This window comes from Coregonus lavaretus (assembly GCF_964263955.1).
Source record: "Coregonus lavaretus genome assembly, chromosome: 3".
Classification (NCBI taxonomy): domain Eukaryota; kingdom Metazoa; phylum Chordata; class Actinopteri; order Salmoniformes; family Salmonidae; genus Coregonus; species Coregonus lavaretus.
Genome location: NC_139990.1, coordinates 4,877,073 through 5,021,251, shown reverse-complemented (window position 1 = coordinate 5,021,251; position 144,179 = coordinate 4,877,073). Strand labels below are relative to the sequence as shown.

Here is a 144,179-nt window from a genome sequence, read left to right as displayed (position 1 = left end):
ACCAAAGGAAACAAAGCTAGGTCTGAGACAGTTAGGGAGAACTGCCGGGAGGCCCATGGCTGGTGCTTATAGTGCCCTCCTAGTACACACACACACACACACACACACATATACACACATGCACACACGCACACATGCATACATACATACACGCATACACACACACACACACACACACACACACACACACACACACACACACACACACACACACACACATACACACACACACACACACACACACACATACATACACACACACACATACACACACACATTCACACATACACACAGACAGACAGACAGACAGACAGACAGACAGACAGACAGACAGACAGACAGACAGACAGACAGACAGGCAGGCAGGCAGGCAGGCAGGCAGGCAGGCAGGCAGGCAGGCAGGCAGGCAGGCAGGCAGGCAGGCAGGCTGTCTGCGAGATAATCTGAAGTCAAATGTCTACTGTCTACTGTTTTCTGGTGCTTCTGTCCCCAACCAAGGAGGGCCTACAGCAGCACCTAGATCTTCTGCACGGATTCTGCCGAGGCTGCTCCTCCTCCTTGCTCGGGCAGGCTTTGGCGTTCGTCGTCCCCGGAGTACTAGCTACTGCCGTTCGATGTTATCGGTGTTTGTTTAGTTTTGTCTGTATTGTTTACACCTGTTCGTCATTATGTTAATTGTTTCCCTTATAATTACCCCTGTCTCTCATCTGTACTTTGTGTGTGATTGTTTTCCCCTTCACGGTTGTCTATTTTGTGAGCGGGTTATTTCCTCCCTGCGTGGAGTTATTTTCTGTGTCCTTTTGGATCCTTTTCGTATTAAAAGTACGTATCCGAGAGTTCTGTGTCCTGCGCCTGACTTCGTTTACCGCATCTCACAGACAGTCGTGACAGAATCACACACCTTACCATGGAGTCAGCTGGAGCGACGGCACCGACTGGATCACTCGAGGAGCGCGTCCTACAACAGGCAGCGATGCTCCAAAATCTTGGTGCCGCTATGGATAACGTTATGAACACTTTGGGACGATGGGAGAGAGGAGGTTTGCCCACACCTCCTCCAAAGATACCACCACCATCGGCTACTCCTATCGTCTCACATCCGGAGTCCAGTGGGATTCGGCTCTCGCTCCCGAGGGCTTATGATGGCACCGCAGCCGGGTGTCAGGGTTTCCTGCTCCAGGTGGAACTTTACCTGGCAACCATTCACCCGGCACCCTCGGGATACGAGAGCGTGTCCGCCCTCATCTCCTGTCTGTCCGGCAAGGCACTGGAGTGGGCCAACGCCGAGTGGGGAGGGATAGACGCCGCTACTGTGAACTATGCGGAGTTCACCCGCCGCTTCAGGGCAGTGTTCGATCATCCCCCGGAGGGGAAGGCGGCGGGTGAGCGTCTATTCCACCTCAGACAGGGGAGGAGGAGCGTGCAGGAATTCGCACTGGACTTCCGGACTCTGGCTGCCAATTCGGGATGGAATGAGAGGACCCTCATCGACCACTACAGATGCAGCCTGAGGGAGGACGTTCGTCGAGAGCTGGCCTGCAGGGACACCAACCTAAGCTTCGATCAGCTGGTGGACATGTCGATTCGCTTGGATACCCTGTTGGCTACCCGCGGACGTCCAGCGCTGGGGCCGTCCATTCCATCCCCCAGCACCTCCGAGCCGAGCCCTATGGAGCTTGGGGGTGCTGGTAGTAGGGAGGCCAGGAAGGAGGCTGTCCCCTGCACCAACTGTGGCCGCCGAGGACACACGGCGGTTCGGTGCTGGGGAGGGTCTCCTCGGATTCGAGGCAGCAGGCAGCGCACTGATGAGTCATTCCCGGTGAGTAAGGTCCCAACTCACCCAGAGCTCTCTGCTGTTCATATGTGTATCCAAGTGATGTTTCCAGAAGTTTCTTCTTACTCCCAGCATAAGGCGCTAGTCGATTCAGGCGCAGCTGGGAATTTTATCGATCGCCAGTTCTCATATAAGTTAGGGATCCCTATATTACCAGTCGATGTGCCCTTCCCTATCCATGCCCTAGATAGCCGGCCTTTGGGGGTCGGGATTGATTAGGGAGGTCACAGCGCCACTGAAGATGGAAACGCAGAAGGGTCATGAGGAGACTATACAGTTGTATTTAATTGACTCTCCTGCGTTTCAAGTGGTGTTGGGTCTTCCCTGGTTAATATCTCATGACCCCAACATTTCATGGCAACAGAGGGCTCTCAAGGGATGGTCTGATCAGTGTGTGGGGCGGTGTGTAGGTGTTTCCGTAGGGGCAACGACAGTGGAGAGTCTGAACCAAATGCCCACAATGCACATTCCTCCTGAGTATGCCGATTTGGCAAGCGCCTTCTGTAAGAAGAAGGCGACTCAATTACCACCTCATCGACAGGGGGATTGTGCGATAGACCTCCAGGTTGGCGCGGCGCTCCCTCGCAGCCATGTGTATCCTCTGTCTCAGGAGGAGACGGCTGCTATGGAGACATACGTCGCCGAATCCTTGAGACAGGGATACATACGGCCTTCCACTTCTCCTGCGTCCTCAAGTTTCTTTTTTGTGAAGAAGTAGGATGGGGGTTTACGCCCGTGTATTGATTACCGTGGTCTCAATCAGATCACTATTAAATACAGCTATCCTCTCCCTCTGATTGCTAGTATGACGGAGTCATTACACGGGGCGCACTTCTTCACAAAATTGGATCTCAGGAGCGCTTACAACCTGGTGCGCATTCGGGAGGGAGATGAGTGGAAAACAGCCTTCAGTACCACCTCAGGTCACTATGAGTACCTCGTCATGCCATACGGTCTAATGAATGCTCTTTCAGCCTTCCAATCATTTGTAGACGAGATTTTCCGGGATTTGCATGGACAGGGGGTAGTGGTGTATATTGATGACATTCTGATATACTCCGCTACACGTACCGAGCATGTGTCCCTGGTACGTCGGGTGCTGGGTAGACTGTTGGAGCATGATCTGTATGTGAAGGCAGAGAAATGTCTGTTTTTCCAGGAGTCCATCTCCTTCCTGGGACACAGGTTGTCTGCGTCAGGGGTGGAGATGGAGATTGACCGCGTTTCAGCCGTGCGTAATTGGCAGACTCCAACTACAGTAAAGGAGGTACAGCGGTTTTTGGGTTTTGCCAATTACTACCGGAGGTTTATCCAGGGTTTTGGACAGGTAGCGGCTCCCATTACCTCCCTGCTAAAGGGGGGCCCGGTGCGTTTGCAGTGGTCGGCTGAGGCGGACAGGGCGTTTAGTCATTTGAAGGACCTGTTCACCTCAGCTCCGGTGCTGGCACATCCGGATCCTTCTTTGGCGTTCCAAGTCGAGGTGGATGCGTCCGAGGCGGGGATCGGTGCTATACTGTCTCAGCGCTCGGGCACGCCTCCAAAACTCCGCCCCTGTGCTTTCTATTCTAAGAAGCTCAGTCCGGCGGAGCGCAATTATGACGTGGGGGACAGGGAGCTGCTAGCTGTGGTCCAGGCCCTGAAGGTGTGGAGACATTGGCTTAAGGGGGCTAACCACCCTTTTCTCATTCTGACTGACCATCGTAACCTGGAGTACATCCGGGCAGCGAAGAGACTGAACCCTCGTCAGGCTAGGTGGGCCATGTTTCTGGCCCGGTTTGTCTTTAAGATCACGTATATCCCCGGGTCACAGAACGTTAAGGCAGACGCCCTGTCCCGACGATATGACACAGAGGAGAGGTCCATTGAGCCCACTCCCATACTACCGGAGTCTTGTCTCGTGGCACCGGTGGTGTGGGAGGTCGACACGGAAATCGAGCGGGCGTTACGTACCGACCCTTCTCCCCCAGAGTGTCCAGAGGGACGGAGGTACGTGCCGCTCGAGGTCCGTGACCGACTGATTTATTGGGCTCATACGTCACCCTCCTCTGGTCATCCTGGTATTGGTCGGACGGTGCACTGTCTTAGCGGGAAGTACTGGTGGCCCACCTTAGCTAAGGACGTGAGAGTTTACGTTTCTTCCTGCTCGGTGTGCGCCCAGTGTAAGGCGCCTAGACACCTGCCCAGGGGGAAGTTACAACCTCTCCCCGTTCCACAACGGCCGTGGTCTCACCTGTCGGTGGATTTTGTCACGGACCTTCCCCCCTCCCAGGGGAATACCACGATCTTGGTCGTTGTGGATCGGTTTTCTAAGGCCTGCCGTCTCATCCCTATGCCAGGTCTTCCTACAGCCCTACAAACGGCCGAAGCCCTGTTTTCTCACGTTTTCCGGCACTTCGGGGTGCCTGAGGATATAGTGTCTGATCGGGGTCCCCAGTTCACCTCTAGAGTGTGGAGGGCGTTTATGGAACGTTTGGGGGTCTCGATCAGCCTTACCTCGGGTTTTCACCCTGAGAGTAATGGGCAGGTGGCGAGAGTAAACCAAGATGTGGGTAGGTTTCTGAGGTCCTACTGCCAGGACCGGCAGGAGGAGTGGTCGAGGTATATTCCCTGGGCAGAGATAGCCCAAAACTCACTCCGCCACTCTTCCACTAATCTCACTCCTTTCCAGTGTGTGTTGGGCTATCAGCCGGTTCTGGCACCCTGGCATCAGAGCCAGATCGAGACTCCTGCGGTGGATGAATGGTTTCGGCACTCGGAGGAGACATGGAACGCTGCGCACGTCCATCTGCAGCGGGCCATCAGACGGCAAAAGGCGAGCGCCGATCGCCACCGCAGTGAGGGTCCGGTTTATGCACCGGGAGATCGGGTCTGGCTCTCGACCAGAAACCTGCCCCTTCACCTGCCCTGCCGGAAGCTGGGCCGGCGGTTTGTGGGGCCATTTAAAGTCCTGAGGAGATTGAACGAGGTATGTTATAGGTTACAGCTGCCTGTTAATTATCGCATTAACCCCTCGTTCCATGTGTCTCTCCTCAGGCCGGTGGTAGCTGGTCCACTCCAGGAGAATGAGGTACGAGAGGCCCCTCCGCCCCCACTAGACATCGAAGGGGCTCCGGCGTACTCAGTCCGTTCCATCGTGGATTCGAGGCGTCGGATGGGGGGTCTGCAGTATCTCGTGGAGTGGGAGGGGTACGGTCCGGAGGAACGGTGCTGGGTCCCTAGGAGGGACATCCTAGAGCCCTCCCTGTTGACAGAGTTCCACCGGAGTCACCCAACTCGCCCTGCTCCGCATCCTCCTGGCCGTCCCCAAGGCCGGGGTCGGCGCACGGCTGGAGCCGCGCGTCAAGGGGGGGGGGTACTGTCACGGATTCTGCCGAGGCTGCTCCTCCTCCTTGCTCGGGCAGGCTTCGGCGTTCGTCGTCCCCGGAGTACTAGCTACTGCCGTTCGATGTTATCGGTGTTTGTTTAGTTTTGTCTGTATTGTTTACACCTGTTCGTCATTATGTTAATTGTTTCCCTTATAATTACCCCTGTCTCTCATCTGTACTTTGTGTGTGATTGTTTCCCCTTCACGGTTGTCTATTTTGTGAGCGGGTTATTTCCTCCCTGCGTGGAGTTATTTTCTGTGTCCTTTTGGATCCTTTTCGTATTAAAAGTACGTATCCGAGAGTTCTGTGTCCTGCGCCTGACTTCGTTTACCACATCTCACAGACAGTCGTGACAACAGATTCTGTCAGACCTGAGCCCTGACAGTAAATCTCAGTAATGGTGTTCCAAAAAAGGTCCAGTTGCCAAGACCACAAATACAAATTCCATCTAGACACCATTGCCCTAGAGCACACAAAAAACAATACATACCTCGGCATAAACATCAGCGCCACTTGACTTCCACACCAAATTGAGAATCTACATGCAGAATTCTGCAAAAATATCCTCTGTGTACAACGTAAAACACCAAATAATGCATGCAGAGCAGCATTAGGCCGATACCTGCTAATTATCAAAATCCAGAAAAGAGCCGTTAAATTCTACAACCACCTAAAAGGAAGCGATTCCCAAACCTTTCATAACAAAGCCATCACCTACAAAGAGATGAACCTGGAGAAGAGTCCCCTAAGCAAGCTGGTCCTGGGGCTCTGTTCACTAACACAAACAGACCCCACAGAGCACCAGGACAGCAACACAATTAGACCCAACCAAATCATGAGAAAACAAAAAGATAATCACTTGACACATTGGAAAGAATTTCAAAAAAAACAGAGCAAACTAGAATGCTATTTGGCCCTAAACAGAGAGTACACAGTGACAGAAGTAAATCCCTGACTATGTACAGACTCAGTGAGCATAGCCTTGCTATTGAGAAGGCCGCCGTAGGCAGACCTGGCTCTCAAGAGAAGACAGGCTATGTGCACACTGCCCACAAAATGAGGTGAAAACTGAGCTGCACTTCCTAACTTCTCGCCAAATATATGACCATATTAGAGACACATACTTCCCTCAGATTACACAGACACACAAAGAATTTGAAAACAATTTGTAGCTTGTTTTTGGTCACAGGTCCAGGAATGGCTGAAGGATTGCAATATTTACCTGGAGCTAACCCTGCAGATAGCACTACTGGGTGATCTGAAAAGTCATAGTCAATCGATCAATAATATAATAATACTTTTAGCAAAAAAAAATATTTTCAATTTACAATATGTAGAAACAATGAGAATAGAAGGGTTCAGAACTTTTGTGAAACATCACAGTACAGTTGAAAAATATATGGCAAATAGAAATCCAATATGGATGGTGTTAAGAGATAGATGGGAGGTGTTGAATGGAGCTGAAGGATGGGACTAATAACAACTATTTTTTTATTTTTTTATTTCACCTTTATTTAACCAGGTAAGCCAGTTGAGAACAAGTTCTCATTTACAACTGCGACCTGGCCAAGATAAAGCAAAGCAGTGCGATAAAAACAACAACACAGAGTTACATATGGGGTAAAAAAAAAACATAAAGTCAAAAATACAACAGAAAATATATATACAGTGTGTGCAAATGTAGCAAGTTATGGAGGTAAGGCAATAAATAGGCTATAGTGCAAAATAATTACAATTAGTATTAACACTGGAATGCTAGATGTGCAAGAGATTATGTGCAAATAGAGATACTGGGGTGCAAAAGAGCAAAATAAATAACAATATAGGGATGAGGTAGTTGGGTGGGCTAATTTCAGATGGGCTGTGTACAGGTGCAGTGATCGGTAAGGTGCTCTGACAACTGATGCTTAAAGTTAGTGAGGGAGATAAGAGTCTCCAGCTTCAGAGATTTTTGCAATTCGTTCCAGTCATTGGCAGCAGAGAACAGGAAGGAATGGCGGCCAAAGGAGGTGTTGGCTTTGGGAATGACCAGTGAGATATACCTGCTGGAGCGCAGACTACGGGTGGGTGCTGCTATGGTGACCAATGAGCTAAGATAAGGCGGGGATTTGCCTAGCAGTGATTTATAGATGGCCTGGAGCCAGTGGGTTTGACGACGAACATGTAGTGAGGACCAGCCAACAAGAGCGTACAGGTCACAGTGGTGGGTAGTGTATGGGGCTTTGGAGACATAACGGATGGCACTGTGATAGACTACATCCAATTTGCTGAGTAGAGTGTTGGAGGCTATTTTGTAAATGACATCGCCGAAGTCAAGGATCGGTAGGATAGTCAGTTTTACGAGGGCATGTTTGGCAGCATGAGTGAAGGAGGCTTTGTTGCGAAATAGGAAACCGATTCTAGATTTAACTTTGGATTGGAGATTCTTAATGTGAGTCTGGAAGGAGAGTTTACAGTCTAACCAGACACCTAGGTATTTGTAGTTCTCCACATACTCTAGGTCAGACCCGTCGAGAGTGGTGATTCTAGTCGGGTGGGCGGGTGCCAGCAGCGTTCGATTGAAAAGCATGCATTTAGTTTTACTAGTGTTTAAGAGCAGTTGGAGGCTACTGAAGGAGTGTTGTATGGCATTGAAGCTCGTTTGGAGGTTTGTTAACACAGTGTCCAATGAAGGGCCAGATGTATACAAAATGGTGTCGTCTGCGTAGAGGTGGATCTGAGAGTCACCAGCAGCAAGAGCGACATCATTGATATACACGGAGAAAAGTGTCGGCCCAAGAATTGAACCCTGTGGCACCCCCATAGAGACTGCCATAGGTCCAGACAACAGGCCCTCCGATTTGACACACTGAACTCTATCTGAGAAGTAGTTGGTGAACCAGGCGAGGCAGTCATTTGAGAAACCAAGGCTATTTAGTCTGCCAATAAGAATGCGGTGGTTGACAGAGTCGAAAGCCTTGGCCAGGTCGATGAAGACGGCTGCACAGTACTGTCTATTATCAATCGCGGTTATAATATCGTTTAGGACCTTGAGCGTGGCTGAAGTGCACCCATGACCAGCTCGGAAACCGGATTGCATAGCGGAGAAGGTACAGTGGTATTCGAAATGGTCGGTGATCTGTTTGTTAACTTGGCTTTCAAATACTTTCGAAAGGCAGGGCAGGATGGATATAGGTCTGTAGCAGTTTGGATCTAGAGTGTCACCCCCTTTGAAGAGGGGGATGACCGCGGCAGCTTTCCAATCTCTGGGGATCTCAGACGTTACGAAAGAGAGGTTGAACAGACTAGTAATAGGGGTTGCGACAATTTCGGCGGCTAGTTTTAGAAAGAAAGGGTCCAGATTGTCTAGCCCAGCTGATTTGTAGGGGTCCAGATTTTGCAGCTCTTTCAGAACATCAGCTGTCTGCATTTGTGTGAAGGAGAAGCGGGGGGGGCATGGGCAAGTTGCAGCGGAGGGTGCAGAGTTGGTGGCCGGGGTAGTGGTAGCCAGGTGGAAAGCATGGCCAGCCGTAGCAAAATGCTTGTTGAAATTCTCGATTATTGTAGATTTATCGGTGGTGATAGTGTTTCCTAGCCTCAGTGCAGTGGGCAGCTGGGAGGAAGTGCTCTTATTCTCCATGGACTTTACAGTGTCCCAAAACTTTTTGGAGTTAGTGCTACAGGATGCAAATTTCTGTTTGAAAAAGTTAGCCTTTGCTTTCCTGACTGCTTGTGTATATTGGTTCCTAACTTCCCTGAAAAGTTGCATATCGCGGGGGCTATTTGATGCTAATGCAGTACGCCACAGGATGTTTTTGTGCTGGTCAAGGGCAGTCAAGTCTGAGGAGAACCAGGGGCTATATCTGTTCTTAGTTCTGTATTTTTTGAATGGGGCATGTTTATTTAAGATTGAGAGGAAATTAATTTTAAGGAACAACCAGGCATCCTCTACTGACGGAATGAGATCTATATCCATCCAGGATACCTGGGCCAGGTCAATTAGGAAGGCCTGCTCGCTAAAGTGTTTTAGGGAGCGTTTGACAGTGATGAGGGGTGGTCGTTTGACCGCGGACCCGTTACGGACGCAGGCAATAAGGCAGTGATCGCTGAGATCCTGGTTGAAGACAGCTGAGGTGTATTTAGAGGGTAAGTTAGTCAGGATGATATCTATGAGGGTACCCATGTTTACGGATTTAGGGTTGTACCTGGTAGGTTCGTTGATAATTTGCGTGAGATTGAGGGCATCTAGTTTGGATTGTAGGATGGCCGGGGTAACTAACAACAACTAATAACAACAAGATAACTAAAGTGAAGCATACTGTGTCCATAATAAGTATATAGGTTATAGGTTGAGAGCTTTTGTGAAAGAGCACAGTTAGAAAGATATGGCATATAGAAGCAAACCGGATGGACATCATGAAAATGATCAGAGAGGTTGAGGGTAGAGGAAGTTCAGGAGTAAAAACAAACAAAATAGAATTGTGGTAAAATTGACTGTGTCCATAAAATGTATATAGTATGTATAAGCTGGAAGTAGAGGCCTAAGCATTGTTGTTCACTAGTTTACTCCAATTAGGGAAGGGGTGTCACGCCCTGACTCAAGGGACTCGTATTTGTTGAGTCAGGGTGTGTAATTTCTGTGTTGTGTTTGGCTATGTTGATTTTCTATGTTCCACCGGGGTCCAGTCCAGCTCCGGTCAGCGGCTCCACTCCGGAGCCAGAGCAGTCCGCTCCACCGGTGCCTGATCCAGCTCCGGTCAGCGGCTCCACTCCGGAGCCAGAGCAATCCGCTCCACCGGGGTCCAGTCCAGCTCCGGTCAGCGGCTCCACTCCGGAGCCAGAGCAGTCCGCTCCACCGGTGCCTGATCCAGCTCCGGTCAGCGGCTCCACTCCGGAGCCAGAGCAGTTCGATCCACCGTCGTCTGGTCCAGCTCCAGTCAGCGGTTCCAGTCCAGACCCAGACGTCAGCCCCTCTCCAGGTTCAGGGTCTCCCACACCAGGGTCCAGACAGGGCTTGGTACGTCGTGGGAGGAAGGAGAGGGGAAGCAGCGCGCTGAGGTCCAGACCAGACCAGGGGCGCAACAGGGAGGGGGAGAGTAAGTGGTGGTCACGCGCGGAGCCGGATCCGCCTCCGAGGCGGAATGCCCACCCGGCCCCTACCCTGTTATGTTTATGTGGCGCGGTCGGAGTCCGCACCTTTGGGGGGGGGGGGTACTGTCACGCCCTGACTCAAGGGACTCGTATTTGTTGAGTCAGGGTGTGTAATTTCTGTGTTGTGTTTGGCTATGTTGTTTTTCTATGTTAGATCTAGTATGTGTAGATCTATGTTGGCCGGGGTGGTTCTCAATCAGAGGCAGCTGTAGCTCGTTGTCTCTGATTGGGGCCATACTTAAGCAGCCTATTGGCACTAGTGGGTTGTGGGATCTTGTTCCGTGTTATGGTATATTTGTGTGCTACCTTGGACTTCACGTTTCGTTTGTTGTTTTTGTCGTGTGTTTATTCGTTTAAATAAACATGTATTCTTGTCACGCTGCGCCTTGGTCCGTCCAGTCTGTAAATGAACGTGATAGGGTGGTGGGGTTGGAAAGTAATAAAGGGAAATAAATATTTTTTAAAGGATATATATATAAATATGTATGTGTATGTATTTATATGTATGTATGTCTATATGTATGTGTATGTATACACAGCTGTGGAAAAAATTAAGAGACCACTGCAAATATTTCTTAAATCAGCATCTCTACATGTATGACAGCCATTCCATTCCAGTGTCTGTTGAATTCCAACACAGGCACACCTCATTCTACTGAATTAGGTACTGATTAGGTGATCACCTGAACCAAATCTTATTTAATGAGGAAAAGTATAGAAAACACTGCTGTGGTCATCACTATCCTCTTGCAATAGGACCAGCTGGATGGTAAAAACAGTGCTAATAGTACCTCAAAAGTAATATTAATCAAAAAATAACTATTGACCATGCCAAAATAGTTGAAATGGAAAGTTTTGAGTGAGGAAAAGAAGGGTTCAATTCTGGCTTTACTGGCAGAGGGATACAGTGAGCGTAAGGTTGCTTCCATCCTTAAAATGTCAAAGACGGTGGTTCATAAGAACAAGGTCAAGCAGCAGACATTGAGGACAACAAAGCTACAGACTGGCAGAGGGCGAAAACGACTCTCTACTGACCGGGATGACCGCCAACTCATTCGAATGTCACTCAACAACTGTAGGATGACATCAAGTGACCCATAAAAAGAATGGCAAACGGCAGCTGGGGTGAAGTGCACGGCGAGGACGGTTCGAAACAGGCTCCTAGGGGCAGGGCTGAAGTCGTGCAAAGCTAGAAAAAAGACCTTCATCAATGAGAAGCAAAGAAGAGCCAGGCTGAGGTTTGCAAAAGACCATAAGGATTGGACCGTAGCGGACTGGAGTAAGGTCATCTTCTCTGATGAGTCCAATTTTCAGCTTTGCCCAACACCTGGTCGTCTAATGGTTAGACGGAGACCTGGAGAGGCCTACAAGCCACAGTGTCTTGCACCCACTGTTAAATTTGGTGTAGGATCGGTGATGATCTGGGGGTGCTTCAGCAAGGCTGGAATCGGGCAGATTTGTCTTTGTGAAGGACGCATGAATCAAGCCACGTACAAGGTTGTCCTGGAAGAAAACTTGCTTCCTTTTGCTCTGACATTGTTCACCAACTTTGAGGATTGGTTTTTCCAGCAGGACAATGCGCCATGCCACACAGCCAGGTCAATCAAGGTGTGGATGGAGGACCACCAGATCAAGACCCTGTCATGGCCAGCCCAATCTCCAGACCTGAACCTTATTGAAAACTTCTGGAATGTGATCAAGAGGTAGATGGATGGTCACAAGCCATCAAACAAAGCTGAGCTGCTTGAATTTCTGCGCCAGGAGTGGCATAAAGTCACCTAACATCAATGTGAAAGACTGGTGGAGAGAATGCCAAGACGCATGAAAGCTGTGATTGAGAATCAGGGTTATTCCACCAAATATTGATTTCTGAACTCTTCCTAAGTTAAAACATTAGTATTGTGTTGTTTAAAAATGAACATGAACTTATTTTCTTTGTATTATTCGAGGTCTGACAACACTGCATCTTTTTTGTTATTTTGACCAGTTGTCATTTTCTGCAAATAAATGCACTAAATGACAATATTTTTATTTGGAATTTGGGAGAAATGTTGTCAGTAGTTTATAGAATAAATCAAAAATGTTATTTTTACCCAAACACATACCTATAAATAGTAAAACCAGAGAAACTGATACTTTTGCAGTGGTCTCTTAATTTTTTCCAGAGCTGTATATGTATATATATATATATATATTTGCGAGAAAAAAAAACATATGGGGGATTGGAAGTGATGCAGACAATTACATTGATGGAAATTACAATCTATCTGCAATATTAAAGCTGATCTACCCCCATAAAAAAAAAAATATATATAAATTGAAAGGAAATCCAATTTGGATAAACTCCCATATATATTGGGTGAAATACCACGGTGTGCAATCACAGCAGCAAGATTTGTGACCTGTTGCCACAAGAAAAGGGCAACCAGTGAAGAACAAACAGCATTGTAACTACAACCCATATTTATGTTTATTTATTTTCCCATTTGTACTTTTTAACTATTTGCTCATTGTTACAACACTGTACATAGCCATAATATGACATTTGAAATGTCTTTATTCTTTTGGAACTTCTGAGTGTAATGTTTACTGTTAATATTGATTGTTTATTTCACTTTTGTTTACTATCTACTTCACTTGCTTTGGCAATGTTAACATACGTTTCCATGGCCAATAAAGCCCTTAAATTGAATTGAATTGAGAGAGAGAGAGAGAGAGAGAGAGAGAGAGAGAGAGAGAGCACTAGAGAGAGAGAGAGAGAGAGAGCTAGAGAGAAAGAGAGTGAGAGAGAGAGAGAGAGAGAGAGAGAGAGAGAGAGAGAGAGAGAGAGAGAGAGAGGCCCCTAAGCCTTGTGTGGAGGAAGGCAAGGCGAAGCCCATTTTATTTTGCTCTCTCAACCCAAATGGGGTTTCTAGGGTTAATGACCCCCCATTGCAAGTTTAATTTCCTAACAAACTTAATTGTGTGAATGGACACAGACTAACACACACATACAAACACACACACACACACATTCTTCTATCCTTGTGGGGACCTAAAATGTATTCACATTCAAAATCCTATTTTCCCTAACCCCTAACCCTAACGGTAACCCTAACCCTCACCTTAACCCATAACCCTAACCCAAACCCTAAACCTTTCTCACACTTATGTTGGAGGCTTTCTGTAAGAGGATGTCTTGATTTCGATGACACCCTTAAAATGGCCAGAAGATAATGGAGCAAGCTAAACCCAACGTACACATAGAGAGATACGGTGGACTTTGTGTGAGACAGAGCGAAGGAGTGGAATAAGGAGAGAGAGAGGGCTTCTATTTGTTTCTATGGTAGAGGAAGGGGCGGAGATGCCTATATAGCCTCTGAGCGATATCATTGGGCGGCACACTTTCATTCATCGAGTGGTGATTTGTAACAGTGGGAAAGAGTTGAGTGCTGGACACACGATGCAAGACACAGCATGTGTGTGTGTGTGGGCGTGCGCATGCCTACATGTGAATGTCATTCCTCTGTAGCTGTTTAGAGACAAACTTCCGGGGCCCTCAAACTTTGAACCACTTAGCTACACTCTGTATCGCTCCGTATCTCACGCTCCCTGCACCTAGACCTCAGAACCAGAATGCTTAACTAATGTGAACATTAGCACGTTGGCTGTGTGAGAATATATCAACATTATTCACCTCTCACTCACACTAGGTGTTTGTGTGTGTGTGTGTGTATGTGTTTGTGTGTGTGTGTGTGTGTGTGTGTGTGTGTGTGTGTGTGTGTGTGTGTGTGTGTGTGTGTGTGTGTGTCTGCGTGCCTGCGTGCATGCATGTGTGTGTGTTTCTTCGTGTTAATACAGGGTTAGTGTGCAGCAGCAATGGAGTCAGCACTGCAGGCGAGCCTCGCCCGTTTAACACATTCCACGTTAACTCAGCTATCTTGCCCACGCACTCACCATGTGACCCACGACCAGACCAATGACAGGAAGTAGAGGATGTCAAATCCTGCTCCCAAAAAACTCAGATCCTCTTCTGTTCTGAACCACAGTACTAAACCACAGTGCTGTCTCAGCTTGGTTTTCTCACATCTAGCACTCCCTCAATACAATGCAATGTCCTTCAGAAACATGCACAACTACTGCATGTCATCAGGACCATGTTGTCTGGAGTAGTGGCCTTTTAAGTACTGTCATTGATCACATTATACATCCAATTAACCCTTATCCTAATGTTATGGTTTTCCTCCCATATACATTGAGGAATAATCACTTTTCCTGCACTATAACATAGAAATTGTCATCCTAGACCCGCCGACTTGATATAGACTCACAAGTCAGTGCTTTATCTCTTTTGACTCGACTAAAAGGCTGTGAAGGCAGGAAGGACTGTTGTAAGTGTGTCTTCATCTTAAACTCCACAGGGGCGCTGAGAGGAGACAGAAGATAGAGTGAAGGGGTTCTGAGACAAGAAGGTAGGGTGAAGGGGTTCTGAGAGGAGACAGAGGATAGAGTGAAGGGATTCTGAGAGGAGACAGAGGGTGGAGTGAAGGAGTTCTGAGAGGAGAAGAGGATAGAGTGAAGGGGTTCTGAGAGGAGACAGAGGATAGCGTGAAGGGGTTCTGAGAGGAGACAGAGGATAGAGTGAAGGGGTTAAGAGATGAGAAGAGGATAGAGGGAAGGTGTTCTGAGAGGAGATAGAGGGTGGAGTAAAGGGGTTCTGAGAGGAGACAGAGGGTAGAGTGAGGAGGATCTGAGAGGAGACAGAGGTTAGCGTGAAGGGGCTATGAGAGGAGACAGAGAATAGTGAATAGGTTCTGAGAGGAGACAGAGGATATAGTGAAGGGATTCTGAGAAGAGTCAGAGGATAGAGGGAAGGTGTTCTGAGAGGAGACAGAGGATAGAGTGAAGGGGTTCTCAGAGGAGTCGGAGGATAGAGTAAAAGGGTTCTGAGAGGAGAAGAGGATAGAGTGAAGGGGTTCTGAGAGGAGACAGAGGATAGAGTGAAGGGGTTAAGAGAGGAGAAGAGGATAGAGGGAAGGGGTTCTGAGAGGAGACAGATGGTGGAGTGAAAGAGTTATGAGAGGAGAAGAGGATGGAGTGAAGGGGTTCTGAGAGGAGACAGAGGGTGGAGTGAGGGAGTTCTGAGAGGAGAAGAGGATAGAATTAAGGGGTTCTTAAAGGAGACAGAGGATAATGTGAAGGGGTTCTGAGAGGAGACAGAGGATAGAGTGAAGGGGTTCTGAGAGGAAACAGAGGATAATGTGAAGGGGTTCTGAGAGGAGACAGAGGATAGAGTGAAGGGGTTCTGAGAGGAGACAGAGGATGGAGTGAAGGGGTTCTGAGAGGAGACAGAGGGTGGAGTGAGGGAGTTCTGAGAGGAGAAGAGGATATAATTAAGGGGTTCTTAAAGGAGACAGAGGATAATGTGAAGGGGTTCTGAGAGGAGACAGAGGGTGGAGTGAGGGAGTTCTGAGAGGAGAAGAGGATAGAATTAAGGGGTTCTTAAAGGAGACAGAGGATAATGTGAAGGGGTTCTGAGAGGAGACAGAGGATAATGTGAAGGGGTTCTGAGAGGAGATACAGGGTGGAGTAAAGGGGTTCTGAGAGGAGACAGAGGGTAGAGTGAGGAGGATCTGAGAGGAGACAGAGGATAGCGTGAAGGGGTTCTGAGATGAGACAGAGAATAGTGAAGAGGTTCTGAGAGGAGACAGGGGATAGAGTGAAGGGGTTCTGAGAGGAGTCAGAGGATAGAGTGAAGGGGTTCTGAGAGGAGTCAGAGGATAGAGTGAAGAGGTTCTGAGAGGAGATAGAGGGTGGAGTGAAAGAGTTATGAGAGGAGAAGAGGATAGAGTGAAGGGGTTCTGAGAGGAGACAGAAGATAGAGTGAAGGGGTTCTGAGAGGAGACAGAGGGTGGAGTGAGGGAGTTCTGAGAGGAGAAGAGGATAGAATTAAGGGGTTCTTAAAGGAGACAGAGGATAATGTGAAGGGGTTCTGAGAGGAGACAGAGGATAGAGTGAAGGGGTTAAGAGAGGAGAAGAGGATAGAGGGAAGGTGTTCTGAGAGGAGATAGAGGGTGGAGTAAAGGGGTTCTGAGAGGAGACAGAGGGTAGAGTGAGGAGGATCTGAGAGGAGACAGAGGATAGCGTGAAGGGGTTCTGAGATGAGACAGAGAATAGTGAAGAGGTTCTGAGAGGAGACAGGGGATAGAGTGTAGGGGTTCTGAGAGGAGTCAGAGGATAGAGTGAAGGGGTTAAGAGAGGAGAAGAGGATAGAGGGAAGGTGTTCTGAGAGGAGATAGAGGGTGGAGTAAAGGGGTTCTGAGAGGAGACAGAGGATAGCGTGAAGGGGTTCTGAGATGAGACAGAGAATAGTGAAGAGGTTCTTAGAGGAGACAGGGGATAGAGTGAAGGGGTTCTGAGAGGATTCAGAGGATAGCGTGAAGGGGTTCTGAGAGGAGACAGAGAATAGAGTGAAGAGGTTCTGAGAGGAGAGAGAGGGTAGAGTGAAGGGGTTCTGAGAGGAGATAGAGGGTAGAGTATATGGGTTCTGAGAGGAGATAGAGGGTGGAGTGAAGGGGTTCTGAGAGGAGACAGAGGGTAGAGTGAATAGGTTCTGAGAGGATACAGAGGGTAGAGTGAAGGGGTTCTCAGAGTAGACAGAGGATAGAGTGAAGGGATTCTGAGAGGAGAAGAGGATAGAGGGAAGGTGTTCTGAGAGGAGATAGAGGGTGGAGTGAAGATGTTCTGAGAGGAGACATAGGGTAGAGTGAGGAGGTTCTGAGAGGAGACAGAGGGTAGAGTGAAGGGGTTCTCAGAGTAGACAGAGGATAGAGTAAAGGGGTTCTGAGAGGAGAAGAGGATAGAGTGAAGGGGTTCTGAGAGGAGACAGAGGATAGAGTGAAGGGGTTCTGAGAGGAGACAGAGGATAGAGTGAATGGATTCTGAGAGGAGACAGAGGGTGGAGTGAAGGAGTTCTGAGAGGAGAAGAGGATAGAGTGAAGGGGTTCTGAGAGGAGACAGAGGATAGCGTGAAGGGGTTCTGAGAGGAGACATAGGATAGAGTGAAGGGGTTAAGAGAGGAGAAGAGGATAGAGGGAAGGTGTTCTGAGAGGAGATAGAGGGTGGAGTAAAGGGGTTCTGAGAGGAGACAGAGGATAGCGTGAAGGGGTTCTGAGATGAGACAGAGAATAGTGAAGAGGTTCTTAGAGGAGACAGGGGATAGAGTGAAGGGGTTCTGAGAGGATTCAGAGGATAGCGTGAAGGGGTTCTGAGAGGAGACAGAGAATAGAGTGAAGAGGTTCTGAGAGGAGAGAGAGGGTAGAGTGAAGGGGTTCTGAGAGGAGATAGAGGGTAGAGTATATGGGTTCTGAGAGGAGATAGAGGGTGGAGTGAAGGGGTTCTGAGAGGAGACAGAGGGTAGAGTGAATAGGTTCTGAGAGGATACAGAGGGTAGAGTGAAGGGGTTCTCAGAGTAGACAGAGGATAGAGTGAAGGGATTCTGAGAGGAGAAGAGGATAGAGGGAAGGTGTTCTGAGAGGAGATAGAGGGTGGAGTGAAGATGTTCTGAGAGGAGACATAGGGTAGAGTGAGGAGGTTCTGAGATGAGACAGAGAATAGTGAAGAGGTTCTTAGAGGAGACAGGGGATAGAGTGAAGGGGTTCTGAGAGGATTCAGAGGATAGCGTGAAGGGGTTCTGAGAGGAGACAGAGAATAGAGTGAAGAGGTTCTGAGAGGAGAGAGAGGGTAGAGTGAAGGGGTTCTGAGAGGAGATAGAGGGTAGAGTATATGGGTTCTGAGAGGAGATAGAGGGTGGAATGAAGGGGTTCTGAGAGGAGACAGAGGGTAGAGTGAATAGGTTCTGAGAGGATACAGAGGGTAGAGTGAAGGGGTTCTCAGAGTAGACAGAGGATAGAGTGAAGGGATTCTGAGAGGAGAAGAGGATAGAGGGAAGGTGTTCTGAGAGGAGATAGAGGGTGGAGTGAAGATGTTCTGAGAGGAGACATAGGGTAGAGTGAGGAGGTTCTGAGAGGAGACAGAGGGTAGAGTGAAGGGGTTCTCAGAGTAGACAGAGGATAGAGTAAAGGGGTTCTGAGAGGAGAAGAGGATAGAGTGAAGGGGTTCTGAGAGGAGACAGAGGATAGCGTGAAGGGGTTCTGAGATGAGACAGAGAATAGTGAAGAGGTTCTGAGAGGAGACAGGGGATAGAGTGAAGGGGTTCTGAGAGGAGTCAGAGGATAGAGTGAAGGGGTTCTGAGAGGAGTCAGAGGATAGAGTGAAGAGGTTCTGAGAGGAGATAGAGGGTGGAGTGAAAGAGTTATGAGAGGAGAAGAGGATAGAGTGAAGGGGTTCTGAGAGGAGACAGAAGATAGAGTGAAGGGGTTCTGAGAGGAGACAGAGGGTGGAGTGAGGGAGTTCTGAGAGGAGAAGAGGATAGAATTAAGGGGTTCTTAAAGGAGACAGAGGATAATGTGAAGGGGTTCTGAGAGGAGACAGAGGATAGAGTGAAGGGGTTAAGAGAGGAGAAGAGGATAGAGGGAAGGTGTTCTGAGAGGAGATAGAGGGTGGAGTAAAGGGGTTCTGAGAGGAGACAGAGGGTAGAGTGAGGAGGATCTGAGAGGAGACAGAGGATAGCGTGAAGGGGTTCTGAGATGAGACAGAGAATAGTGAAGAGGTTCTGAGAGGAGACAGGGGATAGAGTGTAGGGGTTCTGAGAGGAGTCAGAGGATAGAGTGAAGGGGTTAAGAGAGGAGAAGAGGATAGAGGGAAGGTGTTCTGAGAGGAGATAGAGGGTGGAGTAAAGGGGTTCTGAGAGGAGACAGAGGATAGCGTGAAGGGGTTCTGAGATGAGACAGAGAATAGTGAAGAGGTTCTTAGAGGAGACAGGGGATAGAGTGAAGGGGTTCTGAGAGGATTCAGAGGATAGCGTGAAGGGGTTCTGAGAGGAGACAGAGAATAGAGTGAAGAGGTTCTGAGAGGAGAGAGAGGGTAGAGTGAAGGGGTTCTGAGAGGAGATAGAGGGTAGAGTATATGGGTTCTGAGAGGAGATAGAGGGTGGAGTGAAGGGGTTCTGAGAGGAGACAGAGGGTAGAGTGAATAGGTTCTGAGAGGATACAGAGGGTAGAGTGAAGGGGTTCTCAGAGTAGACAGAGGATAGAGTGAAGGGATTCTGAGAGGAGAAGAGGATAGAGGGAAGGTGTTCTGAGAGGAGATAGAGGGTGGAGTGAAGATGTTCTGAGAGGAGACATAGGGTAGAGTGAGGAGGTTCTGAGAGGAGACAGAGGGTAGAGTGAAGGGGTTCTCAGAGTAGACAGAGGATAGAGTAAAGGGGTTCTGAGAGGAGAAGAGGATAGAGTGAAGGGGTTCTGAGAGGAGACAGAGGATAGAGTGAAGGGGTTCTGAGAGGAGACAGAGGATAGAGTGAATGGATTCTGAGAGGAGACAGAGGGTGGAGTGAAGGAGTTCTGAGAGGAGAAGAGGATAGAGTGAAGGGGTTCTGAGAGGAGACAGAGGATAGCGTGAAGGGGTTCTGAGAGGAGACATAGGATAGAGTGAAGGGGTTAAGAGAGGAGAAGAGGATAGAGGGAAGGTGTTCTGAGAGGAGATAGAGGGTAGAGTGAGGAGGATCTGAGAGGAGTCAGAGGATAGCGTGAAGGGGTTCTGAGATGAGACAGAGAATAGTGAAGAGGTTCTGAGAGGAGACAGAGGGTGGAGTGAAGGAGTTATGAGAGGAGAAGAGGATAGAGTGAAGGGGTTCTGAGAGGAGACAGAAGATAGAGTGAAGGGATTCTGAGAGGAGACAGAGGGTGGAGTGAAGGGGTTCTGAGAGGAGAAGAGGATGGAGTGAAGGGGTTCTGAGAGGAGACAGAGGGTGGAGTTTTTTATTTTTATTTTATTTTTTATTTAACCTTTATTTAACCAGGTAAGCCAGTTGAGAACAAGTTCTCATTTACAACTGCGACCTGGCCAAGATAAAGCATGGCAGTGCGATAAAAACAACAACACAGAGTTACATATGGGGTAAAAAAACATAAAGTCAAAAAATACAACAGAAAATATATATACAGTGTGTGCAAATGTAGCAAGTTATGGAGGTAAGGCAATAAATAGGCCATAGTGCAAAATAATTACAATTAGTATTAACACAGTATTCCCACGGGGGGCCAGTATGAAAATGTACAGTATGCACTCACTAACTGTAAGTCGCTCTGGATAAGAGCGTCTGCTAAATGACTAAAATGTAAATGTAAAACACTGGAATGCTAGATGTGCAAGAGATTATGTGCAAATGGAGATACTGGGGTGCAAAAGAGCAAAATAAATAACAATATAGGGATGAGGTAGTTGGGTGGGCTAATTTCAGATGGGCTGTGTACAGGTGCAGTGATCGGTAAGGTGCTCTGACAACTGATGCTTAAAGTTATTGAGGGAGATAAGAGTCTCCAGCTTCAGAGATTTTTGCAATTCGTTCCAGTCATTGGCAGCAGAGAACTGGAAGGAATGGCGGCCAAAGGAGGTGTTGGCTTTGGGAATGACCAGTGAGATATACCTGCTGGAGCGCAGACTACGGGTGGGTGCTGCTATGGTGACCAATGAGCTAAGATAAGGCGAGGATTTGCCTAGCAGTGATTTATAGATGGCCTGGAGCCAGTGGGTTTGACGACGAACATGTAGTGAGGACCAGCCAACAAGAGCGTACAGGTCACAGTGGTGGGTAGTGTAAGGGGCTTTGGAGACAAAACGGATGGCACTGTGATAGACTACATCCAATTTGCTGAGTAGAGTGTTGGAGGCTATTTTGTAAATGACATCGCCGAAGTCAAGGATCGGTAGGATAGTCAGTTTTACGAGGGAATGTTTGGCAGCATGAGTGAAGGAGGCTTTGTTGCGAAATAGGAAGCCGATTCTAGATTTAACTTTGGATTGGATATTCTTAATGTGAGTCTGGAAGGAGAGTTTACAGTCTAACCAGACACCTAGGTATTTGTAGTTGTCCACATACTCTAGGTCAGACCCGTCGAGAGTGGTGATTCTAGTCGGGTGGGCGGGTGCAAGCAGCGTTCGATTGAAGAGCATGCATTTAGTTTTACTAGTGTTTAAGAGCAGTTGGAGGCTACTGAAGGAGTGTTGTATGGCATTGAAGCTCGTTTGGAGGTTTGTTAACACAGTGTCCAATGAAGGGCCAGATGTATACAAAATGGTGTCGTCTGCGTAGAGGTGGATCTGAGAGTCACCAGCAGCAAGAGCGACATCATTGATATACACAGAGAAAAGAGTAGGCCCAAGAATTGAACCCTGTGGCACCCCCATAGAGACTGCCATAGGTCCAGACAACAGGCCCTCCGATTTGACACACTGAACTCTATAGTGAAGGAGTTCTGAGAGGAGAAGAGGATAGAATTAAGGGGTTCTTAAAGGAGCCAGGGGATAATGTGAAGGGGTTCTGAGAGGAGACAGAGGATAGAGTGAAGGGGTTCTGAGAGGAAACAGAAAATAGAGTGAAGGGGTTCTGAGAGGAGACAGAGGATAGAGTGAAGTGGTTAAGAGAGGAGAAGAGGATAGAGGGAAGGTGTTCTGAGAGGAGATACAGGGTGGAGTAAAGGGGTTCTGAGAGGAGACAGAGGGTAGAGTGAGGAGGATCTGAGAGGAGACAGAGGATACCGTGAAGGGGTTCTGAGATGAGACAGGGGATAGAGTGAAGGGGTTCTGAGAGGAGACAGAGGGTGGAGTGAAGGGGTTCTGAGAGGAGACAGAGGCTGAAGTGAAGGAGTTCTGAGAGGAGAAGAGGATAGAGGGAAGGGGTTCTGAGAGGAGACAGAGAATAGCGTGAAAGGGTTCTGAGATGAGACAGAGAATAGTGAAGAGGTTCTGAGAGGAGAAAGGGGATAGAGTGAAGGGGTTCTGAGAGGAGTCAGAGGATAGAGTGAAGGGGTTCTGAGAGGAGACAGGGGATAGAGTGAAGGGGTTCTGAGAGGAGTCAGAGGATAGAGTGAAGGGGTTAAGAGAGGAGAAGAGGATAGAGGGAAGGTGTTCTGAGAGGAGATAGAGGGTGGAGTAAAGGGGTTCTGAGAGGAGACAGAGGATAGCGTGAAGGGGTTCTGAGATGAGACAGAGAATAGTGAAGAGGTTCTGAGAGGAGACAGGGGATAGAGTGAAGGGGTTATGAGAGGAGTCAGAGGATAGCGTGAAGGGGTTCTGAGAGGAGACAGAGAATAGAGTGAAGAGGTTCTGAGAGGAGTGAGAGGGTAGAGTGAAGGGGCTCTGAGAGGAGATAGAGGGTGGAGTGAAGGGGCTCTGAGAGGAGCCAGAGGGTAGAGTGAATAGGTTCTGAGAGGAGACAGAGGATAGAGTGAAGGGATTCTGAGAGGAGAAGAGGATAGAGGGAAGGTGTTCTGAGAGGAGATAGAGGGTGGAGTGAAAATGTTCTGAGAGGAGTCATAGGGTAGAGTGAGGAGGTTCTGAGAGGAGATAGAGGGTGGAGTGAAGATGTTCTGAGAGGAGACAGAGGGTAGAGTGAAGGGGTTCTCAGAGGAGACAGAGGATAGAGTAAAGGGGTTCTGAGAGGAGAAGAGGATAGAGTGAAGGGGTTCTGAGAGGAGACAGAGGATAGAGTGAAGTGGGTTCTGAGAGGAGACAGAGGATAGAGTGAAGGGATTCTGAGAGGAGACAGAGGGTGGAGTGAAGGAATTCTGAGAGGGGAAGACGATAGAGTGAAGGGGTTCTGAGAGGAGACAGAGGATAGCGTGAAGCGGTTCTGAGAAGAGACAGAGGATAGAGTGAAGGGGTTAAGAGAGGAGAAGAGGATAGAGGGAAGGTGTTCTGAGAGGAGATAGAGGGTGGAGTAAAGGGGTTCTGAGAGGAGACAGAGGGTAGAGTGAGGAGGATCTGAGAGGAGATAGAGGATAGCGTGAAGGGGCTCTGAGAGGAGACAGAGAATAGTGAAGAGGTTCTGAGAGGAGCCGGAGGAGGAGTGAAGGGGTTCTGAGAGGAGACAGAGGGTGGAGTGAAGGAGTTCTGACAGGAGAAGAGGATAGAGTGAAGGGGTTCTGAGAGGAGACAGAGGGTGAAGTGAAGGAATTCTGAGAGGAGAAAAGGATAGAGTGAAGAGGTTCTGAGAGGAGACAGAGGATAGAGTGAAGGGATTCTGAAAGGAGACAGAGGGTAGAGTGAAGAGGTTCTGAGAGGAGACAGAGGATAGAGTGAAGGGGTTCTGAGATGAGACAGAGGATAGAGTGAAGAAGTTCTGAGAGGAGACATAGGGTAGAGTGAAGAGGTTCTGAGAGGAGACAGAGGATAGAGTGAAGGGATTCTGAGAGGAGACAGAGGGTGGAGTGAAGGAGTTCTGAGAGGAGAAGAGGATAGAGTGAAGGTGTTCTGAGAGGAGAAGAGGAGAAGAGGATAGAGTGAAGGGGTTCTGAGAGTAGACAGAGGATTGAGTGAAGGGGTTCTTAGAGAAGACAGGATAGAGTGAAGGGGTTCTGAGAGGAGAAGAGGATAGAGTGAAGGGGTTCTGAGAGGAGACAGAGGATAGAGTGAATGGGTTCTGAGAGGAGAAGAGGATAGAGTGAAGGGGTTCTGAGAGGAGACAGAGGATAGAGGGAATGGGTTCTGAGAGGAGACAGAGGATAGAGTGAAGGGGTTCTGAGAGGAGATAGAGGGTGAAGTGAAGGAGTTCTGAGAGGAGCTGCGACACTACCTAGGACTTTAGCTGTTGCTTACCTGAAAAGACAGGAAATTACCCAGTCACTCTACTACACATGCACACACACTGATTTGGTGAACATCTGGCGTTGTCCCTTTGCTGGAAATGGACACTGTCAGAAAGAATGAGATAGTTCCTTTTAAAAGAAGGATATAAAGAAACAAGACACATTATACAACAGGTGGTGGGCCCCAGCTCTGGTCACCAGTATCTCCTTAGAGACACTCTATCAGATGGCTTCTGCGTAGATTATGTAACACACACACACTCACACATGCACTCTCTTTTATTCTCTCTCTCTCTCTCTCTCTCTCTCTCTCTCTCTCTCTCTCTCTCTCTCTCTCTCTCTCTCTCTCTCTCTCTCTCTCTCTCTCTCTCTCTCTCTCTCTCTCTCTCTCTCTCTCTCTCTCTCTCTCTCTCTCTCTCTCTCTCTCTCTCTCTCTCTCTCTCTCTCTCTCTCTCTCTCTCTCTCTCTCTCTCTCTCTCTCTCTCTCTCTCTCTCTCTCTCTTTCATTCTCTCTCTCTCTCCCACACACAGACACAACCCCTCATCTCATAACCCCCACTGTAGTGAGGTCATCCACCACCAGAAGTGTGAGGCAAACCAGGCCCTGTCAACATTGGGCCTGTTTCTTGTTGTTTTCCTACATGTGCAGTTACAAGCAAGTCCTTAGTGCAGCCATTTCCCTGTTAATATAGTATAAACATACATAATATAGAATTCATTCACAGAAACAGACACACTTATGCCCCTCCCACACACACACACAAATCAAATCAGATCAAAGTTTATTGGTCACGTACACAGTTTAGCAGATGTTATAGCGGGTGAAGCAAAATGCGAACTCATATAATATATGCCCACACACACCCCTCCACCCACACACAAACATAGCTCAGGTCTCCCTCACGTGGCTCTCCCCTGGTCTCCTCAGAGGACTGGGCCCGACAGTGAAAGAAACGTGTTGTTGGGAAACACACAGGGCGTCCAGGCCAAGTTTTCACTGGGATGATGTAATGCAAAGGAAGGTTTTTCCAGCTATGCAGTGGCCCATACAGATTGGAGCATTAGCCGCCCGCCAGACTGAAGGCTACGTCCTCAATGGCACCCTATTCCCTACATAGTACATTACTCCCATAGGGCTCTGGTCAAAAGTAGTGCACTATATAGGGAATAGGGTGCCATTTGGAACGCATCCTGAGACAGCAAGAAGTCATTTGGCTCAGGCCTAACTGCTCTGTCACCAAACTATTCAGCAAGACAAGCCAAATGGGATTGGTTTTGTCTCTACACCCACAGAGACATACTGTAGACACACAGACAGATTGACAGACGCATATACACGCATGAACGCATGCACACAGACACACAAGTGCACACACACACACGCACATGCTCACACACACATGCACCTGCTCACGCACACACAATACACATGTGCACACATACAGATGTAGGATCTTAATTTGATCACCCTGTCGCAAGAGAACTTAAAACCTGTAGTGTATTTGAGGTTTAAAAAGGCTTCTGAAGTTAGTAATTTCCACTTTGAAAATAGACTTTTCCCTTACAAAAAATTTATCAACCCCTACAAAAATGTAAATTAATTATAATCCACATAATAATTCACATTTCCTGTTGCTGCAGGATTATTTTCCTGCTGTACCAAACTGGTTCAAGTTAAAGGGATACTTCAGGTTTTTGGCAATGAAGCCTTTTATCTACTTCCCTAGAGTCAGATGAACTTGTGGATAACATTTTTATGTCTCTGCATGCATTGCTAACTAGCGTTAGCGCAATAACTGGAAGTCTATGGTAACTTCTAGCATGCTTGAAAATACCATAGACTTCTAGTCATTGCACTAACACTAGATACCATTGGCTCGCGAAACTACATCTAACATCCTTCATACTGGATGCAGAGATATAAAAATGGTATCCACGAGTTCATCTGACTCTGGCTGGGGAAGTAGATAAAGGGCTTCATTGCCAAAATCCCAAAATCTCCCTTTAAGATCCTACATATGTAGGCTACCACACACACACACACATATCACAGGAGGTTGGTGGCACCTTAATTGGGGAGGACGGGTTTGTGGTAATGACTGGAGCGGAATTAATGGAATGCTATCAAATACATCAAACACATGGTTTCCATGTGTTTGATGCCATTCCATTCGCTCTGTTCCGGCCATTATTATGAGCTGTCCTCCCCTCAGCAGCCTCCTGTGACACATATGCACGCTCACACTCACAAATAGGGCTACGCACCAAACAACAGCCTTTACAGAGTCCTTTTAAGAGCTTCTCAGGAGAATGTCTATGATTGAGCTGTCTAACTCCAGCAGCCTGGTACCAGTTCTGTATGTGCCTTTAGCTAACCCCTCTGGCTATTGTTGTCATGCCAAACAGTATATACAGCATGCATGTATGGTATGACTACGATAGTCTGAGGAGTTGGCTAAAGCACATAGAGATCTGGGAACAGGCTAGTAGAACAGAACTAGCAGTAGACTGATTACAGGTGCAGTATAATCATTCCCAGGTGAAACAGTATACCGGCTCCTCAATGAATGGTAGATATATGCGCCTGTCACTCCAAGCATGGCGGTGCCTTTCAAGACCCAATTAAAGTCCCTTTACTCCGGAAATATGATATAGCATTTTACTTCTTTACCACTTACATAACGTAACATGCCAGCATTCATTGATGACTTTACAATTAGACAAGGTTTGTTGATATGAAACACGTTCGCTTTAAAACGGTTGCTACAGATGGTGACATACAGACGTAGGATCTTAATTTGAGCCAGTTTGCCACAGCAGGAAAGGAATCCTGCTGCAACAGGAAATGTGAATTATTATGTAGATTATAATTCATGGACATTTTTTGTAGGGGTTGGTCCATTTTTCGTTTGGGCAAATCAAGTCTGACATTTTAAAGTGGAAATTAAAAACTTTAGAAGCCTTTTTAAACCTTGAATACACTACAAGTTTGAATTGAAATTTATCAGCAACAAAAGGGTGATCAAATTAAGATCTTACATCTGTAACAGTTATTGACAAAGACAACATGCTTTTTTTCTTACCAGTATGGCAACACTTCACTTCATAATATGTCATAACAACAAAGGGTTGCCATGCAACCAATCTTGATAACTTGCATGTGTTGGGTTGCGCACTGAGAAAAAGAGGGCACTTGTTTTTCTTGTAATGCCAATGTTACTAGTCCCTCTTTTCTTACAGTATGACATAATCCAAAGGAAACTGAGCCCTGGATTCAATCTAGCTGTTCATTACAGATTAGACTGAGAATATTACAGCCGTATTGATCCAATGTTTTAATTAAAAAGAGTGCACAACACAACCCCCCTTTAATCCTATCTATTTTGATATGAGTCACCAATAAAATAATTTGTTATGACGTGAGGTACGAACTTGGTAAGGAAGCCAGCCTACAATCATCCTCTAACTATACAGTGCCTAGCAAAAGTATTCATCACTGTTGGCGTTTTTCCTATTTTGTTGCATTACAACCTGTAATTTAAATTGATTTTTATTTGGATTTCATGTAATGGACATACACAAAATAGTCAAAATTGGTGAAGTGAAATGAAAAAACGTACTTGTTTCAAAACATTCTAAAAAATATATAACGGAAAAGTGGTGTGTGCATATGTATTCACCCCCTTTGCTATGAAGCCCCTAAATAAGATGTGGTGCAACCAATTACCTTCAGAAGTCACATAATTTGTTAAATAAAGTCCACCTGTGTGCAATCTAAGTGTCACATGATCTGTCACAAGATCTCAGTATATATACACCTGTTCTGAAAGACCCCAGAGTCTGCAACACCACTAAGCAAGGGGCACTATGAAGACCAAGGAGCTCTCCAAACAGGTCAGGGACAGAGTTGTGGAGAAGTACAGATCAGGGTTGGGTTATAACAAAATATAATACTTTGAACATCCCACAGAGCACCATTAAATCCATTATTAAAAAATTGAAAGAATATGGCACCACAACAAACATGCCAAGAGAGGGCCGCCCACCAAAACTCACGGACCAGGCAAGGAGGGCATTAATCAGAGAGGCAACAGAGAGACCAAAGATAACCCTGAAGGAGCTGCAAAGCTCCACAGTGGAGATTGGAGTTCGCCAAAAGGCATGTGGGAGACTCCCCAAACATATGGAAGAAGGTACTCTGGTCAGATGAGAGGAAAACGCTATGTCTGGCGCAAACCCAACACCTCTCATCACCCTGAGAACACCATCCCCACAGTGAAGCATGGTGGTGGCAGCATCATGCTGTGGGGATGTTTTTCATCGACAGGGACTGGGAAGCTGGTCAGAATTGAATGAATGATGGATGGCACTAAATACAGGGAAACTCTTGAGGGAAACCTGTTTCAGTCTTCCAGAGATTTGAGACTGGGACGGAGGTTCACCTTCCAGCAGGACAATGACCCTAAGCTAACTGCTAAAGCAACACTTGAGTGGTTTATGGGAAAACATTTAAATGTCTTGGAATGGCCTAGTCAAAGCCCAGACCTCAATCCAATTGAGAATCTGTGGTATGACTTTAAGATTGCTGTACACCAGCGGAACCCATCCAACTTGAAGGAGCTGGAGCAGTTTTGCCTTGAAGAATGGGCAAAAATCCCAGTGGCTAGATGTGCCAAGCTTATAGAAACATACCCCAAGAGACTTGCAGCTGTAATTGCTAAAAAAAAAGGTGGCTCTACAAAGTATTGACTTTGGGGGGGGGGTGAATAGTTATGCACGCTCAAGTTTTCTGTTCTTTTGTCTTATTTCTTGTTTGTTTCACAAGAAAAAATATTTTGCATCTTCAAAGTGGTAGGTATGTTGTGTAAATCAAATGATACAAACCCACCAAAAATCAATTTTAATTCCAGGTTGAAAGGCAACAAAATAGGAAAAATGCCAAGGGAGGAACATATTCCAGTCTGTGGTTGCAAACAGATCATCGACCATTTCGAATACCACCGTACCTTCTCCGCTATGCAATCCGGTTTCCGAGCTGGTCACGGGTGCACTTCAGCCACGCTCAAGGTCCTAAACGATATTATAACCGCGATTGATAATAGACAGTACTGTGCAGCCGTCTTCATCGACCTGGCCAAGGCTTTCGACTCTGTCAACCACCGCATTCTTATTGGCAGACTAAATAGCCTTGGTTTCTCAAATGACTGCCTCGCCTGGTTCACCAACTACTTCTCAGATAGAGTTCAGTGTGTCAAATCGGAGGGCCTGTTGTCTGGACCTATGGCAGTCTCTATGGGGGTGCCACAGGGTTCAATTCTTGGGCCGACACTTTTCTCCGTGTATATCAATGATGTCGCTCTTGCTGCTGGTGACTCTCAGATCCACCTCTACGCAGACGACACCATTTTGTATACATCTGGCCCTTCATTGGACACTGTGTTAACAAACCTCCAAACGAGCTTCAATGCCATACAACAATCCTTCAGTAGCCTCCAACTGCTCTTAAACACTAGTAAAACTAAATGCATGCTTTTCAATCGAACGCTGCTGGCACCCGCCCACCCGACTAGAATCACCACTCTCGACGGGTCTGACCTAGAGTATGTGGACAACTACAAATACCTAGGTGTCTGGTTAGACTGTAAACTCAACTTCCAGACTCACATAAAGAATCTCCAATCCAAAGTTAAATCTAGAATCGGCTTCCTATTTCGCAACAAAGCCTCCTTCACTCATGCTGCCAAACATGCCCTCGTAAAACTGACTATCCTACCGATCCTTGACTTCGGCGATGTCATTTACAAAATAGCCTCCAACACTCTACTCAGCAAATTGGATGTAGTCTATCACAGTGCCATCCGTTTTGTCTCCAAAGCCCCATACACTACCCACCACTGTGACCTGTACGCTCTTGTTGGCTGGTCCTCACTACATGTTCGTCGTCAAACCCACTGGCTCCAGGCCATCTATAAATCACTGCTAGGCAAATCCCCGCCTTATCTTAGCTCATTGGTCACCATAGCAGCACCCACCCGTAGTCTGCGCTCCAGCAGGTATATCTCACTGGTCATTCCCAAATCCAACACCTCCTTTGGCCGCCATTCCTTCCAGTTCTCTGCTGCCAATGACTGGAACGAATTGCAAAAATCTCTGAAGCTGGAGACTCTTATCTCCCTCAATAACTTTAAGCATCAGTTGTCAGAGCACCTTACCGATCACTGCACCTGTACACAGCCCATCTGAAATTAGCCCACCCAACTACCTCATCCCTATATTGTTATTTATTTTGCTCTTTTGCACCCCAGTATCTCTATTTGCACATAATCTCTTGCACATCTAGCATTCCAGTGTTAATACTATTGTAATTATTCTGCACTATAGCCTATTTATTGCCTTACCTCCAAAACTTGCTTCATTTGCACACACTGTATATATATTTTCTGTTGTATTTCTGACTTTATGTTTTTTACCCCATATGTAACTCTGTGTTGTTTTTTATTGCACTACTTTGCTTTATCTTGGCCAGGTCGCAGTTGTAAATGAGAACCTGTTCTCAACTGGCTTACCTGGTTAAATAAAGGTGGAAAAAAAAAAAAAGAAAAAAAAAAGGTGAATACTTTCGCAATCCACTGTACCTACATATCACCCTTACAGCACCAGAAACTCTACACATTGTTTATTGTGACTGCCTAAAACATCCGTAGCTGATTTGGTGCTGGGTGCCCAGATTACTCTACAAGCCTTAAATGAACAAATCTGTCAATTATTATTTGTCCGTTTTTTCTGGGTCGCTGGTTAATTTTCAGAAGAATGTGAGGAGCAGCTGTCACTTTAACACATGAATGGAGCTGTGAGGAGTGGGGAGGACTGGGGAGGAGCGGGTAAGAGGCATCAGGCTGTATCAACAGTGGACAGCTGGGCTGAGAGGGGACAATGACAGACCAGTTAATCATTAATGAACCATTAACGAACAGAGAACACATCGAGAGAGAGGGATGACTATTCCATTTGCTTTGGCAATGTAAACATATGTTTCCCATGCCAATAAAGCCCTTTGAATTGAATGTAATTTAATTGTGAGAGAGAGAGAGAGAGAGAGAGAGAGAGAGAGAGAGAGAGAGAGAGAGAGAGAGAGAGAGAGAGAGAGAGAGAGAGAGAGAGAGAGAGAGAGAGAGCTAGAACTAGAACTAGAACTATCTAGTAGAACCATGTAGTGCTGAGCATTCCACTTCCAGTACACTCTTAGAAAAAAAGGTGCTATCTAGAACCTAAAATGGTTCTTCGACTGTCCCCATAGGAGGACAATATCTTATGTTTCACCGAGTCGTGGCTGAACGACGACATGGATAACATACAGCTGGCGGGATATACGCTGCATCGGCAAGATAGAACAGATGCCTCCGGTAAGACAAGGGGTGGCGGTCTGTGTATATTTGTAAACAACAACTGGTGCACGAAATCTAATATTAACGAAGTCTCGAGGTTTTGCTCGCCTGAGGTAGAGTATCTCATGATAAGCTGTAGACCACACTATTTACCAAGAGAGTTTTCATCCATATTTTTCATGGCTGTCTATTTACCACCACAAACCAATGCTGGCACTAAGACCACACTCAATGAGTTGTATAAGGCCATAAGCAAAAAGGAAAACGCTCATCCAGAGGATGCGCTCCTAGTGGCCGGGGACTTTAATGCAGGGAAACTTTAATCCGTTTTACCTCATTTCTACCAGCATGTTAAATGTGCAACCAGAGGAAAAAAACCTGTAGACCACCTTTACTGCACACTCAGAGATGTGTACAAAGCTCTCCCTCGCTCTCCATTTGGCAAATCTGACCATAACTCTATCCTCCTGATTCCTGCTTACAAGCAAAAACTAAAGCAGGAAGCACCAGTGACTTGGTCAATAAAGAAGTGGTCAGATGACGCAGATGCTAAACTACAGGAATGTTTTGCAACCACAGACTGGAATATGTTCCAGGATTCTTCCGATGACATTGAGGAGTACACCACATTAGTCACTGGCTTCATCAATAAGTGCATCGATGACGTCGTCCCCACAGTGACCATACGTACATACCCCAACCAGAAGCCATGGATTACAGGCAACATCCGCACTGAGCTAAAGGGTACAGCTGCCGCTTTCAAGGAGCATGACTCTAACCCGAATGCTTATAAGAAATCCCGCTATGCCCTCAGACGAACCATCAAACAGGCAAAGCGTCAATACAGGACTAAGATTTAATCGTACTACACCGGCTCCGAAGCTGATCGGAGGTGCCAGGGCTTGCAGACAATTACAGACTACAAAGGGAAGCACAGCCGCGAGCTGCCCAGTGACACGATCCTACCAGACGAGCTAAATAACTTATATGCTCGCTTCGAGGCAAGCAACACTGAAGCATGCATGAGAGCATCAGCTGTTCCAGACGACTGTGTGATCACGTTCTCCGTAGCCGATGTGAGTAAGACCTTTAAACAGGTCAACATTCGGACGGATTACCAGGACATGTACTCCGAGCATGCGCTGACCAACTGACAAGTGTCTTCAATTATATTTTCAACCTGTCCCTGACTGAGTCTGTAATACCAACATGTTTCAAGCAGACCACCATAGTCCCTCAGCCCAAGAACACTAAGGTAACCTGCCAAAATGACTACTGACCCGTAGCACTCACATCTGTTGCCATGAAGTGCTTTGAAAGGCTGGTCATGGCTCACATCAACACCATTATCCCAGAAACCCTAGACACATTCCAATTTGCATACCTCCCCAACAGATCCACAGATGATGCAATCTCTATTGCACTCCACACTGCCCTTTCCCACCTGGACAAGAGGAACACCTACGTGAGAATGCTATTCATTGACTACAGCTCAGTGTTCAACACCATAGTGACCTCAAAGCTCATCACTAAGCTAAGGACCCTGGGACTAAACACCTCCCTCTGCAACTGGATCCTGGACTTCCTGACGGGCTGCCCCCAGGTGGTAAGGGTAGGTAACAACACATCTGCCACGCTGATCCTCAACACGGGGGCCCCTCAGGGGTGCGTGCTCAGTCCCCTCCTGTACTCCCTGTTCACCCATGACTGCATGGCCAGGCACGACTCCAACACCATCATTAAGTTTTCCGACGACACAACAGTGGTAGGCCTGATCACTGACAACGATGAGACAGCCTATAGGGAGGAGGTCAAAGACCTGGCCGTGTGGTGCCATGACAACAACCTCTCCCTCAACGTGATCAAGACAAAGGAGATGATTGTGGACTACAGGAAAAAGAAGACGACCGAGCACGCCCCCATTCTCATTGACAGGGCTGTAGCGGAGCAGGTTGAGAGCTTCAACTTCCTTGGTGTCCACATCAACAACAAACTATCATCGTCCAAACACACCAAGACAGTCGTGAAGAGGGCACGACAAAGCCTATTCCCCTTCAAGAGACTGAAAAGATTTGGCATGGATCCTCACATCCTCAAAAAGTTATACAGCTGCATCATCGAGAGCATCCTTCCTGCCATCCAGGACCTCTATACCAGGCGGTGTCAGAGGAAGGCCCTAAAAATTGTCAAAGACTCCAGCCACCCTAGTCATAGACTGTTCTCTCTGCTACTGCACAGCAAGCGGTAACGGAGTGCCAAGTCTAGGTCCAAAGCCTTCTTAACAGCTTCTACCCCCAAGCCATAAGACTCCTGAACAGCTAATCAAATGGCTACCAGGACTATTTGCATTGTTTCCCCCCCCACCCCCTCTTTTAAGCTGCTGCCACTCTCTGTTTATTATCTATGCATAGTCACTTTAACTCTACCTACATGTACAGTACCAGTCAAAAGTTTGGACACACCTACTCATTCAGTGTTTTTCTTTATTTTTACTATTTTCTACATTGTAGAATAATAGTGAAGACATGAAAACTATGAAATAACACATATGGAATCATGTAGTAACCAAAAAAGTGTTAAACAAATGTCAGAACGCTGAGTGTGGATGTGGTGCAGGGAATCAAGCGCAGGCACAAAGGTGTTCATCAACGGTCTTTAGTAGTCAAAATGAACTCCAAACAGGAGAAATAGCCAACCCAACCGGGAGGCAAGAGCGACTAAACGCACACACACAACAGTGCGTAAAACAAGAAAAGGCGCACGCAGTGCGGACTCTCAATAAACACAGTATGAGAGAAAAAACCCATCAACATGAAAACAGCTGACAAAAACAATCACACATAACACCTGACCCAACATACGAAACTAAATAGGAAACACAATCAAACACTAACAAGGGACAGGTGTTACAAACAGACAAAACCAAACAAACATGAAACATCGAACGGTGGCAGCTAGTACTCCGGGGACGACGACCGCCGAAGCCTGCCCGAACAAGGAGGAGGGGCAGCCTCGGCCGAAACCGTGACAACAAATCAAAATATATTTTATATTTAAGATTCTTCAAATAGCCACCCTTTGCCTTGATGACAGCTTTGCACACTCTTGGCATTCTCTCAACCAGCTTCATGAGGTAGTCACCTGGAATGCATTTCAATTAACAGGTGTGCCTTCTTATAAGTTATTTTATTTTATTTATTTCCTTCTTAATGCATTTGAGCCAATCAGTTGTGTTGTGACAAGGTAGGGGGAGTATACAGAAGATAGCCCTATTTGGTAAAAGACCAAGTCCATATTATGGCAAGAACAGCTCAAATAATCAAAGAGAAACGACATTCCATCATTACTTTAAGACATAAAGGTCAGTCAATCAGGAAAATATGAAGAACTTTGAAAGTTTCTTCAAGTGCAGTCGCAAAACCATCAAGCGCTATGATGAAACTGGCTCTCATGAGGACCGCCACAGGAAAGGAAGACCCTGAGTTACCTCTGCTGCAGAGCATAAGTTCATTAGAGTTACCAGCCTGAAAATGCAGCCCAAATAAATGCTTCACAGAGTTCAAGTAACAGACACATCTCAACATCAACTGTTCAGAGGAGACTGCGTGAATCAAGCCTTCATGGTCGATTTGCTGCAAAGAAACCACTACTAAAGGACACCAATAAGAAGAAGAGACTTGCTTGGGCCAAGAAACACGAGCAATGGACATTAGACCGTTGGAAATCTGTCCTTTGGTCTGAAGTCCAAATTTGAGATTTTTGTGAGACGCAATGTAGGTGAATGGATGATCTCCGCATGTGTAGTTCCCACCATGAAGCATGGAGGAGGAGGTGTGATGGTGTGGGGATGCTTTTCTGGTGACACTGTCTATGATTTATTTAGAATTCAAGGCACACTCGACCAGCATGGCTACCACAGAATACTGCAGCGATATGCCATCCCATCTGGTTTGGGCTTAGTGGGACTATCATTTGTTTTTCAACAGAACAATGACCCAACACCCCTCCAGGCTGTGTAAGGGCTATTTGACCAATAAGGAGAGTGATGGAGTGCTGCATCAGATGACCTGGCCTCCACAATCTCCCGACCTCAACCCAATTGAGATGGTTTGGGATGAGATGGACCACAGAGTGAAGGATAAGCAGCCAACAAGTGCTCAGCATATGTGGGAACTCCTTCAAGACTGTTGGAAAAGCATTCCAGGTGAAGCTGGTTGAGAGAATGCCAAGATTATGCAAAGCTGTCATCAAGGCAAAGGGTGGCTACTTCGAAGAATCTCAAATCTCAAATATATTTTCATTTGTTTAAGACTTTTTTGGTAACTACATGATTCCATATGTGTTATTTCATAGTGTTGATGTCTTCACTATTATTCTACAATGTAGAAAATAGTTAAAATAAAGAAAAATCCTTGAATGAGTAGGTGTTTCCAAACTTTTGAAACCAGATGGGATGGCGTATCGCTGCAGAATGCTGTGGTAGCCATGCTGGTTAAGTGTGCCTTGAATTCTAAATAAATCACAGACAGTGTCACCAGCAAAGCACCCCCACACTATAACACCTCCTCCTCCATGCTTTATGGTGGGAAATACACATGCAGAGATCATCCGTTCACCCACACTGCATCTCACAAAGACACGGCAGTTGGATCCAAAAATCTCCAATTTGGACTCCAGACCAAAGGACACATTTCCACTGGTGTAATGTCCATTGCTCGTGTTTCTTGGCCCAAGCAGGTCTCTTCTTAATATTGGTGTCCTTTAGTAGTGGTTTCTTTGCAGCAATTCGACCATGAAGGCCTGATTCACACAGTCCCCTCTGAACAGTTGATGTTGAGATGTGTTTGTGACTTGAACTCTGTGAAGCATTTATTTGGGCTGCAATTTCCCTAGGCTGGTAACTCTAATGAACTTATCCTCTGCAGCAGAGGTAACTCTAGTTCTTCCATTCCTGTGGTGGTCCTCATGACAGCCAGTTTCACCATAGCGCTTGGTCTTTTACCAAATAGGGCTATCTTCTGTATACCCCCCTACCTTGTCACAACACAACTGATTGGCTCAAACGCATTAAGAAGGAAATTAATACAAAAAAGTAACTTTTAAGAAGGCACACCTGTTAATTGAAATGCATTCCAGGTGACTACCTCATGAAGCTGGTTGAGAGAATGCCAAGAGTGTGCAAAGCTGTCATCAAGGCAAAGGGTGGCTACTTTGAGAAATCTCAAATCTCAAATATATTTTGATTTGTTTGGCACTTTTTTGGTTACTACATGATTCCATAGTTTTGATGTCTTCACTATTATTCTACAATGTAGAAAATAGTAAAAATAAAGAAAAACCCTTGAATGAGTAGGTGTGTCCAAACTTTTGACTGGTACTGTATATATCTTCAATCTATGAATGATAAACAGTCCATGTCAGTCATTACTGTAATATGAACCAACTAGCAATCTGAACCAATACTCTGAAATTCCTACACTATTGCCTTCATGTGATTTCCAGTAAATGTGTCTGTTTTAACAGATACAAAATGAGTAATCAGTGAACAAGTCACTGAAGATGAGCAGATGTTCAGGACAGGGACTCATTTAAATGTTACACAACCCTCTGTTCATTATGGGGTGGCAGTGCATCAGTGTATTTTGCAGAGGTGGCAGGTGTTCCTTCAGTCCCTCAAAGAGCAGGTTTTTATGTCCCTCCTCAAGTTAGTTGCTTAGTTTCCATGGAGATCCCCAACAGAAAGAGGCTTGTTTTGAGGGGCCTGGGCCGGGGAAGGGAAAGCTTCACTAGCTGCCTGCTCTCTGGACTTCAGTGTGGCTTAAGAAAAAGGGAAAGTCAAGCCAACACTGAAAACAACGTAGCATTGTCTCCTGGCGTTATGCTGGGTTTATAACAGTGATCTTCCCTGTGGAATAAGAAAGACAGGACTGTCCCAACCACATCAGCCATTCTCGGATGCCCTCAAATCCATCATACTCCCTTTTTAAAATAAACCCATTTGATATATAGCGTGTGTAAAGATTTTACTCCATCATTCAGCTTGGAAAACGTGATTGTTTGTTAAGAAGCCACGCAAGTTGAAGACCAGGACTACAGGCGTGGTCAAAAGTTTTGAGAATGACACAAGTATTGGTCTTCACAAAGTTTGCTGCTTCAGTGTTATGATATATTTTTGTCAGATGTTACTATGGTATACTGAAGTATAATTACAAGCATTCCATGAGTGTCAAAGGCTTTTATTGACAATTACATTAAGTTTATGCAAAGAGTCAATATTTGCATTGTTGACCCTTCTTTTTCAAGACCTCTGCAATCTGCCCTGGCATGCTGTCAATTAATTTCTGGGCCACATCCTGACTGATGGCAGCCCATTCTTGCATAATCAATGCTTGGAGTTTGTCAGAATTTGTGGGTTTTTGTTTGTCCATCCGCCTCTTGAGGATCGACCACAAGTTCTCAATGGGATTAAGGTCTGGGGAGTTTCCTGGCCATGGACCCAAAATGTAGATGTTTTGTTCCCCGAGCCACTTAGTTATCACTTTTGCCTTATGGCAAGGTGCTCCGTCATGCTGGAAAAGGCATTGGTCGTCACCAAACTGTTCTTGGATGGTTGGGAGAAGTTGCTCTCGGAGGATGTGTTGGTACCATTCTTTATTCATGGCTGTGTTCTTAGGCAAAATTGTGAGTGAGCCCACTCCCTTGGCTGAGAAGCAACCCCACACATGAATGGTCTCAGGATGCTTTACTGTTGGCATGACAGGACTGATGGTAGCGCTCACCTTGTCTTCTCCGGACAAGGTGTTTTTCCGGATGCCCCAAACAATCGGAAAGGGGATTCATCAGAGAAAATGACTTTACCCCAGTCCTCAGCAGTCCAATCCCTGTACCTTGTGCAGAATATCAGTCTGCCCTGATGTTTTTCCTGGAGAGAAGTGGCTTCTTTGCTGCCCTTCTTGACACCAGGCCATCCTCCAAAAGTCTTCGCCTCACTGTGCGTGCAGATGCACTCACACCTGCCTGCTGCCATTCCTGAGCAAGCTCTGCACTGGTGGTGCCCCGATCCCGCAGCTGTATCAACTTTAGGAGACGTCCTGGCGCTTGCTGGACTTTCTTGGGCGCCCTGACGCCTTCTTCACAACAATTGAACCTCTCTCCTTGAAGTTCTTGATGGTCCGATAAATGGTTGATTTAGGTGCAATCTTACTAGCAGCAATATCCTTGCCTGTGAAGCCCTTTTTGTGTAAAGCAATGATGACCGCACATGTTTCCTTGCAGGTAACCATGGTTAACAGAGGAAGAACAATGATTTCAAGCACCACCCTCCTTTTAAAGCTTCCAGTCTGTTATTCTAACTCAATCAGCATGACAGTGTGATCTCCAGCCTTGTCCTCGTCAACACTCTCACCTGTGTTAACGAGAGAATCACTGACATGATAGCAGCTGGTCCTTTTGTGGCAGGGCTGAAATGCAGTGGAAATGTTTTTTGGGGGATTACGTTCATTTTCATGGCAAAGAGGGACTTTGCAATTAATTGCAATTCATCTGATCACGCTTCATGACATTCTGGAGTATATGCAAATTGCCATCATCAAAACTGAGGCAGCAGACTTTGTGAAAATTAGTATTTGTGTCATTCTCAAAACCTTTGACCACGACTGTACAAAGGAAAACCCCTCTGCACTTATAATAGGTCAAGGTATCCAATATCTTTATGGGTTCTTTACCAGGTGTGAGTCAGTGTCTCATGGTGACAGCTGTGTTTCTGTACAATAAAGTCTCCAATCACTGTTGGACTTCCCCTTCAGTTGTCATACAGTAGATACACCCGTGTGTGTGTGTGTGTCTGTGTGTCTGTGTGTCTGTGTGTGTGCGTGCCTGTGTGTGTGTGTGTCTCTGCTTGTGTGTGGGTGTCTAAGCTGATCTGAGGGCAGCATTTCTGGAGTACAGGGCTTGTGTGTAGGTGAGTGGTCCTGTGTGTGGGTGTGTGTGTGGTCTGGGAGTTGGCTATCATTCTAATGATGGCTATCATTCTCCCCTGGCTGGTTGATCAGCAGCTGCCACCCACCCAAACCTCTCTTGGGGCCCTGGATCACACAGTTTAGGTGACAGTGCGTGTCCCAAATGGCACCATACAGTATTCCCTATGTAGTGCATTACTTTTGACATATAGACCCTGGTCAAAAGTCTAAAATAGTGCACTATATAGCAAAATAGGGGCCTATTTGGGACACATAAAGTGCTCCTCTGTAGCTCAATTGGTAGAGCATGGCACTTGTAACGCCTGGGTAGTGGATTCGATCCCCGGGACCACCCATATGTAAAAATTTATGCACACGCTTTGGATAAAAGCGTCTGCTAAATGGCATATTATTTATTATTATTATAAATACCTTCTTAGGTGTCCCGTGGACAGCTACACCACTTAGATAACCCATTCATACTTAGTTGCACAACTGTTACTTAGGGCCAGATTTAATCGCATCTGTCAAAGTAATGCAATGTCTTCGTGTGCTAAATATGTCTGATAACTGGAACGTTCTACCTGAGAGGAGAGTTTACCTGGCATTTTTCTCAGTACCCAAAACTATTATCAAACTCTCATTAGTTGCAGTCTGCCCAAGGATCTCGATACCCCTACAGGCAATAACATTTACATGACTAACACATTCAAACAAATGTCCAATAATATTACCTATTTGAAATAGAAGGCTTACATTAATAGAAGGCTTGTCTTTCAAACAGTCAAACATTTCATAGACCTCAAACAGACATGGCCACATGGTGTAAGCCCCATAATTAGTACAGCAGTCTCTCAAAATGCCTGATTGCAGTTGTTTTAAAGTTGGAATCCTTAATGGGGAAACAGCCACATCCGTTTGCGATATTAAAACAACATACAAGTTACTGCAAACAACCAACACTGTTTTTACGCCAAATCTGGGTTTGGCGGATGCCAGGAGAACGATTATGTGCTTCCAACTTTGTGGCAACAGTTTGGGGAAGGCCCTTTCCTGTCTCTGCATGACAATGCCCCCGTGCACAAAGCGAGGTCCATACAGAAATGGTTTGTCGAGATCGGTGTGGAAGAACTTGACTGGCCTGCACAGAGCCCTGACCTCAACCCCATCAAACACCTTTGGGATGAATTGGAACGCCGACTGCGAGCCAGGCCTAATCGCCCAACATCAGTGCCCGACCTCACTAATGCTCTTGTGGCTTAATGGAAGCAAGTCCCCGCAGCAATGTTCCAACATCTAGTGGAAAGCCTTCCCAGAAGAGTGGGGGCTTTTATAGCAGCAAAGGGGGGACCAACTCCATATTAATGCCCATGATTTTGGAATGAGATGTTCGACAAGCAGGTGTCTACATACTTTTGGTCATATAGTGTAGTTCCAACCCATCTCCTTCAGGCATGTTTTTAATTTCTGCCCACTAACCCTATCCTTTAGCGAGCAGGTGTCCACATACTTTTGGTCATGTAGTGTACTTCCATAACTTTTTTCAACTGGTGCCGGGAGACCTTCAGACGAGTCTTGTGAGGCCTGTGGGCATCCTAGACCAAAGCAACCGACATGTACAGTACCAGTCAAAGGTTTGGAGACATAAAAACGATGAAATAACATATAGTAACTAAAAAAGTGTTAAACAAATCTAAATATATTTGAGATTTGAGATTCTCCAAATAGCTACACTTTGCCTTCATGACAGCTTTGCACACTCTTGACATTCTCTCAAACAGCTTCACCTGGAATGCTTTTCCAACAGTCTTGAAGTTCCCACATATGCTGAGCACTTGTTGGCTGCTGTTCCTTCACTCTGTGGTCTAACTCATCCCAAACCATCTCAATTGGGTTGAGGTCAGGTGATTGTGGAGGCCAGGTCATCAGATGCAGCACTCCATCACTCTCCTTCTTGGTAAAATAGCCCTTACACAGCCTGGAGGTGTGTTGGGTCATTGTCCTGTTGAAAAACAAATGACAGTCCCACTAAGCCAAAACCAGATGGGATGACGTATCGCTGCAGAATGCTGTGGTAGCCATGCTGGTTAAGTGTAAATCACAGACAGTGTCACCAGTAAAGCACCCCCACACCATATCACCTCCTCCTCCATGCTTTACGGTGGGAAATACACATGCAGAGATCATCCGTTCACCCACACCGCGTCTCACAAAGCCACGGCGGTTGGAACCAAAAATCTCAAATTTGGACTCCAGACCAAAGGACACATTTCCACCGGTGTAATGTCCATTGCTCGTGTTTCTTGGACCAAGCAGGTCTCTTCTACTTATTGGTGTCCTTTAGTAGTGGTTTCTTTGCAGCAATTCGACCATGAAGGCCTGATTCACACAGTCCCCTCTGAACAGTTGATGTTGAGATGTGTCTGTGACTTGAACTCTGTGAAGTATTTATTTGGGCTGCAATTTCTGAGGCTGGTAACTCTAATGAACTCTGGGTCTTCCATTCCTGTGGCGGTCCTCATGAGAGCCAGTTTCATCATAGCACTTGATGGTTTTTGCGACTGCACTTGAAGAAACGTTCAAAGTTCTTGAAATTTTCCGGATTGACTGACCTTCATGTCTTAAAGTAAAGATGGACTGTCGTTTCTCTTTGCTTATTTGAGCTGTTCTTGCCATAATATGGACTTGGTCTTTTACCAAATATGGCTATCTTCTGTATACCCCCCCTACCTTGTCACAACACAACTGATTGGCTCAAACACATTAAGAAGGAATGAAATTCTAAAAATGAACTTTTAAGAAGGCACACCTGTTAATTGAAATGCATTCCAGGTGACTACCTCATGAAGCTGGTTGAGAGAATGCCAGAGTGTGCAAAGCTGTAATCAAGGCAAAGGGTGGCTTTTTGAAGAATCTCAAATATAAAATATATTTTGATTTGTTTAACACTTGTTTGGTTACTACATGATTCCATATGTGTTATTTCATAGTTTTGATGTCTTCACTATTATTCTACAATGTAAAAAATAGTAAAAATAAAGAAAAACCCTGGAATGAGTAGGTGTGTCCAAACTTTTGACTGGTACTGTACATGTTCATGAGAGTCTCACCTTTCCACAGAGGGGTCATATTAGTGCGTACTGTTCGGACTCTACAGAAGTTGGCAGATAATCTGTACCGACTTCAGTCGAGTCCCAAGACGCTTGTCACCCTTGACGACATAGGCGGATGCGGTGGATTGAGATGCATCCAATGCAAAAAAACGAATATCTCTAGCTCACACTGACAGATTTTTTATGGGAATTTTTTTATTATGCTAAATTGATTTCCGTGGGAGCACGGACATCGACCTTAGTGGGTATTAAAGGGATAGTAAGGTGATTGATTTCAACCCTTCGTTACTGCTCCATAGTGGTGGACATCTAAAAGTTCCACCTGTTACAGCATTCTGTCATTATATTTGACCATAGGGGGAAAAAATTATATGGTACTGCGATATGAATAGACGTTCAGATACAGTAAGTCTGGTTATTACCAAAGTGTGTAAGTGGACTAATACGGTGAGTGTATCAGTCAAAGAGAAGAGTGAAAGCTAGGGTGCTGATATGTAAGGGGGAGTACAACATGGCTAATAAATGCACTGATATCTATCTAGTGCGACAACAATACTATGTTTATTCAGTCAACATCACAAGTCATACAAACACTGTGCATTAAATATCCTCATATAGAATTAGACAATGCATAGTTATACTGTAGGTTGTTGACCTGAGACCCAACCTTACAGTAGATCTCTAGTTTATCTCAACAGAGGGCAGGGACGATGCTCAACACATAAGCAGCAGAACTGGGAAGTTTCCAACTAAGAGGTTGACTGTTGGGCTTTATCTCTCCAGCCAGTCTTATGATATTACTTTATCCATGCTAAGCCTCGGGTTAAAGAGACAAACTGTCTAATCACCACAACTTTCAGGCCGCTAGAAGGTTGCAAATTATGTCTTATCCATAACTACCAAACTCTCTTGCCAAGCTTTGTCATAAGGTGACAGTGACAGTGAATGTGTCTGAAAACAAGAGACTTGTTTTTTCATAGTATGTCTCACTGAGGGTCAAAATCCAAAAGGGTGTGTATAGTTAACAAACAACATTCCACTTATTTCTGTGGAGAAGCTACTTTCATTACAGATTCTGTGGTATAGTGTACATGTTGGTACAAAGGTATTCACTGTGACTGCTGTTGTGTTTAAACTGTCATGTGGGAGTATTTAAATGCTTAAAAAAGGGATGATTAACATGGCGCTAGAGCAGCAACACAGGCTTTTATCCTCTTATTCTTGAGGGGAGAACAGAGAAGTTGAGGAGGACAAAACTCAAGGAGCATATATATAGATCACCTACTTTGTTTATCAGTTCATGTTCCACCATTACTGTTGTTCTACACATCTGAGTTATTACACCTTTACCTGTGTGTTATAACACATTTACCTCTGAGTTATTACACCTTTACTTGTGTTTTATAACACATTTACCTCTGAGTTATAACACAATTACCTCTGAGTTATAACACCTTCACCTCTGAGTTATAACACCTTCACCTCTGAGTTATAACACATTTGCTCTGTGTCTAACACATTTACCTCCATGTTCTAACACCGTTACCTCTGAATTATAATACATTTACCTCTGAGTTATAACACAATTACCCCTGAGTTATAACACATTTACCTCTGAGTTATATAATCTTTACCTCTGAGTTATAGCACCTTCACCTCTGTGTTATAGCACCTTGACCTCTGTGTTATGTCTGAATCTATAGTATTAGAATTGCCACAAACAAAAAATGTATAGAAGTAAATTAGATGAATGCTGATGAATAATGAAATTAACATGAATAGATTTATAGATAGGAGATTCCCAAGTGTATGTGCCCTGTGTTTTCAATTCATTTTTGCAGAGTATTTTTGAGTAATGACTTTTAAGAATAATGTGAGAAAGTTATTCATGTTTCAACGTTACAAATGCTCCGAGCATGGTTATGGGTGTGTGTGCGTGCGTGTGTGTCTGTGCTTACTTACCACACACAACAGAGGAATTTAATTGGTTTGTTTTGCAGCACAATAAGGAGTATGCATTCTAATGTATTAAATCTGGGGGATGGCTCTCTCAGTGCTCATGTAAAGCAGACAATGATGATGCTAAAATGGAAATGGCCACGTTTATAGTTATTGGTTCAGAATGCATTGCCTGTATTGTGTGCTTTCTTTGTAATGCTAATGATGAATTTTGGATTATGCAGGGTGGGGTGGGATTGGGTGGGTTGGGATTGGGTTGGGGGGGGGGGGGTATTGCTATAAATACTTCAAACTCATTTTTCCCTCCATAACCCCCCATTGAAATCAAATTACAATCAAAAGTCTTACCTTCTTATACACACTTTATCAAAATGATAGCAGTACACAAGATAACTTTCTGAGGAAATGTTCCTTTCCTGCTCTTATACACGCCTCTGATCCACTCCTTTAAAGAAAGATAATAAGGCACTATAAAATGCCACTGATGGTTCTTTCATGAGGATAATCTGACATCAAGTCTGGTCATGTTATATTCCAGTCTCAACCGTAAAGGCTCAGGTAGGACCAGGAACCAGAAAAACGTTTTTTTATGGTTTTGACGAGAAAGGATACAGCTTTTGTCAGATTTTACTTTAAGTAGCAGGTTAGGAGAACTTACTCGGCAGGTTAGGATAATTAACGTAGCAGGTTAGGAGAATTAGGTTAAGGTTAGAAAAAGGGTTAGGGTGAGCAAAAAAATTATATAATAATTTTGACATCAATTTGACAAAAGCTGTATCCTTTCTAGCCATGACCCACAGCTATAGGCTACTTTGTGACACTTGAATAGATTTAGAAAAGAAAGTTGATCAAAGTTATTGTGGTTATATAAGCTACCAGATACTAAATCTATTGTCACTGATTACAAAGCCGCTGGATTCATTCTAAAGAACATGTAATAAACAGAATATCCATTGACATGCATTTTTTTTTTTTTTTTTTACAAATTATTATTCAATTATATATCTTATTATCACAACTGAAAGACGTCTAACAGAAATCTCAAAACAGTTTTGGATAAATCACTTTTCATCCCACTTTTGAAAGACACATAACACATTTATGTTCATTTCTATTAATTTATGTGCCATAAATGATAATAATATACATATTTTAATTAAGTCATTTACATACCGGTATTTATTAATTATTTCCAAAATGACTATCATCTAGGCCAGGAATGGGCAACTTTGATGGGGGTGGGGGCCACAAAAAAACGGAACTCATCATCAGGGGCTGCAGTTGCTCGTGGGGCATCTCACCTGAGGATGAAGCATTGAAAACATTGAAAATGACCACCCTCGAAGGGGCGCCTTGCGAAAATCCATAAAGTCATTGGGAGAATCACCCCCTGACACAACCCAAGCCACTAGTCCTTGAACCGAACCTGACCTTATGGGCCAGAGGCGTGCTTGTCACCCTGCTTCCCCGCTGGTGTATTGTCAATGGAATAGTTTCAATGGCCGGATAGATCGACTGGTCCATCAAATAAACGTTTCTTGCCGCCCAGATTTCCCCCCTGTGGTGCTGCTGGTTTTGACACGGAGGCAAACCCGAGAGAGAACTATGAATGATAAAGAACTAAGGAGGGCGACAGAAAGCAAAAGGAGGCGGTTAGCCTTTGTAGTCGGGAGGAATGCGGAAATGTTCCTGCTCTGTGTCAAACTTATCTGAAGGGGGTCAAGGCACATTCAGCCAGCGTGGGAAAGCGAAGAAGAGACGGAGCTCACAGACAAGCGTTGCATATCCCGGGATAAATGGGGAAAATATAGTTAAAACGGGGAAAAACAGAAGAGCGTGGCTTGGAGAATATATCACGCTTTTGTCCTATGACCTCCTCCCCCAAAAGTTGCAGTAGGCACTGTGTTTTTCTGTAAGGAATACCCCCCTCCCCCCCGGTATTATAGTTGCTTTGCTTGAGCTGCAGTTGCAGAGGTGGGTAGCGAGGTGGGTAGCCTACTGCTGAGGGATGGGGGTTACAGAAGCGTGCACCATCCGACTACCTGTGTGGCCCCGCGTGACAGTGAGGGATCTGTGATGTGTTGTGTCTTAGTGTGAACATTTATCCAAAGGGGGCATGTTTCGTCAATTCATGGACACGACCTAATGCGACTTTCACTGATAACATAAAATAAGGTAGGCTGAAAAGTTCATATTTTACTTTTTGTTTAGAAAAATGTATTTTGCATGCATGTCCTTATTGTGATATTTTAAAAGCATGAGTTGCCAATTAAGATGCTGCACTAACGTTTTAATTGTTGTAGGCTATTTTAAATGTTTATTTAAAAAAAACATTACATTAAAATAAAAAAAGTTGCAGTGCAAAAAACACATAGCGAAAAAGTTGCATTATTAATCCACAACAGTATTAATGACATGGAAAAGGAGAGAGATGTGATTAAATGCACTATAGGAAGTTCAGACAATACAATCAGTAGGCAACCACGTGCTCGCAACAGTTTGTCGCCTATAATAAACCACAATAGACTGGACAAATTTGGAAAAAGATATTAGAGCCTGAAAAAAATATTTGTATAATAATATATAATAATTTTACTGAGTTTGCAGAGTTTATATTGTGTTCTTTCAAGTTGGTTTGCTTGTTTTTCTAACTCATTCGTCTACATATCTATCATTACGCGTGAACATAAAGATGAAATTATTGTTGTAATATGGACTGCATTCTGTACTTAGAGAATTTATGTACAATTGTTTAAAAAACAACATTTTTTTTTTAAGATGCCAGATGTTGTGTGATGTGAGGTAGCTAGGAGGACAAGAGATTCATACGCGTAATGAAGTGGGAGTGGATCAAGTAGAACGCATCGGGGTTCTAGTGTTGATAGTCGGACTACAACTAAACTTGATGACACAATGTTGTGGACCTCCGTTTGACCAAAATCAGACAGACATATAAGATGCTACCTCTGCTACCTCTGTCTTCCTTTAACTTAGGCATTGCACGCGCCAACAACTATTTTCTGTGAGGATGGCTTTGTAAAAACCCTGGCTCGTCACATTCGTCGGGATTCCCCGCAATATTCTCAACAAGAAAAAGAAAAAAGACGCAAAAATGGACAAAGAAAGTGTAGCACAACGGTACGAGCCCGTCGCCGAGATTGGGGAAGGTGCGTATGGAAAGGTGTACAAGGCACGAGATTTGAAGAACGGGGGACGCTTTGTAGCCCTAAAACGAGTTCGGGTACAGACGGAGGAGGAAGGGATGCCCCTCTCGACCATCCGTGAGGTGGCGGTACTGAGGCAACTGGAGGCATTCGAACACCCCAACGTGGTCAGGTAAGAAGAGATGGCGAGGGGGGGGTGCATCTAACAAGCTCCCAGGTGTTGCATTATCTCTTCAAACATATGCTATTATAACCCCTGATATTTATCTCTTTAAACAACCAGGTCTCAGAGCATTTAGTATGATCTGTATGTAAATCCGAGACACTCCATTTAGTATGATATGTTACGTTTGGTATGGTTACATAAGACATATGGTTGCTGAAGGCAAAAAAAACTAAAGGAGGGTGGTTGGTCAGAAACTAAGGTCAGAAACTAAAGGAGGGTGGGTGGGTATATAGCGCGAATGTCTATCAACCCAAAGGTTGCGAGTTCAAATCTTATCACAGACAACTTTTTTTTAGCTAATTAGCAACTGTTCAACAACTTACTACTTTTTTGCTGCTTTTATACTACTTAGCATGTAAGCTAACCCTTCCCCTAGCCCTAACCTTAACCCTTTTAGCTAATCCTTCACCTAACCTTAACCCATAAAGGGGGAATAGTTTTAAGAAGGTCATACCAAGGATTATTAACTATTTGATTTGGAATTTTAAGACCCCTTGAAGTATAAATATATGTTAAAACCAAATTATTTGATGAAAAACATATTTTTGGCCTTACTGCTATTAGCCCGTACAAACGCATTTAATTATTTTTGTATTATTATAATTTTTTTATGCCATATAGCAGACGCTTTTATCCAAAGCGACTTACAGTCATGTGTTGAATAACCGATTCACTACATGGAACAACAGTTAGTCCCCCCAAAAAATCTATAGTAATTTTGTTCTAAAGTGTCTGTCCTATATCTGAGAGATATAAGTAAGATCAGGAAACTTTTTAAAATCTTTTTTTTTTAAACATGTATTTAACCCCTTATTTTTGGCACTAAACAGTCTCTATACTGTATATACACTATATATACAAACGTACAGTACAAATCAAAAGTTTGGACACACCTACAGACACACCAGGGTTTTTCTTTATTTTTAAATTTTTTTACATTGTAGAATAATAGTGAAGACATCAAAACTATGAAATAACACATATGGAATCATGTAGTAACCAAATAAGTGTTAAACAAATCAAAATATATTTTATATTTGAGATTCTTCAAAGTAGCCACCCTTTGCCTTGATGAGTCCCGTGTAGCTCAGTTGGTAGAGCATGGCGCTTGCAACGCCAGGGTTGTGGGTTTGATTCCCACGGGCTCCAGTATGAAAAATGTATGCACTCACTAACTGTAAGTCGCTCTGGATAAGAGCGTCTGCTACATGACTAAAATGTAAATGTAAATGACAGCTTTGCACACTCTTGGCATTCTCTCAACCACCTGTTTCAGCCACGCCTTCTTAAAAGTTAATTTGTGGAATTTCTTTCCTTCTTAATGCATTTGAGCCAATCAGTTGTGATGTGACAAGGTAGGGGTGGTATACAGAAGATAGCCCTATTTGGTAAAAGACCAAGTCCATATTATGGCAAGAACAGCTCAAATAAGCAAAGAGAAATGACAGTCCATCATTACTTTAAGACATGAAGGTCAGTCAATCCGGAAAATTTCAAGAACTTTGAAAGTTTCTTCAAGTGCAGTCGCAAAAACCATCAAGCGCTATGATGAAACTAGCTCTCATGAGGACCGCCACAGGAAAGGAAGACCCAGAGTTACCTCTGCTGCAGAGGATAAGTTCATTAGAGTCAACTGCACCTCAGATTGCAGCCCAAATAAATGCTTCACAGAGTTCAAGTAACAGACACATCTCAACATCAACTGTTCAGAGGAGACTGCGTGAATCTGGCCTTCATGGTCGAATTGCTGCAAAGAAACCACTACTACAGGACACCAATAAGAAGAAGAGACTTGCTTGGGCCAAGAAACAACAGCATTGGACATTAGACCGGTGGAAATTGGTCCTTTGGTCTGATGAGATTTTTGGTTCCAACCGCCGTGTCTTTGTGAGACGCAGAGTAGGTGAATGGATGATCTCTGCATGTGTGGTTCCCACCTTGAAGGAAGGAGGAGGAGGTGTGATGGTGTGAGGGTGCTTTTGCTGGTGACACTGTCTGTGATTTATTTAGAATTCAAGGCACACTTAACCAGCATGGCTACCACAGCATTCTGCAGCGATACGCCATCCCATTTGGTTTGCGCTTAGTGGGACTATTATTTGTTTTTCAACAGGACAATGACCCACAACACACCTCCAGGCTGTGAAAGGGCTATTTGACCAAGGAGAGTGATGGAGCGCTGGATCAGATGACCTGGAGATGGTTTGGGATAAGTTGGACCGCAGAGTGAAGGAAAAGCAGCCAACAAGTGCTCAGCATATGTGGGAACTCCTTCAAGACTGTTGGAAATGCATTCTTCATGAAGCTGGTTGAGAGAATGCCAAGTGTGCAAAGCTGTCATCAAGGCAAAGGGTGGCTACTTTGAAGAATCTAAAATCTAAAATATATTTTGATTTGTTTAACACTTTTTTGGTTACTACGTGATTCCGTATGTGTTATTTCATAGTTTTGATGTCTTCACTATTATTTTATAATGTATAAAATAGTAAAAATAAAGATAAACCCTTGAATGAGTAGGTGTGTCCAAACTTTTGACTGGTACTGTATGTGGACACCCCTTCAAATTAGTGGATTTTGCTATTTCAGCCACACCCATTGCTGATAGGTGTATAAAAAAAACACCGCTCTAGCTCTGTCACCTTTCACCGCAGATGCGGAATTGAGACATTGGCGGATGCGGTGGATTGAGACGCATCCAATGTAAAACAGATATTTCTAGCTTAAACTGACAGATTTTTATGGGGATTTTTGTATTATTCTAATTAGATTTCCGTTATGTTTAATACAGCTTGGTCTGTCTGGGAGGATTCTTTGTGTGCAGCACCTGTGATAGACATTCTTGGGTGATATCTGTTCACCAGATTAATCAACGTAAATAAGTCATGGGTAAAGTCATCCCCATCGCTGGTTAGAGTGGAATTTCACAGAAAAGTCAATGAACTGCTGTTGGGAATGATAAGAAAGAACCATTTTGTGCTTCGAGTCCCACTAAGAGATACTGTATTCGGCTGATTTTGCCCCCATTCCAGTAGTCTACATATAATATGTGTTGTTTTTAGTCCTCCAGGCCACAAGACAACATACAGGGGTTGTTATGCTTTGTAGCTGGAGACTCCCTTGGTCCAGTTTGGAGGTCAGTTCGGTTCGGCAGAGAAACCACGTCATTTAACGGCCCTGCTCAAGGTCTAACTTTGCCATTTAGCTTATAATGAGAGATTGAGTGCTTTTGGATTAAACGTTTTAATAATACTGTACAAATGTTATTCTATGCCCTGCTGGTCACACTATAGCCTCAAAGTGCCAGCATTATTATTATTTTAATCGGAAAAAATGAATAGATTCTTAATAGAGATTCCATGTATCGAAGGTTCCACAGATTTAGTTTAATTAAATTATGACACAAAATGTGTCCTGACTCCCTATAATTTGTGTTATGCTAATTTTCAAATTATGTAAAATTCTGGTTCCTATACTGTTCATTAGCCCAAGTTTAAATCCACACCAAAGGGGGTCCGGTCTGGTCTCTCTGTAAAGCTAAACAGCACGGGAGAGAGCGAGCACTGAGCAGGGTGCATTCTGGACCTATCTGTGTAACTACAGGCCTGCCAACCCCTGGATGTTTAAGAATGACGCCCATTAGTCATCCCATATGTTCAGTGTCTGGCGAGAGGCTGCATTGTAGTGGAACAATCACGGTTCTGAGGGGCGTTTAACCCTGCGTTTCCAACAGGGAGGCTCGCTCGTTCTGTGACATCATGGGCGTATGGCAATAATACCTTGAATCCTCAGTGCAGGATTTACAACCCTTTGTCAACAGGGGGTGTGGCACAGTGCATATTCCCTTTAGGCTACAAGGGAGGAGGGGTAGAAAGAAAAAGACTACCAGGTGGAGCAGCTTTCCCATGCTTTACTTTAAGACAATTCACAGAGATTACGCAGACATCAACTGCAATTTTACTGTTATTATTGCAGAGCCTTTGACTCTTTCGAAATATTTGAAGATATTGAAATACAGATTTCACTGTAAATACAGTGGGGGAAAAAGTATTTAGTCAGCCACCAATTGTGCAAGTTCTCCCACTTAAAAAGATGAGAGAGGCCTGTAATTTTCATCATAGGTACACGTCAACTATGACAGACAAAATGAGAAAAGAAATCTGAAAATCACATTGTAGGATTTTTTATGAATTTATTTGCAAATTACAGTGGAAAATAAGTATTTGGTCAATAACAAAAGTTTCTCAATACTTTGTTATATACCCTTTGTTGGCAATGACACAGGTCAAACGTTTTCTGTAAGTCTTCACAAGGTTTTCACACACTGTTGCTGGTATTTTGGCCCATTCCTCCATGCAGATCTCCTCTAGAGCAGTGATGTTTTGGGGCTGTCGCTGGGCAACACGGACTTTCAACTCCCTCCAAAGATTTTCTATGGGGTTGAGATCTGGAGACTGGCTAGGCCACTCCAGATGGTGAAGCGTGATTCAACACTCCAGAGAACGCGTTTCCACTGCTCCAGAGTCTAATGGCGGCGAGCTTTACACCACTCCAGATGACGCTTGGCATTGCGCATGGTGATCTTAGGCTTGTGTGCGGCTGCTCGGCCATGGAAACCCATTTCATGAAGCTCCCGACGAACAGTTATTGTGCTGACGTTGCTTCCAGAGGCAGTAGTGTTGCAACCGAGGACAGACGATTTTTAAGCACTACGCACTCCAGCACTCGGCGGTCCCGTTCTTTGAGCTTGTGTGGCCTACCACTTCGCGGCTGAGCCGTTGTTGCTCCTAGACGTTTCCACTTCACAATAAAAGCACTTATAGTTGACCGGGGCAGCTCTAGCAGGGTAGAAATTTGACGAACTTGTTGGAAAGGTGGCATCCTATGAGGTCTTCAGTAAGGCCATTCTTTTGAAAATGTTTGTCTATGGCGATTGCATGGCTGTGTGCTCGATTTTTATACACCTGTCAGCAACGGGTTTGGCTGAAATAGCTGAATCCACTAATTTGAAGGGGTGTCCAGATACATTTGTATATATAGTGTATATTCTCTTGATGAGTAACCTTGTCTGAGACCTGAAGAGTTGCGTTTGCTCCCACATAATGTATATTGCCTAGGCTTTAGCACAGTGGGCTAAGGGTTATTGTGACATGCAGGAGACCTGGATTCAAGTTTCATGTTTTAATGTCACGTGCACAAGTACAGTGAAATGCCTTTCTTGCAAGCTCTAAACCCAACAATGCAGTAATCAATATCAGCCTGGCCGGTCACAGTTCCATGTTTTTAATAACGAGAATGCCAAATCAATCAGTCTGTCAAGGTCTTCAACTCTCAACTGATCCTGTTGTGGTTACTGTACTGTGAAGTCCGCTATTCCACACATACTTTACAGAGCTGTCAATTCACTGGAATAAGGGATAGGAGATCATGTTGCCAAAATGTTGATCAGTCACGAGTAAGGCATTTCAGATTGGTTCCTTTCGTTTAGCCAACAAAGCCCAGTATGTGAAAGCATTGCTTGCATTCTTTCAAACTGTCAGGAAAACTAGTCTGGGCCTGGTTTCCCAAAAGCATCTTAAGTCTAAGTTCATCTTAGAACCATAGGATCCTATGGTTCCAATGATAAACGTAGCCTTAAGATGCTTTTGGGAAACCGGACCCTGGACAGTTAACTGACTCTATAAAGGAATTCCCCCCCTAACTGAGTCTAGATTGTTTAAATAGATTAGATCTCTCTCAGGTATGGAATTATGCTAGAGATCCTATCAAGTGTCTATCTATATTTCAGAAGCCAGTTTACACTGGAAAATATTGTTTGTCATAGATGGTGGTTATAAATTAAAATACATTGTTATTCCTCTTAAATTAAAGACTGATGACTTTATAACTTCTATTGACTTGTGAACTACTTTATGGACTACTTACGAACCTTTTATAAACCCTTTATAAGCATTTTATAGATAAAAGTGTTATATAAGTGTTACCATGATATCTGACTGACATGAACAATTCTAAGCAGCGGTATTCACTCTCCTCCTCTGCCTCTCTCTCTGCAGACTGTTCGATGTGTGTACCGTGTCTCGGACCGACCGCGAGACCAAGCTGACCCTGGTCTTTGAGCACGTTGACCAGGACCTGACCACATACCTGGAGAAAGCCCCTGATCCTGGGGTGCCACCTGAAACTATCAAAGTGAGTCTGACGTGACTGCTGGGATTGATACAGATCTAGGATCAGATTACCCTCACTAAATACCCTTAGCCATTGCAAGGGGAAACAGTGTCTAGGGGCAACTTCTTAGTAAGTTTACACTAAATTGAAAATGCCCTACTGTACTCGTAAGGCCTATGAATATGTGTACCTTGTTTTTGCTAAGTATCCTGGGAATATTTCCTCCCTGGCCCAGACAGGAACCAAGGATGGAACTCCCAAACATCAGACAGCATTCAAGCTTTTTGAAGGGCAGCACATGTGGCAGATGGGGTCCTAATTAGAGGGCCTCAGCCTCATGTGCTTTTCTATTTTCATTCTGGTCCCTCACTTTGCTGTATATCTAAAGGAGGAGAGTTTGTGTGTGTGTGTGTGTTTTATTTGTGTGTGTGTGTGTCCGTGAGTGTGTGTAATCGGTAGACAATTCATATGGATTGACAGAACTAGGTGACACTGACAGAAGGCATTTCTTTATGTGCAATGTCTCATCTTGTGTCAATCCTCCTTTTCCTGTAGGCTAAAGACTTGCCTTCAGGGCCAAACACACTCTAACCATCCATAAGTCATCCTGACTATCAGACTAATCCAGAAGTAATCCAGTTATTTGCAAGTGTGCATCTCAAATGTCACCCTATTCCATATATAGTGCACTACTTTTGACCAGGGCCTATGCACAATGTAGGGAATAGGGTACCATTTGAAACGCAGACCTAGTATCCGCAAAAGGTAGGAAGCGGAGGTGTTGGCAACCTCTTTCCCTCTTGAAAGTTAGTCTCTATTTATTAAACTCTTTCTCTCTTGACAGTTAGTCTCTATTTATTAAACGCTTTCCCTCTTGACAGTTAGTCTCTATTTATTAAACTCTTTCTCTCTTGACAGTTAGTCTCTATTTATTAAACTCTTTCCCTCTTGACAGTTAGTCTCTATTTATTAAACTCTTTCCCTCTTGACAGTTAGTCTCTATTTATTAAACTCTTTCCCTCTTGACAGTTAGTCTCTATTTATGAAACTCTTTCCCTCTTGACAGTTAGTCTCTATTTATGAAACTCTTTCCCTCATGACAGTTAGTCTCTATTTATTAAAATCTTTCCCTCTTGACATTTAGTCTATATTTATGAAACTCTTTCCCTCTTGACAGTTAGTCTCTATTTATTAAACTCTTTCCCTCTTGACAGTTAGTCTCTATTTATTAAACTATTTCCCTCTTGACAGTTAGTCTCTATTTATTAAACTCTTTCCCTCTTGACAGTTAGTCTCTATTTATTAAACTATTTCCCTCTTGACAGTTAGTCTCTATTTATTAAACTATTTCCCTCTTGGCAGTTAGTCTCTATTTATGAAACTCTTTCCCTCTTGACAGTTAGTCTCTATTTATTAGTATTTCCCTCTTGACAGTTAGTCTCTATTTATGAAACTCTTTCCCTCTTGACAGTTAGTCTCTATTTATTAAACTATTTCCCTTTTGACAGTTAGTCTCTATTTATTAAACTCTTTCCCTCTTGACAGTTAGTCTCTATTTATTAGTCTTTCCCGCTTGACAGTTAGTCTCTATTTATGAAACTCTTTCCCTCTTGACAGTTAGTATCTATTTATTAAACTATTTCCCTCTTGACAGTTAGTCTCTATTTATTAGTCTTTCCCTCTTGACAGTTAGTCTCTATTCATGAAACTCTTTCCCTCTTGACAGTTAGTCTCTATTTATGAAACTCTTTCCCTCTTGACAGTTAGTCTCTATTTATTAAACTATTTCCCTCTTGACAGTTAGTCTATTTATTAAACTATTTCCCTCTTGACAGTTAGTCTCTATTTATTAAACTCTTTCCCTCTTGACAGTTAGTCTCTATTTATGAAACTCTTTCCCTCTTGACAGTTAGTCTCTATTTATGAAACTCTTTCCCTCTTGACAGTTAGTATCTATTTATTAAACTCTTTCCCTCTTGACAGTTAGTCTCTATTTATGAAACTCTTTCCCTCTTGACAGTTAGTCTCTATGAAACTATTTCCCTCTTGACAGTTAGTCTCTATTTATTAAACTATTTCCCTCTTGACAGTTAGTCTCTCTCTATTCATGAAACTCTTTCCCTCTTGACAGTTAGTCTCTATTCATGAAAATCTTTCCCTCTTGACAGTTAGTCTCTATTTATGAAACTCTTTCCCTCTTGACAGTTAGTCTCTATTTATTAAACTCTTTCCCTTTTGACAGTTAGTCTCTATTTATGAAACTCTTTCCCTCTTGACAGTTAGTCTCTATTTATTAAACTCTTTCCCTCTTGACAGTTAGTCTCTATTTATTAGTATTTTTCTCTTGACAGTTAGTCTCTATTTATGAAACTCTTTCCCTCTTGACAGTTAGTCTCTATTTATTAGTATTTCGCTCTTGACAGTTAGTCTCTATTTATGAAACTCTTTCCCTCTTGACAGTTAGTCTCTATTTATTAAACTATTTCCCTTTTGACAGTTAGTCTCTATTTATTAAACTCTATCCCTCTTGACAGTTAGTCTCTATTTATTAGTCTTTCCCGCTTGACAGTTAGTCTCTATTTATGAAACTCTTTCCCTCTTGACAGTTAGTATCTATTTATTAAACTCTTTCCCTCTTGACAGTTAGTCTCTATTTATTAGTCTTTCCCTCTTGATAGTTAGTCTCTATTCATGAAACTCTTTCCCGCTTGACAGTTAGTCTCTATTTATTAAACTCTTTCCCTCTTGACAGTTAGTCTATTTATTAAACTCTTTCCCTCTTGACAGTTAGTCTCTATTTATGAAACTCTTTCCCTCTTGACAGTTAGTCTCTATTTATTAGTATTTCCCTCTTGACAGTTAGTCTCTATTTATGAAACTCTTTCCCTCTTGACAGTTAGTCTCTATTTATTAAACTCTTTCCCTTTTGACAGTTAGTCTCTATTTATGAAACTCTTTCCCTCTTGACAGTTAGTCTCTATTTATTAAACTATTTCCCTCTTGACAGTTAGTCTCTATTTATTAGTCTTTCCCTCTTGACTGTTAGTCTCTATTTATGAAACTCTTTCCCTCTTGACAGTTAGTCTCTATTCATTAGTCTTTCCCTCTTGACAGTTAGTCTCTATTTATTCAACTCTTTCCCTCTTGACAGTTAGTCTCTATTTATTAAACTCTTTCCCTCTTGACAGTTAGTCTCTATTTATGAAACTCTTTCCCTCTTGACAGTTAGTCTCTATTTATTAAACTATTTCCCTCTTGACAGTTAGTCTATTTATTAAACTCTTTCCCTCTTGACAGTTAGTTTCTATTTATGAAACTCTTTCCCTCTTGACAGTTAGTCTCTATTTATGAAACTATTTCCCTCTTGACTGTTAGTCTCTATTTATGAAACTATTTCCCGCTTGACAGTTAGTCTCTATTTATGAAACTCTTTCCCTCATGGCAGTTAGTCTCTATTTATTAAACTCTTTCCCTCTTGACATTTAGTATCTATTTATTAAACTCTTTCCCTCTTGACAGTTAGTCTCTATTTATTAATCTTTCCCTCTTGACAGTTAGTCTCTATTCATGAAACTCTTTCCCTCTTGACAGTTAGTCTCTATTTATGAAACTCTTTCCCTCTTGACAGTTAGTCTCTATTTATGAAACTCTTTCCCTTTTGACAGTTAGTCTCTATTTATGAAACTCTTTCCCTCTTGACAGTTAGTCTCTATTTATTAAACTATTTCCCTCTTGACAGTTAGTCTCTATTTATTAGTATTTCCCTCTTGACAGGTAGTCTCTATTTATTAAACTATTTCCCTTTTGAAAGTTAGTCTCTATTTATTAAACTCTATCCCTCTTGACAGTTAGTCTCTATTTATTAGTCTTTCCCGCTTGACAGTTAGTCTCTATTTATGAAACTCTTTCCCTCTTGACAGTTAGTATCTATTTATTAAACTATTTCCCTCTTGACAGTTAGTCTCTATTTATTAGTCTTTCCCTCTTGACAGTTAGTCTCTATTCATGAAACTCTTTCCCGCTTGACAGTTAGTCTCTATTTATGAAACTCTTTCCCTTTTGACAGTTAGTCTCTATTTATTAAACTATTTCCCTCTTGACAGTTAGTCTATTTATTAAACTCTTTCCCTCTTGACAGTTAGTTTCTATTTATGAAACTCTTTCCCTCTTGACAGTTAGTCTCTATTTATGAAACTATTTCCCTCTTGACTGTTAGTCTCTATTTATGAAACGATTTCCCGCTTGACAGTTAGTCTCTATTTATGAAACTCTTTCCCTCATGGCAGTTAGTCTCTATTTATTAAACTCTTTCCCTCTTGACAGTTAGTCTCTATTTATTAGTCTTTCCCTCTTGACAGTTAGTCTCTATTCATGAAACTCTTTCCCGCTTGACAGTTAGTCTCTATTTATGAAACTCTTTCCCTCTTGACAGTTAGTCTCTATTTATTAAACTATTTCCCTCTTGACAGTTAGTCTATTTATTAAACTATTTCCCTCTTGACAGTTAGTCTCTATTTATTAATCTTTCCCTCTTGACAGTTAGTCTCTATTCATGAAACTCTTTCCCTCTTGACAGTTAGTCTCTATTTATGAAACTCTTTCCCTCTTGACAGTTAGTCTCTATTTATGAAACTCTTTCCATTTTGACAGTTAGTCTCTATTTATGAAACTCTTTCCCTCTTGACAGTTAGTCTCTATTTATTAAACTCTTTCCCTCTTGACAGTTAGTCTCTATTTATTAGTATTTCCCTCTTGACAGTTAGTCTCTATTTATGAAACTCTTTCCCTCTTGACAGTTAGTCTCTATTTATTAAACTATTTCCCTTTTGACAGTTAGTCTCTATTTATTAAACTCTATCCCTCTTGACAGTTAGTCTCTATTTATTAGTCTTTCCCGCTTGACAGTTAGTCTCTATTTATGAAACTCTTTCCCTCTTGACAGTTAGTATCTATTTATTAAACTCTTTCCCTCTTGACAGTTAGTCTCTATTTATTAGTCTTTTCCTCTTGACAGTTAGTCTCTATTCATGAAACTCTTTCCCGCTTGACAGTTAGTCTCTATTTATGAAACTCTTTCCCTCTTGACAGTTAGTCTCTATTTATTAAACTATTTCCCTCTTGACAGTTAGTATATTTATTAAACTCTTTCCCTCTTGTATGTTAGTCTCTATTTATTAAACTCTTTCCCTCTTGACAGTTAGTCTCTATTTATTAAACTCTTTCCCTCTTGACAATTAGTCTCTATTTATGAAACTCTTTCCCTCTTGACAGTTAGTCTCTATGAAACTATTTCCCTCTTGACAGTTAGTCTCTATTTATTAGTCTTTCCCTCTTGACAGTTAGTCTCTATTCATGAAACTATTTCCCTCTTGACAGTTAGTCTCTATTTATTAAACTCTTTCCCTCTTGACAGTTAGTCTCTATTTATTAGTATTTCCCTCTTGACAGTTAGTCTCTATTTATGAAACTCTTTCCCTCTTGACAGTTAGTCTCTATTTATTAAACTCTTTCCCTTTAGACAGTTAGTCTCTATTTATAAAACTCTTTCCCTCTTGACAGTTAGTCTCTATTTATTAAACTATTTCCCTCTTGACAGTTAGTCTCTATTTATTAGTCTTTTCCTCTTGACAGTTAGTCTCTATTTATTAAACTCTTTCCCTCTTGACAGTTAGTCTCTATTTATTAGTATTTCCCTCTTGACAGTTAGTCTCTATTTATTAAACTCTTTCCCTCTTGACAGTTAGTCTCTATTTATGAAACTCTTTCCCTCTTGACAGTTAGTCTCTATTTATGAAACTCTTTCCCTCTTGACAGTTAGTCTCTATTTATTAGTCTTTCCCGCTTGACAGTTAGTCTATATTTATGAAACTCTTTCCCCCATGGCAGTAAGTCTATTTATTAAACTCTTTCCCTCTTGACAGTTAGTATCTATTTATTAAACTCTTTCCCTCTTGACAGTTAGTCTCTATTTATTTAACTCTTTCCCTCTTGACAGTTAGTCTCTATTTATGAAACTCTTTCCCTCTTGACAGTTAGTCTCTATTTATGAAACTCTTTCCCTCGTGACAGTTAGTCTCTATTTATGAAACTCTTTCCCTCTTGACAGTTAGTCTATATTTATGAAACTCTTTCCCTCTTGACAGTTAGTCTCTATTTATTAAACTCTTTCCCCTTTGACAGTTAGTCTCTATTTATTAAACTCTTTCCCTCTTGACAGTTAGTCTCTATTTATTAAACTATTTCCCTCTTGACAGTTAGTCTCTATTTATGAAACTCTTTCCCTCTTGACAGTTAGTCTCTATTTATTAAACTATTTCCCTCTTGACAGTTAGTCTCTATTTATTAGTCTTTCCCGCTTGACAGTTAGTCTCTATTTATGAAACTCTTTCCCTCTTGACAGTTAGTCTCTATTTATTAAACTCTTTCCCTCTTGACAGTTAGTATCTATTTATTAAACTCTTTCCCTCTTGACAGTTAGTCTCTATTTATAAAAATATTTCCCTCTTGACAGTTAGTCTCTATTTATGAAACTCTTTCCCTCTTGACAGTTAGTCTCTATTCATGAAACTCTTTCCCTCATGACAGTTAGTCTCTATTTATGAAACTATTTCCCTCTTGACAGTTAGTCTCTATTTATTAGTCTTTCCATCTTGACAGTTAGTCTCTATTTATTAAACTCTTTCCCTCTTGACAGTTAGTCTCTATTTATTAAACTCTTTCCCTCTTGACAGTTAGTCTCTATTTATTAGTCTTTCCCTCTTGACAGTTAGTCTCTATTTATGAAACTCTTTCCCTCTTGACAGTTAGTCTCTATTTATTAGTCTTTCCCTCTTGACAGTTAGTCTCTATTTATGAAACTCTTTCCCTCATGACAGTTAGTCTCTATTTATGAAACTCTTTCCCTCTTGACAGTTAGTCTCTCTCTATTTATTAAACTCTTTCCCTTTTGACAGTTAGTCTCTATTTATGAAACTCTTTCCCTCTTGACAGTTAGTCTCTCTCTATTTATTCAACTCTTTCCCCACACACCTCTCTTACAAATCTATGATAATATTTTATATTTCTCTGACCTCAGTGTCTGGGGATATTGCCTATAAAGGATTGGAGAAGTAGATGTAGGTATCACTCTTATTCTTTGGAGGCCTCTGACTGACTCAAGTATCAAATTGAAAACAGAGAAGTTTGCTGCAGTAACTGCCGATGAACTGGCAGCACCTTAGGGGCTATTCTTACAGTATGTCAAAGTTTAGTGCCCATGTTACGTGAGTTTTCAATAGATATTTGATATGCAAGGATTCCCTTGTTACATTTTGTTCCCCTGGGGAATCTTTTTTGGCACTTCACCTATCCACGTTCAACACTTAATCTGCCGGGCCTTGCTACCCCCTTACTACGCCAATGGGCAGCCATTTTGACTGCAACATTCTAACAGTCTAATAAATACATTTCATATATGGGGCGGCAGGTAGTTTAGTGGTTAAGAGCGTTGTGCCAGTAACCGAAAGGTCGCTGGTTCTAATCCCCGAGCCGACTAGTTGAAAAATCTGTCGATGTGCCCTTGAGCAAGGCACTTAACCCTAATTGCTCATGTAAGTCGCTCTGGATAAGAGCGTCTGCTAAATGACTAAAATGTAAATATAAAATATATGCTTTCGGAAAAAATCATCCTTTAACCATGGCAAGGTGACTGGGAATATTGCAAAATACTAACAGTGTAGCTACTCACTCCGCAAGGCAATTAAACTGGCAAAACATCAGTATAGAGACAAAGTGGAGTCGCAATTCAACGGCTCAGACACGAAACACATGTGGCAGGGTCTACAGACAATCACAGACTACAAAAGGAAAACAAGCCAAGTCGCCGACACCGACGTCTCGCTTCCAGACAAGCTAAACACCTTCTTCACCCGCTTTGAGTATAACACAGTGCCATCGACGCGGCCCGCTACCAAGGACTGTGGCCTCTCCTTCTCCGTGGCCGATGTGAGTAAGATGTTTAAGCATGTTAATCCCCGCAAGGCTGCCGGCCCAGAAGGCATCCCTAGCCGCGTCCTCAGTTCATGCGCAGACCAGCTGGCTGGTGTGTTTACAAACATATTCAATCTCTCCCTTTCCCAGTCCCTTTCCCATGTCCCCACATGCTTCAAGATGGCCACCATTGTTCCTGTACCCAGGAAAGCAAAGGTAACTGAACTAAATGACTATCGCCCCGTAGCACTCACCTATGTCATCATGAAGTGCTTTGAGAATCGTCAAGGATCATATCAATAGATCCACAGACGATGCAATCGCCATCACACTGCACACTGCCCTATCCCATCTGGACAAGAGGAATACCTATGTAAGAATGCTGTTCATTGACTATAGCTCAGCATTCAGCACCATAGTACCCTCCAAGCTCATCATTAAGCTTGAGGCCCGGGGTCTGAACCCCGCCCTGTGCAACTGGTTCCTGGACTTCCTGACGGGCCGCCCCCAGGTGGTGAAGGTAGGAAATAACATCTCCACTTCGCTGATCCTCAACACTGGGGCCCCACAAGGGTGCGTGCTCAGCCTCCTCCTGTACTCCCTGTTCACCCATGACAGCGTGGCCAAGCACGCCTCCAACTCAATCATCAAGTTTGCAGATGACACAACAGTAGTAGGCTTCATTACCAACAATGACGAGACAGCCTACAGGGAGGAGGTGAGGGCTCTGGGAGTGTGGTGCCAGGAAAAAAACCTCTCACTCAACGTCAACAAAACAAAGGAGATGATTGTGGACTTCAGGAAACAGCAGAGGGTGCACCCCCCTATCCACATCGACAGGACCACAGTGGAGAAGGTGGAAAGCTTCAAGTTCCTTGGCGTACACATCACTGACAATCTGAAATGGTCCACCCACGCAGACAGAGTGGTGAAGAAGGCGCAACAGAGCCTCTTCAACCTCAGGAGGCTGAAGAAAGTTTGTTTGGCACCTAAAACCCTCAGAAACTTTTACAGATACACAATTGAAAGCATCCTGTCGGGCTGTATCACCACCTGGTACAGCAACTGCACCGCCCGCAACCACAGGGCTCTCCAGAGGGTGGTGCGGTCTGCCGAACACATTACCGGGGGAAAACTACCCGCCCTCCAGGACACCTACAGCACCCGATGTCACAGGAAGGCCAAAAAGATCATCAAGGACATCAACTACCCGAGCCACTGCCTGTTCACCCAGCTATCATCCAGGAGGCGAGGTCAGTACAGGTGCATCAAAGCTGGTACCGAGAGAATGAAAAACAGCTTCTATCTCAAGGCCATCAGACTGTTAAATAGCCATCACTAGCACATTAGAGGCTGCTGCTGCCTATTGAAATCACTGGCCACTTTAAGAAATAGAACACCAGTCACTTTAATATTGTTTACATATCTTGCACTACTCATCTCACACTGTATTCTAAAGTATTCTACTGTATCTAAGTCCATGCCGCTCTGTCATTGCTTGTCCATATACAGTGGGGAGAACAAGTATTTGATACACTGCCGAATTTGCAGGTTTTCCTACTTACAAAGCATGTAGAGGTCTGTAATTTCTATCATAGGTACACTTCAACTGTGAGAGAAGGAATCTAAAACAAAAATCCAGAAAATCACATTGTATGATTTTTAAGTAATTAATTTGCATTATATTGCATGACATAAGTATTTGATCACCTACCAACCAGTAAGAATTACCATACACAAAAAAAAAAAAAATGTATGCACGCATGACTGTAAGTCGCTTTGGATAAAAGCGTCTGCTAAATGGCATATTATTTATTTATTTAAGAATTCCGGCTCTCACAGACCTGTTAGTTTTTCTTTAAGAAGCCCTCCTGTTCTCCACTCATTACCTGTATTAACTGCACCTGTTTGAACTCGTTACCTGTATAAAAGACACCTGTCCACACACTCAATCAAACAGACACCAACCTCTCCACAATGGCCAAGACCAGAGAGCTGTGTAAGGACATCAGGGATAAAATTGTAGACCTGCACAAGGCTGGGATGGGCTACAGGACAATAGGCAAGCAGCTTGGTGAGAAGGCAACAACTGTTGGCGCAATTATTAGAAAATGGAAGAAGTTCAAGATGACGGTCAATCACCCTCGGTCTGGGGCTCCATGCAAGATCTCACCTCGTGGGGCATCAATGATCATGAGGAAGGTGAGGGATCAGCCCAGAACTACACGGCAGGACCTGGTCAATGACCTGAAGAGAGCTGGGACCACAGTCTCAAAGAAAACCATTAGTAACACACTACGGCGTCATGGATTAAAATCCTGCAGCGCACGCAAGGTCCCCCTGCTCAAGCCAGCGCATGTCCAGGCCTGTCTGAAGTTTGCCAATGACCATCTGGATGATCCAGAGGAGGAATGGGAGAAGGTCATGTGGTCTGATGAGACAAAAATAGAGCTTTTTGGTCTAAACTCCACTCGCCGTGTTTGGAGGAAGAAGAAGGATGAGTACAATCCCAAGAACACCATCCCAACCGTGAAGCATGTAGGTGGAAACATCATTCTTTGGGGATGCTTTTCTGCAAAGGGGACAGGACAACTGCACCGTATTGAGGGGAGGATGGATGGGGCCATGTATCGCGAGATCTTGGCCAACAACCTCCTTCCCTCAGTAAGAGCATTGAAGATGTGGCTGGGTCTTCCAGCATGACAACGACCCGAAACACACAGCCAGGGCAACTAAGGAGTGGCTCCGTAAGAAGCATCTCAAGGTCCTGGAGTGGCCTAGTCAGTCTCCAGACCTGAACCCAATAGAAAATCTTTGGAGGGAGCTGAAAGTCCGTATTGCCCAGCGACAGCCCCGAAACCTGAAGGATCTGGAGAAGGTCTGTATGGAGGAGTGGGCCAAAATCCCTGCTGCAGTGTGTGCAAACCTGGTCAAGACCTACAGGAAACGTATGATCTCTGTAATTGCAAACAAAGGTTTCTGTACCAAATATTAAGTTCTGCTTTTCTGATGTATCAAATACTTATGTCATGCAATAGAATGCAAATTAATTACTTAAAAATCATACAATGAGATTTTCTGGATTTTTGTTTTAGATTCCGTCTCTCACAGTTGAAGTGTACCTATGATAAAAAAATTACAGACCTCTACATGCTTTGTAAGTAGGAAAACCTGCAAAATCAGCAGTGTATCAAATACTTGTTCTCCCCACTGTATGTGTATATTCTTAAATTCCATTCCTTACTTAGATTTGTGTGTATTGGGTATATGTTGTGAAATTGTTAGATATTTCTTGTTAGATATTACTGCACTGTCAGAGCTAGAAGCACAAGTGTTTCGCTACACCCGCAATAACATCTACTAAACACGTGTATGTGACAAATCAAATTTGATTTGATTTGTATTTAAAATAACACAATAGCATTTTCATTAGTTTATGTTATTGTAGGCGATCTGCAGCCACTTACTCAAATCAAATCAAATTGTATTTGCCACATAAACCGAATACAGCAGGTGTAGACCTTACAGTGAAATGCTTACTTACAAGCCCTTAACCAACAATGCAGTTTTTAAGAAAATAAAACAGGTCAGGGACAAAGTTGTGGAGAAGTACAGATCAGGGTTGGGTTATAAAAAAATATCAGAAACTTTGAACATCCCACAGAGCACCATTAAATCCATTATTAAAAAATGGAAATAATATGGCACCACAACAAACCTGCCAAGAGAGGGCCGCCCACCAAAACTCACGGACCAGGCAAGGAGGGCATTAATCAGAGAGGCATCAAAGAGACCAAAGATAACCCTGAAGGAGCTGCAAAGCTCCACAGCGGAGATTGGAGTATCAGTCCATAGGGACACTTTAAGCTGTACACTCCACAGAGCTGGGCTTTACGGAACAGTGGGCAGAAAAAAGCCATTGCTTAAAGAAAAAAATAAGCAAACACGTTTTTTGTTCGCCAAAAGGCATGTGGGAGACTCCCCAAACATATGGAAGAAGGTACTCTGGTCAGATGAGACTAAAATTGAGCTTTTTGGCCATCAAGGAAAACGCTATGTCTGGCGCAAACCCAACACCTCTCATTACCCCGAGAACACCATCCCCACATTGAAGCATGGTGGTGGCAGCATCATGCTGTGGGGATGTTTTTCATCAGCAGGGACTGGGAAACTGGTCAGAATTGAAGGAATGATGGATGCCGCTGAATATAGGGAAATTCTTGATTGAAACCTGTTTCACTCATCCAGAGATTTGAGACTGGGACAGAGGTTCACCTTCCAGCAGGACAATGACCCTAAGCTAACTGCTAAAGCAACACTTGAGTGGTTTATGGGGAAACATTTACATGTCTTGCTATGGCCTGGTCAAAGCCCAGACCTCAATCCAATTGAGAATCTGTGGTATGACTTAAAGATTGCTGTACACCAGCGGAACCCATCCAACTTGAAGGAGCTGGAGCAGTTTTGCCTTGAAGAATGGGCAAAAATCCCAGTGGCTGGATGTGCCAAGCTTATAGAGACATATCCCAAGAGACTTGCAGCTGTAATTGCTGCAAACGGTGGCTCTACAAAGTATTGACTTTGGGGGGGTGAATAGTTATGCACGCTCAAGGTTTCTGTTTTTTAGTCTTATCTCTTGTTTGTTTCAAAGTGGTAGGCATGTTGTGTAAATCAAATGATACAAACCCCCAAAAAATCAATTTTAATTCCAGGTTGTAAGGTAACAAAATAGGAAAAATGCCAAGGGGGGTGAATACTTTCGCAAGCCACTGAAGATAAGTAAAAAATAAAAAATAGCAAATAATAAAAGATCAGCAGTAAAATAAAATAACAGTAGGGAGGCGATATACAGGGGGTACCGGTACAGAATCAATGTGCGGGGGCACATGTTAGTCGAGGTAATTGAGGTAATATGTACAGGTGGGTAGAGTTAAAGTGACTGCATAAATAATAAACTGAGTAGCAGCAGCGTAAAAGAGGGGGTTGGGGTGGGGGGGCAATGCAAATAGTCTGGGTAGCCATGATTAGCTGTTCAGGAGTCGTATGGCTTGTGGGTAGAAGCTGTTAAGAAGACTTTTGGACCTAGACTTGGAGCTCTGGTACCGCTTGCCATGCGGTAGCAGAGAGAACAGTCTATGACTAGGGTGGCTGGAGTCTTTGACAATTTGTAGGGCCTTCCTCTGACACCGCCTGGTATAGAGGTCCTGGATGGCAGGAAGCTTGGTCCCAGTGATGTGCTGGGCTGTACGCACTACCCTCTGTAGTGCCTTGAGGTCGGAGGCCGAGCAGTTGCCATACCAGGCGGTGATGCAACCAGTCAGGATGCTCTCGATGGTGCAGCTGTAGAACTTGTTGAGGATCTGAGGGCCCATGCCAAATCTTTTCAGTCTCCTGAGGGGGAATAGGCTTTGTCGTGCCCTCTTCATGACTGTCTTGGTGAGTTTGGACCATGATGTTTGTTGGTGATGTGGACACCAAGGAACTTGAAGCTCTCAACCTGTTCCACTACAGCCCTGTCGATGAGAATGTGGGCGTGCTCAGTCCTCTTTTTGTCCCTGTAGTCCACAATCATCTCCTTTGTCTTGTTCATGTTGAGGGAGAGGTTGTTATCCTGTCACCACACGGCCAGGTCTCTGACCTCCTCCCTATAGGCTGTCTCATCGTTGTCAGTGATCAGGACTACCACTGTTGTGTCGTCGGCAAACATAATGATGGTGTTGGAGTCGCGCCTGGCCATGCAGTCATAGGTGAGCAGGGAGTACAGGAGGGGACTGAGCACGCACCCCTGAGGGGCCCCCGTGTTGAGGATCAGCGTGGCAGATGTGTTGTTACCTACCCTTACCACCTGGGGGCGGCCCGTCAGGAAGTCCAGGATCCAGTTGCATAGGGAGGTGTTTAGTCCCAGGGTCCTTAGCTTAGTGATGAGCTTTGAGGGCACTATGGTGTTGAACGCTGAGCTGTAGTCAATGAATAGCATTCTCACGTAGGTGTTCCGCTTGTCCAGGTGGGAAAGGGCAGTGTGGAGTGTAATAGAGATTGCATCATCTGTGGATCTGTTGGGGCGGTATGCAAATTGGAGTAGGTCTAGAGTTTCTGGGATAATGGTGTTGATATGAGCCATGACCAGCCTTTCAAAGCACTTCATGGCTTCAGACGTGAGTGCTACGGTCTGGTAGTCATTTAGGCAGGTTATCTTAGTGTTCTTGGGCACAGGGACCATGTTGGTCTGCTTGAAACATGTTGGTATTATAGACTCAGTCAGGGACATATTGAAAATGTCAGTGAAGACACTTGCCAGTTGGTCAGCGCATGCTCGGAGTACACGTCCTGGTAATCCGTCTGCAATCGCTGGAGAACAAACTGGACGAGCTCCGTTTAAGACTATCCTGTCAACAGGACACTAAGAACTGTAATATACTATGCTTTTCGAAGTCTTGGCTGATCAAGGACATGGATAATTCTGCTCGCCTGAGTTAGAATACCTCATGATAAGCTGTAGACCATACCAAGAGAGTTTTCATCTATATTTTTCGTAGAAGTCTATTTACCACTACAAACTGATGCTGGCACTAAGACCGCACTCAATGAGCTGTATAGGGCCATAAGCATACAAAAAAATGCTCATTCAGAGGCGGTGCTCCTAGTGATTTTAATGCAGGAAAACAAATCCGTTTTACCTCATTTTTTCCAGCATGTCACTTGTGCAACTAGAGGGGAAAAAAACTCTAGATCACCTTTACTCCATACACATAGACACATACAAAGCTCTCTCTCGCCCTCCATTTGGCAAATCTGACCATAACTCTATCCCCTTGATTCCTGCTTACAAGCAAAATATCAAACAGGGAGTACCAGTGACGCGCTCAATACGGAAGTGGCCCAATGAAGCGGATGCTAAGCTACAGGACTGTTTTGCTAGCGCAGACTGGAATATGTTCCGGGATTCATCCAATGGCATTGAGGACTTTACCACATCAGTCACCGGCTTCATTAATAAGTGCATTGATGACGTCGTCCCCACAGTGATAGTACGTACATATCCCAACCAGAAGCCATGGATTACAGGCAACATCCTCACTGAGCTAAAGGCTAGAGCTGCTGCTTTCAAGAAGCAGGACACATTAATCCAGACGCTTATAAGAAGTCCTGCTATGCCCTCCGACGAACCATCAATCAGGCAAAGCATCAATACAGCACTAAGATCGAATCCTACTACACCGGCTCTGACACTCGTCGGATGTGGCAGGACTTGCAAACTATCACGGATTACAAAGGGAAACCCAGCCGAGAGCTGCCCAGTAAAGCGAGCCTACCCGACGAGCTAAATGCCTTCTATGCTCGCTTCGAGGCAAACAACATTAAACCATGTGTGATAGCACCAGCTGACTGTGTGAAACATGCATGAGAGCATCATCTGTTCCGGATGACTGTGTGATCACGCCCTCCGTAGCCGATGTGAGTAAGACCTTTAAACAGGTTAACATTCACAAGGCCTCCGGGCAGACGGATTACCAGGACGCGTACTCAGAGCATGCACTGACCAGCTGGCAAGTGTATTCACTCAGTGGCGTGTATTCATGGTTGCCGAGGGAAGCCAGGTTTCCCAACATTTTGTACTACAAAAACACATAGCAAATAATAATATATTTCGTCTCTCTGTGTTTCATAGTTTTCCTTCTATTCTTAAGAGGCTGAATGTATTTCACCAGAGAAGTATCCGAGCAAGCGAAACAGCGCCCCCCTCTCTCTCTTTATGTATAGGCCATCTATCTGATGCTGGTCAAAAAGAGTATGACATTGTTGCGACCCGTAGCATTGAATGCAAGGGCAGCCAGTGAGCATTTGGCCTCCCTTGATAAAAAAAGTATAAAATAATAGCCAATCAGTGTTGAGCTAAACTGAGTGAGCTCAACTGTGAATGGTCCTGGCGCACCAAAAAAAAGTGTCAAGGGAAGCCAGTTTAGATTTGGCTTCACTCCTATCAAATCCCATTGAGAGCAACTGTACGTAATTGACAGAAACAACTTGAATTTTGCATCTCGTTGTGTTGTTGTCCTCCGGTGGCTGGCTAGCTAGCTAAAATTGGCCCTTTCCTAAATTAGCCATGGATGGAGATAGGGATTTGGACTTGTGGTTTTACTTAATTCTCCGTACTGGCCAAGGATTATAACGGCGATTCTGATCCAACTGTAAAAATTCATACATTGTGCCCCTGGCTGAGAGGATGAAAGGTCAATATGTAGCTAGATGTAGTAGGCTAATGTTAACTAGCTAACGTTGCCCATGAAAGGAAGTTAGGCTAGCGAGCAAGCATTTTAGCCAGGTAGCCTAGGACAACAAAAAATAAATGCATATACTGTATGACAAAGTCAAAGACCGTTTCATCAACATGAAAGAGAGGATGATGTCATTGGCGTTTCTCTACAAGTAGGGTGAGTCAACATGTTCTTTTCTACTTGCACGAACGAACGCACGCACACACACACACAGAAATCAGAACCATGGACAGCCACATCATATTTAGCTTACGTTGATTGGATTTAATCATTTTTGGTATCTTTTAGTTGTCACTGACTTAAGCATAAGGGATTTGGTGATGTTGAAATGTTTTAGTTGAAATGGTGCTGGAATAGTGGAGTCAGCTCCTGTTTTCTTTGCAACTTGCGGTAAATCTCCATGGTTCTAAATCAATAGTTGTTTAGTAGTCAGAAAATGTCGGAAACATTCACTTGGTTGACCATGCTGTAGGTCATGTTACATGCAATATGCTTTGTGGAATTCACCGGACAGAGGTTGCTCTCCGGTTTTCTGATGAAACAAAGTTTTGGTTGAATTTATTCTGCCATTGTGTTTTCTTATTGTCTCAGCCTTAGGCCAATATATACTATATATACAAAAGTATGTGGACACTCCTTCAAATTAGTGGATTCGGCTATTACAGCCACACCTGTTGCTGACAGGTGTATAAAATCGAGTACACCGCCATGCAATCTCCATAAACAAACATTGGCACTATCATAGGATGCCACCTTTCCAACAAGTCAGTTGGTCAAATTTCTGCCCTGCTAGAGCTGCCCCGGTCAACTGTAAGTGCTGTTATTGTGAAGTGGAAACGTCTAGGAGCAACAACGGCTCAGCCACGAAGTGGTAGGCCACACAAGCTCACAGAACTGGACCGCCGAGTGATGAAAAATCGCGTAAGAAATCGTGTAAAAATCACCTGTCTTCGGTTGCAACACTCACTACCGAGTTCCAAACTGCCTCCAGAAGCAACAACAGCACAAGAACTGTTCGTCTTGAGCTTCATGAAATGGGTTTCCATGGCCGAGCAGCCGCACACAAACCTAAGATCACCATGCGCAATACCAAGCGCTGGCTGGAGTGGTGTAAAGCTCGCCGCCATTGTGACCAGCCTTTCAAAGTGCTTTGAAAGGCTGGTCATGGCTCACATCAATACCATCATCCCAGACACCCTGGACCCACTCCAATTCGCATACCGCCCAAACAGATCCACAGATGACGCAATCTTTATTGCACTCCACACTGCCCTTTCTTACCTGGACAAAAGGAACACCTACGTGAGAATGCTGTTCATAGACTACAGCACAGCGTTAAACACCATATTGCCCTCCAAGCTCATCACTAAGCTAAGGTCCCTGGGACTGAAGACTGGATCCTGGACTGCTTAGTCACCTCCTGTACTCCCTGTTCACCCACAGCTGCGTGGCCGCGCACGACTCCAACACCATCATCAATTTTGCCGATGACACAACGGTGGTGGGCCTGATCACTAACAGTGATGAGACAGCCTATAGGGTGGAGGTCAGAGACCTGGCAGTGTGGTGCCAGGACAACAACCTCTCCCTCTATGTGGGCAAGACAAAGGAGCTGATCGTGGACTACAGGAAACGGAGGGCCGAACACGCCTCCATTCACATCGACAGGGCTGTAGTGGAGTGGGTTGAAAGATTCAAGTTCCTCGGTGTCCACATCGCTATAGACCCAACAGTTGTAAAGGGCCCTCAGATCCTCAAAAAGTTATACAGCTGCACCATTGAGAGCATCTTGACTGGCTGTATCACCGCTTGGTATGGCAACTGCTTGGCATCCGACCGCAAGGCTCTACAGAGGGTAGTGCGTATGGCCCAGTACATCACTGGGACCGAACTCCCTGCCATCCAGGACCTCTATACCAGGCGGTGTCAGAGGAAAGCCCTAAAGACTGTCAAAGACTCCAGCCACCCAAGTCATAGACTGTTCTCTCTGCTACCACCCCCAAGCCATAAGACTCCTAAATAGTTAACTAAAAAGCTATCAGGACTATCTACACTAACTCTTTTTGACTCTATGCACACACACTGGACTCTACCCACACACCCACACATACTTACACTGACACTCAAACACACACACACACTCCCACACTCATCACATACGCTGCTGCTACTGTCTATTATCTATCCTGTTGACTAGTCACTTTACCCCTACCTATATGTACATATCTACCTTAAGTTTCTCATACCCCTGCACATTGACTCGGTACTGGTACCCCGTGTATATAGCCAAGCTATCATTGCTCATTGTGTATTTATTCCTTGTGTTATTATTTTTTATATTATTTTATGATTGTATTTTGCATTCTTGGGAAGGGCCTGTAAGTAAGCATTTCACTGTTAGTCTACACCTGTTGTTTACGAAGCATGTGACAATTAAAATGTGATTTTATTTTATTTTAGCTAAAATGAACCCTGTGTTAGTATTCCCATATATGTCAATTTAGCTTTGAAAATGCAGCTGTTTTGGTGGATTAGCCAAAAATGCATGATCAAGTCGACTGGATATGTATTTTTGAAGCATGCTTTACCATCAAGGCATACTCAGCCAAACCAAATAGACTCCAAAGCAAGCATGGAAAACCACTTGTTGAGTGGGAGTGAGATCTCTCCCATTCATTCTCAACATCCAAACAGCAGCTGGAGCGATGAGGGACAATGGATAACGATCAAGTACAAGATGACAGCGGCACCGTCCCTTTTATTTCCATGACAGTGGACACTGCACAGTAACACCCCCCCCCCCCCCCCCAACCCCAAAACACTGCCCCCCCCAACTACTTAATTTACACACCAGATTGCACACCATCCCTCCACCCCCCCCAATGCCCAGCCCACCCCTTGCCCAGACTGTCCATCCACTCCTCCTGCCCCCTTTCAGACCTCCAGTCAGACCCACCGTATGGTAATTGATCAAAGAGACTCCGGGAATCAAATGAGCTGGAAGGACATCAAGCAGCCGGTCTCTGTCCCCTAGCCTCCCCCAGCCTTGGGGAGTGCGGCTGGGCTAACGCTGGGCTCTGTGCCTCTCTACCCCCTCCTCCACCCCCAGATCCCCCATCCTTCCCCGTCTCCAGGCCTGGCCCTATAAAAGCCCGGTTAATGAAGCATTACACTAACTGGCAGATGTCCTGTATTGTGACACGGCTACAAAAAAACAATATGGCTGCATCTTGCATATTAGCATGACAAAAGGGGGTGCACTAGGGGATGACATGTTTTGACTGCTTTTTCTCTAGGCTACTTTTTTTCTTTCTTTCTTGGGTACACTTCTTTTTTGGGCTTGATTTTTTATTGGAAGAGTTGCTTGCCTTGTGTTTCCTAGCCAGCTATCGCTGGTCGAGTTGCTGTCATAGACAGTTGGGGTGTTGGGCAACGTGTTGCTCAGTGTCACCTCCTGTCACATTGGTTTGCATCAGGTCAGGTGTTTTCTCATACCATCTGCAGACTGGAGACTAGATATTAATGTCAGTCTGATTGTTTGACATTTTCTCCAGTCCTACAAACTATTCACTGTTATCAAAAACTAAAATGTATTAACTCTTGACAAGCAACTGCATCATTCATCTTCACCTGCATCATCTGCTACTGTATGACTGTTATGAATGAACTGAAGCAGGGAAGAGGAGATGGAGTGCCAAGGGGAGCATGGTTGTTGTTTGTCCTCAAGTCACACTTTTGAGATAATTGGGGTTTTGTAGAAAATGCTGTTGAAAGGAAACATGTCGCAAATGGCTATTTAAAGCAAACAGAGAGGAACTCATTGGGGTGATGCCATTGTGTCAACCCCCTAAATAACTGCCTCTGCCCCTGTCTGTTGGCCTGCTAGGTTATGGATGGACGGATATGCAAAAAAGAAGGCCTGTTTACTGTCTCTGGCTGGCCTGCACAGGGGACCCTCACACACACCACAACGCGCACACACACACACACACACACACACACACACACACACACACACACACACACACACACACACAGAGAGACTCTGCCCTGTCTCTTCTCTCACACACAGACACACATACAGGGTCCTGTCCCTATTCCGTGCAGAGGCACCAGCCCCCTCCCCTCAGCCCTGGTCAGCCCCGCGCCGTTTGGAAATGTTTTCTGCTTGAGTGTGCAGACCATTGTTTCACCTCTTTTAATCACTCACCAGCTGCTAGGGTCAGAGAATGGAGCCCCACGCGGGCCCAGGTCCATGTCACTTGTGAGGTCTTGGCGACGGGTTTCGGGGGGGGGGGGGGGGGGCGCACCGCCGCCTGCTGCAACCCCAGCAGCAGGCCGATTCATGTCGCAACTGTGAGAGAGACCCTCTTTCTCTCCCTCTCTCTTTCTTTTTTAATCTTCCCCCATCTCTCTGTCTCTATCACTCAAACAGCCCCCACCGCCACTATCACCCTCAGTTCAGACCTTATGTTGTTGTGCAAGTTCCACCAGAGAGAGGAAATGGCCGTTGAGCCCTTTCAGTTTAGCCCTTCTCTCAGACTCTTTCTTTCTTTCTCTCTTGCTCTCTTTTTTACCTTTCTTTCTCTCTCCCTGGACTGAGTGCTTGTGGGCATTAGGGCCACTGTGGGACCGTTCCTGGCTGCAGCTTGAAAGAGTGGATCAAACCTCCTCATCTCCAGTCAAGCCAGCTGCAGGGAGAGAGGGAGGAAAGCAGAGAGAAGCCCACCACCAACAGATTAAGGCTGCACCCTATTCCCTATGTAGTGCACTACTTTTGACCAGGGCCCACAGATCAGAACTACACCCTCACAGCAACATGTCTTTCCTGCTCTGCTCTCCCTCCGCAGTCGTGTCAGTTATCAACATCTGCCACACTAAGGCTTTAAAGGGACACGTTCTCTTTTTTTTCCTAGTCGATAGGCTGCTGCACTGCATACAAGGCCTCAGTGATTTTCGCTTCACTCTGTGGGAATTTTCATTTAGGTTTTCAGTGTTCTGAGGCCCGTTGGCTGATTTAGAAGAGAAGTAAATTATGTTTCTTAAAGAATGTTGCTCTTACTATCGTTACCTTCCAGTTTACAGTGATGTGCATACTGTACACACATGATGATGAAGATAGTGAATTGGTCTCCAGAGTGGCGCAGTGGTCTAAGGCACTGCATCTCAGTGCTTGAGGCGTCACTACAGACCCCCTGGTTCCATTCCAGGCTGTATCACAACCGGCCGTGATTGGGAGTCCAATAGGGCGGCGCACAATTGGCCCAGCGTCGTCTGGGTTTGGCCGGTGTAGGCCGTCATTGTAAATAAGAATTTGTTCTTAACTGACTTGCCTAGTTAAATAAAGGTCAAATAAAAAATTGCATTAGTATTGGGGGATCCATCCAACACCAATGTGTAGCAACCAAACACAGATTTTAAAATGTGTCTTGTATCCGTAAAGTGACGACAAACTGTCAGAGTGTCCATGTGTCATGTTGTACCTGTTAAGACTGTGTTGGAGTGTCCATGTGTCATGTTGTACCTGTTAAGACTGTGTTGGAGTGTCCATGTGTCATGTTGTACCTGTTAAGACTGTGTTGGAGTGTCCATGTGTCATGTTGTACCTGTTAAGACTGTGTTGGAGTGTCCATGTGTCATGTTGTACCTGTTAAGACTGTGTTGGAGTGTCCATGTGTCATGTTGTACCTGTTAATACTGTGTTGGAGTGTCCATGTGTCATGTTGTACCTGTTAATACTGTGTTGGAGTGTCCATGTGTCATGTTAAGTCTGTGTCCATGTGTCCATGTGTCATGTTAAGACTGTGTTGGAGTGTCCATGTGTCATGTTAAGTCTGTGTCCATGTGTCCATGTGTCATGTTGTACCTGTTAAGACTGTAGCTGTTTTCGAATACCCATACTAACATACTGTATACTACATACTTAATGAGTATATAATACACACTATATACTATTAGTTAATTTTAGTATACTGTAAACCAACGGTATCCTTTCTGTTGAGTGTACTAGCGCGTCAACCGTCTACCAGAAGTTGATACTGTTGCTATGCAACTTCTTGCTAGCTTGTTAGGATAGCAAACAAATTACTATCTAGACATCTTACGACTTCATTAACAATGTCCATTGAGAATGCACAACGACTATACCACTTAGCTAAGCTAAGAATAACGTGAATAATCAAGTCAATAAACGTTGGGTAGTTAGTTAGATAGCATATATGTCATGTCTCCTCCCGTTGCTCCCCTCCGGCGCTCTGATTCGCCGGTCTACTGAGCCACCGGTCTGAGCGCACCACCTCGGCAACACCGGAATGGAAACCCAACGCACCCTAATCACCTCCAGCGCACCTGAACCTCATCATCTCATCACCACCCCTATATAGCCCTGGACTGTTCAGTGTTGTGTTGTGTGTGATTGTTAGTGTCTTGTCGTGTACTCGCTCTTTGTTGTTCTCTTGCTCAGTGTTAAGTAAACCTTTACATTGTTCAGTCTTGCGTCTGCGTCCTGCCTCTTCGTATCCTCAGTACTCGTCACAATATAGTTAATATACTGGCAAGTTCGATGTATTAGTAGCCAACTAACGTTAGGTAGCTAGCTAACATACCGGTACATACAAGCAACTGCTGTAATGATATGCTATGCGATTCGTAAGGCTAGCGTAGCTAACAAATTGTCAGCCAACAGAACGTGTAACGTAACTTATTTGAAAAGTCATTACTTTATTACATTGCTCAACATTTTCTTAATATTTGTCATAATTAGTTAAAGCAATTAATTTGTATCCGCTCTCGTCAGACTTCCGCTGTATATTTCCCGCCATTTTCTTTAAATCTGAAAATGTTGTGAAACGACGCCCATTTTCTGAAGAATTGCATTATGGGCCCTAAAAGCACAGAAATAGCGTCCACTGCTAGTATACTTCGTATTTTGGCGAATGTAGTACGACATCCGTGAACTTTTTGCATACTAACTATATTCATACTATGACCAATAAGCATACTACATTCTCAAATTATGTCACAAATAGGATGGTTAGTGCTGTTAGTATGAGCATTCGAACTCAGCTTGTGTCTGAGTGTCCATGTGCCATGTTGTACCTATTAATACTGTGTTGGAGTGTCCATGTGTCATGTTGTACCTATTAATACTGTGTTGGAGTGTCCATGTGTCATGTTGTACCTATTAATACTGTGTTGGAGTGTCCATGTGTCATGTTGTACCTATTAATACTGTGTTGGAGTGTCCATGTGTCATGTTGTACCTATTAATACTGTGTTGGAGTGTCCATGTGTCATGTTGTACCTGTTAATACTGTGTTGGAGTGTCCATGTGTCATGTTGTACCTATTAATACTGTGTTGGAGTGTCCATGTGTCATGTTGTACCTGCTAATACTGTGTTGGAGTGTCCATGTGTCATGTTGTACCTGTTAATACTGTGTTGGAGTGTCCATGTGTCATGTTGTACCTGTTAATACTGTGTTGGAGTGTCCATGTGTCATGTTGTACCTGTTAATACTGTGTTGGAGTGTCCATGTGTCATGTTGTACCTGTTAATACTGTGTTGGAGTGTCCATGTGTCATGTTGTACCTGTTAAGACTGTGTTGGAGTGTCCATGTGTCATGTTGTCCAATTTGTAAGTCGCTCTGGATAAGAGCGTCTGCTAAATGATGTAAATGTAATGTTGTACATGTTAAGACTGTGTCTGAGTGTCCATGTGTGTTGTCCTAACAGGATATGATGTACCAGCTGCTGCAGGGACTGGACTTCCTGCACTCACACCGTGTGGTTCACCGGGACCTGAAACCCCAGAACATCCTGGTCACCAGCGGAGGACAGATCAAACTGGCCGATTTCGGCCTCGCCAGGATATACAGCTTTCAGATGGCCCTGACCTCCGTGGTGAGAACCTTACTGTTATAAACCTGTTATAACCTCTTATAAACTGTCATAACGCCAAGGATATACAGCTTTCAGATGGCTCTGACCTCCGTGGTGAGAACCTTACTGTTATAAACCTGTTATAACCTCTTATAAACTGTCATAACACCAAGGATATACAGCTTTCAGATGGCTCTGACCTCCGTGGTGAGAACCTTACTGTTATAAACCTGTTATAATAACGTGAATAATCAAGTCAATAAACGTTGGGTAGTTAGTTAGATAGCATATATAGTCCCGTGTAGCTCAGTTGGTAGAGCATGGCGCTTGCAACGCCAGGGTTGTGGGTTCGATTCCCACGGGGGGCCAGTATGAAAAATATAAAATTATGCACTCACTAACTGTAAGTCGCTCTGGATAAGAGCGTCTGCTAAATGACTAAAATGTAAACTGTTATAACGATATACAGATTTTAGATAGAACTGACCTCTGTGGTGAGAACCATACTTTTATCAACTATAACATAAACTCTTAAAACACCCAATACTGATTATGTACTGAGTAGAGACTATGCTTGACCAGGATATTAGTGCTGAGTGATTAGTGCTTTTTGAGGTTGGTTCGGTTTCAGTTCAATTATTTAAAAAAGAATCACGGTTTTCAATGTCGGTTTCAATAATTATTTTCACATTAAATGCGCTATGCATTGTGTGCATTGAATGCTGTGACAACACAGAATAAAACATGTCATTAAAGTCCCATGATGGTAGTGACTGCACATTACTGCTTATCGCTTATTAACCATCCTAATACACCGTCTCTGACGCTCGTCGGATGTGGCAGGGCTCGCAAACTATTACGAACTACAAAGGGAAACCCAACCGCGAGCTGCCCAGTGACGCCAGCCTACCAGACGAGCTCAATGCCTTTTATACTCGCTTCAAGGCAAGCAACACTGAAGTATGCGTGAGAGCACCAGCTGTTCCGGACGACTGTGTGATCACGCTCTCGGTAGCCGATGTGAGCAAGACCTTTAAACAGGTCAACTTTCACAAAGCCACGGGGGCAGACGGATTACCAGGACGTGTACTCAAAGCATGCGCGGATCAACTGGCAAGTATCTTCACTGACATTTTCAAACTCTCCCTGACCGAGTCTGTAATACCTACATGTTTCAAGCAGGCCACCATAGACCCTGTGCCCAAGGAAGTGAAGGTAACCTGCCTAAATGATTACCGCCCCATAGCACTCACGTCGGTAGCCATGAAGTGTTTTGAAAGGCTAGTCATGGCTCACATCAACACCATTATCCCGGATACCCTAGACCCACTCCAAATCGCATACCGCCCCAACAGATCCACAGATGACGCAATCTCAATCGCACTCCACACTGCCCTCTCCCACCTGGACAAAAGGAACACCTACAGTGGGGAGAACAAGTATTTGATACACTGCCGATTTTGCAGGTTTTCCTACTTACAAAGCATGTAGAGGTCTGTAATTTTTATCATAGGTACACTTCAACTGTGAGAGACGGAATCTAAAACAAAAATCCAGAATATCACATTGTATGATTTTTAAGTAATTAATTTGCATTTTATTGCATGACATAAGTATTTGATCACCTACCAACCAGTAAGAATTCCGGCTCTCACAGACCTGTTAGTTTTTCTTTAAGAAGCCCTCCTGTTCTCCACTCATTACCTGTATTAACTGCACCTGTTTTAACTCGTTACCTGTATAAAATACACCTGTCCACACACTCAATTAAACAGACTCCAACCTCTCCACAATGGCCAAGACCAGAGAGCTGTGTAAGGACATCAGGGATAAAATTGTAGACCTGCACAAGGCTGGGATGGGCTACAGGACAATAGGCAAGCAGCTTGGTGAGAAGGCAACAACTGTTGGCGCAATTATTAGAAAATGGAAGAAGTTCAAGATGACGGTCAATCACCCTCGGTCTGGGGCTCCATGCAAGATCTCACCTCGTGGGGCATCAATGATCATGAGGAAGGTGAGGGATCAGCCCAGAACTACACGGCAGGACCTGGTCAATGACCTGAAGAGAGCTGGGAACCACAGTCTCAAAGAAAACCATTAGTAACACACTACGCCGTCATGGATTAAAATCCTGCAGCGCACGCAAGGTCCCCCTGCTCAAGCCAGCGCATGTCCAGGCCCGTCTGAAGTTTGCCAATGACTGATGGATGATCCAGAGGAGGAATGGGAGAAGGTCATGTGGTCTGATGAGACAAAAATAGAGCTTTTTGGTCTAAACTCCACTCGCCGTGTTTGGAGGAAGAAGAAGGATGAGCACAGCCCCAAGAACACCATCCCAACCGTGAAGCATGGAGGTGGAAACATCATTCTTTGGGGATGCTTTTCTGCAAAGGGGGCAGGACGACTGAACCGTATTGAGGGGAGGATGGATGGGGCCATGTATCACGAGATCTTGGCCAACAACCTCCTTCCCTCAGTAAGAGCATTGAAGATGTGGCTGGGTCTTCCAGCATGACAACGACCCGAAACACACAGCCAGGGCAACTAAGGAGTGGCTCCGTAAGAAGCATCTCAAGGTCCTGGAGTGGCCTAGTCAGTCTCCAGACCTGAACCCAATAGAACATCTTTGGAGGGAGCTGAAAGTCCGTATTGCCCAGCGACAGCCCCGAAACCTGAAGGATCTGGAGAAGGTCTGTATGGAGGAGTGGGCCAAAATCCCTGCTGCAGTGTGTGCAAACCTGGTCAAGACCTACAGGAAATGTATGATCTCTGTAATTGCAAACAAAGGTTTCTGTACCAAATATTAAGTTCTGCTTTTCTGATGTATCAAATACTTATGTCATGCAATAAAATGCTAATTAATTACTTAAAAATCATACAATGTGATTTTCTGGATTTTTGTTTTAGATTCCATCTCTCACAGTTGAAGTGTACCTATGATAGAAATTACAGACCTCTACATGGTTTGTAAGTAGGAAAACCTGCAAAATCAGCAGTGTATCAAATACTTGTTCTCCCCACTGTATGTGAGAATGCTGTTCATTGACTACAGCTCAGCGTTCAACACCATAGTGCCCACAAGGCTCATCACTAAGCTGAGGACCCTGGGACTAAACACCTCCTTCTGCAACTGGATCCTGGACTTCCTGACGGGCTGCCCCCAGGTGGTAAGGGTAGGCAACAACATATCTGCCACACTGATCCTCAACACTGGGGCCCCTCAGGGGTGTGTGCTTAGTCCCCTCCTGTACTCCCTGTTCACCCATGACTGCGTGGCCAAACACGACTCCAACACCATCATTAAGTTTGCTGACAACACAACAGTGGTCACCGACAACGATGAGACAGCCTATAGGGAGGAGGTCAGAGACCTGGCAGTGTGGTGCCAGGACAACAACCTCTCCCTCAATGTGACCAAGACAAAGGAGCTGATCATGGATTACAGGAAAAGGCGGGCCGAACAGGCCCCCATTAACATCGATGGGGTTGTAGTGGAGCGGATCAAGAGTTTCAAATTCACATCACATCACCAACAAACTATCATGGTCCAAACACACCAAGACAGTCATGAAGAGGGCACGACAACACCTTTTCCCCCTCAGAAGACTGAATAGATTTGGAATGAGTCCCCAGATCCTCAAAAAGTTAAATAGCTGCACCATCGAGAGCATCCTGACAGGTTGCATCACCGCCTGGTATGGCAACTGCTCAGCATCTGACCGTAAGGCGCTACAGAGGGTAGTGCATATGGCCCAGTACATCGCTGAGGCCAAGCTTCCTGCCATCCAGGACCTATATACTAGGCGGTGTCAGAGGAAGGCCCAAAAAATTGTCAAAGACTCCAGTCACCCATGTCATACACTGTTCTCTCTGCTACCACACGGCAAGCGGTACCGGAGCGCCAAGTATAGAACCAAAAGGCTCCTTAACAGGTTCTACCCCCAAGCCATAAGACTACTGAACAATTAATGAAATGGCCACCTGGACTATTTACATTGACTTCCCCTCCATTTGTTTTTACACTTCTGCTACCCGCTGGCTATTATCTATGTATAGTCACTTTACCCCTACCTACATGTACAAATTACCTCGAATAACTTGTACCCCTGCACGTTGACTCAGTATCGGTACCCCCTGTATATAGCCTCGTTATTGTTATTTTATTGTGTTACTCTTTATTTCATTTTTTACTTGAGTTTATTTAGTAAATATTTTCTTAACTCTTTCTTGAACTGCATTGTTGGTTAAGGGCTTGTAAGTATGCAGTTCACGGTAAGGTCTACACCTGTTGTAATCGGCGCATGTGACAAATACAATTTTGATTTGATTTATTCACATTACTTTAATAAAATATTTCAGTTGTTTTGTATATTATATGTACATTTGTTTTATATGATGACTTTATTATTTTATTCCAAGTCATCATCTCCTCTCTATAGAGCTGCTGCCTATGCTGTCTGACTAAATCACTATTTTGTAGTTCTTCAAAGTAAATAAGGCATACTTTTATGACTACTGAATAATACCAACTATCAATCACTTAGATTAGATCATGTATTTTCAGGTAGAGATACTGTACCTCGCGAAGCAAATGCTCTCTATCCCTCTCGATAGCACGTTCTTCCATCTCTTCTCTCCCTCTCCGTGAGAGGAGGAGGCAAAGCGAGAGGATTCACTCTTAAATCTATCCAAAATAAACCCAATGTGTTTCTATGGGCTTATTTTGGACCTAGCTTCTGTCTTTCCGCCTTTGGAACAATGACTCCCATTGTTAGGACGGAGATATGAGCATCTCGTCATTATATACAGATCTCTGCCCATACCGACGGACAAGTAGGCATGCAATGGATTATGGTCATTGTAGTTAATTACCACGTTTTCTGCGCTAAACTATGTTGAATATTGGCCTGTTGGAAACTACAACTCCCTACCACATCACACAGTTTGGGCTTGATCTGATTTCTTTCTAGAGAAAGTGCGTGTTGAGCTGACACAAAAAAAATGTAATTCAAATAATTGAAACGACTTCGGTCAATTAGTTGTTTAAAAAACAAAAAATAAACGAAATGTTGGTTAATCGCTCAGCACTACAGGATATACAGATTTCAGATGGCCTTGAACTCTGTGGTGAGCATCTTAAAGGAATAATCCACTTAAAACCACAAATTCCTATGATTTACATAGTTAAATAACACAAATATGTGAGAACAATATATGTTGTGAAAAAATATTGTTATAATAAGTTCGGAAGCAACATGTGAAAATTGTTGTGGAAATCTGCAGAGCTCAAGTCGACTACAAAACCCACAATGCAATGTTCTATCCAGAAAAGCTGTCTAGCTCACTAGGTAGCTATCTAGAAAACGTAACTACAAACAATAATACCAAAGTCAATATCAGCATGCGAAGTAGTTAGCTAGTTGTAAATCCCTGAAACAAACTTCACTATCAATTTAGGAGTTACAATATCACCATGTTCAACCTGGTAGAGATTGTGTTTCTAGCATAAAGCTGTGTGAGTCAGGTTGCTATGGCAATGCACAAAGGCCCTGTGAGCCTGCAAGCAGGGAGAGGAGAACACTGTTTTGCGCCATAATAGTTGAAGGAAGAAAGGATATTAATCTAATGGCGCGCTGTGCACTTTGGGGACATTTGAACAACATATATACTTTGTTGTGACGATATAGACAGATGTATTTGTTCTAGAAGAGTTTGCCCATACCATCTATTGGCTTATTTGGCGATCTGGAGTGCAGGTAATTGTTTTAAAAGCATTATGAAATGTGATAGTTTGTTATCCCCCATATCCAGTGACTAGAACCTTATCATGATGACGTATTACATCACATTACATTTCTAGGGTGGATTATCCCTTTAACGTTATACCAGTACACACCGTTTTTATGACGTTAAACCAAGTTCCTGGTTTAACGTGATGGTATAGAATATACTATATCATGTCAAATACATAGTTCACATGCTTTAAAACATATTTTCCTTGGTTTACACTTTTGGGACTATTCCATTGGTTCAATTATACAGGGCAAACCAAAACCTAAAGGTATTTCACATACTGCTACATACTGTATAACCAGACTGGTTCCTTTTCCTACACTTTCACTAGCCAGATTCCATAGTCTCAATCAGCATACGTCCGATTAAGCCAGACTACTCTTCCTTTGATATCAGGTATTTACTGTAGATGAGAGATGAAATAACAGAGGTTATGTATAGAGACTGTGTTACTTCCCAATGTAAAGCATCATTTAATAGACTCCTTATCTCCCTCAGCCCTCTCCAACACAAAATACTTTCACCTGGGACAAACGACTGGCTTCAGGCCCTTACTCTGAAAACCTCTTCTCTCTCTCTCTCTCCCCATCTCTCTCTCTCTCTCTGTGTCTGTCTGTGTGTGTCCATCTTTATCTCATTTTCTTCTTCTCTGCTATTGGTCAGTTAGTCTGCTCTTTTTTTCTCCAGTTGGGTGAACTTCCACTTACTGTATGTGTGGTTGCTTCCCAAATGGCACTCTATTCCCCTTTATAGTGCACTACTTTTGACCAGGACCCATAGTACACTTTAGGCCTATAGGGTGCCATTTGGAATGCATACTATGTTTTACTGAGCTGGTCGACCAATGAGAAGAGAAGTATCCTGAGTGGGAGGTGAAAGTGAGACTATAAAAGATTGGGACATGAGGCCACAGAAGTACAGAATGAGAGAGAGAAGGCAGGACGTTCTCCTGAGACACAGATGAAAAGCGGCTAATGTGATGTAACGGGCACTGAAAGGGCACCAGTCGGCAAGCCAGAGAGAAGACTGGTAAACAATATGGTGTAAAGTGAGAACGAAGGAAGAGCCGAAGAGAATCCCTGAAGTGGAGTGGACGTGACAAGGATGAAATGGACAAAGAGGGAGGGAGGGAGCTAGGGGGGACAGAGAGAGATTGAGTCAGCGATTCCCCCCTCTTCTCCTCCCACCCTTCTTCCATCAAGGCTTTGAAGTGGGACTTTCACAGCCAGATCGCTCCAAGTTGACTTCGAAATTGTCCTGAGGACGTCGGGAAAGGCCTTCAAAATTGGCCACTAGGGGCAACGATGAGCGATTTTACCTGGACAGAGGTGGCGGACGGGCGTAATCCCATGACTCCAGATCTGAAGGTCACGTGTTCAATTTTTTAACCCTATCCCAAACCTTAACCCTTAAGTTAACCATTCGGAATCCCATGACTCCTGATCCGAAGGTCACGTGTTTATTATTTGTTTTGATCTGTATTGTTGTGTGTCACATATGTTCTTTGGTGCAAATAAATGAAACCTAAAACACTCGTGTATTTTTTTTTTTTTTTTTTACCCTTTCCCAAACCTTAACCCTTAACCTAGCATTTCCCAAACTCGGTCCTCACTTTTTGGTTTTTGCCCTAACACTACACAGCTGATTCAAATAATCAAAGCTTGATGATTAGTTGATTATTTGAATCAGCTGTGTAGTGCTAGGGCAAAAAACTAAATGTGCACCCCTTGGGGTCCAGAGGACCGAGTTTTGGGAACCCTGACTTAACCATTCGGACTGACGCAGAGCTGGAGGAGCAAACCAGGGTGTCAAACACTTCAACATTTGTAAGTCGCTCTGGATAAGAGCGTCTGCTAAATGACGTAAATGTACATTTGAGTTTGGAGCAACTTCTAAATTTGACGTTTGAAGAAGCATGGATAAACATCAGAATCTGAAGTCAAATTGGTAAAACCGTGAGATCTTGTTGGTTTTTCACTGGGCTCTGATGTCCAGAGATAGCAGGACAGAGGAGTACAGAGAGCGGGAGAAGGTCTGAAAGGACTCTTTTTTTGTGTGGGGATGGAAGCAGGGAGAGATGAGACGTTTTAGATTAGCAGACCTTAAGGGTATTTCAGGACTAACTGAGAACATTCAAGACTAACTGAGGACATTCAGGACTAACTGAGGACATTCATTTGACATTATATGTGGGAATTGTGATGTGAATATATACTAATATGTGCCAAATATGTATAGTATTATATCACTAATACAAAATAATGTCCAGGGGAGACATTGTTTCATTTCTAAATGTTTTGGCATCAACTTTGCTAAGCACTACCTAGAGAAGGAAACAGACTGTGAAGTTAAGATGTGTCATCCAATGTGTGCCTGGCCAGACTCAGTCATGCTGTCAGTCATGTGGTCTCCCTCTGGTTCTATTTGCTTGTCAGAAACTGGCGTTTCACTTCTTTTATGACAGAGACATGGCCACATCATGTTAGTTAGGCAGTTAGAGCTTCTGTTCTGGAAATTCACCTGGGAATCCACCTTAGGCATCGGGGACAGAAATACCGACCCTATGTGTTTCGTGAGCATGGGACCTTTGTTCCTGATTTAATGTTCCTGTGTGTGTGTGTGTGTGTGTGTGTGTGTGTGTGTCTGGAATCCCCCCTATCTCCCTCCCCAGTGCTGTGTCTCCTCTGACTCAGATAAAGAATGCACTGCCGTTGCTGTACTCAGTATGCAAAAACACAACCCATTCACAGTGCTAGACACACACAGTACACACACAAACACACGTGTGCGCACACATATGCACACACACAGGGGCACTCAAACACACACACACACATGCACACAGACACACTCAAACACACACACTCATAGTAGGATTTCTCCCTTTTTGTCTGATGGTAAAGGATGGTACCCACCAGTGACCAATAAACAGAGAGTGACTCGTTTAGACATGAAGGTACACAGTTACAGGCAGAAGCCAAGCAGCTCAGGTACGTACAACTCATTACCACACCTGGCTCTACGTGATTTATTCCAAACTACCAGGGGTACTGAGAAATGCTGTCTCTGAATAGAAGAACAGTTATGATATGAATCAATATGAGTCATATTCTGCTTTTAAACTGAGTATATGAGTGCTGAACTTACATAAGGTGCAGAAAAGGCCTGTTGGATCTTTCTTTCATCAACTGAAACTAGTCTAAAGGCAGTTGACAGTTGATGAGAATTTACCTTCTCTTTTATATGTGTTGTGTGTGTGTGTGTGTGTGTGTGATGGGGTTGCTGCTTCTCTCAGAGGCCCCCTGACAGTTCCTGCCAGTGAGTCCCACCTCCACCCCTCCACCATCCCCCCCTGAGTGAAAGGGGGACTCAGGGACCACCCATCAGGTGGCGCAGAGGTGCAGATTAGGTTGACCCTGGGAGTAGCTGGGGGTCCCCTGGGGGTCTGATGTTTTGTTGATTGTTTTATATTGACCTCAGCCTCCTGACACCTGATTGTCTGTCTCTGAGTGACAAGCCGATGTGTAAAGCTGTAGAGTTAAGCTGACGGCTTCCATCAAATTGAGGATTATCAACCTTTTGCTTTTCTCATAAGCACATGTATAAGGAGCACATTGAGGGGAAAATGTTATATATTTTGGCCCCTAAATCAAAAGTATTGACATCTTGTCCCCCCACACCAGACCTAAGCCCTAATGGTCTATTTCCTCAAAGCATATTTATAACAATATAGCACCTCATTATTATAATGTATTTGGCCTGTGGGGGTTTCCCTGATTGTCCGTCCTTTCATACCAAGGCCAGTCATTGTAATGGGAATCAGACTGATTGGATTGTCCCATGAAAGCCATTAAGCTAGGTCTCCTTCTCAGGCACGTACACACACACACACACACACACACACACGTACACACACGCACACACACACACACACGTACACACACGTACACACACACACACACACACACACACACACACGTACACACACACACAAATGCTCTCAGAGATGCTTCAGGGATAATTTATTCAGACTGATTGTTGTTACATATTTGCAGCTACCAAAATAAACTGTGGCCGTTGTAATACCCAGGGTAAAGAGACATACAGTACCAGTCAAAAGTTTGGACACACCTACTCATTCAAGGGTTTTTCTTTATTTTTACTATTTTCTACATTGTAGAATAATAGTGAAGACATCAAAACTATGAAATAACACATATGGAATCATGTAGTAACCAAAAAAGTGTTAAACAAATCAAAATATATTTGAGATTTGAGATTCTTCAAATAGCCACCCTTTGCCTTGATTACAGCTTTGCACACTCTTGGCATTCTCTCAACCAACTTCACCTGGAATGCTTTTCCAACAGTATTGAAGGAGTTCCCACATGTGCTTAGCACTTGTTGGCTGCTTTTCCTTCACTCTGCCGTCCGACTCATCCCAAACCATCTCAATTGGGTTGTGGTCGGGGGATTGTGGAGGCCAGGTCATCTGATGCAGCACTCCATCACCCTCCTTCTTGGTAAAATAGTCCTTACACAGCCTGGAGGTGTGTTGGGTGATTGTCCTGTTGAAAAACAAATGATAGTCCCACTAAGCCCAAACCAGATGGGATGGCATATCGCTGCAGAATGCTGTGGTAGCCATGCAGGTTAAGTGTGCCTTGTACTGTATACAGCATGCCCTGTACCAGTCCCATTTCCCCCTCTGCCTGGGCCCGTGACTTACCTTCTGCTTCTTCTCACTGAGGTCAATGGTGTATGAAGATCCCCACAGGGTTGAATCCTCAGGGTAAACTAGACAGATAAAATCGTGTAGTTGAGGGTCATATCATAACTCTTTCGTAACTCATTAACAGCCCTCCACCACATAAAAATTAAGTTGGTCAAAATGTCTAATTAAGTTGGTCATAGTGGTCCATGATGCACACATGAAGGGTCTACATGTATGAATTATATGCAGTCAAAGTAAAGTCAAATCTATTTTCCCATTCATGAAGCATTTATAGCCAAGCACTTTATATTAATTAACTGTGCAGTTTGCCACTCTGATCTAGAACACCAATATTAAAGGTCTATGTATGAATTCTATGCAGTCAATGTAATGTCATTTCTATTTTCCCATTCATAAAGCATTCATAAATCATTTATAAAGCATGCTTCACTTACTAAAAAGAATAGACACAACACAGAATGTTAAAGCCAGGAAATATTAAACATTTTATTAACATTTTCCAGATGTAGCACAGAAAACAATTGCTGAGGACATCATCGCCGAAGAATCCTACTATTGAAATGTTTTTGTTTGATTTTTCTTGAATAGATTTAACAAAGATTCACATTCAAAGCATTCATATACTACTAGCCAAGGAGCTTAATTTATTTTCCAATCGTTTCGTTCTGAACGGAACCATAATTATTTTATTCCGTTCCACTGTTCCGACCAGCAAAATAAAGTTCTGAACCGGTTCGAACCCCAAAAAAGTTACGGTTTATATAGTTTCTTTCTGTTCCTTTTTAAACCTCTGAAATCATTTAAAAAAAAAATAAGTTTAGCTCAATGTTAAATTACTTCACCAATCAGTGCAGATAGAGTAGTTTGCTATGGAGCAGGCAAGCTATTTAAATGCATTGGACAGACAAGTGTAGGGCGCGAGATGCGACTAACATTTGGCGGGTGGGGAGAGAGCGAGAGAGGGTGGAGGAGGAGGTTTAGCTTGAAGTGCTGGGCATCTTGTTGTTATGACACTGGAGTACATTTCTGAGTGACAGAGTGAGGGCTTTGCAAAGGCGCTTTGTTGCGTTTTCTGTGGGACTGGGAAAGATTTTCCCAGAACATCAATCAATCAATCAATCAATTTTATTTTATATAGCCCTTCTTACATCAGCTAATATCTCGAAGTGCTGTACAGAAACCCAGCCTAAAACCCCAAACAGCTAGTAATGCAGGTGTAGAAGCACGGTGGCTAGGAAAAACTCCCTAGAAAGGCAAAACCTAGGAAGAAACCTAGAGAGGAACCAGGCTATGAGGGGTGGCCAGTCCTCTTCTGGCTGTGCCGGGTGGAGATTATAACAGAACCATGCCAAGATGTTCAAAAATGTTCATAAGTGACAAGCATGGTCAAATAATAATCAGGAATAAATCTCAGTTGGCTTTTCATAGCCGATCATTAAGAGTTGAAAACAGCAGGTCTGGGACAGGTAGGGGTTCCATAACCGCAGGCAGAACAGTTGAAACTGGAATAGCAGCAAGGCCAGGCGGACTGGGGACAGCAAGGAGTCACCACGGCCGGTAGTCCCGACGTATGGTCCTAGGGCTCAGGTCTCTCAGTTGGCTTTTCATAGCCGATCATTAAGAGTTGAAAACAGCAGGTCTGGGACAGGTAGGGGTTTCGTAGCCGCAGGCAGAACAGTTGAAACTGGAATAGCAGCAAGGCCAGGCGGACTGGGGACAGCAAGGTGTCATCATGCCCGGTAGTCCTGACGTATGGTCCTAGGGCTCAGGTTCTCAGAGAGAAAGAGAGAACGAGAGAATTAGAGAGAGCATACTTAAATTCACACAGGACACTGGATAAGACAGGAGAAGTACTCCAGGTATAACCAACTAACCCCAGCCCCCCGACACATAAACTACTGCAGCATAAATACTGGAGGCTGAGACAGGAGCGGTCCGGAGACACTGTGGCCCCATCCGAAGAAACCCCCGGACAGGGCCAAACAGGAAGGATATAACCCCACCCACTCCGCCAAAGCACAGCCCCCGCACCACTAGAGGGATATCCCCAACCACCAACTTACAATCCTGAGACAAGGCCGAGTATAGCCCACAGAGGTCTCCACCACAGCACAAACCAGGGGGGGGGCGCCAACCCAGACAGGAAGATCACGTCAGTAACTCAACCCACTCAAGTGACGCACCCCTCCCAGGGACGGCATGAAAGAGCACCAGCAAGCCAGTGACTCAGCCCCTGCAACAGGGTTAGAGGCAGAGAACCCCAGTGGAGAGGGGAACCGGCCTGGCAGAGACAGCAAGGGCTGTTCGTTGCTCCAGCCTTTCCGTTCACCTTCACACTCCTGGGCCAGACTACACTCAATCATATGACCTACTGAAGAGATAAGTCTTCAGTAAAGACTTAAAGGTTGAGACCGAGTCTGCGTCTCTCACATGGGTAGGCAGACTGTTCCATAAAAATGGAGATCTATAGGAGAAAGCCCTGCCTCCCGCTGTTTGCTTAGAAATTCTAGGGACAATTAGGAGGCCTGCGTCTTGTGACCGTAGCGTACGTATTGGTATGTACGGCAGGACCAACTCGGAAAGATAGGTAGGAGCAAGCCCATGTAACGCTTTATAGGTTAACAGTAAAACCTTGAAATCAGCCCTTGCCTTAACAGGAAGCCAGTGTAGGGAAGCTAGCACTGGAGTAATATGATCAAATTTCTTGGTTCTAGTCAGGATTCTAGCAGCCGTATTTAGCACTAACTGAAGTTTATTTAGTGCTTTATCCGGGTAGCCGGAAAATAGAGCATTGCAGTAGTCTAACCTAGAAGTAACAAATGCATGGATTAATTTTTCTGCATCATTTTTGGACAGAAAATTTCTGATTTTTGCAATGTTACGTAGATGGAAAAAAGCTGTCCTAAAATAACGTTATTAACCGGTTCCCGTGCTTTTAAAATAACGGTTCTGTTCCTGAACCAGTATAGATCATTTTCGTTCCCGGTTCTGATTCTGTTCCTCTAAAATGTTTGTTATTTTCCGGTTTTTGGTTCTGTCCTCAAACCGGTTCCAACCCCTGCTACTAGCACAGGGTAGTAAAGCTAGCTAGCATTTCACCCTTGTTAGCTAAATTAAGCCTCTGGCACAATGTCAACACGTTTTCCAACTCAGTCAATAAACGTTACAAAATCGTCATAAAAACTCATGAAACATTTAGTTAACAATGTTATTTCACTATTTACATTGTACTTTTGCACATTACAAACCTTTTAAAACGGGACAAATGAAGAGACAGAAACCAGTTGCTTTTTTTTAAAGCAGAGGAGAGGTTAGAGGTCAGCCCTGCGTTCTTCTGGCTTATTATTAGCAATTTTCCTTATTTTAAATGTGCAAACAGACAATGTCAGTCATGAACTAGTGAACAAAAAGGTTAACTAAATGTTTAATTTGTTTTTTTGTGATTTTTGTAGAAGCAAGAGGTCACCAGGAAGTGACATTTCACTGACCTCTCACTCTCCTATGCAGCTAAAATGGAAAGAAGGTCGTCAAAGACAGTACAGTAGGAAGATAGGCTAAGACTGCTTCTCCAATAGAAATCCCTGATCACACTTGTAGGCGATGTCATGGCAACATTGGCTAGCTAAGCTCATGCGTAGAAACACGTCATCGGGTCTAACGGTCGTCTCGCACCGGACTGCGCATGTGCAGGCCGTCAAATCAAAGGCACTGCTTCGATATAAGGTTGTTTTTGACGAAAATGAAAACGTGTTAGTTTGTAACTTTCACGAGGTTGGAGTAATAATATGTTAATCTACTTAAGACATTGGCTCGAATCTAGGTTGTGCCTTTAGATTTCAAGAAAATTAACATTTAGATTTCAAGAAAATTAACAACTAAGGAATAATTTTTCACTTCTCTCATTGACTTCTCAAACCTGGTCTGTTTCCAAGTGTTCCCGGAAATCTCGCGATGTTGCACCTCTGGGTTTAGAAACTCTGTGACGTCATGATGTTTCTCATAATTTGTCCTGTTGTTAAAGGTTCGTAATCTTCAAAAGTACAATAATTGAAGTATTAAAATAGTGAGGTAGCTACCATTGTTAACAAAATGTTTTATGAGTTTAATGACGATTTTGTAACATTTATTGACCGAGTTGGAAAACGTGTTGACATTGCCAGAGGCTTAGCTAGCTAGCTACATAAGTGAATAAGGGGGAATACTAGCTAGCTAGTGTTACCATCCTGTGTTAGTACGTTTTACTCACTTAAATTGCTATGAGTCTCAAATGGGGAATTGAATTTGAATCCATTGAATATGAATATTTTCTTTGTATTCAAGAAAAGTCCAACAGAAAAATGTCTACAATATAGTAGGATTCTTCAGTGATGTCCTCAGCAATTGTTTTATCTGCTAGGTACATATGGAAATATTAAATACAATACATATTTCCTTTAAAATGTTGTGTTGTGTCCATGTTCTTTTTGATAACTGAGGCAGGTTTATAAATGCTTTACAAATGCTTTATGAATAAGAAAATAGAATTGCATAGAATTCATACATAGACCTTTAATATTGGGAAATGGGTCTGGTACAGGGCATGTCATATACAGTATCAGCATCATTTTGAAAACGTGGTTTGGCCTTTTGGCATATTAACTAACACTGGTGTGACAGAAGCACATTTTTGAGAACAGCTATAATCATGACACTACGCTGTCATTCTAATGATGCATCTATTAAGATACCTAAATATGAGCTCTTGCATAGCATGACATGAATGCGCTATAGATATGCTATGGACATACTGTATTTCATTAACCTTTAATAATGTGGTTGGGACCTGTTCTAACGCATTCATTAAATACTTATAGATGTGTAATGAATGCGTTATGGACATGTAGTCAAGGTAAATCGTTACCAATTCCTCTTTTTATTTTTCATAGCCTGGTCCCAGATCTGTTTGGACTGTCTTGCCAACTCCTATTGTCATTGTCACAGAGTTGGCAAGACAGCGAAAACAGATCTGGGACCAGGCTACACTTTTCCTGCCTGCCATGTTTGCAGTGAGTAGCGCGGCCCCACAACAAGTAGTGCCATTACCGTGGGAGTCATCTGGCCAATGGAATGAATTCCTCATATTGGCAACACCTAGTGACCGACCAGCCAACCACCGCTCGGGTCAGCTCGCTTCTTGCTGCTCGCACCCGCTGGCTTGCTCGCTAGCCTGCCTCATTCTGAATATTCTTTGAATATTCCCTAAGGATGAAGTAGCCTGGTCCCAGATCTGTTCTGGCAAGACAGCACAATAGGATCTGGGACCAGTCTACAGATAAATTATATCTGTGGCAGGAAGGTGTGATTACTGTTATTTGGTGATGAGTCGTACAAGCAATGTGTCGCTCTGCACACACAAGCTTGTTAGCTAGCTAGCTTCTCTGGTCCCAACGTTAAGCCAACTCTGAAGTTCAAAGTCATTAAAAGTTCCTCCATAGGTATAATTCTGGGGGCCTAATTCCGATAATGCATGTCATCACAAGATGCCCAGAGCTTCAAGCCAAGCCTCCTCCTGCACGCTATCTCGATCTCACCCCACCCGCAAAATTTCAATTGCATCTCACACCCTACACTTGTCTTTCTATCACGCATGTAAACAACTCACTGAGCTATAGCTCACCAGCTCCACAGCAAGCTGCTCTATCCGTACTGCACGATTGGTGAAGTAATTTAATGTCGAGCTAAATGTTAAAAAATGTTTATATCGTTTCTTTCTGTTCCTTTTGAAACCTCTGTAATCAGATTTTTTGTACGTTTAGCTCGACATTAAATTACTTCGAACCGGATCAAAACTTTATTTTGCTGGTAGGAAAAGTGGAACAGAACGAAAAAATTTAAGCTTCTGTTCAGAACGAAATCATTGGAAAATAATTTTGGTTCCAACCCCTGGTACTTTTATTCTTGCTCCGATCTAGACTTTGATTAGAAGCCAGTCAGATGCCCCTTTTGCTTATGAAATGACTGGTTTCTATGTTTACATTTTGAATTCCCCACATTTGAATTCTCCATCTTGAATTGCATGACCGTGCAAGTAATGATAAGTAATCAATGCATTTATCAGTACATTCCATCTCTCTTGAGACCCAATACCTCAACAGCTAATTTCGGTCTGTTAGAATCGAGGATGAATCTCATGGAGGGTTTTGTCTGAATCCAGTCCTTCGTGTTCTCAGTGCCAGACAATGTGCTTCCACTCTGGACAGACACTCAGGCAGCAACTCTGCTCAGTTTGGAAAGGGAAAACCCCACACAGCATGCAGGAGAGCACGTGCATCCCTCTCTGGGAATGTTTAGATATCTCCTCAACGGTTCGGCTTGGAGGGGGGGAGGAAAACTTCCCTCTCTCTCTCCATGCTCCAACTGCAGTGGGGAGAAGGGGCTGTCCCCAAACACACACACACACACAGATATGAACACATGCACACACACACAGCGGCTGAGAGCACAATGCACAGTGAACATCTTATTTGGTATTTCCTGTGTAACCCCTACCGCCAGCCAGCCAGGCAGCGCACGTCCTGCACTTCAGGCCCCGTCTGTATTCATTGTTGACGGGCTCTTGGCCATGTTCCAGGTGGGGAAAAGGGGGACTGATTGGGGGGTGAGGGAGTCAGGAGTGGTTAGGGGGGATATTAAAGCCTTGCCTGTACCCGCATTGAATAAAAGAAAATGACAGCATATATGAGGAATTTTCAGACTAATGATGTGCGGATGTGGTAGCTAGGCTATGGGAAAGAGGCTGACTGTGCTGTCTTTGTTCGCTGGGAGAGGGCCCCATGCAGCATTCCTGTACGCTGTGCATACTTTGGCAACTGTTGCGCTCCGTTCTTTTAGCTGTATACAGTTTATGAGAGCAGCAGCATAAACTTTATACAGTTAAAACTCTGACCCTGCTGTGAGGGTGTGGTTGTTGTCTTTCTTGGCTTGCTGTGAGGGTGTTGTTGTTGTCTTTCTTGGCCTGCTGTGAGGGTGTTGTTGTTGTCTTTCTTGGCCTGCTGTGAGGGTGTTGTTGTTGTCTTTCTTGGCCTGCTGTGAGGGTGTTGTTGTTGTCTTTCTTGGCCTGCTGTGAGGGTGTTGTTGTTGTCTTTCTTGGCCTGCTGTGAGGGTGTTGTTGTTGTCTTTCTTGGCTTGCTGTGAGGCTGTTGTTGTTGTCTTTCTTGGCCTGCTGTGAGGGTGTTGTTGTTGTCTTTCTTGGCCTGCTGTGAGGGTGTTGATGTTGTCTTTCTTGGCCTGCTGTGAGGGTGTTGATGTTGTCTTTCTTGGCCTGCTGTGAGGGTGTTGTTATTGTCTTTCTTGGCTTGCTGTGAGGGTGTTGTTGTTGTCTTTCTTGGCCTGCTGTGTGTGTGTTATTGTTGTCTTTCTTGGCCTGCTGTGAGGGTGTTGTTGTTGTCTTTCTTGGCCTGCTGTGAGTGTGTTGTTGTTGTCTTTGTTGGCCTGCTGTGAGGGTGTTAATGTTGTCTTTCTTGGCCTGCTGTGAGGGTGTTGTTGTTGTCTTTCTTGGCCTGCTGTGAGGGTGTTGTTGTTGTCTTTCTTGGCCTGCTGTGAGGGTGTTGATGTTGTCTTTAGGGCGGCAGGTAGCTTAGTGGGTAAGAGCGTTGTGCCAGTAACCGAAAGGTCGCTGGTTCTAATCCCCGAGCCGACTAGGTGAAAAATCTGTCGATGTGCCCTTAAGCAAGGCACTTAACCCTAATTGCTCCTGTAAGTCGCTCTGGATAAGAGCGTCTGCTAAATGACTAAAATGTAAATGTAAAATGTATTTCTTGGCCTGCTGTGAGGGTGGTGTTGTTGTCTTTCTTGGCCTGCTGTGAGGGTGTTGTTGTTGTCTTTCTTGGCCTGCTGTGAGGGTGTTGTTGTTGTCTTTCTTGGCCTGCTGTGAGGGTGTTGTTGTTGTCTTTCTTGGCCTGCTGTGAGGGTGCGTGTACTGTCAGTACCTTCTATCTGCATTGTGTTCAATAATGTACAGTAAAGTACATTACAGTAACTACTGTCTTTCTACAAGGCTTCCACTATTTCAGTCCAATGATTGCATAGGCCGGCCAGGAATTCTGCTTGGTCTGTCACATAGGAAGGACAAACGTATAGGGTCAGGAGGTTTTCCTGGTCAGGGCCTAATTACACATGATTACATATGACAGTTAGGGTCAGGAGGTTTTCCTGAACACACGACCTGACCAGGCAGGTAAAACTCTTGTCCCTAAAGCATTGGAAGAAACCTGCTGTCTCTCTTTCTGTCTCCATTTTGTCCTTAGCCAAACATTTGATGGAAAGGTCCCTTTAAAGGTGTCTGTCTGTCCGGGCCGGGGGCCCTGTATGGTAGAAAACAATGTCGCCATCAGGACCAAGGTTTCTGTGTCCCAAATGACCCTATTCCCTATGTAGCGCACTACGTTTGACCAGGGCCCATAGTGCTCTGACCAAAAGTAGTGCATCACATATGGAATAGGGTGCCTATTTGGGACGCAGCTGTGTTGAAGGCAGGGGCCTTTCATCCTGGGCTTCCTTTGAGACATACATTTTTATTTTTATTTTATTTAACCTTTATTTTCCTAGTTAAATAAAGGTTCTTATTTACAATGACAGCCTACCCCGGCCAAACCCGGATTGAATGTAAACACGGGCTGCCGGCTATGCCCATCAGCCAGGCTAATGACTTCCACAGTGGAAATCAAAGAGAAACACTGGCTGGGGCAATAGTGGTGGTGGGGTGGGTAGGGGGGTACTGGAGGAGGGCAGGAGAGGGGTGAAAGGGTGAGGTAGTATGACACAATGCCTGCTGAATGATTTCTTTAGCCCTCCACACTGGTCCAGTCTTTAACTGCACTGTTGTACTGTACACAGTGCTGCGATGGAGAGAGAGAGAGAAGCACCACGAGAGAGGGGCAGTGGTGGAAAAAGTACCCAATTGTCATACTTGAGTAAAAGTAAAGATACCTGACTCAAGTAAATGTGAAAGTCACCCAGTAAACTCTCCCTCGCCCTCCATTTGGCAAATCTTACCATAATTATATCCTCCTGATTCCTGCTTATAAGCAAAAACTAAAGCAGGAAGCACCAGTGACTCGGGTAATAAGGAAGTGGTCAGATGAAGCAGATGCTAAGCTACAGGACTGTTTTGTTAGCACAGACAGTTAGCATATGTTCCGGGATTCTTCTGATGGCATTGAGGAGTACACCACATCAGTGCATCGATGACGTCGTCCCCACGGTGACCGTATGTACATACCCCAACCAGAAGCCATGGATTACAGGCAACATCTGCACTGAGCTAAAGGTTAGAGCTGTCGCTTTCAAGGAGCAGGACTCTAACCCGGACGCTTATAAGAAATCCCGCTATGCCCTTCGACGAACCATCAAACAAGCAAAGAGTCAATATAGGACTAAGATTGAATCGTATTACACCGGCTCCGACGCTCGTCGGATGTGGCAGGGCTTGCAAACTATTACAGACTACAAAGGGATGCACAGCCGCGAGCTGCCCAGTGACACGAGCCTACCAGACGAGTTAAATTACTTCTATGCTCGCTTCAAGGCAAGCAACACTGAAGTATGCATGAGAGCATCAGCTGTTCCGGATGACTACGTGATCACACTCTCCGTAGCCGATGTGAGTAAGACTTTCAAGCAGGTCAACATTCACAAGGCCGCAGGGCCATACGGATTACCAGGACGTGTACTCCGAGCAACTGGCAAGTGTCTTCACTGACATTTACAACATGTCCCTGACTGAGTCTGTAATACCAACATGTTTCAAGCAGACCACCAAAATCACTGTGCCCAAGAACACTAGGATAACCTGCCTAAATGACTACCGACCCGTAGCACTCACGTCTGTAGCCATGAAGTGCTTTGAAAGGCTGGTCATGTCTCACATCAACACCATTATCCCAGAAACCCTAGACCAACTCCAATTTGCATACCGCCCCAACAGATCCACAGATGATGCAATCTCTATTACATTCCACACTGCCCTTTCCCACCTGGACAAGAGGAACACCTACGTGAGAATGCTATTCATTGACTACAGCTCAGCGTTCAACACCATAGTGCCCTCAAAGCTCATCACTAAGCTAAGGACCCTGGGACTAAACACCTCCCTCTGCAACTGGATCCTGGACTTCCTGATGGGCCGCCACAAGGTGGTAAGGGTAGGTAACAACACATCTGCCACGCTTATCCTCAACACTGGGGCCCCTCAGGGGTGCGTCCTCAGTCCCCTCCTGTACTCCCTGTTCACCCATGACTGCATGGCCAGGTGCGACTCCAACACCATCATTAAGTTTGCAGATGACACAACATTGGTAGGCCTGATCACCGACAACGATGAGACAGCCTATAGGGAGGAGGTCAGACACCTGGCCGTGTGGTGCCAGGATAACAACCTCTCCCTCAACGTGATCAAGACAAAGGAGATGATTGTGAACTACAGGGAAGAAAAGAAGACTGAGCACGCCCCCGTTCTCATCGACGGGGCTGTAGTGGAACAGGTTGAGAGCTTCAAGTTCCTTGGTGCCCACATCACCAACAAACTATCATGGTCCAAACACACCAAGACAGTCGTGAAAAGGGCACGACAAAGCCTATTCCCCCTCAAAAAGTTATACAGCTGCACCATCGAGAGCATCCTGACTGGTTGCATCACTGCCTGGTATGGCAACTGCTCGGCCTCCGACCGCAAGGCACTACAGAGGGTAGTGCGTACGGCCCAGTACATCACTTGGGCCAAGCTTCCTGCCATCCAGGACCTCTATACCAGGCGGTGTCAGAGGAAGGCTCTAAACATTGTCAAGGACTCCAGCCACCCTAGTCATAGACTGTTCCCTCTGCTACCGCACAGCAAGCGGTGCCGGAGCACCAAGTCTAGGTCCAAAAGGCTTCTTAACAGCTTCTACCCCCAAGCCATAAGACTCCTGAACAGCTAATCAAATGGCTACCCAGACTATTTGCATTGTGTTTAGTGAGTCCGCCAGATCAGAGGCAGTTGGGATGACCAGGGATGTTCTCTTGATAAGTGTGTGAATTGGACCATTTTCTATCCTGCTAAGCATTCAAAATGTCATGAGTACTTTTGGGTGTCAGGGAAAATGTATGGAATAAAAAGTATATTATTTTCTTTAGGAATGTATTGAAGTAAAAGTAGTCAAAAATAGAAATAGTAAAGTAAAGTACAGATACCCCCCAAAAACTACTTAAGGGGGGGCAACACGAGAGGGAGAGAGAGGGAGGGAGGCGGATGTGCTTGGTCAGTGAGGCTTGCCTTGGAGGATCCACTGTGCTGCCTGTTCTGCCTGCTCTCTGTGCTGCCTGTTCTGCCTTCCTGCCTGCTCTCTGTTCTGCCTGCCTGCCATTTCCTCTCCAGTGTGCAGCAGAGTGAGAGGATGGATGCTTTCAGCAGAAAGGAATGCCCAGAATGTTGTCCTTTAATCTGGAGTCAGCCAGCCAGGCCACGGCTGCTTTATCTGACTGCCTCTGTTCTGTTAGCAGGCAAGCAGCAGCTCCACACAAGCAGAGCTAAAGGAGATGTCATGGGCCTCTCACTCCACCGGGTTACCACCTTAATTTTCTTCCACTCTGCTCACCACTCTCTCTACTCAGCCTAACTAGCTCCACCTGTCCCTGCTCTGCTCTGCTCTAATTACTCTGCCAGCTGCGCTGCATTACCCACTACCTCTCCCAGTATTTAAGGCCCTGTCTTTCAGCTCTCCGGTGTCAGATCGTCTGCAAAGCTCACACCCGGAACCTGTTTGCTCGCGCTTCTGGCTCACCCTGGTTTTGTGACCCCGGACCTGCCTGATTTTTGGATACTCTTCTGCCCCAGGAGATCCAGACCTGCTTCTGCCATTACGACTCCTGACTACTCTTCAATCCCGGTAACTCTGACCAGCCTTCTGCCTTGCTACTACGTATTTTGGATTTCCCTTGAACTGTACTGCTGCCTTGTTTCATTCCGCCCTGTTGTGTCTGTGTCTCCCCCCCCAGGACTTCTGGACCACCCACCACCGGCTTCATAGGACGCATCGCTGCCACTGGGGGGGGCACAGACCCAGCACATTGGACGGGATCCCTGTTACCCCTGGAGCCTTCATTCACTCCCTACTTCCCTTTTCCCTTAAGTTTTAATAAACTTTCTGGTGTGACGCAATTGTGGTCCTCTGGTCGTCTGTCTGAACCGTGACAGTACGATCTGACCATTATGGACTCAGCGCACACTTTCCCCGACATGGAAACCGATGAGCATGAGCAGCAGTTCCAGCAGCAGCAACAACAACTCGCCATGATCATTCAACTCCTCACCAACCTTACCCCAGCCAGTCTGCCCACCAGCCCTGCCCCCGAGTTACCTGCCCCGGTCATTGCAGCCGCTGCTCCGGAACCCAAGATTGGAAACCCCGAGCGGTTCAACGGCGATTCAACCCAGGTCCGGCCATTCCTGACTAGCTGCCGACTTCAGTTCTCCTTGCAGCCAAGGACCTTCGCCACGGAGGGGGCTAAAGTTGGGTATGCCATCACTCACCTGACGGGCCGAGCTCGACTCTGGGGAACAGCAGAGTTCGAACGTCAAACCCCCGCATGTGCAACCTTCGACCTGTTTGCTGAGGAGATGCTGAAGGTGTTTGACCTGGATTCACCAACCGCAGAGGCGTCTCGTGAACTGTTCAGTATTCGACAAGGCAGACGTACAGTCGCAGACCATTCCATCGACTTCCGAACCCTGGCTAGACGAAGTTCTTGGAACACACCATCGTTGGTGGACGCGTTCTTCCATAGTTTGGCTGACTATATCAAGGACGAGTTGGTCTCCCATGAACTGCCTTCCACTCTTGATGAAGCCATCGCACTGACTGTCAGGATCGACAGAAGGATACAGACCCGTCGTCGTGAGAGGGGGCGCCAAGGTCCACCTACTACCGGCATTCGGAGAGATCCGACTGGGCTCCTGTCATCTACTGCCACTCACCCAGGTCAGCTTGATCAGTCTGAGCCTATGGAGATTGGGCGAGCCTCTCTCACTCCTGCAGAGCGCCAGCGCCGCTTCACCTCAAACCTCTGCCTCTATTGTGGAGGTGATGGACATCGTGTGGTAACCTGCCCTTTAAAGGGCCGAAGCTCACCGGGCATAGGGGGAGTCCGGTTGAGTTCAATGACCATCCAGTCCTCCGACCGCAAACCCCTGCTGCAAGTTCACCTCCGCCTCTCTGACTCAACTCACACCCTGGCTGCTCTGGTGGATTCTGGCGCCGAAGCCAACATAATGGACATCAAGCTGGCACGCCAACTGGGACTGGAGAACCTCCGTTTGACACCTCCTATTCCTGCCCGGGCACTGGACGGACACTTACTCGGATCGGTCACTCATGTCACGGCCCCGGTCTCGATGGGTCTGTCCGGAAACCATCAAGAAACTATCCAGTTTCACCTGCTCCCCTCTCCAGGCCAACCCCTCATCCTGGGTTACCCATGGCTCCGCCGGCACAACCCTCAGCTCGACTGGGTGACCGGGGTGATCAGGGAGTGGGGAGAGGACTGCCACCGAACCTGCCTGCTTGCTGCCGCACTACCCCCTCGGCCAGTACCTACTAACTCCGCTCCTGACCTCTCCAATGTCCCAGAATGCTACCATGGTCTCAGAGAGGTGTTTAACAAAGCAAGAGCCACATCTCTGCCCCCTCACCGACCGTACGACTGTGCCATCGACCTCCTCCCTGGAACAGCCCCTCCAAAGGGTCGTCTTTATTCGTTGTCTGCTCCTGAAAGAAAGTCCATGGAGGACTACATCAATGGCTCTCTGTCCGCAGGATTAATCCGTTCATCTTCATCTCCTGCTGGTGCTGGCTTCTTCTTTGTGGGGAAGAAGGACGGATCTCTTCGCCCCTGCATCGACTACAGGGGACTCAACGACATCACAGTGAAAAACCGTTACCCTCTGCCTCTGCTCACCTCTGCTTTTGAGTTGCTCCAGGGAGCCACTGTTTTTACCAAGTTGGATCTCAGAAACGCTTACCACCTAGTGCGGATCCGGGAGGGAGATGAATGGAAAACCGCATTCAATACACCAACAGGCCACTACGAGTATCTGGTTATGCCTTTTGGCCTCACCAATGCTCCTGCTGTGTTCCAGGCTCTAGTGAATGATGTACTGCGGGACATGTTAAACAAGTTTGTCTTCGTTTACCTGGATGACATCTTAATCTACTCCAGAAACCTGTCTGAACACACCCGCCATGTCCAGCAAGTCCTTCATCGTCTTCTGGAGAATTCCCTCTACGCCAAGGCAGAGAAATGTGAGTTTCACGTCAAGACAGTGGCCTTCCTGGGGTACATAGTGGCAGAGGGAAGTATCCAAATGGATCCTGCCAAAGTATCAGCAGTCACTTCATGGCCAGTTCCGGAGAACAGAAAGAAGCTGCAACAGTTTCTGGGGTTTGCTAACTTCTATAGGAAGTTTATCCGGAACTACAGTACCGTTGCTGCCCCTCTCACTGCTCTAACCAGCACCAAGCAACCCTTCACCTGGACCCCAGCAGCCGACAAAGCCTTCAGTACCCTCAAGGTGAGGTTCACCTCCGCTCCCATCCTCCAGATGCCTGATGTGGACCGGCAATTCATTGTGGAGGTGGACGCCTCGGATGTGGGAGTTGGTGCTGTGATTTCTCAGTGGGCTGCGGAGGATAGGAAGCTCCATCCCTGTGCCTTTTTCTCACGTCGGTTGTCCCCCTCTGAGTGCAATTACGACATAGGGAACCGTGAGCTGCTGGCTGTGAAGCTTGCCTTGGAGGAGTGGCGTCACTGGCTGGAGGGGTCCACCATTCCATTTCTCGTTTGGACCGATCATAAGAACTTGGAGTACATCCGCACGGCCAAACGGTTGAACTCCAGGCAGTCCCGCTGGGCCCTGTTCTTCACCAGGTTTAATTTCACTCTGTCATACCGGCCTGGATCACGCAACACCAAGCCAGACGCCCTCTCCCGTCAATTCCAGAAGGATGACACCCCCTCCAAGGACCCTGTGTCGATTCTGCCAAGTCCCTGCATCGTTGCAGCTCTGACCTGGGCTGTTGAGGAACAGGTGCTGGAGGCTCTCCGTAACCAGCCAGGTCCCAGCACTTGCCCAGCTGACCGCCTTTTTGTCCCCGAAGACCTGAGGTCCCAGGTCGTTCAGTGGGGACATGACTCCCGCCTAGCTTGTCACCCTGGCTCCACCCGCACTTACAACCTGCTCGCCCAGAGGTTCTGGTGGCCCTCTCTGAGGAAGGATGTACGGGAATTCGTCCAAGCCTGCCCCATCTGCAACCAACACAAGTCGTCCTGCCAGCCCCCAGCCGGATTGCTGCAGCCCCTGCCTGTGCCCAGACGTCCCTGGTCTCACATCGCCCTTGACTTTGTCATGGGGCTGCCCCCTTCAAGTGGCATGACCGTCATTCTCACCATCGTTGACCGTTTCAGCAAGATGGCACACTTCATTCCCCTCCCCAAGCTCCCAACCGCCAAGGAGACCGCCCAGGTGGTCCTGGAACACGTCTTCCGGATCCACGGACTGCCAAAGGATGTAGTTTCTGACCGTGGTCCACAATTCTCCTCCGCTTTTTGGAAGGAGTTCTGTCACCTGCTGGGAGCCACAGTCAGTCTGACTTCCGGATTCCATCCCCAATCCAATGGGCAGTCAGAGCGGGCTAATCAGGAGCTCGAGAAGGCACTGCGATGCATGACTTCACGCAACCCCCACTCCTGGTCGCAGCAATTGACATGGGTGGAGTACGCACACAATTCTCTGACCTGCTCTGCCATCGGTATGTCCCCTTTCCAATGTGTTTATGGATACCAGCCTCCTCTATTTGCCAGCCAGGAAGAGGAGGTTACTTGCCCATCTGCACTTGCTTTTGCCCGTCGATGTCGCCGCACCTGGTCACAAGCCCGAGCCACACTCCTCAGATCCGTTGCCAGCTACACTACCGGGGCCAACCGTCGGAGAATTCCTGCTCCCACCTACCATGTTGGTCAAAGGGTGTGGTTGTCATCGAAGAACCTGCCACTCAGGGTGGAGTCGCAGAAGCTGGCACCTCGGTTCATTGGCCCATTCCCTATCATAAGAGTGATTAGCCCTACTGCTGTCCGGCTCCAACTGCCTAATTCCCTGAGGGTGCACCCCACTTTCCATGTGTCTAAGATTAAGCCCATCCATGAGAGTCCGCTGGTCCCTGCTGCGCCTTGTCCTCCTCCTCCACGGCTCGTCGATGGTGGTCTGGTTTACACCGTCCGCCGCCTGCTTCGGTCCAGACGGAGGGGTAGGGGTCTCCAGTACCTCATTGACTGGGAGGGCTATGGACCTGAGGAAAGGACCTGGGTGCCAGCTAGTCGGATTGTGGATAGGACTCTCATCACCGCTTTCCACCAACGGCATCCTGATCAACCTGCAATCCGTAGGGGCCGCCCCAGAGGGGTCCCTAACCGTCCTGCCCGCTCGGCTTCCTGTCCTGTGCCTGATCCTGTCTCGGGACCTGTCCCATCTCCCGACCACGGCCCTCCGGCTTCCTCCGAGGATGAGGACGTTCACTCGGACCGTTCGGAGGAGTTCTAGCCCTCCTCCGGCTCCCCTCCTCCCGCCCGGCGTGGTGTTGCTCTTGGGACTTCTGGGGCCGTCCCTTGGGGGGGGGGTTCTGTCATGGGCCTCTCACTCCACCGGGTTACCACCTTAATTTTCTTCCACTCTGCTCACCACTCTCTCTACTCAGCCTAACTAGCTCCACCTGTCCCTGCTCTGCTCTGCTCTAATTACTCTGCCAGCTGCGCTGCATTACCCACTACCTCTCCCAGTATTTAAGGCCCTGTCTTTCAGCTCTCCGGTGTCAGATCGTCTGCAAAGCTCACACCCGGAACCTGTTTGCTCGCGCTTCTGGCTCACCCTGGTTTTGTGACCCCGGACCTGCCTGATTTTTGGATACTCTTCTGCCCCAGGAGATCCAGACCTGCTTCTGCCATTACGACTCCTGACTACTCTTCAATCCCGGTAACTCTGACCAGCCTTCTGCCTTGCTACTACGTATTTTGGATTTCCCTTGAACTGTACTGCTGCCTTGTTTCATTCCGCCCTGTTGTGTCTGTGTCTCCCCCCCCAGGACTTCTGGACCACCCACCACCGGCTTCATAGGACGCATCGCTGCCACTGGGGGGGGCACAGACCCAGCACATTGGACGGGATCCCTGTTACCCCTGGAGCCTTCATTCACTCCCTACTTCCCTTTTCCCTTAAGTTTTAATAAACTTTCTGGTGTGACGCAATTGTGGTCCTCTGGTCGTCTGTCTGAACCGTGACAGGAGAGGCATGCCTACCTCTGTCTGTCAGTCAGGGTAGGGTGGGTGGGAGGGAGGGAGGGAGGGAGGGGGAAGAGAGAGGGAGGAAAGGAGGGACAGAGAGATGGGGGTAGGGATAAAGAGGGGGAGGGAGCAATATTTTATTTATTTTTTAATTTTTTAAACCAAGTTAAATGAGTATCATAATAGCCTTGATTCATGTTTTTTCTTAAAGGGGCAATCTGGGATTCAAACAACAATCAAATCCATAAATGAAATGTATTTTATGAAGCCATTTTTACATCAGCAGTTGTCACAAAGTACTTTACAGATACCCAGCCTAAAACCCCAAAGAGCAAGCAATGCATATGCAGAAGCACAGTGGCTAGGAAAAACTCCCTAGAAAGGCAGGAACCTAGGAAGAAACCTAAAGAGGAACCAGGCTCCGAGGGGTGGCCAGTCCTCTTCTGGCTGTGCTGGGTGGAGATTATAAGAGTACATGGCCATTAAGGCCAGATCATTCTTCAAGACGTTCAAACGTTCATAGATGACCAGCAGGGTCAAATTATAACCACAGTGGTTATAGAGGGTGCAGCAGTTCAACACCTCAGCAGTAAATGTCAGTTGGCTTTTCATAGCAGAGCATTCAGAGGTCGAGACAGCAGGTCGACGAGAAGGAGAGAGAGAGGGAGTGAGGGAGAAAGAGAGAGAGAGAGAGAGTCAAAACTGCAGGTCCAGGACAAAGTAGCACGTCTGGTGAAACAGGTCAGGCTTCCATAGCTTCAGGCAGAACAGCAGAACTGGAATGGCAGCCCGACCGGTTGGACTGGGGACAGGGACAGCCAGGAGTCGTCAGGCCAGGTAGTCCTGAGGCATGGTCCTAGGGCTCAGGTCCTCCAGCTGCTCCGTTGTTTCACAGAGTGAAGCCTGATTTATATCGAGAGGCCAATGTGTTTTATGGATAGAGAGAGTGAAACATATGTGTGCTGTAGTGAGAGAGACATAGGAATGTGTGTTATTGGGGACTCAGACGGAGGTGTATAAACTTTATTGGAATAGAGAGAGACAGACACATGTAAGGGTTATATAGAGAAATGTTTTAGAAAGAGGGAGGAGAGGGAGGAGAAACGGAGGAAGGAGGTGCTTAGCAGCACTGACAGTGGCCAGAAGGAAAAACACATATTCTGGGTCTGCATAGGGCCATAGGTCAATGAGGCTTGGAAAGGGAAATACTTTATAAATCACCTTCAATTGGTACATGCAGCATATATCATTTGTTCATGAAATGATGGTCCTTTAACCATTATAACGTATTCATAGTTGTGCTTGTCTTTAGCCAACTCCTCTGACTATAATTGCCATGCCATGGAATGCTCTACATGCCATACCAAACACATCAATATCTTGGACGAGGCTATGGCTCTATAAAGACTTACTGTATGTTTCAGCAAGTCTTCTCCGGGCTAATTCTGCATGGTAACAACACTTACTGCAATGCACTTCCTGCTGTGTCTGTCTGTGGCCTGGCCTTCGAATAACGACGGATATACTTAAGCCCTCACATCATTTAGCATTGACTATGTGGTTCTTCCTAGAAGTCTGCTGCAGTGCAGCCTAGTTGTGTTGTGGTGTTTGAGAATAGATGCAATGGAAAAGATTAACATGCGAAAACAGCAGGTGTCTGTCTCTCTCAAAGAGACTTAACCACAGGAAAGAGTTTGATTGGGTTAGATATTGCACACATACATCTATCAATGTTTTATATAGTGATATCTGTCTCTCAGTTTGTGGTGGTATTTTCCCCTGAGTGTTCGGTAATTTCATTTTGAGGTACCCTTTTGGTTGGAAATATGGAAGCTAGCATCAACACTCAATTCAGTTCAAGGGTTTGTATAGAACATAGTTATGATGTAGGGCTGTGGTAAGAGAGAGAGTTAGATATATGAGATAAGAAACCAAAGAAATGTAATGAAACTTCACATGATGACAGTGATGACATTTAATGGTCCTGTAGATTAGGCAGGACAATGACCACTTCATTCATACTTTTTATAAACTCAACTCACCCACACATGAAAATAGGTTTCAGTGCTCTAAAATCTTCAATGGCCTGCCTGAGTTCTTTTTTTAGAATGAGTCATGTGCATTTCATCTCGGGTCACATGACACAAGCTAACCAACACTGAAGCTTCAACTTCCTCTACGTTTCCACTTAGCCAGGAAGAATGATCTGAGAAAGTCTCATCTTAGCACATGGCTCTAAAAATACATCTGACCATTCTATCAGTTCGCAAGAAGAACGTGATGAGGTTTTTTCATGTACTTTAATCAACCTCATCACACACCAACGCCAGTGAACTCTGTCTTCCAGATACCTGATGATAGTCTGGTAGATAATTTAATAACAAAAAGTTATTTATGATTTATCAATCGATCAATAATATAATAATACTTTTAGCAAAAATGTTTCTTTTCAATTTACAATCTGTAGAAACAATGAAAATAGAAAGGTTCAGAACTTTTGTAAAACATCACAGTACAGTTGAAAAATATATGGCAAATAGAAATCCAATATGGATGGTGTTAAGAGATAGATGGGTGGTGTTGAATGGAGTTGAAGGATGGGACTAATAACAACTAACAACACTAATAACAACAAGATAACTAATAATGTAAGCATACTGTGTCCATAATAAGTATATAGGTTATAGGTTGAGCGCTTTTGTGAAAGAGCACCGTTAGAAAGATATGACATATAGAAGCAAACCGGATGGACATCATGAAAATGATCGGAGAGGTTGAGGGTAGAGGAAGTTCAGGAGTAAAAACAAACAAAATAGAATTATTGTAAAATTGACTGTGTCCATAAAATGTGTATATAGTATGTATAAGCTGGAAGTAGAGGCCTAAGCGTTGTTGTTCACTAGTTTACTCCAATTAGGGAAGGGGTGGTGGGGTTGGAAGATAATAAAGGGAAATATATTTTTTTAAAGGATATGTATATGTACAGTTGAAGTCGGAAGTTTACATACACCTTAGCCAAATACATTTAAACTCAGTTTTTAACAATTCCTGACATTTAATCCTAGTAAAAATTCCCTGTTTTAGGTCAGTTAGGATCACCACTTTATTTTAAGAATGTGAAATGTCAGAATAATAGTAGAGATAATTACTTATTTCAACTTTTATTTATTTCATCACATTCCCAGTGGGTCAGAAGTTTACATACACTCAATTAGTATTTGGTACCATTGCCTTTGTCACGCCCTGACTCAGGGGACGCTTAAATGTTGAGTCAGGGTGTGTATATTCTTTGTTGTGTGTTTTCTATGTTTTGATCTATTATGTGTAGATCTATGTTGGCCGGTGTGGTTCCCAATCAGAGGCAGCTGTAGCTCGTTGTCTCTGATTGGGGACCATACTTAGGCAGCCTATTGGCACTAGTGGGTTGTGGGATCTTGTTCCGGGTAAGGTTTGTTGTGTGTTAAACCTTAGGACTTCACGTTTCGTTTGTTTAGTGTTTTGTCGTGTGTTTATTCAGTTTAAATAAACATGTACGCATATCACGCTGCGCCTTGGTCTGACCCGTCAATGAACGAACGTGACAGCCTTTATATTGTTTAACTTGGGTCAAACATTTCGGGTAGCCTTCCACAAGCTTCCCACAATAAGTTGGGTGAATTTTGGCCCATTCCTCCTGACAGCTGGTGTAATTGAGTCAGGTTTGTAGGCCTCCTTGCTCGCACATGCTTTTTCAGTTCTGCCCACAAATGTTCTATAGCATTGAGGTCAGGGCTTTGTGATGGCCACTCCAATACCTTGACTTTGTTGTCCTTAAGCCATTTTGCCACAACTTTGGAAGTATGCTTGGGGTCATTGTCCATTTGGAAGAACCATTTGCGACCAAGCTTGAACTTCCTGACTGATGTCTTGAGATGTTGCTTCAATATATCCACATCATTTTCCTTCCTCATGATGCCATCTATTTTATGATGTGCACAAGTCCCTCCTGCAGCAAAGCACCCCCACAGCATGATGGTGCCACCCCCGTGCTTCACGGTTGGGATGGTGTTCTTCGGCTTGCAAGCTACCCCCTTTTTCCTCCAAACATAAGGACATTTCTCCAAAAAGTACCATCTTTGTCCCCATGTGCAGTTGCAGACCGTAGTCTGGCTTTTTAATGGCGGTTTTGGAGCAGTGGCTTCTTCCTTGCTGAGCAGACTTTCAGGTTATGACGATATAGGACTCGTTTTACTGTGGATATAGATACTTTTGTACCTGTTTCCTCCAGCATCTTCACAAGGTCCTTTGCTGTTGTTCTGGGATTGATTTGCACTTTTCACACCAAGGTACGTTCATCTCTAGGAGACAGAACGCATCTCCTTCCTGAGCGGTATGACGGCTGCGTGGTCCCATGGTGTTTATACTTGCGTACTATTGTTTGTACAGATGAACGTGGTACCTTCAGGCATTTGGAAATTGCTCCCAAGGATGAACCAGACTTGTGGAGGTCTACACATTTTTTCCTGAGGTCTTGGCTGATTTCTTTTGATTCTCCCATGCTGTCAAGCAAAGAGGCACTGAGTTTGAAGGTAGGCCTTGAATTACATCCACAGGTACACCTCCAATTGACTCAAATTATGTCAATTAGCCTATCAGAAGCTTCTAAAGCCATGACATCATTTTCTGGAATTGTCCAATCTGTTTAAAGGCACAGTCAACTTAGTGTATGTAAACTTATGACCCACTGGAATTGTGATACAGTGAATTATAATTATAATCTGTCTGTAAACAATTGTTGGAAACATTACTTGTGTCATGCACGAAGTAGATGTCCTAACCGACTTGCCAAATATATATATATATATATATATATATATATATATATATATATATATATATATATATATATATAATTTGCGAGAGAAAGAAAACATATGGGGGATTGGAATTGATGCAGACAATTACATTGATGGAAGTTACAATCTATCTGCAATATTAAAGCTGATCTACCCCCTAAAATATTATTTGACCCAAAATCAACCCTCAATACAGCTACTGCATAATTATCATACACTTACACACTCTCATGTGACGTCATCGTCCAGAAGGTACAGTCCGCATTAGCAAGGCCAAAGGTGAACATGCAACCTTGTAGTAACTGGTCTGCTACCAAACCGCAGGGCAGGCTTAGTTTTGTTCAGAGTTCATAATTCTCTCACTGTGTTGGACAAACATGCAAGGCATTTGGAAAATATCGGTCTTTGCTAACACGGCGATAAGCAGAGCGAGAGAGCGAGAGATAGAAAGAGAGACAGAGCAGCAGCGGCTGCCGGGGCCTCGGGCCAAATGACCGCCATAAGAAAAACTGGAGAGGGAAAGCACCTGGAAGCGGTCCACGTTCTCGCGAGGGGTCACTGAGTTTTGTCTGGCGGTTTTCCCTACTGTAGCTGTTAACAGTGCTGCTTTTCCTGTAGGCTAACAGTCAGTCGACACAGCTACCAGCAGAGTACAAGCATAGAGACGTGTGGGGAGCAGCTCTGGCTCTGGCACAAAATGGCTGCCTGCTTTTTTCCCAAGTGGGCGCTGCTACATGTTAGTAGAGCAAGAGGTGTTCCACACTCCCTCCCCAAGCATTGCAAAGCACTTTCAAACCTGATGTCCGCGGGGGAAACGCAATATAAGTACAATGTAGTAGTATTATTCTAAAGAGCTAAGTTGTACTGGGGTTTGTTTGAGTATGACAGCTGCTTGACAGTCGTGTTAATCCTGTGAAGGCAGATGATCTAGTTTTAATGGACACACACACAGGGACCAGCACTGAGTTCCCTGATGGCTCACTATGGAAACATTGTGTGATCTGGGCATACCAAAACGGGAGCGCTCCCAGAGACCTGCCCTGCCAGATATGATTTCATACCTTATGTAACCCAGAGACAGGGGCACAGAAACATTAGCCCTCCTGTGTGTGTGTGTGTGTGTGTGTGTGTGTGTGTGTGTGTGTGAGCATGCGTTTGTGTGTGTCATCTGGCGTTCTCAGGTAAAACACTTAAAGAGAGAGGACTGTGAGGGAGGAAAGAGGAATGTGTCTCAGGTATCAGGAGTGCTCTGGTCTAAGCTTCTCCTCCTTCTCTTCTCCTCCTCTCCTTTCATAGTGTGGGTGAAGGCTGTGGGTAGAGGCTCTAACCTAATGCATACCAGAGGGCCACATTTTTATGTCTGTGTATTGGAAGAACATGTAAGAGAAGGGTGTGTTTGTGTGTGTGTGTGTGCGCGCGTTTTTACAGAATGTCTATTATGTGTGTGTATTAATGTGTGTATTAATGCGTTGATTATTGTAGGTGGTGACGTTGTGGTACAGAGCTCCAGAGGTGTTGCTCCAGTCCAGCTATGCCACCCCAGTTGACCTGTGGAGTGTGGGCTGTATCTTCGCTGAGATGTTCAGGAGAAGGTGAGTGGTCCTGGTACACACACACACACACACACTGGGAGACACTGCACATTGACCTTGTGTCATCTGTGACATCTTTTCAGTCTCCCTAGACCACACGTGTCAAACCCATTCCACGGAGGGCTGAGTGCCTGAAGGTTTTCACTCCTCCCTTGTACTTGATTGATTAATTAAGGTCAGTGATTAGTAAGGAACTCCCCTCACCTGGTTGTCTAGGTCTTAATTGAACACAAATTAAAAGGAGAAACCAGAAACCAGCAGACACTCTGCCCTCCCATGGAATAAGTTTGACACCCCTGCTACATTCTTAGAAAAATGCTATCTAGAACCAAAAAGGGTTCTACCGGGAACCAAAAAGGGTTCTCCTATGGGGACATCCAAAGAACCCTTTTGGAACCCTTTTTCCCAAAGTCGGTCCTCGGGACCCCAAAACGTGCACCCCTTGGGGTCTCGAGGACCGAGTTTGGAAAACCCTGCTGTAGACAGACGGGTTGCTTCCGACAATGTACCAGTGCTCCAGCTTAACAACGTCTGACGTAACAGAACATCAATTTGGCATAGAGCAACTACGCTGCCCACATCCCCGTGAAACAAAATAGTAGCTATCAAGGTGAAGATCATGGAGGTTATTTTTAATGAGTGCATTTCGCAAGTGGCTAGTTTGCATCAACTACCTTCATTATAACCACTGCATAGGTTTTGCCTTCAAACTATGGTTTCGAGGCATGTCTGCCTCGTGATTTGTTGGGATAGTTGTCTGTCTGAAGAGGACCCTCCCTGGATTTTTTGTTGTTGTTGCCTTTTCAAAGTTACCAAGACAGTCCGTCATGATTCCCAGACCCTAGTCGCTGCTGTTGCCTAGGGTCGGGTTTCCGATACTACCATCTTTCCGCCTCAAGACCTTGTTAGACCACTGAGCTAAAGCCTAGGGCGACATTAGCACTGGGAGCTAATAGGACACACCCGAAGATAACACACACACACAAGCAAACACACATGCACACACACAGAACAGTGGCATTTGAGGTCATTCACCATTGACAGTAAACACAACTCTCTAATGGTCAACCTGGTGTTTGTGTAGATGTCATCAAGAAAGGTCATGTATACATTCAGCACACAACAACCTGTGTAACATTGATTAGTGGCGGTTCATTCATTGCCTTGTGTATGAGGCTAAATGAAGAGACATATCTCAGAAGTCATCAGGACCAATGTGCCTGACTAGTTATTTTTTGCCATGACAACATAGCCAGTGCCTTGTTCTCACCAAGCCTGCCTGTCATGCAGTCTGTGTCCCAAATGACACCCTATTCCCTTTATAGTGCAGTACTTTCGACCAGGGCCGATATGGCTCTGGTCAAAAGTAGTGCACTATGTAGTGAATAGGGTGCCATTTGCAACGCACTTGTGTCTCATTGTGAAGCCACATACACTACATGGGCCGAAAGTTTGTGGACATCCTTTCAGATTAGAGGATTCGGCTATTTCAGCCACACCCATTGCTGACAGGTGTACAAAATCGAGTACACAGCCATGCGATCTCCATAGACAAACATTGGCAGTAGAATGGCCTTACTGAAGAGCTCAGTGACTTTCAACGTGGCACCGTCATAGGATGCCACCTTTCCAACAAGTCAGTTCATCATATTTCTGGCCTGCTAGAGCTGCCCTGGTCAACTGTAAGTGCTTTTATTGTGAAGTGGAAATGTCTAGGAGCAACAACAGCTCAGCCGCGAAGTGGTAGGCCACACAAGCTCACAGAACAGGACCGCCGAGTGATGAAGCGCGTAGTGCGTAAAAGTCATCGGCCCCCGGTTGCAACACTCCACTACCGAGTTCCAAACTGCCTCTTGAAGCAACGTCAGCACAATAACTGTTTGTCGGGAGCTTCATAAAATGGGTTTCCATGGCCGAGCAGCCTCACATAGGCCTAAGATCACCATGCGCAATGCCAAGCGTTGGCTGGAGTGGTGTGAAGCTCGCCACCATTGGACTCTGGAGCAGTGGAAATACGTTCTCTTGAGTGATGAATCACGCTTCATCATCTGGCAGGCCGACGGACAAATCTGGGTTTGGCGGATGCCAGGAGAACGCTACCTGCCTGAATGCATAGTGCCAACTGTAAAGTTTGGTGGAGGAGGAATAATGGTCTGGGGCTGTTTTTCGTGGTTCGGGCTAGGCCCCTTAGTTCCAGTGAAGGGAAATCTTAACGCTACAGCATACAATGACATTCTAGACAATTCTGTGCTTCCAACTTTGGGCAACGGTTTAGGGAAGGCCCTTTCCTGTTTCAGCATGACAATGCCCCTGTGCACAAAGTGAGGTCCATACAGAAATGGTTTGTCGAGATCGGTGTGGAAGAACTTGACTGGCCTGCACAGACCCCTGACCTCAACCCCATCAAACACCTTTGGGAGGAATTGGAACACACACTGCGAGCCAGGCCTAATCTCCCAACATCAGTGCCCGACCTCACTAATGCTCTTGTGGCTGAATGGAAGCAAGTCCCTGCAGCAATGTTCCAACATCTAGTGGAAAGCCTTCTCAGAAGAGTGGAGGCTGTTATAGCAGCAAAGGGTAGACCAACTCCATATTAATGTTCGACGAGCAGGTGTCCACATACTTTTGACCATGTAGTGTACCTCTGACCACAGGTACAGAAACCCATGGGCACTTTTTGTAATGTTGCTCTCCAGACCTAGTGCAGTGATTTCATAAAACTGGAAAAGTAAAATGTACGCAAAAATTATGATGTTGATTCTCAAGCTGTCCTGTTCTTGACAGAAACATTCATAAAAGTAAAGAGACAATGTGATGGTAAGGCATTATATATAAAGTTTGAAAGGTAACGGATAGTTCATTTACGAGTTATATGAAAACTCCAACAGCTGTATGTTTTTCATGGAATTAGTCGACTTGGGGGTTTCCTCACAAATATTGACTGTCCCTTGCTGCTACCTGGAAATATGATTTCTACTGGTGTTATATTTTTTGTCAGTTTGGTTATCAAACCGTAATAAAATTCCTCCACAGTTGGCTGTGGTTGCAGGCAACAGAGGATTCCGTTTCTTGATATAGGTATTTGTCAGTTTGTGGTGTAACGTACTTCTTCTACTGAAATCCCAAGCTGTTAATCAATCCTCCCTCACATCAGAAAAATACATGCAACAATAAAGAGTCAAGTTGCAGCCTCTTACTGTAATACAATGTACAGTTGAAGTCGGAAGTTTACATACACTTAAGTTGGAGTCATTAAAACTAGTTTTTCAACCACTCCACAAATTTCTTGTTAACAAACTATAGTTTTGGCAAGTCGGTTAGGACATCTACTTCGTGCATGACACAAGTCATGTTTCCAACAATTGTTTACAGACAGATTATTTAACTTATTAATCACTTATATTTCACTGTATCACAATTCCAGTGGGTCAGAAGTTTACATACACTAAGTTGACTGTGCCTTTAAACAGCTTGGAAAATTCCAGAAAATGATGTCATGGCTTTAGAATCTTCTAATAGGCTAATTGACATCATTTGAGTCAATTTGAGGTGTACCTGTGGATGTATTTCAAGGTCTACCTTCAAACTCAGTGCCTCTTTGCTTGACATCATGGGAAAATCAAAAGAAATCAGCCAAGACCTCAGAAAAAATACCTCCACAAGTCTGGTTCATCCTTGGGAGCAATTTCCAAAACGCTGGAAGGTACCACGTTCATCTGTACAAACAAAGGTACGCAATTATAAACACCATGGGGCCACGCAGCCGTCATACCGCTCAGGGAGGAGACGCATTCTGTCTCCTAGAGATGAATGTACTTTGGTGCGAAAAGTGCAAATCAATCCCAGAACAACAGCAAAGGACATTGTGAAGTTGCTGGAGGAAACAGGTACAAAAGTATCTATATCCACAGTAAAACGAGTCCTAAATCGACATAACCTGAAAGGCCACTCAGCAAGGAAGAAGCCACTGCTCCAAAACCGCCATAAAAAGCCAGACTACGGTTTGCAACTGCACATGGGGACAAAGATCTTACTTTTTGGAGAAATGTCCTCTGGTCTGATGAAACAAAAATAGAACTGTTTGGCCATAATGACCATCGTTATGTTTGGAGGAAAAAGGGGGGACTTGCAAGCCAAAGAACACCATCCCAACCTTGAAGCACGGGGGTGGAACCATCATGCTGTGGGGGTGCTTTGCTGCAGGAGGGACTGGTGCACATCACAAAATAGATGGCATCATGAGGAAGGAAAATTATGTAGATATATTGAAGCAACATCTCAAGACATCAGTCAGGAAGTTAAAGCTTGGTGGCAAATGGGTCTTCCAAATGGACAATGACCCCAAGCATACTTCCAAAGTTGTGGCAAAATGGCTTAAGTACAACAAAGTCAAGGTATTGGAGTGGCCATCACAAAGCCTTGACCTCAATCCTATAGAAAATGTGTGGGCAGAACTGAAAAAGCGTGTGCGAGCAAGGAGGCTTACAAACCTGACTCAGTTACACCAGCTCTGTCAGGAGGAATGGGCCAACATTCACCCAACTTATTGTGGGAAGCTTGTGGAAGGCTACCCGAAACGTTTGACCCAAGTTAAACAATTTAAATGCTACCAAATACTAATTGAGTGTATGTAAACTTCTGACCCACTGGGAATGTGATGAAATAATTAAAAGCTGAAATAAATAATTCTCTCTACTATTATTCTGACATTTCACGTTCTTAAAATAAAGTGGTGATCCTAACTGACCTAAAACAGGGATTTTTTACTAGGATTAAATGTCAGAAATTGTAAAAAAAAAACTGAGTTTAAATGTATTTGGCTAAGGTGTATGTAAACTTCCGACTTCAACTGTAGATTTCTCTTCTATAGGGTTTACATACAGTACCAGTCAAAAGTTTAGAACACCTACTCATTCAAGGGTTTTTCTTTATTTTTACTATTTTCTACATTGTAGAATAATAGTGAAGACATCAAAACTATGAAATAACACATATGGAATCATGTAGTAACTGTGATGAGGTGATGTCGAAGTAGTCAGGCGCAGGAGGGTAAATCACAGAATAACAGGCTTTATTCCGCAAATACATGAGGAGCGTCAGTGGCTAGAAGGCCGGTGATGACGAACGCCGAAGCCTGCCCGAACAAGGAGAGGAGGCAGCTTCGGAGGAAGTCGTGACAGTACCCCCCCCTTGACGCGCAGCTCCAGCAGCGTGCCGACACCGGCCTCGGGGACGGCCAGGATGACACGGAGCAGGGCGAGCCGGATTGCGACGGTGGAAATCCCGCAATAGGAAGGGATCGAGGATATCCCTCACCGGAACCCAGCACCGCTCCTCCGGACCATACCCCTCCCACTCCACGAGGTACTGAAGGCCCCCCACCCGACGCCTCGAATCCAGGATGGAACGGACGTAGAACGTAGTAAGCCAACAAGTGCTCAGCATATGTGAGAACTCCTTCAAGACTGTTGGAAAAGCATTCCAGGTGAAGCTGGTTGAGAGAATGCCAAGAGTGTGCAAAGCTGTCATCAAGGCAAAGGGTGGCTATTTGAAGAATCTGAAATATAAAATATATTTTGATTAGTTTAACACTTTTTTGGTTACTACATGATTCCATATGTGTTATTTCATAGTTTTGATGTCTTATTCTACAATGTAGAAAACAGTACAAGTAAATATGTGTATATGCTACTGTTTTGAGTTTGTGATGAACATGAGAGAGAGTGTAAAAGATAAGCGGTCAATAGTAGTGCACTAAATAGGAAATAGGATGCCATTTGGGACACCGTCGCTGTTGTGGTTTGGGAGCGGTGCCAACGGGGAGGGATCTGTCTGTAATTTGTTTCCTTTCCCAACCGTCCGTCCTTACAGCGAGACGCACGTCTCCCCCTCTCACTAACGACGGATACACCACAGGTGTGTGTGTGTGTCCGTTCATTATTGTGTGTATGTGTTTTGCATGTGTGTGGCCTGTGTGTTTTGTACAGTATGTGTGTTTGTACAGTACGTTTGTGTGTGTTGATTTTCCTGCTGTAGCTCGATGACACAGACCATGGCTGATTATTCCCCATTGTCCTGGAGAGGATGTGAAGGGCTGTGTTTTCCCATAACACTGATGTCACAGGCAGGACGCTGAGGACGGACGGATGGACAGATGGGATGGAGGAGAGGACAGATCTCTGTCTTGGGATGACGATATCCTGTCTCTGTGCTTGCGTACGTGCACCGGTGGCATACCACAGTTTCGCAGGGCCCCTGCGACTTCCTACAATTCTTCACATTTTGCCATGAGGCTGAGATAAAAATGTGCAGTTTTATAGCTAATCTCATGCTATTCTACACATTTTGCCATGAGGCTGAGAGAAACGTTTGCAGTTTTACAGCAAATCTTTATTTGAAAACATTTTTTCCATGGATTATGACCTGTTCATATGCTATCGGGGGGGGGCTCAGAGCCCCAAGTTGTGGTCAGGAGGGTTATGAAGGGAGCATAAAAAGATATATGATCCATTTAATGACCTGGAAGAAATGTACTGTTGTAGGTTAAACCTTCACCTGGGAAATTTCTGGTGAGGTTATAGTCTGCTTGGTTTGTATGTAATTACTTTATGACATTTAACTGTTGGCATTAGGTCTTTTTTGGCACCAAAAACATAAAGGTCTATCGTGGTTTGACAGTAGGTTGGTAGGTTTAACTACACCCACCCATGGCTTAACCTTGGATGTGTCCCAAATGGCACCCTATTCCATATATAGTACACTACTTTTAACCAGAGCCCTATGGGAGGAATAGGGTGACATTTGGGACGTAGGCCTTTCCTCACAGTACCTTACTAACATATCAATGAGTGTTCTCACAATGCTACTCTAACTATGGATGTCCACATCCCACTATACTAACACACCTATGGCTCTTTTCACACTATTCTGCTAACCAACCCGTAATGACACTCCAACTGGCGCACTAACACACCTACCGTGTGTGCGTGTGTGTGTGTGTGTGTGTGTGTGTGTGTGTGTGTGTGTTGGTGCATGCGTTGCGTGTGTCTGAGTGAAGACAGTAGAGGCTAGGTGGGAGTCTCCCTGTGACACAATGAGCTGTAAAAGCATGTGTGTTCAGGACCTGGCTCCTGGCCAACTCTGCCTGGAGGTAGACGGTAGGACCTGGCTCCTGGCCAACTCTGCCTGGAGGTAGACGGTAGGACCTTTGATGTCTATGAACAGCACCCCTCAGTCTCTCTCGCTCTCTCTCTCTCTCTCTCACTCTGTCTATCCTGCAGGTGATTAAGGTGGCTGTTTTAAAGGCCAACTGTTACAGATTAAAGGGCACCTGGGAACTGCCTCTGACTGAGTCAGAGAGAGAGAGAACATGAGCTCATGGGCTCCTGAGTTCTTCTGCCAAAAATTGAATTATAGTTAAATATAGATAAACTTGGATTTTTTCCATACTTAAAAACTTGATTTTGGACAGCTCAGCGTTCAACACCATAGTGCCCACAAAGCTCATCATTAAGCTAAGGAGCCTGGGACTAAACACCTCCCTCTGCAACTGGATCCTGGACTTCCTGACGGGCCGCCATCAGGTGGTAAGGGTAGGCAACAACATATCTGCCACGCTGATCCTCAACACTGAGGCCCCTTAGGGGTGCGTGGTTAGTCCCCTCCTATACTCCCTGTTCACCTACGACTGTGTGACCAAACATGACTCCAACACCATCATTACGTTTGCTGACAACACAACAGTGGTAGGCCTGATCACCGACAACGATGAGACAGCCTATAGGGAGGAGGTCAGAGACCTGGCAGCGTGGTGCCAGGACAACAACCTCTCCCTCAATGTGACCAAGACAAAGGAGCTGATCATGGATTACAGGAAAAGGCGGGCCGAACAGGCCCCCAATAACATCGATGGGGCTGTAGTGGAGCGGGTCGAGAGTTTCAAGTTCCTTGGTGTCCACATCACCAACAAACTATCATGGTCCAAACACACCAAGACAATCGTGAAGAGGGCACGACAACACCTTTTCCCCCTCAGGAGACTGAAAAGATTTAGCATGGGTCCCCAGATCCTCAAAAATGTATACAGCTGCACCATCGAGAGCATCCTGACCGGTTGCATCACCGCCTGGTATGGCAACTGCTCGGCATCTGACCATAAGGCGCTACAGAGGGTAGTGCGTACGGCCCAGTACATCACTGGGGCCATATATATATATATATATATATATACAGTGAGGGAAAAAAGTATTTGATCCCCTGCTGATTTTTTACGTTTGCCCACTGACAAAGACATGATCAGTCTATAATTTTAATGGTAGGTTTATTTGAACAGTGAGAGATACCAGGTCACCAGGTTTGCACACATCTCAGGAGGGATTTTGTTCCACTCCTCTTTGCAGATCTTCTCCAAGTCATTAAGGTTTCGAGGCTGACGTTTGGCAACTCGAACCTTCAGCTCCCTCCACAGATTTTCTATAGGATTAAGGTCTGGAGACTGGCTAGGCCACTCCAGGACCTTAATGTGCTTCTTCTTGAGCCACTCCTTTGTTGCCTTGACTGTGTGTTTTGGGTCACTGTCATGCTGGAATACCCATCCACGACCCATTTTCAGTGCCCTGGCTGAGGGAAGGAGGTTCTCACCCAAGATTTGACGGTACATGGCCACGTCCATCGTCCCTTTGATGCGGTGAAGTTGTCCTGTCCCCTTAGCAGAAAAACACCCCTCTTGGGGTCTTAGGCAGCATTCCTCCTCCTCCAAACACGGCGAGTTGAGTTGATGCCAAAGAGCTAGATTTTGGTCTCATCTGACCACAACACTTTCACCTAGTTCTCCTCTGAATCATTCAGATGTTCATTGGCAAACTTCAGACGGTCCTGTATATGTGCTTTCTTGAGCAGGGTGACCTTGCGGGCGCTGCAGGATTTCAGTCCTTCACGGCGTAGTGTGTTACCAATTGTTTTCTTGGTGATTATGGTCCCAGCTGCCTTGAGATCATTGACAAGATCCTCCCGTGTAGTTCTGGGCTGATTTCTCACTGTTCTCATGATCATTGCAACTCCACGAGGTGAAATCTTGCATGGAGCCCCAGGCCGAGGGAGATTGACAGTTCTTTTGTGTTTCTTCCATTTGTGAATAATCGCACCAACTGTTGTCACCTTCTCACCGAGCTGCTTGGCGATGGTCTTGTAGCCCATTCCAGCCTTGTGTAGGTCTACAATCTTGTCCCTGACATCGTTGGAGAGCTCTTTGGTCTTGGCCATGGTGGAGAGTTTGGAATCTGATTGATTGATTGCTTCTGTTGACAGGTGTCTTTTATACAGGTAACAAGCTGAGATTAGGAGCACTCCATTTAAGAGTGTGCTCCTAATCTCAGCTCGTTACCTGTATAAAAGACACCTGGGAGCCAGAAATCTTTCTGATTGAGAGGGGATCAAATACTTATTTCCCTCATTAAAATGCAAATCAATTTATAACATTTTTGACATGCGTTTTTCTGGATTTTGTTGTTGTTATTCTGTCTCTCACTGTTCAAATAAACCTACCATTAAAATTATAGACTGATCTTTGTCAGTGGGCAAACGTACAAAATCAGCAGGGGATCAAATACTTTTTTCACTCACTATATATATATATATATATATATATATATATATATATATATATATATATATATATATATATATATATATATATTTATATATATATATACTAGGCGGTGTCAGAGGAAAGCCCAACAAATTGTGAAAGACTCCAGCCACCCTAGTCATAGACTGTTCTCTCTGCTAGTGCACGGTAAGCAGTACCGGAGAGCCAAGTCTAGGTCCAAAAGGCTTCTCAACAGCTTCTACCCCCAAGCCATAAGACTCCTGAACAGCTAATCATGGCTACCTGGACTATTTGCACCCCCACCCCATCTTTTTACGCTGATGCTACTCTGTTAATTATGTATGCATAGTCACTTTAACTCTACCTCAACTAGCCGGTGCCCCCGCACATTGACTCTGCACCGGTACCCCCCTGTATATATAGCCTCCCTACTGTTATTTTATTTTACTTCTGCTCTTTTTTTCTCAACACTTTTTTGTTGTTGTTGTTTTATTTTACTTTTTTATTAAGAAATAAATGCATTGTTGGTTAAGGGCTGTAAGTAAGCATTTCATGGTAATGTCTACACCTGTGGTATTCGGCGCATGTGGCAAATAAAATTTGATTTGATTTCATCAAAGCCAAAGGAACTGCACAATATTAAGAAATTTGGTGTTTGTCCCATTTTGTAAATTCTTGGTTGGTGAGCGGACCCCAGACCTCACAACCATAAAGGGCAATGGGTTATATAACTGATTCAAGTATTTTTAGCCAGATCCTAATTGGTATGTCAAATTGTATGTTCTTTTTGATGGCATACTGTTGACAGTTGTCCTCCACTACCATTACTCAACTGTAGTAGACAGAGAAGTCCCCAGGCCCCAGTTTCTCACTGTTAACTCACTCCCTTCATCAAAGGTTTTCCCCCAAATACTTCAACCTTTTATTCATCGCTTTTTGAAGAAAGAAAAATCCAGTTTCACACTGACTGACAAGCTATAAGTACAATTTGTCTCAGGAATTTGAAGCAAATATCATGCAAGACTGCATCTGCATGGTTTAGATGGAAAAGTCACTGAGCTGCGAATGACACAGAGAGAGGTGTTGACATTCCGCTAATCTAAAGGTTGGACATGTTATGTTAATGCCGTCAACGCAGGAGGACACTCACAGCCTTCTTTACTTTCTCATAGTGCACTGGCACATTGACAAACCTCTCAAAGACATAACCTCATGCGGATTTCACTCACAGACACACATAATATCACTCTCCCACACACACAGACAGGCACATACACATTCCAGAGGTTGTGTGGAATGTGGGACAGATTGGTTGGCCCAGTCCTACCCCTCTAACATCTCCTTGTCTAGTCCTGGCAGTCTCCTAACTGTGTAATTATGTTAAGGCCATTTTCTTCCCATAGTCACCTGACACTACCTTGTCATGTCTGCATCTTTATGTAAAGTGTTCCTAATGTTTCCCTTTTGTATCTTCCAGACCGCCACATCCAATCCTTTCTCCTTACCTCCATATTCACCTCTTTCCAAACCCTTTCCCCATATTCCTGTGTGTGTAATAAATACCCATAATGCTGTATTCCTCATCTCCACTTCCTTATTGCATTCTGACCGATACGTCATGGTGGCAGCAGAAATCCTAAAACATCCTCATACAGTCCTTACTTCATTTTATAAGTGTGCGTGTGTGCGCCCGTGTGTCAGTCCTGTGAGAAGCCAGTCATCCATTCAAACCAACAAACCACTCCTGGTTTAAAAATGGACCTCTTGGAAATATCTGTCATACTTGTTTTGGCATGATGACGTTGTTTTAGGTGATGTTTTCCATCTAAAGGCAGAGAACTGATTTGGTCTGATCTTTATGGTTCAAACCTCAGACTCTCAACATGCCCACCAAGTATTTCTTGATGCCTTACAGTAACAGTATACAGGAATACTAGTGTAGTGAGCCATTGAGGTAAGTGTGGTTAGAGGGGGTGTATTGGTCAGGAAGGCATCTACTTGGTGAAATAGGGCAGAGTTCAGTTCCACCATTGTAGCTGCTAGGTTTGTATAACCTGCTATGGAGCACCCTTAACCTGTCAAAGTGTGTGACAAAATAATTGCTGTCACTGTAAAATGTGCAAACTACCATCAAGTCTTTCTGCCTGTGTCTAATCTTCAAAGTCTTAGCATGTAGGGGAAATGTGGGTGTTCAACAATGCAAAGATTACAGCAGGGAAAAATGCAGCCAGTACATAGTTACTGCTTAGTTTTTCTGTTCAGTGAAGTACTATAGCTACAGAGTACAGCAATAACTACACTGTCACTACCTCATTTCACAAGATGCTGCAATACACTGACATACAGCGTACTCTATCCCTCTCTCCCCCGCTCTCTCTCTCCCCTCTCTCTCTCCCCCCATCTCTCTCCCCCCATCTCTCTCTCCCCATCTCTCTCTATCTCTCTTTCTCTCTCCATCTCTCTCACTCATTCTCTCGCTCAATGATCCCAAGGAGCAATGCAGTCATTACTTGCTAATGTGTAATTACTGTTAAAGAACTACGTTTGCAGTGGTACTGTGTGTTATTTTGTCAGTCATTGCATGATAGCACATGAGAAGTGAAGTGCCTCTGAGCACATTCTCTCACAACAGAGAGATTATTTGCCTCTTTGAAGGTTTATATTTCTCTCCCAGCTAGTCTCTGTTAGAATAATTCAACCGTTCTTTCACATGGTACAGCACTGCTCGCCCTCCCCCTACCCACCACTACACACACACGCACACACACACACACACACACACACACCACAAGGCCCACAGAGAGCTAAGGCAGACACACATGAGGCTGAGGGATAAATAGGCTTTTTTCTACCCGTTGCTTGGTTGGGAGCAACGGTCGTTTGAGTTGAGAGCAGGCCTGTATGTGCTGATGAAGACTGTTGGAATTTGTGTGGGTGCCAGGGGAAGCATGCCCGCCCACGGCCGGCCAGGACGGCCCAAAGCCACAGGAACCACCAGCAGGCCTGCTCTTTCCCTTCATCCTCAGCCTCTCTCCACCTCCTCCCTCCATCTTCTCACACACGGTAAAAACAAATGTTGGCCCAAACTTAGCTCCAACTTGAGCAAACGTAGGCAAAAATTCAGTCAACTTAAAATTCTGCATTTGCTCAAATTGTCTCATGTTTATTCAACTAGAAACTATCTGGGCATCTTATCTTTAAACAAACGGCTGCAGAACAAGTCACACACACACACAGTGCTTTTAACATGCTATGTTTTCAACTTACATATTTGACACACTGTACATGATTACTTTGTGCATGTTCATTTATACAGTAATTAACATGTCCTCACCTAGGATTTGAACTCTCAACCTCTTGGTTCACAGCATTCCAATCTTCCTACTACGCCTCCATGTCTGTGTCAATAACTGATTTCACCTGTATTGCTACACTTTGCACTTCAAAGTAAATCTCAGCTCTGTTAAAAGTAAACTCAACAAAAACTATTTTATTTATCATAGTGATTAAGGAGTAACATTAAAATAGTAATATGCCTCATCAACATTAGACAACTATACAGAAAAACCGAAGTAAATCAAATAATTGATGAGAGAATAGTCAGATGAACTGATAATTGACACAGACATGGTGGCATTGCAGGAAGATCAAAATACCATGAACCAAGAGGTTGTGAGTTCAAATCCCAAGTGAGGACATGTTGAATAATAATTACTGTATTCTGTGCAAAAGTATTAATCTCCTTTTGGCGTTTTTCCTATTTTGTTGCATTACAACCTGTAATTTAAATAGATTTTTATTTGGATTTCATGTAATGGACATACACAAAATAGTCCAAATTGGTGAAGTGAAATGAAAAAAAAATTACTTGTTTCAAAAAATTATACTAAATAAATAACGGAAAGCTGGTGCGTGCATATGTATTCACCCCCTTTGCTATGAAGCACCTAAATAAGATCTGGTGCAACCAATTACCTTCAGAAGTCACATAATTAGTTAAATAAAGTCCACCTGTGTGCAATCTAAGTGTCACATGATCTCAGTATATATACACTTGTTCTGAAAGGCCCCAGAGTCTGCAACACCACTAAGCAAGGGGCACCACCAAGCAAGCAGCACCATGAAGACCAAGGAGCTCTCCAAACAGGTCAGGGACAAAGTTGTGGAAAAGTACAGATCAGGGTTGGGTTATAAAAAAATATCCGAAACTTTGAACATCCCACCATTAAATCCATTATTAAAAAATGGAAAGAAAATGGCACCACAACAAACCTGCCAAGAGAGGGCCGCCCACCAAAACTCACGGACCAGGCAAGGAGGGCATTAATCAGAGAGAAACCAAAGATAACTCTGAAGGAGCTGCAAAGCTCCACAGCGGAGATTGGAGTATCTGTCCATATGAACACTTTAAGCTGTACACTCCACAGAGCTGGGCTTTACGGAAGAGTGGCCAGAAAAAAGCCATTGCTCAAAGAAAAAAATAAGCAAACACATTTGGTGTTCGCCAAAAGGCAGGTGGGAGATTCCCCAAACATATGGAAGAAGGTACTCTGGTCAGATGAGACTAAAATTGAGCTTTTTGGCCATCAAGGAAAACATTTACATTTACGTCATCATAGAAAACGCTATGTCTTTTGCAAACCCAACACCTCTTATCACCCCGAGAACACTATTCCCACAGTGAACCATGGTGGTGGAAGCATCATGCTGTCGGGATGTTTTTCATCGGCAGGGACTGGGAAACTGGTCAGAATTGAAGGAATGATACAGGTAAATACAGGGAAATTCTTGAGGGAAACCTGTTTCAGTCTTCCAGAGATTTGAGACTGGGATGGAGGTTCACCTTCCAGCAGGACAATGACCCTAAGCATACTGCTAAAGTAACACTTGAGTGGTTTAAGGGGAAACATTTAAATGTCTTGGAATGGCCTGGTCAAAGCCCAGACCTCAATCCAATTGAGAATCTGTGGTATGACTTAAAGATTGCTGTACACCAGCGGAACCCATCCAACTTGAAGGAGTTGGAGCAGTTTGCCTTGAAGAATGGGCAAAAATCCCAGTGGCTAGATGTGCCAAGCTTATAGAGACATACCCCAAGAGACTTGCAGCTGTAATTGCTGCAAACGGTGGCTCTACAAAGTATTGACTTTTGGGGGGTGAATAGTTATGCACGCTCAAGTTTTCTGTTTTTTGGTCTTATTTCTTGTTTGTTTTGCTAGAAAAAATATTTTGCATCTACAAAGTGGTAGGCATGTTGTGTAAATCAAATGATACAAACCCCCCAAAACATCCATTTTAATTCCAGGTTGTAAGGCAAAAAATAGGAAAAATGCCAAGGGGGGTGAATACCTTCGCAAGCCACTGTAAATGAATATGTACAATGTAATCGTTTGTTAAATATTGTATGTAAGTTAAACGCTTAAATAATCATTTATAGTTAAATGAACATATGCGACAAGTTAAGCAAACACATAATTTTTGCCTACGTTTTCTTAAGTTGGAGCTAAGTTTTGGACAACGTTTATTTTATTTTTTCAGGTAGAGTTGAGTAAACTTAAAAAAGGCTGTGGAACCAGTTACTTAATAATAATGAGTTGAAACAAGTACTTTGTTTTACAGTGCAGACTCCTTACGCTGCTGGGCCATGATCATGCCTTCCTCCCATGTGCTGCTGAAACAGTCCTCTGCTGGGCCATGATCATGCCTTCCTCCCATGTGCTGCTGAAACAGTCCTCTGCTGGGCCATGATCATGCCTTCCTCCCATGTGCTGCTGAAACAGTCCTCTGCTGGGCCATGATCATGCCTTCCTCCCATGTGCTGCTGAAACAGTCCTCTGCTGGGCCATGATCATGCCTTCCTCCCATGTGCTGCTGAAACAGTCCTCTGCTGGGCCATGATCATGCCTTCCTCCCATGTGCTGCTGAAACAGTCCTCTGCTGGGCCATGATCATGCCTTCCTCCCATGTGCTGCTGAAACAGTCCTCTGCTGGGCCATGATCATGCCTTCCTCCCATGTGCTGCTGAAACAGTCCTCTGCTGGGCCATGATCATGCCTTCCTCCCATGTGCTGCTGAAACAGTCCTCTGCTGGGCCATGATCATGCCTTCCTCCCATGTGCTGCTGAAACAGTCCTCTGCTGGGCCATGATCATGCCTTCCTCCCATGTGCTGCTGAAACAGTCCTCTGCTGGGCCATGATCATGCCTTCCTCCCATGTGCTGCTGAAACAGTCCTCTGCTGGGCCATGATCATGCCTTCCTCCCATGTGCTGCTGAAACAGTCCTCTGCTGGGCCATGATCATGCCTTCCTCCCATGTGCTGCTGAAACAGTCCTCTGCTGGGCCATGATCATGCCTTCCTCCCATGTGCTGCTGAAACAGTCCTCTGCTGGGCCATGATCATGCCTTCCTCCCATGTGCTGCTGAAACAGTCCTCTGCTGGGCCATGATCATGCCTTCCTCCCATGTGCTGCTGAAACAGTCCTCTGCTGGGCCATGATCATGCCTTCCTCCCATGTGCTGCTGAAACAGTCCTCTGCTGGGCCATGATCATGCCTTCCTCCCATGTGCTGCTGAAACAGTCCTCTGCTGGGCCATGATCATGCCTTCCTCCCATGTGCTGCTGAAACAGTCCTCTGCTGGGCCATGATCATGCCTTCCTCCCATGTGCTGCTGAAACAGTCCTCTGCTGGGCCATGATCATGCCTTCCTCCCATGTGCTGCTGAAACAGTCCTCGGTACACTCTTGTCTGCTCCATTAGAATCTATTTATCCTGCTACTGGTCACTATTACTCCTGTTTACATGTATAATTTACCACTAGTATATAACCATAAGTATTTATATATACCTGCTACCAGTCACTTACCAGCCCAGTTTACATGTATATCCGTATATCACGCCCACACTTACACTCTTACACACACCCTCACACTTACACACACCCTCACACTTACACACACCCTCACACTTACACACACCCTCACACTTACACACACCCTCACACTTACACACACCCTCACACTTACACACACCCACCCACCACTTATACTGATGCCATACTGTTTAGTATTGTTATTAATACCTCAAACTACTCCAGTATCCCTGCACATTGTACATTTGGTATTGGCACTGACCCTGTATATAACTTTCTCTCTTATTTATTATTTATCGTGTTTTCTTTATTATATATCATGTTTTATTGGTTATTATTTTGATATTGATTACTGCACTGTTGGATAGAGCATGCAAGTTAAGCATTTCACTGTACTTGTGCATGTGACAAAAAAACTTGAACTTGGTCTCAACATCCAGGAAAGCCAATTATTTACAGTAGAACCGAGTGAGGGGTGGAATGGGTATGTCCGTTATGGATGATGTCTGCCTGTCCAGCTCAGTAGGAATGGGTCATATTTGTGTTGAGGAGATGGAGACAGCATAAAGGCTACCTGCATCACTACCACAGCTCCCATGGATTTATGAAGGACAAATTAGAATGTATGAATTTGACCTGGGGATTTCTTTTTTTTAAACTAATTTATCTGATTCATTGAACACAGTTTGTTACTTAAACTTCAGTTATATTGACATGTGCTCTTCCTCTCTCAGGCCTTTGTTTCGAGGAAGCTCAGATGTTGATCAGCTGGGCAAGATTTTAGAGTAAGTACCATGTTCTACGTCATATTTACAGTTAACAATCAATTGACAAATAAAGAGGATTGTGATTATGATGATGACGGTAATGATGACGACAAAAATAGTGATGATGATAATGATGATCCTTCAGTGTGGTCGGGGTTCCCTCGGTGGAGGACTGGCCCCAGGAAGTAGCCCTACCACAGAGCGCCTTCTCCCCACGACCCCCTCAGCCAATCGGAGAACTTGTCCCTGACATGGACGAGATGGGGAAATCCCTTTTACTGGTGAGTATCAGACACACTCAAAATACAGTACATACTGTTGCAAATTGATTTGTCCGAAGGGAATTAAACTCGCACTTTTCTTTTTGTTAAGGAAAATGTTATAATAATAATATTTGTTTGATCTTTCTCCATACAGCAATTCCTGGCGTTCAATCCCTCCAGAAGGATATCAGCGTTTGCTGCTCTGACCCACCCCTACTTCCAGAGTGTGGATAGTGACACTAAGAATGTGTACGCCCAGCCCATCGGCAGCAACAAGCCCACCCTGGAGGAGAGAGCTGCCTGACAGCCCCCCAGCCCAGGACTGGACTGGCCTGACAGAGAAAGAGAGCAATAAACAGAGACATTTGATTCCAAAAGGAAACAGTGCTGTCTTCCACAATTTACTGATTTGAATGCTGCTTTTTAGAATACTTAAAAACAAAAACAAAAAAATAAACAATGCAAGGACCCCTGATGCTGAGATGTACTGCCACCAGGGGAGAACCTCTGGATGTCCAGGAGCTGTTGCCTCTTGTCTCTCCTTCCTTAGCCTAAGAAGAGGCTCCTTGTGGGGGAACACCAAGCAAGGGTAGGTCGGCATGGACCTCACCTGGAGCTCACCTTCACAACAACCGAGAGAGAGGACACACACACACACATTTTCATCCAATGCAGGAGGACCTCACACTGCCTAGCGTTACTTCTGGTCCAAACAAACACTTGTGTTTTGATATCACTGCCACCTACAGGTTGTCCTGTGTTACTGCAGGCCAGAGCAGGATTTCTGATGGGCTTCATTTTATAAGACTTTAAATGGTGCGAACAGGAAAGACTGAAAATGTGTGACTTTGAGTTCCTCTTATGGCATCCGTACTTCAGTGTCATAAACTGTGATGAAATCTGATGGACTCCATTCAAGACTCTATGTATGACCTGATGCACAGGGCATAGTAAAGTGATTATATGTTGAATGAGGTCGATGTACGCACTATTCAGCACAATTACATTTGGCATAAAAGCATGATTCTGTATTTCCTAACTTAATTTTAAAGTTATTGACAGTTGATGTCTTATTTTCTATTTTGTCTTAATTTTATTGGACTTTAACAACATGTGGGGATTGAAATGTAAATCTCTGGTAAAATCTAGAAAAAAGACTAGGTAAAATCCAAGGGAGGAAAGGTTTGACAATGTGAGGCATGTAGAATGGATCGGGTAGTGGACTGGTATAGACCTAGATACTGCACTAATACTGTCAGTAGTGGTGAATAGCTGGTTTGACTTACATATCCAGCACACTGACACTGGTAGCAGGATAGTAGTACGGTTAGTGTAGGTGTGGGTCAGTGAAATGTTCTTAGTTGGGAGATGTTGTAGAGAGAAAAGGCAGGTGGATCTGTCGGATTCAGAGGAGGTTGAACATTGTACCTGCTTCATTTGGACTGGGTCTCAATGGGTTACATAGAAACGTACAGTGGTTCATGTTGAAACACACCGCTGTTCTGTGTTAAGAATGGTTGTTTTAACAGTGATGCTCACCTTACTTATTATGCTCACGTTGATTCAATATGACTAGCTAGAGTGCTTTCAGAGTTGCTCCCTCCACGGGATTGGCTGAAGGCTAGTCAAGGTAAATAGAGTTTGTTTGTTTGTAAAACTTCTTACTGCACAGTAATACATGTAGACCATAACTTTTCACTCCGATATATCTAGTGCTGCTAACACACAAATACACTCAGGATCTTATTAGAAATCGAATCAGAAATCATTCGGACACACTTTGCACATTCATGATTAGACTGCATCAACTGTTTCAGTGGATGATGTTAATGCTATAACATGATTGTGTTACTATTTTAATATTACATAATTAATGACTGCGTGAATCAAACTTCATGTTTGCTACGATACAGTATGTTTGATATCCTACATGTTTTTCAGTGTCAGGGCACACATGGTTTAATCTATTACATGATAAAATAAAAACCACATGAAAGGATTTTTGTCTGAGCTCCCATCTCCATGTAGCTGCAGAGTTGTTTTTACTCATCTCTGTCCTGTCAGATGTTTCATGCCATTGATGGATACATTAAAGACTTCATATTATAACTCTTGAGAAATAGGGATTGTCAAGCTTCCTTGGTATCGGTCAGTTCAACGTCAACTGCCCTCCTAATAAGTAGACTATCGTCGTTGTAGTCTACAGTGTATACACTTGAAGCGATCACAGTATGTTTTTGTTTGGTTTAAGAGGTTCATTGGTCATTTGTCATTTAAAACACAGGACAGGAATACCTTTGTCTATGTAATAGAAAATAATAAAATTATGCTTTTTTACAGCCACCTACATGGGGGGGTCTGCCATAGATTTCCTACGATTGCAGAAATGCACATATGATAGCTCTGTATTGCAAATACCCTTTAGCCAATGAACAGTACTGAAACATTTGGTATTTTAGCACATTTTCTAAGCTCCAAGGATGAACGTAAAGGCCACAAATGTATTTGAAATGCCCACTTGTGATATGGTAACTTCATTTACAATGATGATATGGATGTAATGGGCGTTATATTTACATGAATAAATGCCACCAGTGGTGATTGCTTCATGTTGCACCATTTAAATAAAACATCCGCTTTGTATATGTGAGCGTTCTTGTTTGGGATTCATTCAAATAACAAGTTAATAATGCGCTTAATATTGCATTGGGTTGTGTTAGGCTGTGGAATGTATGGATATTTCGTTGTGGTATTTCAATGTTGTTAACAGGTGAAGCTGTAAAAGCAAATGTTTTGTAAAATATCACAATATATTAGGCATACCCCCCCCCCCACACCCCACCCCACCCCACCCCACCACCACCACCACCACACTTAAACACATTAGCAGATGTTATCGCTGTGATGCGTGGGAGGGTAAATCACAGAATAACTGCTTTATTCCGTAACACAGCAATGCGTAAAACACTCCAGTGCGGAAATACGGCACAATGGAAAACAACAAGGCACACGCGTGAAATATCCCGGCGACACAACAGAGCTCTACCAAGCTATAATCATCTCCATAATAAACAATCACACACAAAGACAAGGGGGCAGAGGGAACACTTATACAGGTACTGATGAGGGGATATGAACCAGGTGTGTGTAATAAACAAGACAAAACAAATGGAATGGAATGATGAGATGAGGTGCGGCAGTGGCTAGAAGGCCGGTGACGACGAACGCCGAAGCCTGCCCGAACAAGGAGAGGAGGCAGCTTCGGAGGAAGTCGTGACAATCGCAGGTGCAGCAAAATGTATTTCTACAGTGCGGTAAAACCTACCAATACAAAACAATACACACATCATCCAAAAAGTTAAAAATTAAGAAATATCAGAATGAGCAATGTCATATAAATGTACTGTATATATACTGAGTGTCCATTACATAGACTGGCCAGGTGAATCCAGGTGAAAGCTATGATCCCTTATTGATGTAACTTGTTAAATCCACTTAAATCAGTGTAGATTAAGGGGAGGAGGCAGGTTAAAGAAGGATTTTTAAGCCTTGATACAATTGAGACATGGATTGTGTATGTGTGCCATTCAGAGGGTGAATGGGCAAAACAAAAGATTTAAGTGCCTTTGAACGGGGTATGGTAGTAGGTGCAAGGCACACTGGTTTGAGTGTGTCAAGAACTGCAACGCTGCTGGGTTTTTCATGCTCAACAGTTTCCCATGTGTATCAAGAATGGTCCACCACCCAAAGGACATCCAGCCAACTTGACACAACCGTGGGAAGCATTGGAGTCAACATGGACCAGCATCCCTGTGGAATGCTTTCGACACTTTATAGAGTCCATGCCCCAACGAATTGAGGCTGTTCTGATGGCAAAAGGGGGTGCAACTCAATATTAGGAAAGTGTTCCTAATGTTTTGGTATGTATGGACAGTATATGAATAGAAAAGGTATGTACAGCAGTAGTTATATAGGATGAACCTTGACTGGAATACAGTGTATACATATGAAGTGAGTAAGACATTATGTAAACATTATTAAAGTGACCAGTGTTCCATGTCTATGTACATAGGGCAGCAGTCTCTGCAGGGTAGAGTACCGGGTGGTAGCCGGCTAGTAACCATGACTAAGGTTCAGGATAGGGTACTGGGCAGAGGCCGGCTAGTGGTGACTGTTTAACAGTCTGATGGCCTGGAGATAGAAGCTGTTTTTCAGTCTCTCTGTCCCAGCTTTGATGCACCTGTACTGTCTACGCCTTCTAGATGGTAGCAGGGTGAACAGACCGTGGCTCGGTGGCTGGGTTCTTTGATGATCTTCTTGGCCTTCCTGTGACAGCAGGTGCTGTGGATGTCCTGGAGGGCAGGCAGTGTGCCCCCGGTGATGCGTTGGGCTGACCACACCACTCTCAGTTGCCGTACTAGGGGAAGATTCAGTCTGACAGAATGCTCTCGATGGTGCAACTGTAGAAGTTTGTGAGGTTCTTATAGGGGCCAAACCGAATTTCTTCAGTCTCCTGAGGATGAAGACGCACTGCTGCGCTTTCTTCACCCCGCTGTCAGTGTGGAGTGACCGATCACATTTTAGGTAACATAGTTTGGCACTATTCTATTTTGGAGGGAGGTGGAATATTTCTATTTCTATTTTTTATTTTAGGTTTTCTCTAAACTGCTATGTAGTAATGCTCGCAAACCTCTTTTATATTGTGTATACTCTTACTAACACAATTCCTGTTATTTTATAAAGGTAAATGTCTACCTGTGTTTTTTTATGATGGTATTTGTATTTATTTATCTATTTACCGCTAGGTGGCAGTAATTTCCTTATCGCAACTGTACCAAAGACTGTACCATACTGTAGTCTCTGATTGTACCAAAGAGTTTTTAGTAAACCAAGATAGACCACATCCTGTCGTTTCCAATGGGAACAAATGAGTCATAGTGGGCAGAACAATCAAGGAGGTGGGCAGAGCCAAGCACGAGCTAGCTATTGGCGCGTTGTAGGATCATCAGCATATTTCCGTTAGGGAACGCCTACTTTGAAGTGTGCAATAACTCAATTCGCCTTTGCACTCCTTCTAAACAACGCGATTTTTTTTTGTTGCAAAGGGTAAAGTCTACAAAACTTAGTCCACTCTGTTCATAACATATTCTAGTTTAGGGAACAGAAAACTGTATTGAGATCAAATGTTTCATCGATGAGAATATTTGCAGAATGTCGGCCAAAATCAATCTCATTCCATCTTCTCCCACTGCCAGCCAGTGGGCTTTCTCTCGCTACCATTTTTTGTACAGTGAGTGGAAACGCCAAGCGGATGCTTCACATTTATACATCTGGTAAAATATATGTCTCATTGTTCTATCTGTGATTGTACTGCATGTCTGTGTCCGTCGTCAGAGACCGGTCGTCACTAGTTAAAACAGCCACAAAGCCTTAATTAAGTCTAAACCCCGCCCACTGCTACAATTTATCTTGTTAAAATCTGATTTAAAACCTAACCACACTACTAACCGTATGCCTAACCCGAGCCTTAAATTAAGACCAAAAAGCAACTTTTTGTAGCCAACGCTGACTTTGTGGTTGTTTTATCTAGTGGAAACCAGCTACCTGCTGTAGCTACGTAACGTCTTTAAAGAGCCTCGCTTTTTGTAGTGGCTAACGTCAACGGGAAGCATGCCACGGTGCTCAATTGATTGATATTAGCCCGATAATAGGCTAAATCTGTAGAAATGGGGAAGAGAGACAATAGAGTGGTAAGCCATGTGTGAAATAAATCCAGTTATGTGGATATTTAGCTTTTTACGATTAATGGTATGCATGAAAATAAACGAACGTGTTGGCTATAGCTAACAGCTGGCACTGAAAAAGCATGGGCCTATATGTTAGCTAGGCCATCTAAGCTAGCTACTGTAACTAAGTGTGCAGGCAAATTGAATTTAAATTAAACTAGTTATATCAAAGGTGCACAAATTGTAGTTATTTTAACATACGCTATGTTTATCGAACGAATATAGCTAACTAGCTAGGCAAACTAACCTGGCAGATACAGAACAGAAGAACAAGTTAGCAACTAGCTAGCAAGAAGGACCACTATCCGTGCCACAACTATTAGCTCGCGCGTCAACAAGACTATTAAACGTATCATCTATTTTGGTCGAAATATCAGTTTCAATCTGTTTCTGTTTATAATAATATAGGTAGCTAGCTAACACATCCTGTCTGTTAACATAATCCAAATAACGCGGACGAAGAAGCTACTGTTACAGTAGCTAGCTAAGCCTGCCAATTAGGCTCGAGTTCATCATCAACAGAATTGCCCGGACTGGCTAGCTATGTGCATTAGCTAGCTATCTTTGCTACTACTGTATGACTTTGTAAACATACCTTTGTATGAAAAGACCATAGAGTTGGGATTGATCGCCTTGGACTTGTTTGACCCTAGTCAAAGTTACTGGTACCAAGCCAATTAAAAATATTGTGTGTTTATTATGGGTGCGTTCGTAAATATACCCTGGTAATCTATTCTGATTTCAGAGCACTCTGCTGGTTTGAGTGCCAGAGGCCGCAGAATATTTGATGAATTTACAAAACGCCCTTAACTCGGTTGTTATGACCGGTGTAAGTAAACAAAGGCTAAAAAAAACTTTATTCAATAGTTGCCGTAAGTTAGTCACTAACCCTCATAACATGAAAGCACTCTAACCAGCTCTGCTAGGGCGAGTAACATTTTCAGAGTGAGGTGTTCTCTCATTTGTGTCTGGAAGTAGCTAGTAAACTAGCCAACTTTAACCATTTAGCTTGTGTAGTTGACTGCCGTTGAGATCAGAATGGTCAGATCAACCCTACTCCTCGGCCAGAGTGTCCAGTATACACTCTGAAACTCCAGAGTGAATTTACAAATGCACCCTATGCTTCCAATTCCTGTCTAGCTAGTGTTATTGTCTATGCCGGGACCACACAGAATGCTGATCTACTGTTCGTTTGGCGAAGTGTATTTTAGGGATGGTAACCAGATGTTGAGGTGTCTGGTCTGACTGCCTCCCTTTTTGTGTTTTCAGTCTTATGTGAACCCCATAGCTGCATCACGGGCCAAGGGACCCGCACCAAATGCAGGACCCTCTATCCAGGATTACCTGAGCAGACCACGGCCAACATGGTAAGCATTAAGATAACACACATAAGGACTCGGGCGTTGTGCCTGAAAAGTTCTCCAGCTTGTACAACTGGCGAGATGGACATCCGTCATTGATATTGCTGAAGAATGTCCACGGGTAGATGGTGGATCCCTATTACCTTCTATGTGTGTAAATCAGGGTGATAAAGCATTGCTGTCTTATAATAGTAGGCTACACAGTATGGAATGCTGCCTGCAAATCACAATAAATTGTTGCCATGACCTTGAATATTTGGACCTACATCACCATCAGCTGTGATCCATTATTGAGTGTTGATTTGTTGTTTTTATCAGGGAAGAGGTGAAGGAGATCATAGAGAGGAAGAAGAAAGGCTCCAGAGCCCTGGCGGACTTTGAGGACCAAATGAACGAGGTATTGTTCAAATGTCAACAAAACCAGCCATGTACCTGTGTGTTCTGTATTTTACTGTTGTTATTATACTGTACAATTCCAGTGTTTTTAAAAAATATTTAGCTTACATAAAACATCACTATTTGCGTCTTATAGAATTGGAAGAAGGAGCTGGCGAAGAACAGAGAGAAGTTACTAGGTGGCGTTGACAAGGAGAAAGATGAGAAGGAGAAGAAAGAGGTATGCTTCCAGTTCATCCATGTTTTGAATAGAATACAACTTTATTGTCCATCCAGGATGGAACATTTTCTTTGGCATCACCTTCCATTAAAAGGATCACATACACATACATTCTCACATCATACCCATTTAAACCAGTCAGTCCATCATGTTACATACACTCCAAAACAGAGGACATTAATACATTCACTCACAACCGACCGCTGTCCCAACTGCACTGGATAGGTAAGTACGTATACTGATACAATTTACTTTGCATTTAGTAGTCCAACAGCACAAAGAACTAATGAATGTTTGAACACGTTCTTCTTAATACAACCATTTTGTTTTAATGTATCCACCTCTCACACTGAATCTGTTTTGTGTTTAGAAAAAGAAGAAAGAAAAAGGAAAGAAGGCCAATAGGGTGAGGAAAGCTCTCCAATGTTTTGTTGAAGACTGGTGGTAGACATACTGCGGCAGTGGGATCTGCCCTTTAAAAATGGAAGCTTTCCACTAATGTATTTTTGTGTCAGCTACTGTCTTCAAATCTAATGAGCTCTGCTTTCATTGTTTGGTCAAGCGTTCCTCTCCTTCATCCTCCTCATCGAGTTCTGATTCCTCTAGCAGCTCTTCCTCAGACTCTGAAGACGAGGTATGTACCATAGTAGTTAGTGATAAGTCTGTCAGCTTGTCCTACTGTTTCCTAGTCACCCTATCGGCACCAAAGAAATATCATTAATTAGAAGTAATTATATTTCTTCAGTGGGCACAAAGAGCTGTGTGAAGTATTGTGAATTTAATTTCCTGTAACTATTTTGGTTGGATTGAATATTGAGAAATATTATTGTCCTACTATTTCATAGGGAAATGTGGACTGTAATTGTTTTTATGATATCTGTGTGGTCAGAATGAAAAGAGCGCCAGAAAGAAAGGGAAGAAGAAGCAGTCCTCCTCCAAGAAAGCATCGGATGTCACTTCTGTAGAATCTGAGCCCGCCGGCAAGGTTAGTTTGATGTGGAGAATATACCATATTTTTCCTTAGATAATGAAATAAGTCATTTTTAGTTTAAGACATTTCTGCACTCTTAGAAATCTATTTGAATCACATCTAGTTGGATACTTCTAGTCTAGGCCTTATGTTCTGGTTGGTGGACTATTTAATCTTCTCAACATTCCGTCCTGGCCCTCACCGTCATTGTGTTTCTCTAAGTGTTTGTTCAGCCATTGTTTGATTTCTGTTCCTTCATTTGCAATGTCTTAACTTTTTTTGTTACGTGAGTTCTTCACTAAATGTATATGTTTTATATGCAAAAAAAGGTTTCCTTCCCTCTCCTTCTGTTTCTCTCCAAGAAGAAGAAGATGGAGCTGAAAAAGACAGAAGGTGAGAATGAAAAGGTAATGTAACGACAGCATCTGTGTGGCTGTTAGTCCTTCTATTTTGTATTTCTGCCTGAATGTGTGTTTGAACATGCCAAGCTGTAAATGAACATGCCGGGCTGCAGGGAACTAAGGGCTGTAAATGAACATGCCGGGCTGCAGGGAACTAAGGGCTGTAAATGAACATGCCGGGCTGCAGGGAACTAAGGGCTGTAAATGAACATGCCGGGCTGCAGGGAACTAAGGGCTGTAAATGAACATGCCGGGCTGCAGGGAACTAAGGGCTGTAAATGAACATGCCGGGCTGCAGGGAACTAAGGGCTGTAAATGTTTGCCCCTTTAGGGTGAAAAGAGCCGCAGGAAGAAGAGGAAAGCAGAGCGAAGTCATAAAGACTCTCCCTCAGAGATGTCCGCTGACTCAGAAGTGGAGGAGGGTGTAAGTGTATTTACTCTATTCTCCACTGTTCATCTGCCATGTTTTATTTATTGATTTAGATGACTGCTTATATGATTTATATCCATTTGCTCCAGGGCATAGGTCACCCGTAGTTGAAGTGTTAAATGGCGGGAACTGTTTTGTATCCTATATCATTGTGAAATACTGTACTTTGTGATTGGACGTTAGGGAGCTGTCAGTGGAATTTCCCAGCCGTTGTGGTTTTGTTAGTTTTTGCATTGTCTCTGCAGGGTGAACCCAAGAAGAGAAAGAGAAGTAATGAAGAGAAGGAACAAGACAAAATAACAGCAGTAGGTGGTTAAGCCAGATAAGCATACAGTAACCACAGGATGAGAACGGCCACTGCCTTTATTTTTGCCAGACAGATGTTTAATGGTGCAGTGTCTGGCATATCAGAAATGGTGACTAAATTCTGTTTAAAAAAATGTCAACAAATTACCAGACATTGACAACATGCCTCTGTCTGCAGATAAATACATAGCTAACTCTTGGAATTGTTTAAAATGTAATACATTTGTAATATAATGTATTACATTTTGACATGTAGTACAATACTGCTTGATAAATATATTTTTATGCACAGATTGTATATAAAAACATAACAGAATGGAAGCCTAACACTTCCCTATCCAACTGTTGTAAATGCTAACAGGACAAATCAAAGAAGAAAAGAAAAAAGAAGCAGAAGAAACACGGGAGGAGGAAGAAGAAGAAGACATCTTCTGACATCTAGCGGTGTGGTTCTCTGTCCAGCAGGAGAGAGCTTCTGCCTTTCAACTGCCAACAAATCCCACCTGGGGTAGTTGATGGACTATGGGAACTGCTGGCTTGAGAGTTGATGGTGATGGGATGGGGGGTTTCTAATGTGAAGTTAAACTAATGCCGCGTTCAAAACAACTGGGAACTGGGGGGGGGTAAACAAGCTCCGACTGGGGAAAAATATATTTGAACGGTCATTCAACTCGGAAACTCTGGCATCTTTCTAGAACTCAGACTTTCCGACCTGAAGATCACGGACGTCATGATTTGACCTCGTTTCTTTTCGGAGTTCCCAGTTGTCTTGAAAGCACCATAAGGTCTGGTGAACTTGGAGTTACAGGTCATCAAACCCTCTGTGACAACTTTGCATCTTCCTTTTTGGTTTTTTAGCAGATCCGTTTTCATTCGATCCACATAAATGTCAACAAGGACACCACATAAGTCGTCAAGTGTGGCCCAACTGAACTGACGAATGTGCCTATGAAATGAAAATGTACTTTCATTTTGTACACCCTTGGTATGCAGGCCTACAATGTCTATTTTCATCTTCTTGGCCATCTCATCTTTCTAAAACTGCGTCGCTAGCTACACAATGAGGTCATTTTGGGACTTTGTTATGCTGGTGCCATGATGCGTGTAATCTGATATGATGGCCACTTCTCTTGCCAGCCTCATATTGAAGTTGGGATTGTGAAAATACGAGTGAAATGGTCATAATCACAAGGGACAAACTGTTCAATTCTGTTAAATGTAATAAGTTATAAAACTATGAATTATATATATGAATGGGGTTTCATTATTAAAGTGTTAATGTTTTAGCTGTGGTAATATTGTGATTTTTAGTGGATGGATGAATGATTTGCATGGGATGAGAGTAAATATTTACATTTATACTTATCATCCCAGGACGCATCATGAAATACTGTACAACTACAATTTTGATAAGAGAAGTTCCTAAATGTATGCCAATGCAACATCATTTGCATTTGGGGGGGGGATATATATATATATAGCTGACATTGAATATCCCTTTGAGCATGGTGAAGTTATTAATTACACTTTGGATTGTCACTACAAAGATACAGACAAATTCACCTTTCAGCAGGACAATAACCTGAAGCACAAGGCCAAATATACACTGGAGTAGCTTACCAAGACAACGTTGAATGTTCCTGAGTGGCCTAGTTACAGTTTTGACTTACATCGGCTAGAAAATCTATGGCAAGACTTGAAAATGGCTATCTAGCAATGATCAACAACCAACTTGACAGAGCTTGAAGAAATTAAAAAAGAATAATGTGCAAAGCTCTTAGAGCAGGTGTATCAGACTCATTCCACGGAGGGCTGAGTAGTGGCTGCGGGTTTTTGGTTTTTCTTTCAATTAAGACCTAGACAACCAGGTGAGGGGAGTTCCTTACTAATGACACCTTAATTCATCAATCAAGTACAAGGGAGGAGTGAAAACCTTCAGGCACTCAGCCTTCCGTGGAATGAGTTTGACACGTGTCTTAGAGATTTACCCAGAAAGACAGCTGTAATCGCTGCCAAAGGGGATTCTAACATGTCAGGGGTGTGAATACTTATGTAATTGAGATATTTCTGTATTTCATATTCAATAAATCTATAAAAAAAACTAAACATGTTTTCACTTTGTCATTATGGGGTATTGTGTGTAGATGGGTGTTACGGATACAGGTATCCTGTGTCTTTTGTGTTTTTCCTCTCCTTCTGCCCTAATCACAGTGTCCTGTATGTTCCTGATTGGTGGTCGTTAGGGTGTCTGCTGATTGCTAAGGTGGACCAATCAGTGAACATTCCTCTGCATTGCACCACCTGTTGCTGGTTTTTCAATCACACATCCCATTGTTTAAAAGCCGGTCAGTTGTGTTTGTTGTTAGAAGACTATTTTCCGTATGTGAGTATGGATACTGTGGTGTCCTGTGTACGCACTCATTTGCTGGTTACGCTGTTTGGTAACTTTGTGTGTTTCTGGGAAAAGGGGAAGTTAAGCAAGCTGCCCTTGGGCATACATTACCCGTAGAAAGAAAACTGTCTATAAACACTAGTTAGACCCACTGTATTTTTGTATGATTAGCAGTAGCTTAGCGGTTCTTGAGGCAGGCAAGATCAGTTTAGAGGTGTTTTACACTATTGTTTCATTTCTTGGGTCCTGCTCAGCCCTTTTCCCAAACCTTTACCGTGTGTTCAACAATAAACCTTTTATGTTTGACGGTAGTTTATGGTTGTCGTGTAGTTTTATTTCTCACTGTTCCATGTCACGCTTATAATTTGCATGAATTATGTTACGGGTCTCATGTCCATCCACCCTAGACGTTTAAAGCCACGGGGTTCGTAACATAATGTGGGGGCTCGTCCGGGATCATTCTCATTGATACCCGTGCTACTCATGCAAATTAGTTAGTGTCTGGTTCAGTGTTGAGTTTGGCAGCTGTAACTACCTGTTGTTTTGTGTTCAGTATTCGACGGCTCGTGTTGCTAGTTTAGGATGGCTACTTTTGAGTTGGATGCATTTTTGGGAAACCCTACGTGGGAGGTTTTTGAGAATTGCCGTAGAGTGGATCTACAGGTTTTGGCTGACCACTTTTCTGTACCCATACCGAGGGGTTTAGTGAAAGCCGAAGTGAGGAAAACAGTGTTAGAGATATTATTGAACGAGCGAGTGCTTGAGTTACCGCTGCCTGAGTCTGCTGCTCCTGTAGGGGATGTGGTTGCTGCTCCTGTAAGCCCATCAGTGTCTGAGGACGAGGCTAAGGCTCCAGCCACATTGCCCCGTTTTGACCCACTCTCCCCACTGACTGACAGTGATGCTAGGATGGATGTCCGCTCGACACGGCTCCAAATGGAGGCGGAAGAGCGAGCACAGATCAGGCAAGACAAGCTGGAGACGCGTAAGATGGAACTGGAGACGCGTAGGCTTGATCAGGAACTGGAGACGCGTAAGATGGAACTAGAGGCAGAACAGGAGACGCGTAAGATGGAACTGGAGATGCGTAAAATGGAACTAGAGGCAGAAACAGCGAGGTTAGTCTCTGCTCATACTATGTCTTCTAGTGAGCCGTCCTCACCAGCTGTGTCGTCTGCTACTTTTGATATTAATAGACAGATCACCTTGGTACCTGTGTTTAGGGAGTCAGAGGTTGATTCCTATTTCAGTGTTTTTGAACATATAGCAGTAGCATTGAAATGGCCCGAAGAGGTATGGTGCCTATTACTTCAGTGTAAATTAACAGGTAAAGCCCAAGAGGTTCTGTCAGCGCTACCTCTTGAAGACAGCTTGAATTATGACGTGGTCAAAGCTACTGTTCTTCGTGCCTATGAGCTTGTTCCTGAAGCATATCAACAGAGATTTAGGTCTCATAAAAAGGCTTCTACTCAGACTTATGTGGAGTTTGCTAGAGACAAAGGAAATCTGTTTGACAAATGGCACAGTGCTAGTAAGGTAACTGATTTTAACTCTCTACGGGAGTTAATCTTGTTAGAAGAGTTTAAAAATTGCTTACCCGAACGCATTGTAGTTTATCTGAACGAACAGAAAGTATCCTCACTGTCGGAAGCGTCTGTATTGGCAGACAAGTTTGTGTTGACGCATAAGAGCGTGTTTTCAGCTCGTACGGAGAGCAGGGCCGCAGAGTTGCTAACTTTTAGTCCTAGTCGACCAGCAGTACATCCAGCACGCCCAAAAGATGTGCGTCACTGTTTCTATTGTCATAAGGTGGGACATATGGGTAATGATTGCTTTCTGCTTAAACGCAAACAGGGGATGCCTCAGCACGCCAGGCCGCCAACGGGTGTTGGGCTGATTCGTACGGTTGTAAGGCCGGAATCAAGACAGAGGCCTCATAGTGAATGTGGTTTGAAAGTCCGTGTCCCAGATCACAGTTATGAACCGTTC

At 44.4% G+C, this 144,179-nt stretch overlaps 2 protein-coding genes across 6 annotated transcripts; both read left to right on the top strand.

Annotated features, from left to right (window-relative positions):
- Nucleotides 1-46,093: 46,093 nt before the first annotated feature.
- On the top strand, nucleotides 46,094-131,927 carry LOC311126079 (cyclin-dependent kinase 6-like). Its single transcript, XM_084158474.1, has 8 exons — nucleotides 46,094-46,604; nucleotides 47,424-47,765; nucleotides 53,873-54,008; nucleotides 77,966-78,133; nucleotides 112,307-112,416; nucleotides 129,633-129,683; nucleotides 129,811-129,946; nucleotides 130,083-131,927. Exons 2-8 carry the CDS (start codon nucleotides 47,542-47,544, stop codon nucleotides 130,230-130,232), a joined length of 975 nt encoding a protein of 324 aa, XP_084014600.1. The 5' UTR covers nucleotides 46,094-46,604; nucleotides 47,424-47,541; the 3' UTR covers nucleotides 130,233-131,927.
- A 3,450-nt stretch (nucleotides 131,928-135,377) lies between these two features.
- On the top strand, nucleotides 135,378-141,084 carry LOC311109168 (uncharacterized protein). 5 transcript variants are annotated; one of them, XM_084151998.1, is made up of 11 exons: nucleotides 135,378-135,678; nucleotides 136,984-137,081; nucleotides 137,394-137,472; nucleotides 137,608-137,691; nucleotides 138,062-138,097; nucleotides 138,254-138,325; nucleotides 138,581-138,676; nucleotides 138,991-139,068; nucleotides 139,394-139,486; nucleotides 139,738-139,797; nucleotides 140,160-141,084. In XM_084151998.1, the coding sequence occupies exons 1-11, from the start codon at nucleotides 135,655-135,657 to the stop codon at nucleotides 140,238-140,240; spliced, it is 801 nt and encodes a 266-aa protein (XP_084008124.1). In that variant the 5' UTR covers nucleotides 135,378-135,654; the 3' UTR covers nucleotides 140,241-141,084. The 5 variants fall into 5 exon arrangements, 4 of the variants coding, with proteins under 4 accessions (XP_084008124.1, XP_084008127.1, XP_084008126.1 ...); XM_084152001.1 differs by having other exon boundaries at nucleotides 135,383-135,678; nucleotides 139,027-139,068; XM_084152000.1 differs by having other exon boundaries at nucleotides 135,393-135,678; nucleotides 139,024-139,068.
- The last annotated feature ends 3,095 nt before the right edge of the window (nucleotides 141,085-144,179 follow it).

Bases quoted from the DNA above. Each gene is read 5' to 3' on its own strand.
- LOC311126079 (XM_084158474.1), top strand. From the start codon at position 47,542: ATGGACAAAGAAAGTGTAGCACAACGGTACGAGCCCGTCGCCGAGATT. The intron at 54,009-77,965 runs GTGAGTCTGACG...TTGTCCTAACAG, and splicing joins TGCCACCTGAAACTATCAAA to GATATGATGTACCAGCTGCT. The intron at 78,134-112,306 runs GTGAGAACCTTA...TGATTATTGTAG, and splicing joins AGATGGCCCTGACCTCCGTG to GTGGTGACGTTGTGGTACAG.
- LOC311109168 (XM_084151998.1), top strand. From the start codon at position 135,655: ATGGGGAAGAGAGACAATAGAGTG. The intron at 137,473-137,607 runs GTATTGTTCAAA...TGCGTCTTATAG, and splicing joins TTGAGGACCAAATGAACGAG to AATTGGAAGAAGGAGCTGGC. The intron at 139,487-139,737 runs GTAAGTGTATTT...TTGTCTCTGCAG, and splicing joins ACTCAGAAGTGGAGGAGGGT to GGTGAACCCAAGAAGAGAAA.